General features: G+C 52.2%; 5 protein-coding genes and 2 pseudogenes across 6 annotated transcripts; 2 read left to right on the forward strand and 5 right to left on the reverse strand.

The window, feature by feature from the left end:
- The first annotated feature begins 925 nt into the window (after nucleotides 1-925).
- On the forward strand, nucleotides 926-2917 carry LOC144246445 (olfactory receptor 14J1-like). Its single transcript, XM_085581113.1, has one exon. The coding sequence runs from the start codon at nucleotides 1534-1536 to the stop codon at nucleotides 2662-2664; it is 1131 nt and encodes a 376-aa protein (XP_085437239.1). The 5' UTR covers nucleotides 926-1533; the 3' UTR covers nucleotides 2665-2917.
- A 28496-nt stretch (nucleotides 2918-31413) lies between these two features.
- Nucleotides 31414-33816, reverse strand: LOC144246444 (olfactory receptor 14J1-like). The gene has a single exon (XM_077783837.2). The coding sequence runs from the start codon at nucleotides 33814-33816 to the stop codon at nucleotides 32884-32886; it is 933 nt and encodes a 310-aa protein (XP_077639963.2). The 3' UTR covers nucleotides 31414-32883.
- An 11848-nt stretch (nucleotides 33817-45664) lies between these two features.
- Nucleotides 45665-47368, forward strand: LOC146767159 (uncharacterized). Its single transcript, XM_085581111.1, has one exon. The coding sequence runs from the start codon at nucleotides 46104-46106 to the stop codon at nucleotides 47262-47264; it is 1161 nt and encodes a 386-aa protein (XP_085437237.1). The 5' UTR covers nucleotides 45665-46103; the 3' UTR covers nucleotides 47265-47368.
- Nucleotides 47369-48735: 1367 nt separating this feature from the next.
- On the reverse strand, nucleotides 48736-54757 carry LOC144246406 (inositol 1,4,5-trisphosphate receptor-interacting protein-like 1; annotated as a pseudogene).
- Nucleotides 54758-54778: 21 nt separating this feature from the next.
- Nucleotides 54779-56124, reverse strand: LOC146767160 (uncharacterized). The gene has a single exon (XM_085581132.1). The coding sequence runs from the start codon at nucleotides 56022-56024 to the stop codon at nucleotides 55224-55226; it is 801 nt and encodes a 266-aa protein (XP_085437258.1). The 5' UTR covers nucleotides 56025-56124; the 3' UTR covers nucleotides 54779-55223.
- A 17202-nt stretch (nucleotides 56125-73326) lies between these two features.
- LOC146767161 (uncharacterized) lies at nucleotides 73327-93038 on the reverse strand (annotated as a pseudogene). The gene is made up of 2 exons (XR_014955905.1): nucleotides 92948-93038; nucleotides 73327-74371 (listed from the first exon to the last, which is right to left on the reverse strand). The product of XR_014955905.1 is annotated as an uncharacterized LOC146767161 (transcript).
- A 33928-nt stretch (nucleotides 93039-126966) lies between these two features.
- LOC144248853 (olfactory receptor 14J1-like) lies at nucleotides 126967-128053 on the reverse strand. Its single transcript, XM_077790832.2, has one exon. The coding sequence runs from the start codon at nucleotides 128036-128038 to the stop codon at nucleotides 127274-127276; it is 765 nt and encodes a 254-aa protein (XP_077646958.2). The 5' UTR covers nucleotides 128039-128053; the 3' UTR covers nucleotides 126967-127273.
- Nucleotides 128054-140855: the final 12802 nt, after the last annotated feature.

Genomic DNA, 140855 nt, shown 5'->3' on the forward strand with positions numbered 1-140855 from the left:
AGACTCCAAGGCAAAAGCAAAAGCCAAAGTCCTTTGAAAAACCTGCAGTCCCTGGGAGCATGAAGGAGCCCCGAGGGCCATTCCTGACCAAGGCTCCCCAGGGACTCCTTCCAGCAGATCCTTGAGGCCACTGGGATGTGGGCATGGGGGGGATGCTGAGGGCAGGAGCAGGGGCTGACAGTGCCCAGCCTGGCTGGGGCTGTGCCAGGAGGCCCCAGGGCCTCAGGACAAGGTGTCTCCTCACAGCCCGTGGTGGCACAGACCCTGCTCTGCCCCAGGGCACCAAGACTTGGCTCCTCTTTGTCCCCACCTGGCATCAGTGCCTCCAGTTCTCTGATCTGCCTGGAGCCTGGGGACACTTTCTCAGTCATGTCCCTCAGTGGGACCCACTAAAAGTCTAAGATACTTTGGAATTGGATTCTGACTTGGAGCTCTGGAGAGGTTTCTGCAGCTCCCTCTCAGGGCCTGATGTTCAGGGCTGAGCACAAAGCCCCAGAGGGTCATTAAAGTCCTTGTGCTGTGTCTGTGCTGCTGAGCTGTGCTGGGCTCCTGGCACAGAGGGTGATCCTGGCAACCAAGCAGAGCTTCAAAAGCACATTTCTCTTGCTGAGCAGCTCTTCTCCCAGCCCAGCAGGGCTGGGGCACTGCCTGCAGCCAGCCCGGGCACAGCACAGAGGCACAGAGAGCTTCAATCAGTCAGGGCTGGGAAGGGGCTGAGAAGTGCCTGGGGCAGAATCACTGCCAGCCCTTGGCACAGGAACCTCTGGCTGCAGGACAATGCAGCTGCAGCTCCTGGAGAGATCTCCTAAAGCTGGAACATCCCAATGCCCACAGACCCTGTGAGTGCATTCTCTGCTCATCTCTGTGCAGAGCAGCCAGGGGTGCCCAGGGCTGTCCTGCAGAGCAGGGTCCTGCAGCCCAGGGCGCTGTGCTGGGCCAGGGACTCTGCTGCCTGCCATGGACAACTCTCAGCCGGCCCTGGAGCTGCTCCCAGTGCTGGGGGACAAGATCTGGGGGAAAGGAGACAGCTGGTAAGTCTTGCAATGTTCTCCTTGTGTGGTGAGGATGCTGCATTGTTCAGGACTGTTCCCAGCATGGCATTTAACTCCAGAACTTTTCCAAATAGATTATACAGGGAGCATAGCAAGACAGGAACTGCATAAATGGGAAATTTCTGCTTTCTTATGTACTAATCTTTGTTGCCTGGATGGGGAATTCCCCATAGATATGCATCTCTCAGTTCATATTGATAAAAAGAAAATTTTTTTTTTCACATCTAAATAAACCAGGCAGTAACAGAATTCAGCACAGGGCCCCTTAGATGCAGCATCTTTGTGCTTTTTCCAGCCTGCTCAGGATTGCTCTGATGTTGCCATCAGAGCTTGCAGAGTTGAGCTGCCCCTAGGCAGTGCCTGAGCTGGGAGGGGTCTGCAGGGTAAAGCTGAGCCCCCAGGGCTTGGTTGGGCACAGGGAAGCAGCTGCTGGCAGGGACAGCTCCAGGCAGCAGAGCCCTGGGAAGGCAGTGGGGGGAAGATGCCCCTAAGCTGTGCTGGGATATTTAAAGTGCTGTCCACACCCAACTATTCCATAATTATTTTTCTTATAGATTCCCATGTGCAGCCACAGCAAATGTCCAACAGCAGCTCCATCAGCCACTTCCTCCTGCTGGCACTGGCAGACACGCGGCAGCTGCAGCTCCTGCACTTCTGCCTCTTCCTGGGCATCTCCCTGGCTGCCCTCCTGGGCAACGGCCTCATCATCAGCGCCGTAGCCTGTGGCCACCACCTGCACACGCCCATGTTCTTCTTCCTGCTCAACCTGGCCCTCAGCGACCTGGGCTCCATCTGCACCACTGTCCCCAAAGCCATGCACAATTCCCTCTGGGACACCAGGAACATCTCCTACTCAGGATGTGTTGCACAGGTCTTCTTTTCTGTTTCCTGTGTTGCAACTGAATATTTCCTCCTGACCATCATGTGCTACGACCGCTACGTGTCCATCTGCAAACCCCTGCACTACGGGACCCTCCTGGGCAGCAGAGCTTGTGCCCACATGGCAGCAGCTGCCTGGGCCAGTGCCTTCCTCACTGCTCTGCTGCTCACTGCCAATACATTTTCCCTGCCCCTGTGCCATGGCAATGCCCTGGGCCAGTTCTTCTGTGAAATCCCACAGATCCTCAAGCTCTCCTGCTCCAAATCTTATCTCAGGGAACTTGGGCTCATTGCTGTTACTGCTGGTTTCCTATCTGGATGTTTTGTATTCATTGTTTTCTCCTATGTGCAGATCTTCAGGGCTGTGCTGAGGATCCCCTCTGAGCAGGGACGGCACAAAGCCTTTTCCACCTGCCTCCCTCACCTGGCTGTGGTCTCCCTGTTTGTCAGCACTGCAGTGTTTGCCTACCTGAAGCCACCCACGATGTCTTCCCCATCCCTGGATGTGGCCCTGTCACTTCTATACTCAGTGTTTCCTCCAGCCCTGAACCCCGTCATCTACAGCTTGAGGAACCAGGAGCTCAAGGCTGTAGTGTGGACACTGATGACTGGATGCTTTCAGGAACATGAAACTGTAGACCAATTTCTGCAAATAACTTTGAATAAAAGTAATCCTGGATACTTCTTGTTGTTTTTGGTCTTGGAGGTTCTTTTTCTTTGTTTTACAGTTTAATTTTGTCCACAAAGAAATGTTACTCCTTGTGCCATTTCTCATTTTTTTTTCCCTCCACCTTCCCAGTGGCCACAGACTGTGTCAGTGAGTAGCTGTGCTCTTGGCTGCTTTAAAGGAACTAAAGGATCTCCCAGCACAGTTTTCTGCAGAGATGCCCTTTTGTTGCCTTCTCTGGAGCTGCAGCAGCAGTGTCTGTGTGCAGAGCTGGGGCAGATCAGTGCTGGCACAGCAGCTCTGCTCCTGCTGGCCACACCATTCCTGATCCAGGTCAGGAGCCATTGGCCTTCTTGGCCAACTGGGCACACTGCTGGCTCATGTCCAGCCTGCTGTCCATCAGTCCCTGCAGGTCCCTTTCTGCCTGGCTGCTGTCCATCCCCTCTGTCCCCAGCCTGTAGCACTGCAGGGGTTGTTGTGGCCAAAGTGCAGGACCCGGCACTTGGACTTGTTAAACCTCACCTTGTTGGATTTGGGCCCTGGATCCAGCCTGTCCAGGGCCCTGTGCAGAGCCCTCCTAGCCTCCACCACATCAACACTGCCATTCAGCTTGGTGTCATCTGCAAAATGTCCTTGGTTCCATGGGCCCCTCAGAGTCACAATGTCAATTTGGTTACACCAGGCCCTGCACTGTCACACTGGTCTCCTTGGTTCCATGGGGCCCCAAAATGTGACAATGGACTCCTTGGTTCCATGGGGCTTCACAGTGTCACAATGTTCTCATTGGTGCCGCAGTTTCACAGTGGCCCCTTGGTTCCATGGGGCCCCAGGGTGGCACAAAGGTCCCATGGTCACACGAGGTTCCACACTGTCACAATGCTCTCTGTGCTTCCACAAGTCCCCTCAGTGTCACAATGGACTCCTTGTTTCCACGAGCCCACACAGTGTCACAACGGCCTTCCAGATTCCCTGAGGCCCCAGAGTGTCACAGTGGCCCCTTGGTTCCACAAGGTCCTGCAGTGTCACAATGTCCCCTTGGTTCCAGGAGGCCCCGCAGTGTCAGAACAGCCCCTTGGTTCCCCTGGGCCCTGGACTCTCCCAATGCTCTCCTTGGTTTGGCAGTGTCACAGTGGTGAAACCCCTCGGTCACACGCGGCCCTGCAGTGTCACCATGGCCTCTGTGGTTCCACCAGGACCCAGTGTCACGGGGACTCCCTGGTTCCATTTGGCCCCAGAGCACCACAATGGAGCCCTGGTTCTATGGGGTCGCACAGGGTCACCATGGTCCTCTTAGTTCCATGAGGCCCTGCAGTGTCACAATGGCCTCAGAGTGTCCCAATCACCACAAAATGACAGAATCAAATAGGCTGGAAAAGACCTTTGGGATCATCAAGTCAAACCAATGCCCTAATACCGCCTTGTCACCCAGACCATGCCACTGAGTGCCACTGGAGAGGGACAGTGACTCTGCCACCTCCCCCCTGGCCTGCCCATTCCACTGCCCACTCACCCTTTCTGTGAAGAACTTCTTCCTCTTGTCCAGCCTAAACCTCCCCTGGTGCAGCTGGAGGCTGTGTCTTCTTGTCCTGCCCTCCAGCAGATCCACACTCACACCCAGCTTGGTGTCATCTGCAAATTTGGGGATGGTGGGCTCAATCCCCTCACCCAGACCATCGGTGAAGATGTTAAACAGGACTGGGCCCAACACAGATCCCTGGGGACAGCACCAGGGACTGGACACCAGCTGGGTGCAGCACCATCCCCACCCCTCTCTGGGCCCAGCCTTCAGCCAGCTCTTCCATCTCCCAGCCAGGAGGGAACCTGCCCAAGCCGTGGGCTGCAGCTTTTCCAGGGAATGCTGTCACAGACAGTGTCCAAGGCTCTGCTGAAGTCCAGATGGACACATCCACAGCCTTTCCCACACCCACAGGTGGGTCACCTGGTTATAAAAGGAGATCAGGTTGCTCAGGCAGGACCTGCCCCTCTTAAATCCACGCTGGCTGGCTGTGACCCCTCGGCCATCCTGTGGGTGCCCTGTGGTGGCTCTCAAGGTGATCTGTTCCATAACCTTGCTGGGCACCGAGGTCAGGCTGACAGGCCTGGAGCTCCCCAGATCCTCCTTCCAGCCCTTCCTGGGGATGGGCTCACACTGGCACCTCCAGTGCTCTGGGACCTCCCTGGTGAGCCAGGACTGATGGTAAATGATGGGGAGCAGCTTGGGGAGCTCATCCACCAGGTCCCTCATCCCCCTAGGATGGATCCCATCTGATCCCATACATCTGTGAGCATCTGAGTGGCTCAGCAGGTCAGCAGCTGCTTCCTCCTGGATTACAGGGGCCTGTTCTGCTCCCTGTGCCCATCTACCAGCTCAGGAGAACTCTTGTCCTGAGGACAATCTCTCCATATATTGAAAATTGAGTCAAACAAGGTGTTAAGTACCTCAGCCTTTCCCTTATCTTTAGTTACTCTATTTTCCACTGCATCCAATAAAGAGTAGAGGTTCTCCTTATACCATGTTTTGCTATTAATCATAGACACGTTTGTTATTATTTTTCACAGAAGTGGCCAGGTTAATCTTTAATTGAAATTTCACCTCTTTCCTTTTCTCTTTCTGCATGATGTAACAACATCCTTAAACACTTGCTAAGTTGTCTGACCTTCTGTCCAAAGTTAATGCTCTCTCTGCTTTCCCCTGAGTTCCCACAAAAGCTCCATGGGCAGTCAGGACAGTGAATTTCCTCACCATCTCATCTTTTGCCTCACTGGGACAGGCTGCTCCATCCTCCTTAGGATTGCTTTCTCAAAATGTGTCCATCGTTCCTGAACCCCTTTGTTTTTAAGGGCTTTTTCCCTTAAAAAAAATCAGTACCTGATTTTGTACTCCCCAAACCTGCATCCTAAATAGGCCAAAGTCTGCCCTTCCTAACTCCAGTGTGGAAGTTTTGTTGCTGCCCCTCCTTCTTTCACAGATCATTGAAAACTTGATTATTTCATGGTCCCTGTGCCCTAGGCAGCCTTCGAACCCCACATCTGCCACCAGCCCTTATCTGTGTGTGAACAGCAGGAGACAGAGCTTTCCTTGGGAGTGGAGTGTTACCAAAAATTGGGTAAAACAGAAAACTGCTTAACACCAGTGCAGCATTAAGAAGCAGCATTCTTTATTCAGCCGGATGCATGGGGGATAGCTCCTCCCAAAGCCGAGCATGCTGAGTACAGGAAAGGTTCTGTTCATTCTGTGTATTTTGCACACATATTCATTGATTGTGCTGGACTAAACATCTGATAATAATTTCCCCAGAATCATTAACATATTTCCCCTCCCCTTTACCCATGTGTTCTTCTGTCCTGGGGGTCTCTCTGGTGGTCCCTGGTGGTCGTGGACTCCAATGTTCCCATGGGCCTGGCTGAGCTGGCAGGACACAGAGGCTGGTGAACTCCAGTTCCTCTTCTCACACAATGGGCATTGTGTAGTTTCCATAGGAATGGGGTTTGGAGAACAAGCTCCAGGTGTTAGCTCACCTGGTGGAGACAATTTATCATCTGGTAACAAGAGGTCACAGAGTGGGCTATGACATCACAGAGTGGGTTATGTGAGGTCATTGAGAAGCTACAACATCATAGACTGTCCCTGTAACATCAGAGCTGGCTGTGATATCACAGGGCAGAGGTCTGACATCACAGAGCAGGCGATGAAATCACAGAGCTGTCTGTGACATCAGAGGCCATCTGTGTGAAATTAGAGAATGGGCTGTGACATCTCAGAGCAAGCTGTGACATCACAGAGGGGCTCTGTGACATCCCAGAGGGGCTGTGTGACATCCCAGGTGGGCTCTGTGAGGTCACCGGGTTGGTCACTCAGCCCCAGATCCCCCTCACAGTTTCTCCCAACAAGTCCAATGCTGTTCATGCCCAGCAGGATCCCTGTCCCCCAGTATCCCCCCGGTCCCCCTGGAGCCACAGCCTCCACCAAAGGATGTTCCACAGGATCCACCCCAGAGACTGACATGGGGAAAAGGGGCCAGGGCTGTGTGACCAGGACATCAAGGATGTGGATTATCCAGGTCCCTGTGGCCTGGGTTGGGTTCCCCTGGGCAGGAAAGATGTCTGGCAGCTGGAGCAGGCTTAGGGAAGGGCCTCCAAGGTGGGGCTGGAGCCCTTGGGCTGTGAGTAGAGGCTGAGGGAGCTGGGCTTGTCCAGCCTGGAGCAGGGAAGGCTGAGGGGCTCCTCATCCCAGCCTGGCAGTGCCAGCAAGGAGGGGATGGAGAACACAGAGCCAGGCTCTTCACCAGGGGCCTGGTGGGAGACAAAAGCCAATGGGTGGAAGGGGAAAGAGGGGAGATCAGCCAGGCCAGGAGGAGATGAAATGAGTCAGGCGGGTTTCAGCATTTCCTCAACACCAAAAGCAGCCTGACCTCCCTTCTCCATCCACCACTGACAGCTTTACAAATCAGGAATTGTTTGAGGTGTTTTGGCCCCACTCCAGGACCATCATCCTGTTACAAGGACTTAATTGTGGTTATAACTATCACAGAACCACATATCTCTAGAAGTAATTTTAGTATGGAACTCACCTGTGGATGGTGGACTCATCAGACACTGCCCTGGGTGTTGCACATAGCTCAGGGAAGAGTGTATTGTTATTATATTGTGTCCTGTTCATCTGTGGTCTGTTGGCCATGAAGAGAAACCTATTTGTGCCTCTCAATCTCACCAATTCCTGACCCACAATGGACACAAACCAGAAGAATTGTGGTTCCAACTCCAGTGGTGGCACTTGGAGTTCCCTCCATCCCCAGAGCAGGGCTCCATTGTCCAAGAAAGTCCCTAGCAATGCAGGGATGAAGGAAACAGGACAGGCTGTGGGATCACAGGCAGGGCATGGCCAGGGATTTGGGGTGGTTGTGAGCCCAGGGCAGGACCCGGCCCTTGGCCTTGGTGAACCTCATCCCATTGTCCTGGGCCCACGGCTCCAGCCTGTCCAGATCCCTCTGCAGAGCTTCCTGCCCTCCAGCACAGCCACACTCCCACCCAGCCTGGGCTCACCTGGAACTGCCTGAGGGTGCCCTCAATGGCCTTGTCCAGATCAGCAATAAAGAGATTTCACTGACCTGGCCCCAGTCCTGTGCCCTGGGGACACCCCTGGATGTGACTCCATTCCTCAGCTGCTCTGAGTGCCAGGGCTTGGATGGGGGAATTGGTAGGTATGGGGTAGGGACAAAGTGTGATTGATTGTCAGCTATGAAGGGTCTTGATTTTCATGTCTATTCCAACTGCATGCGAAGTTTGATTCAGTGTCATCTGGACATTGAACATATCAATAAATTAACAGAAAAAAACCCCAACTAAACAGGACCTACAAAATATTTTTTCACTGTCTTTTTAAATATAATGTATTCACTTTGAATAGGCTTCTGAAACTTGTCTAATCAACCACAAAAAATTTCAAAACTTAAATTATTCCTTGAGGCTTAGCTTGTTAAGGTGTTCTGAATGTTAATGAGCCCTGGAGCACTGAATTCCTGAACTGAAGAGCTGAAGGCTGAAGAAGCCTCTGGAGCAGTAAAATTCAGCAGCAGCCTCCAAGTTGCTGAGGATGTCAGCAGCCCCCACTGAGGCCATCCCTGCCCAGAGACCCTGGGGGAATGGGCAGACAAGGAGAGCATCCCTGGGTTTGGGGCAGCAGAACTCAGAGGCACCAGCGGCTCCAGCTGGGAAATGGAGTGTGGGATGGGGCTGTGAAAGCCCTGCCTGGGCTGTGCCAAGCAGGACACACAAGCCCTGACCCCCATCCACTAAAAAACTCTCTCAAGGTGACATTCAAAAGGAATGACAATTATTTCTGTCCTCTGAGTTGGATGGACTGGAGCAATACTATCAAGAGATACTCAGGAGCTCTAAACAACAAAACAGCCTTTACTGGGAAATTTAGAAAAATCAGTGAAACTTTGGCAAATGTTTTAATATGGCATTCAATCAACAAAAAAAACTTCTCAAGGCATTAACTTGGCCCATTCAACTTCACAAACTCTAAGCCTGTTCAATTTTAAGATAATCAAAATTTGCAAGAGTACAGAAATAGAAGAAGTAGACACAGAAAGAAAGAAAAATAATACTTAGAGAAGCACACACAGAGCTACCAACTACTGGATTCCAGCAATGTTCAGCTGGAAATTCCAAGAGGAGGTAGGGTCAAGATGTGTGCTTGCCTTGTGGTCAGCCTTAAATACCCCTTGGTCCTCCTGGGCCCTTCCCCCAGGTGGGACTTGGGGCCATTTGGTCACTCAGGAGCTGGGCTGGGGCTCCAGAGGTGGCTGTGGAGCATTGCCTGTGCTGTGCCAGGGACTGGCAGACACTGCTGGGCTGGGATAGAGGCTCTGGGGGGATTGGGGTTCCAGGGCAGGGCAGTGCTGGGGTTCCAGGGCAGGGCAAGGCTGGACCTGCCCCTTCCTCCCCCACACTGAAATGTTTCCAGCCAGCAATCTCCTCCAGTCTGTCACAACAGTCAACATTGGTGGTGAAATCCCAATATGGCCATTGACACCTGCAGGAGAAGGACAGTTGTTTTCTATAGGAAGGAAAGCCCCAAGCCCCAGTGAGAAGAGACCCTGCAGGTGCCAAGCTGTCAGGCAGCCCCTGGAGGTCAAACCAGCCAGACCTGTTCCATGTTCCCTTGGATCCTTGGGACCCCACAGTGTCCCAGTGACCTCCGTGGTTCCCAGGCCCCACAATGTCAAGTGACTCCTCTGTTCCATGAGGCCCAAAATGTCACGATGGACCTTTGGACCCTGGGGGTTTGCAATGTCACAATGGTCTCCTTTGGCTCCACAGTGTCACAATGGAACACTGATGACACGAGGCCCTGCAGTGTCACAATGGACCTTTGGTTCCCTGCAGCCCTGCAGTGCCACAAAGGCCTCTTGGTTTCACGAGGCCCCACAGTGTAACAATGGTCCTCTTGGTTCTGTGGGGACCCCCAGAGTCACAATGTTCTCACTGGTGCCATGAGGCCTCACAGTGTCACAATGCTTTGCTTATTCTGTAGGGCCTCATAGTGTCCCAAAGGTCTCCATGATCCCATGAGTCCCCTCAGTGTCACAATGATCTCCTTGGTTCCATGGTGCCCCACAGTGTCACAATGGCCCCTTGGTTCCATGAGGCTGTGAAGTCTCTTAATGGTGTCTCCATGATTCCATGAGGCCTTGCAATGTCACAACGGGTCTTTGGCTCCCTGGGTCTCGCCGTGTCACAATGGTCCCTTGGTCCCATGACACCCCAAAGAGTCATAATGGTCTCCACAGTTCCATGAGGCCCCACAGTGTCACAGTGGACCCTTGGTTTTATGGGGCCTCTCAGTGTCACAATGATCCCGACATTCCATGGAGCCCCACAGTGTCACAAAGGTCCCTTGGTCCCAGAGGCCCCACAGTGTCACAATGGTCCCTTGGTTCCATGGAGCCCCACAGTGTCACAATGGTCCCTTGGTCTCACAGGCCCCACAGCGTCACAATGGTCCCTTGGTTCCATGGTTCCTGTGCTGGTGCATTCCCCCCTCCCCTTCTCAGGCCGCCCTGCCAGATGAGAAATGCTCGCTGGCCTCGGCCTTGGCCAGCAGCCCCTGGGCTCAGCTCCTCTGGAGCTCAGCACAAACACGCTCTGCTCCAGCACTGCTGCTGCCCAGCCAGCTCCTGGCTGCTTTAGGAGCAGCCCTGGGAACTGTTTGTGTTCCCTCAGTGGCACAACATCCCTGTTCTCACCCTGCCAAAGAAAGCTGCTGATGCCAAGTGCGGCCAGGGTGAAACATGGCTGGGACTGCAGCCCCTCTCTTGGGGCCCTACAAACAGCGCTCCAAAAGGAGCCCTTGGAGCTCTCCTGGGCCAGCGACTCCCTCTGAGTGGGGCCTCTCCGAGCCGGGAACTCTCCCGTTTGCTGCACTGGGGATCCCCAACAACGAGGGAGCCTGGGCGATCCCCCCACTCCTCCAGGCTCAACCCTTCCCTGCTGGGGAGATGCCAAAGCATCCCCAGGAGCATTTCCCTGCCCTCAGGGGAATTTCTCACAGGTGCCTCGCACTGACTCTCTGTGTCTGTGTGCACACAGGAGTGCCTGTGCTGGGGAAATGTGGCAGAAATGCTGCTCCCTGAGGGGTCTGACTGCCTTGGATAGCAGAGCCAGTCAGGCCTGTAGGTAAGGCTAAATCACAAGGTCTAAGCTAAGTGGAACGCTGCTAAGAGTTTTTCTTTTGCTAAGTTCATATGTTTAATATAAGTTATATGTTAAATTAAATATTGTTAAATGTTATTCCTGTTTTAAATTGCATAGTTATAGATTATAAGTTAGGTTAAATACTGTTAAGCTCTGTTCTTTTGCTAAATTGTTAAGTTTAATGTAGAAATCAAGGTAAAGGTACAAGGTAATTCCTATTAGGTTTTAGGTCTGTTAAGGTTTTGGGCCATATTCCTTTTATCCTTGCCCTCATTTTTTTTGTGTCACACACACAGGGGCAGTTCTCAATTCATTTCTGGTTTGATTGCCTGGATTTTGTTTGGTTTTGTTGTTGCTTTGTTTCCTTGCTGTGCCTGAAGTGCCCAGTCAGGAGCAGAGTGAATCTTGCCAAGGAACTTTGTGCTGCTGTCACTTTAATATTAAATCTGGTTTTTGCTGGGGATTTTTTCAGCGCTCTCAAGCCCTCGTTGGTCACAGGGTGAAGGAGCCCTGGCCCAGGCTCTGGCCCTGGGGGACACGGGGACGCTGCCGGGGGGTCCCTGTCCCCCTGTCCCACCCCCCATGGCTCCAGCCCCCGTCCCCATGTCAGGCTCTGGGGTCGATCCTGTGGAACATTCTCTGGGGGAGGCAGCGGCACCGGGGGCGGGGGGACTTGGGGGGACAGGGGACCCCGCTGTGCATGAGCAGCGTTGGACTTCTCTGGGGGAACTGGGAGGGGGCTAGGGCAGAGTGACCTCCCCAGTGACCTCACACAGCCTCTCAGATGTCACATAGCCATCTCTGTGATGTCACACAGCCCAGTCTGTAATGTCATACAGGCCCTGTGATGCTGGGCAGTTCCAGCGCCATCCCAGCAGTGGCCTCTCCCTCCTGCCCCGTTCCTCAGCTGGTGCCGCCCTTGGGGCACTGGGCCTTGTCTTCCTCTTCTCCCTGGGCATCCCCTGCCGCCTGCCCACCCAGGTTGTCCTGGGGAGCTGCTGCCCCTGAGCCAGGGGCTCTGCTCTGCTGCCTTGGGCACCCCGGGGTTCCCAAAGCACCCCACGGCCAGGCTGGACCCAGAGTGTCACAATGTCCCCTTGGTTCCATCAGGCCCCGCAGTGTCACAGTGCTCCCTGTGCTCCCTGAGGCCCCACATCACCCAGCCCAGGCCATTGCTGTGGTTCCAGTCCCTCCCAGTATGATCCCAGTGATTCCCAGTCTCTCTCAGTATATCCCACTTGATCCCAGCATGCTCCCAGTCACACCCACTTCCTCCCAGTTGCTTCCAGCATAATTCCAGTTGCCCAGAACCACTTCTAGCCACCCTCAGTGCAGTACCAGTTGCTCCCAGGATATCCCAGTTGCACCGACCATGGTCCAAACTGCCCTCAGAATGTTCCTGGTCACTCCCAGTATGATCCCAGTCCCCCTCAGTGTTGTTCCAGTTCCACCCAGTATGTTCCCAGTTGCACCTAGTCACCCCTAGTACAGTCCCGCTCACTGCCAGTATGACCTCAGTGGCCCCCATTACAGACACAGTCACTCACAGTTGCCCTCACTTGCCCCCAAAATGGTCCCAGCTGTTCCCAGTGTTGTCCCCTCCAGTATGGTGCCAGACACTTCCAGTATATTCCAATTGCCCCCAGCATGCTCGATCCCAGTCACCCCAGAGTCCCCAGTATGGTTCCAGTTGCCCCCAGGATGACCTCACTCATTCCCAGTATATCCCAGTTACCTCCAGCAGGCCCCCAAGCCCCCTCCCAGCACCACAAATGGCCCCAAGAGCCACAACAGCCTTTCTCAGTCCAACCAGGAGTCCCTAAAACCCCTCCCAGCCCTCCATGGAGCTGAGTGGGAGAGGTTGGTGGACAGGAACATCCTCAGCAAGGGTCAGCTAGGACACTTCAGCAGCAATTTGGGCATATTGTGGGGAACACTTGGACTGGGCAGACCCAGGCCAGGGACTAGGACAGACAGCCGGAATTCATGGAGAACAGATGAGGTCAGATGGACCCATTCTGCTGGAACAACTACAAGAGCATGGCCATGTCCCTTGGCTTGGATGGTCCCAGAACAACCAAATCCTCCCCTTAACCTCAAATTCACATTCAAATCCCAGTAAAATGATTCAGCTTTAGATCTCTTTACTTGATTTCTTTATTTTTACCCCAATTCTAGCTGTTCTGATGGGATAAACAAGGAGATTATTCAGGTGGGAAAAGATCTCCATGATCATCCATTATTGCTTGATGCCACCAGAAGAAAAAGTGACACAGCAGGTAAGAATTTCTTGGGCTTTAAAGTCAAAGAAACAGCTCTTCCCAATTAATTTTCAATGTTGATCAGAGTCCCGATGGATTTTCCTGGTCTGTATTCATCCAGGTGTCTATGGGCATCCAGGAGGATTTGAAGACCACTTTCCAGGTGTCTTCTCATCAGGGATCACAAGGAATGTGGGTCACCAGGGCTCTGACCAACATGGGTCTTCTAAAGGGGGATGGAGGTGGAGCAGCACACGAAGCTCTTCCTGCAGTCGGGGCAGTCACAGGGCTTCCCTTACCTGTGCCTAAGTTGGTGTCGAGTCAAGTGAAAGCTCCTGGAGAAGCTCTTCCCACACTGGAGACACTCAAAAGGCTGGTGTGGATGTGCCGGTGCCTGACAAGGTGGGAGTTTTGCTTGAAGCCCTTCCTGCAGTCGGGGCAGCGGAAAGGCCTCTCCCCTTTGTGAATCCTCTGGTGCTTGCAGAGATCAGAGCTCCACCTAAACCTCTTCTGACACTCGGGACACTCACAGGGCCTCTCCCCAGTGTGGATGCGTTGGTGGATGATGAGTTCTGAGCTCCAGCCGAAGCCCTTCTCACAATCCCCACACTTGTAGGGCCATTCCCCGGTGTGGATCATCTGGTGGCGGATCAGGTGGGATTTCCGCCTGAAGCTCTTCCCACACTCCGAGCACTTGTACGGCTTCTCCCCATCATGAAGCTGCTCATGGACCACCAGCTCTGAGCTCTGGCTGAAGCTCTGCCCACCTTCCTGACACTGGGTGTGTCTTTCCTCCTCAGATGACCCTGGGCTGGTTTTGCAGCCCCTCCTCCTGTGGGATGTCTGGGGCTTTTCCTCCCCGTTGGGTTCCTGTGATGTGGAGCCAGTCAAAATGGCCTCTTCCATGAGGTTCTGCTGCGGGGAGTTTTCCTTCCTGGTCTCCATCTGCAGCTCCTGCTCTGGGGGAGGAAGGACAAGGAGAGGATGGGATTTGCCAGAGGGAAGGGCAGGGAGATCCCCCAAGTGCGTCCCTTGCAGGAGGGCACCAGTAGCGGGGCTGTCCTGCAGCCAGGGGCCAGGCTGGGCTGGGAGATGGAACAGGAGAGAGGGGGAAAGGGGCACTGACTTCCTCCTCACCTGCCTGGGCATCCCAGGGCATCTTCCTCTTCCTCGCAGCCTCCTCCTCCATCTGGAAGATATTTGGAGATGGGAAATCCTGTTTTGAAAGGAAAACAAGGGATGAGCACAGTGAGTTTTGTACTGGTTTGAAGGTAAACCAGTGGGAGAGTCTAAGCCAGAATGACAATTTAATAGGAAAATTAAGATCAAAGCTATGATACAGAAAGACTGGTTTAAACTCACAGAGTCAGAATATAGCTTGACACCCTGATAATCAGGATGGTGGTAGCAGGATGATGAAATGGTGGCTGCAGTCCGGCTGGAGTGATGAACGTGATTCTGTTAAAGCAGTGATCCTGTAGAAGGGTCTGGTCTTCCTCTGAAGGTCCAGTGGTGCTTATGGAGCTCTTCTCCTCTGGGAATGCAGCAGAAAAAGTGGTTGTGGTGTTGCAAGGGTGAGATTATATCCAGGCAGGAATGCTTGGTTCCTCCCCCTGGGCGGAGCATCCCACAATGGGATGATGTAATTTTATCAGTGCTGCAGTGACACTCAATGGCCCATTAACAGAAGATGGCCCCTGGAGGGCGTTATCAGGGCTGAGCCATGGAAGAGATAAAGAACACTGCCCCACCTGTTGATAACAGTTTTTGGAGATGGGGACTGAAAACACTTTTGGTTACATCTGACACTGTAACCTGAAACAGTGAGGAAATCCCTGCTCGGGGTGGGGGGTGAACACCACCCCCCTTACCCAAACTGGCTCCGGTGTAAAACCCCCACCCTGGGAAGGCCACACACACAGGGGACAATGCCACACTTGCCCTGCTCCAGGGGAGATCTCTGTCCCTGTCACTCCCTTGCTCTCTCCCCTTTTCTCTTTCTTTCCATCTCTCTCTCTACCTCACATTTACTGGTCAATAAAATCCACTTTGGATTTGGCCTCCTTAGCAGCTTAATTGTGGCAGAGGCATCTCTCCAACAATTTTGTTAACCAGATTGTGACATTATTTTGGCACAGTGAGTTCAGGGCACTGTTGTCTGACCCCAAGTGTGTTTGACAACAGCATGGTTCCCTCCTCTGAGGGGGTTTTGCCTCTTTCTGGAGGAACTCTTGGAAATTTTGATGCAGCCTCCTCTGAGAGACTTATGGAAGAACTTATGAGGAAAATGGCTCTTGTGGGTGGCCAGTGTAGAGAAAATATTTTGTTTTCCTTCTTTGAAAAGTCTGTTAAAATCACTGGAAGAAAGGGATAAAATCATACCAGCAAGACTGGCAGGGATCATTCACCACGCAGTGAGGAACAAAAGGTTACTAAAGTCCCACAAGAAGCCCTGCTAAGGTAGCTAAATGCCAAATAACTCCTGAATACACAGGCTTTGGGGCTTTACCAAATGTGAGAATCATTTTCTCTTGCTACCTGTCTCCTTTGTGACAGCTACACTGAGCTTTCCCTCCCTTTTAATAATCTGTATTGGGCTAAATGTCCACTTTTATCACAACCTGCCAGCAGCTGAGCTGGAGTTGTGCCGGAAGTGGTGAAATTTGAAATTGCCACAGAATTGCTTGTATTGTCAGTTTATTTATATTTGGGATTTGTTTGCATTTTCATCACAAGTGACTTGTGGGAAGAGCAAATATTCCTCAAGGTATTTTCTGTAGGGTTAAGTTTGATTTCTGGCAAGTTTGTTTAACCTGGTCCCCAGGGGATGCTCGAGGGGTCTCTGTGCCTCTCACCCTGAGGGATGCTTGGGAGGGGCTTGGATGGGTTGTCCCTTTCCCTGTCACTCCAGGCCATTCCCCAGGGGTGTCCCTGGCCCTGTTACCCCAGGGCATTCCCTGAGGGGTTGTCCCCATCTCTTTCACCCCAGGCTATTCCACAGGGGCTGTCCCTGTCCCTATCCCTGTTACCCCAGGCCATTCCTGAGGAGGTGTCTCTCTCCCGGTCACCCCAAGCCATTCCCCAGGGGGGTCTCCATTGTTCTCACCCTCTCACCCCTGTGCCAGGGGAGTGCTCGGGGGAGACTGTCCCTCTCAGCCAAGATGTGCTTGGACGTTGAAACAGGGTATTTTACAGGTTAAATTTAACAGGGTAGAAATCCATTTGGATTTAGGTGAAATGTGCTGTTTTGAAGTATTAGCAGCTTGCTAACATAGGTAAAATGTGCTGTTTAGTCTGCTAGCTCTGCTGCTGAAACGCAGATAGAAAATCAATCCCCACAAATCCTGTAAGGAGTTGTATGGACGGTATGTTTATTGCAGCGCTGGACGCATGTGGGGATCGTTCCCCTTCAAAGGACATCAGCACCCTGTGTAAGAGACGGTCCCAAGTTCCCCTCATTTTTGCCTCATGTTTGCCGCAATGGCAGAGACTGAGATGCTGGAGACCCTGATTGGAGTTCCAGCTTGGAGAGATGGATGATTATTTTTGCAGGTGTATTTGCTGTACCACCACAGACCACTGCTTCAAGCAGGGCCTGGCAAGGACCTGGCAAGGAGTGGCTTGTTCTACGCGCTCACACTGGCTTCATGATACCTGCTCAACCCACGGATTTTCCCACCTCTTGGCCAAATGAACTTTGGGGTAATTCTGATGATCTCCCACGGAAGACCCCTCATCTCTCTCGTGACCACTGTGACAGACAGAAATCGAAGCCCCTCCCAAGGACTGAGACTGAGACCCCCACCACAGGGAGGAAGGCTGGCCTGATCAATGTGAGATGTTTCCCAGGTGTGGTTGATGGACTAAGAAGACAATGTCTCTCTTTCACAGCTGAAAACATGACCTGTTTCTCCTCGGTAGCTTCAATGGACTTATTCTTCATTCTACCTGTTCCCCCTCAATGACTTCAATAGACTTTCATTTTCTTTTGCCTGTTTCCCCCCCTTAGACAGAGGACCATGAAAGACCCCTGAGATTACCAAGATTTTGAGATTCTCCCCGACACAAGAAAATGGATTGTCATTGTCTGGACCAGAGAGGATTTTGTCTGCCTTGGTACCTATAATCCCCTTTCCCCTCCTTTTCTTTCTATCCTTTCTTTCCTTTCTGTTCCCTCTATTGCATTTGCTGTTGGCACTCTATAATAAAGGTGCATTTGTTGTGATTAAAGTGATGGTCCCCTGCTGTTTGCCTTTTTGCACTTTGGGGATTGGTAAATGAAACATCATGACACCCTGCTCCTCCAAACAGATCTTGACACTCCCTCACGGGATTGGGACCTGCGGGCAGGGTCCCTTCCTACCCCAATAGTTCTGGGATTCTGTCAGGGACTCGCTTCCCTTTCCTTCTTCCCTCTGCTTCCAGCTGTGAATGTGCCAGAAAATGCCCAGCAAATCCACCTTTGCTGTGTGCTCTGGGAGCTCACACAGCTGCTGCACCTTGTCCCCTGCCCTGCACAGCTCCTTGGGAGGCACAGCAGGAGCAGCACCCTGAGAGCCTCAGGAATGCCCCTCTGGGATCCATGTCACACACTCCCAGGGGCTGGAATTCCTGTTCCCAGACAGGAAAAGATGTTCCTGCCCTTGAAGGCAAAGCTCTTAACAAGGACCCAAAAGCCAAGTGGAGCAAGATCCTACAGTGACATTTCACTGCCAGCCTTCATAACTTCACCCATGGTTGTTGTAGCTCATGGACTGGGAATTAAATCAGGGCAAGGCCTTTGGTAAGAGCTGCCCTGGGTCAAGTGAGACACTGAGAGAGAAACAGAGCAGGTGAAGGAAGGCAGGAGAGAAAGGAGGACACAAACACAATCAGCTGAGAAGGTAGCACTCTGAAAACAGAAATGCCATGGACTGAAAATGAATGGGATGAAAAGAAATAATTTTGTAGCTTGTATTTCCAATCAAAACACAATTTCCTCACTTTTTCACCAACCTCCTCCTGGTGTCATTCAGCAGGGCTGTCAGAAAGTTCTTCATTCTGAGCGGATGCTCCAGGCTGCAGCCACAGGAAGCAGGGAATGGGGATTTTCCTGCTCCCGGGGAGTTTGACATCCTCAGCTGAGGAGAGAAGGAGGCAGCAGGAGAAAAGGACAGCTGGGCTTCACCCTTCCACAAGAAAGAGGAGGGGAAAAATCTCTCATCATGTTTTCAGCTGCTCCCACAGGGATGTGAGGGCTGATCCCAGAGCCCCAAGGGTCACATTCAGGGCAGCCCTCAGGGAATGCTCACCTGGTATTGGGGGGCTGCATGGGAGCACCTGGATCTTGGAGCACCCAACTGCCCCCATGTTTGGATGTGCCTGAGGAGGGCTGGGACAATGCCAGGGACATCCTGCAGTGACATCCCCCTGTGTGTGCTCAGTCCCAACCCTGACCCTGATCCTGGTCTCAATCTCACTCCATGGTTAGACACACTCAGAGTTCCGTATTTAATCTCAGCCCAGTGCCAAACTTATCTAGGCCCAGACCCAATCCCAGCCTCAGCCCTAAAGCCAATCCCACATTTTGCCTTAACCCGAATCTCAGCTCTAATCCAAATCTCAGCCCCAACTCCAACCCCAGACCCAATTCCAGCCCTTTCCTAAATCCTCAGCCCCAAACCAAATCCCAGGTTCAGCCCTTCTGGGGGTTTGTGGGGGGCTCTGTCCTTCTGACCCTGATGATGTTTGGGTGGGGTCACACCAGGGCTGAGAGGGACAGAGACCCCCCAGCCTCCCCAAGGATGAGAAGGTCGGAGAGCCCCCCCAGCCCCGAGCACCCTCAGCGGTGAGAGGGACACAGAGCCCCTGGTCCCCAGCCCTGCACAAACTTTCCCTGAGGTCAGAGGGATGAAGACCCCCTGAGCATCCCCCAGGGTGAGGGGACAGAGACCCCTTGAATATCCCCTGGGAACCAGACAAAATAAACTTGCAGAAATCAAACATAACGCTGCATAAAGTACTTTGATGAATATTTGATTTTCTCACAAGTCACTTGTGATGGAAATGCAAACAAATCCCAAACATGAATAAACCAAGAATAGAAGCGATTCTGTGGCAATTCCAAGTTTCATCAGTTCCCATGCAGCTCCAGCTCAGCTGCTGGCAGGTTCCAATAAAAGAAAAGTGAAAATTTGGCCCAATACAGATTATTAAAAGGAAGGGACTGCGCTGTGTAGCTATGACAAAGGTGACAGGGACGAAGGAGATATTGATTCTCATATTTGGACAAAACCTCCAAACCTGTGAATTTGGGAGTTATTCAGGAATTTAGTTAGAGCTCGGCTTCTTGTAGGACTTATCAGTCTTGCTGGTATCATTTGTTACCTTTCTTTCAGTGATTTTAACAAACTTTGCAGGAAAAGACAAGAAAATATTATCTTTACACTGGCCACCCACAAGAGCCATTGTCTTCATAAGTTCTTCCATAAGTTGCTCAGAGAAAGCTGCATCCAAGTTTCCAAGAGATCCTCCAGAAAGAGGCAAAACCCCCTCAGAGGAGGGAACCATGCTGTTGTCAAACACACTTGGGGTCAGACAACAGTGCCCTGAACTCACTGTGCCAAAATAATGTCACAATCTGGTTAACAAAATTGTTGGAGAGATGCCTCTGCCACAATTAAGCTGCTAAGGAGGCCAAATCCAAAGTGGATTTTATTGACCAGTAAATGTGAGGTAGAGAGAGAGATGGAAAGAAAGAGAAAAGGGGAGAGAGCAAGGGAGTGACAGGGACAGAGATCTCCCCTGGAGCAGGGCAAGTGTGGCATTGTCCCCTGTGTGTGTGGCCTTCCCAGGGTGGGGGTTTTACACCTGAGCCAGTTTGGGTAAGGGGGGTGGTGTTCACCCCCCACCCCGAGCAGGGATTTCCTCACTGTTTCAGGTTACAGTGTCAGATGTAACCAAAAGTGTTTTCAGTCCCCATCTCCATAAACTGTTATCAACAGGTGGGGCAGTGTTCTTTATCTCTTCCATGGCTCAGCCCTGATAACGCCCTCCAGGGCCATCTTCTCTTAATGGGCCATTGAGTGTCACTGCAGGACTGATAAAATTACATCATCCCATTGTGGGATGCTCCGCCCAGGGGGAGGAACCAAGCATTCCTGCCTGGATATAATCTCACCCTTGCAACACCACAACCACTTTTTCTGCTGCATTCCCAGAGGAGAAGAGCTCCATAAGCACCACTGGACCTTCAGAGGAAGACCAGACCCTTCTACAGGATCACTGCTTTAACAGAATCACGTTCATCACTCCAGCCGGACTGCAGCCACCATTTCATCATCCTGCTACCACCATCCTGATTATCAGGGTGTCAAGCTATATTCTGACTCTGTGAGTTTAAACCAGTCTTTCTGTATCATAGCTTTGATCTTAATTTTCCTATTAAATTGTCATTCTGGCTTAGACTCTCCCACTGGTTTACCTTCAAACCAGTACAAAACTCACTGTGCTCATCCCTTGTTTTCCTTTCAAAACAGGATTTCCCATCTCCAAATATCTTCCAGATGGAGGAGGAGGCTGCGAGGAAGAGGAAGATGCCCTGGGATGCCCAGGCAGGTGAGGAGGAAGTCAGTGCCCCTTTCCCCCTCTCTCCTGTTCCATCTCCCAGCCCAGCCTGGCCCCTGGCTGCAGGACAGCCCCGCTACTGGTGCCCTCCTGCAAGGGACGCACTTGGGGGATCTCCCTGCCCTTCCCTCTGGCAAATCCCATCCTCTCCTTGTCCTTCCTCCCCCAGAGCAGGAGCTGCAGATGGAGACCAGGAAGGAAAACTCCCCGCAGCAGAACCTCATGGAAGAGGCCATTTTGACTGGCTCCACATCACAGGAACCCAACGGGGAGGAAAAGCCCCAGACATCCCACAGGAGGAGGGGCTGCAAAACCAGCCCAGGGTCATCTGAGGAGGAAAGACACACCCAGTGTCAGGAAGGTGGGCAGAGCTTCAGCCAGAGCTCAGAGCTGGTGGTCCATGAGCAGCTTCATGATGGGGAGAAGCCGTACAAGTGCTCGGAGTGTGGGAAGAGCTTCAGGCGGAAATCCCACCTGATCCGCCACCAGATGATCCACACCGGGGAATGGCCCTACAAGTGTGGGGATTGTGAGAAGGGCTTCGGCTGGAGCTCAGAACTCATCATCCACCAACGCATCCACACTGGGGAGAGGCCCTGTGAGTGTCCCGAGTGTCAGAAGAGGTTTAGGTGGAGCTCTGATCTCTGCAAGCACCAGAGGATTCACAAAGGGGAGAGGCCTTTCCGCTGCCCCGACTGCAGGAAGGGCTTCAAGCAAAACTCCCACCTTGTCAGGCACCGGCACATCCACACCAGCCTTTTGAGTGTCTCCAGTGTGGGAAGAGCTTCTCCAGGAGCTTTCACTTGACTCGACACCAACTTAGGCACAGGTAAGGGAAGCCCTGTGACTGCCCCGACTGCAGGAAGAGCTTCGTGTGCTGCTCCACCTCCATCCCCCTTTAGAAGACCCATGTTGGTCAGAGCCCTGGTGACCCACATTCCTTGTGATCCCTGATGAGAAGACACCTGGAAAGTGGTCTTCAAATCCTCCTGGATGCCCATAGACACCTGGATGAATACAGACCAGGAAAATCCATCGGGACTCTGATCAACATTGAAAATTAATTGGGAAGAGCTGTTTCTTTGACTTTAAAGCCCAAGAAATTCTTACCTGCTGTGTCACTTTTTCTTCTGGTGGCATCAAGCAATAATGGATGATCATGGAGATCTTTTCCCACCTGAATAATCTCCTTGTTTATCCCATCAGAACAGCTAGAATTGGGGTAAAAATAAAGAAATCAAGTAAAGAGATCTAAAGCTGAATCATTTTACTGGGATTTGAATGTGAATTTGAGGTTAAGGGGAGGATTTGGTTGTTCTGGGACCATCCAAGCCAAGGGACATGGCCATGCTCTTGTAGTTGTTCCAGCAGAATGGGTCCATCTGACCTCATCTGTTCTCCATGAATTCCGGCTGTCTGTCCTAGTCCCTGGCCTGGGTCTGCCCAGTCCAAGTGTTCCCCACAATATGCCCAAATTGCTGCTGAAGTGTCCTAGCTGACCCTTGCTGAGGATGTTCCTGTCCACCAACCTCTCCCACTCAGCTCCATGGAGGGCTGGGAGGGGTTTTAGGGACTCCTGGTTGGACTGAGAAAGGCTGTTGTGGCTCTTGGGGCCATTTGTGGTGCTGGGAGGGGGCTTGGGGGCCTGCTGGAGGTAACTGGGATATACTGGGAATGAGTGAGGTCATCCTGGGGGCAACTGGAACCATACTGGGGACTCTGGGGTGACTGGGATCGAGCATGCTGGGGGCAATTGGAATATACTGGAAGTGTCTGGCACCATACTGGAGGGGACAACACTGGGAACAGCTGGGACCATTTTGGGGGCAAGTGAGGGCAACTGTGAGTGACTGTGTCTGTAATGGGGGCCACTGAGGTCATACTGGCAGTGAGCGGGACTGTACTAGGGGTGACTAGGTGCAACTGGGAACATACTGGGTGGAACTGGAACAACACTGAGGGGGACTGGGATCATACTGGGAGTGACCAGGAACATTCTGAGGGCAGTTTGGACCATGGTCGGTGCAACTGGGATATCCTGGGAGCAACTGGTACTGCACTGAGGGTGGCTAGAAGTGGTTCTGGGCAACTGGAATTATGCTGGAAGCAACTGGGAGGAAGTGGGTGTGACTGGGAGCATGCTGGGATCAAGTGGGATATACTGAGAGAGACTGGGAATCACTGGGATCATACTGGGAGGGACTGGAACCACAGCAATGGCCTGGGCTGGGTGATGTGGGGCCTCAGGGAGCACAGGGAGCACTGTGACACTGCGGGGCCTGATGGAACCAAGGGGACATTGTGACACTCTGGGTCCAGCCTGGCCGTGGGGTGCTTTGGGAACCCCGGGGTGCCCAAGGCAGCAGAGCAGAGCCCCTGGCTCAGGGGCAGCAGCTCCCCAGGACAACCTGGGTGGGCAGGCGGCAGGGGATGCCCAGGGAGAAGAGGAAGACAAGGCCCAGTGCCCCAAGGGCGGCACCAGCTGAGGAACGGGGCAGGAGGGAGAGGCCACTGCTGGGATGGCGCCGGAACTGCCCAGCATCACAGGGCCTGTATGACATTACAGACTGGGCTGTGTGACATCACAGAGATGGCTATGTGACATCTGAGAGGCTGTGTGAGGTCACTGGGGAGGTCACTCTGCCCTAGCCCCCTCCCAGTTCCCCCAGAGAAGTCCAACGCTGCTCATGCACAGCGGGGTCCCCTGTCCCCCCAAGTCCCCCCGCCCCCGGTGCCGCTGCCTCCCCCAGAGAATGTTCCACAGGATCGACCCCAGAGCCTGACATGGGGACGGGGGCTGGAGCCATGGGGGGTGGGACAGGGGGACAGGGACCCCCCGGCAGCGTCCCCGTGTCCCCCAGGGCCAGAGCCTGGGCCAGGGCTCCTTCACCCTGTGACCAACGAGGGCTTGAGAGCGCTGAAAAAATCCCCAGCAAAAACCAGATTTAATATTAAAGTGACAGCAGCACAAAGTTCCTTGGCAAGAGTCACTCTGCTCCTGACTGGGCACTTCAGGCACAGCAAGGAAACAAAGCAACAACAAAACCAAACAAAATCCAGGCAATCAAACCAGAAATGAATTGAGAACTGCCCCTGTGTGTGTGACACAAAAAAAATGAGGGCAAGGATAAAAGGAATATGGCCCAAAACCTTAACAGACCTAAAACCTAATAGGAATTACCTTGTACCTTTACCTTGATTTCTACATTAAACTTAACAATTTAGCAAAAGAACAGAGCTTAACAGTATTTAACCTAACTTATAATCTATAACTATGCAATTTAAAACAGGAATAACATTTAACAATATTTAATTTAACATATAACTTATATTAAACATATGAACTTAGCAAAAGAAAAACTCTTAGCAGCGTTCCACTTAGCTTAGACCTTGTGATTTAGCCTTACCTACAGGCCTGACTGGCTCTGCTATCCAAGGCAGTCAGACCCCTCAGGGAGCAGCATTTCTGCCACATTTCCCCAGCACAGGCACTCCTGTGTGCACACAGACACAGAGAGTCAGTGCGAGGCACCTGTGAGAAATTCCCCTGAGGGCAGGGAAATGCTCCTGGGGATGCTTTGGCATCTCCCCAGCAGGGAAGGGTTGAGCCTGGAGGAGTGGGGGGATCGCCCAGGCTCCCTCGTTGTTGGGGATCCCCAGTGCAGCAAACGGGAGAGTTCCCGGCTCGGAGAGGCCCCACTCAGAGGGAGTCGCTGGCCCAGGAGAGCTCCAAGGGCTCCTTTTGGAGCGCTGTTTGTAGGGCCCCAAGAGAGGGGCTGCAGTCCCAGCCATGTTTCACCCTGGCCGCACTTGGCATCAGCAGCTTTCTTTGGCAGGGTGAGAACAGGGATGTTGTGCCACTGAGGGAACACAAACAGTTCCCAGGGCTGCTCCTAAAGCAGCCAGGAGCTGGCTGGGCAGCAGCAGTGCCTGGAGCAGAGCGTGTTTGTGCTGAGCTCCAGAGGAGCTGAGCCCAGGGGCTGCTGGCCAAGGCCGAGGCCAGCGAGCATTTCTCATCTGGCAGGGCGGCCTGAGAAGGGGAGGGGGGAATGCACCAGCACAGGAACCATGGAACCAAGGGACCATTGTGACGCTGTGGGGCCTGTGAGACCAAGGGACCATTGTGACACTGTGGGGCTCCATGGAACCAAGGGACCATTGTGACACTGTGGGGCCTCTGGGACCAAGGGACCTTTGTGACACTGTGGGGCTCCATGGAATGTCGGGATCATTGTGACACTGAGAGGCCCCATAAAACCAAGGGTCCACTGTGACACTGTGGGGCCTCATGGAACTGTGGAGACCATTATGACTCTTTGGGGTGTCATGGGACCAAGGGACCATTGTGACACGGCGAGACCCAGGGAGCCAAAGACCCGTTGTGACATTGCAAGGCCTCATGGAATCATGGAGACACCATTAAGAGACTTCACAGCCTCATGGAACCAAGGGGCCATTGTGACACTGTGGGGCACCATGGAACCAAGGAGATCATTGTGACACTGAGGGGACTCATGGGATCATGGAGACCTTTGGGACACTATGAGGCCCTACAGAATAAGCAAAGCATTGTGACACTGTGAGGCCTCATGGCACCAGTGAGAACATTGTGACTCTGGGGGTCCCCACAGAACCAAGAGGACCATTGTTACACTGTGGGGCCTCGTGAAACCAAGAGGCCTTTGTGGCACTGCAGGGCTGCAGGGAACCAAAGGTCCATTGTGACACTGCAGGGCCTCGTGTCATCAGTGTTCCATTGTGACACTGTGGAGCCAAAGGAGACCATTGTGACATTGCAAACCCCCAGGGTCCAAAGGTCCATCGTGACATTTTGGGCCTCATGGAATAGAGGAGTCACTTGACATTGTGGGGCCTGGGAACCACGGAGATCACTGGGACACTGTGGGGTCCCAAGGATCCAAGGGAACATGGAACAGGTCTGGCTGGTTTGACCTCCAGGGGCTGCCTGACAGCTTGGCACCTGCAGGGTCTCTTCTCACTGGGGCTTGGGGCTTTCCTTCCTATAGAAAACAACTGTCCTTCTCCTGCAGGTGTCAATGGCCATATTGGGATTTCACCACCAATGTTGACTGTTGTGACAGACTGGAGGAGATTGCTGGCTGGAAACATTTCAGTGTGGGGGAGGAAGGGGCAGGTCCAGCCTTGCCCTGCCCTGGAACCCCAGCACTGCCCTGCCCTGGAACCCCAATCCCCCCAGAGCCTCTATCCCAGCCCAGCAGTGTCTGCCAGTCCCTGGCACAGCACAGGCAATGCTCCACAGCCACCTCTGGAGCCCCAGCCCAGCTCCTGAGTGACCAAATGGCCCCAAGTCCCACCTGGGGGAAGGGCCCAGGAGGACCAAGGGGTATTTAAGGCTGACCACAAGGCAAGCACACATCTTGACCCTACCTCCTCTTGGAAGTTCCAGCTGAACATTGCTGGAATCCAGTAGTTGGTAGCTCTGTGTGTGCTTCTCTAAGTATTATTTTTCTCTCTTTCTGTGTCTACTTCTTCTATTTCTGTACTCTTGCAAATTTTGATTATCTTAAAATTGAACAGGCTTAGAGTTTGTGAAGTTGAATGGGCCAAGTTAATGCCTTGAGAAGTTTTTTTTGTTGATTGAATGCCATATTAAAACATTTGCCAAAGTTTCACTGATTTTTCTAAATTTCCCAGTAAAGGCTGTTTTGTTGTTTAGAGCTCCTGAGTATCTCTTGATAGTATTGCTCCAGTCCATCCAACTCAGAGGACAGAAATAATTGTCATTCCTTTTGAATGTCACCTTGAGAGAGTTTTTTAGTGGATGGGGGTCAGGGCTTGTGTGTCCTGCTTGGCACAGCCCAGGCAGGGCTTTCACAGCCCCATCCCACACTCCATTTCCCAGCTGGAGCCGCTGGTGCCTCTGAGTTCTGCTGCCCCAGCCCCAGGGACGCTCTCCTTGTCTGCCCATTCCTCCAGGGCCTCTGGGCAGGGATGGCCTCAGTGGGGGCTGCTGACATCCTCAGCAACTTGGAGGCTGCTGCTGAATTTTACTGCTCCAGAGGCTTCTTCAGCCTTCAGCTCTTCAGTTCAGGAATTCAGTGCTCCAGGGCTCATTAACATTCAGAACACCTTAACAAGCTAAGCCTCAAGGAATAATTTAAGTTTTGAAATTTTTTGTGGTTGATTAGACAAGTTTCAGAAGCCTATTCAAAGTGAATACATTATATTTAAAAAGACAGTGAAAAAATATTTTGTAGGTCCTGTTTAGTTGGGGTTTTTTTCTGTTAATTTATTGATATGTTCAATGTCCAGATGACACTGAATCAAACTTCGCATGCAGTTGGAATAGACATGAAAATCAAGGCCCTTCATAGCTCACAATCAATCATACTTTGTCCCTACCCCATACCCACCAATTCCCCCATCCAAGCCCTGGCACTCAGAGCAGCTGAGGAATGGAGTCACATCCAGGGGTGTCCCCAGGGCTCAGGACTGGGGCCAGGTCAGTGAAATCTCTTTATTGCTGATCTGGACAAGGCCATTGAGGGCACCCTCAGGCAGTTCCAGGTGAGCCCAGGCTGGGTGGGAGTGTGGCTGTGCTGGAGGGCAGGAAGCTCTGCAGAGGGATCTGGACAGGCTGGAGCCATGGGCCCAGGACAATGGGATGAGGTTCACCAAGGCCAAGGGCCGGGTCCTGCCCTGGGCTCACAACCACCCCAAATCCCTGGCCGTGCCCTGCCCCTGATCCCCACAGCCTGTCCTGTTTCCTTCATCCCTGCATTGCCAGGGACTTTCTGGGACAAGGGAGCTCTGCTCTGGGGATGGAGGGAACTCCCAGTGCCACCACTGGAGTGGGAACCACAACTCATCAGGCTTGTGTCCTTTGGGGGTCAGGAACTGGTCAGAGTCAGAGGCACAGAAAGTTTCTCTCCATGGCCAAAGGACCATAGTTGAACAGGACATAATTTAATAACAACTATGCTCTGCCATGAGCTATGTGCAATGTTCTAGCAGCATCTGATGAGTCCACCATCCACTAATGATTTCCATGCTAGAATGAATTTCAGACAAACGTGGTTCTGTGATAGATATAAACACAATTACATTCTTGTATCAGGATGCTCATCCTGAAGTGGGGGAAAAATAGCTCAAACAATTTCTGATTTGCAAAGCTGTCAGTGGTGGATGAAGAAGGGAGGTCAGGCTGCTTTTGGTGTTGAGGAAATGCTGAAACCCGCCTGACTCATTTCATCTCCTCCTGGCCTGGCTGATCTCCCCTCTTTCCCCTTCCACCCATTGGCTTCTGTCTCCCACCAGGCCCCCTGGTGAACAGCCTGGCTCTGTGTTCTCCATCCCCTCCTTGCTGGCACTGCCAGGCTGGGATGAGGAGCCCCTCAGCCTTCCCTGCTCAGGCTGGACAAGCCCAGCTCCCTCAGGCTCTGCTCACAGCCCAAGGGCTCCAGCCCCACCTTGGAGGCCCTTCCCTAAGCCTGCTCCAGCTGCCAGACATCTTTCCGGCCCTGGGGAACCCAACCCAGGCCACAGGGACCTGGATAATCCACGTCCTTGATGTCCTGGTCACACAGCCCTGGCCCCTTGTCCCCATGTCAGGCTCTGGGGTGGATCCTGTGGAACATCCTTTGGTGGAGGCTGTGGCTCCAGGTGGACCAGGGGGATACCGGGGGACAGGGATCCTGCTGGGCATGAACAGCATTGGACTTGTTGGGAGAAACTGTGAGGGGGATCTGGGGCTGAGTGACCAACCCGGTGACCTCACAGAGCCCACCTGGGATGTCACACAGCCCCTCTGGGATGTCACAGAGCCCCTCTAGGATGTCACACAGCCTCTCTGAGATATCACAGCCCATTCTGTAATGTCACACAGCTTGTCTCTGATGTCACAGCCAACTCTGTGATGTCACAGTCTGCTCTGCAATTTCAGAGCTCTGTCCTGTGATCTCTAAGCCTGCTCTGGGATGTCACAGAGCCGGCCTATGATGTCATAACTTCTTGATGACATCACATTAACCACTCATGTGATGTCATAGCCCACTCTTTGACCTCATGTAACCAGATGATAAATTGTCTCCACCAGGTGAGCTGACACCTGGAGCTTGTTCTCCAAAACCCCAGGTCTATGGAGACCCCACAATGCCCACTGTGGGACAAGGGGAACTGGAAGTTCACCAGCCTCTGTGTCCTGCCAGCTCAGCCAGGCCCACAGGAACATTGGGGCCCCCGACCACCAAAAACCACCAGAGAGACCCCCAGGACAGAAGAACACATGGGTAAAGGGGAGGGAAAATATGTTAATGATTTTGGGGAAATGATTATCACATGTGTGTTTAGTCCAGCACAATACATGAATATGTGTGCAAAATACAGAATATGAACAGAAACTTTCCTGTACTCAGCATGCTCGGCTTTGGGAGGAGCTATCCCCCGTGCATCCCCCTGAATAAAGAATGCTGCTTATAATGCTGCACTGGTGTTAAGCAGTTTTCTGTTTTACCGAATTTTTGGTAACACTCCACTCCCAAGGATAGCTTTGTCTCCTGCTGTTCAGAAACAGAGAAGGGCTGGTGGCAGATGTGGGGTTCGAAGGCTGCCTAGGGCACAGGGACCATGAAATAATCAAGTTTTCAATGATCTGTGAAAGAAGGAGGGGCAGCAACAAAACCTCCACACTGGAAAGAGGAAGGGCAGACTTTGGCCTATTTAGGATGCAAGTTTGGGGAGTACAAAATTAGGTTCTGATTTTTTTTAAAGGAAAGAGCCCTTAAAAACAAAGGGGTTCAGGAACGATGGACACATTTTGAGAAAGCAATCTTAAGGAGGACGGAGCAGCCTGTCCCAGTGTGGCAAAAGATGAGATGGTGAGGAAAGTCACTGTCCTGATTGCCCATGGAGCTTTTGTGGGAACTCAGGGGAAAGCAGAGAGAGCATTAACTTTGGACAGAAGGTCAGGCAACTTAGCAAGTGTTTAAGGAGGTTGTTACATCATGCAGAAATAGAAAAGGAAAGAGGTGAAATTTCAATTAAAGATTAACCTGGCCACTTCTGTGAAAAATAATAACAAACGTGTCTATGATTAATAGCAAAACGTGATATAAGGAGAACCTCTACTCTTTATTGGATGCAGTGGAAAATAGAGTAACTAAAGATAAGGGAAAGGCTGAGGTACTTAACACCTTGTTTGACTCAATTTTCAATATATGGAGAGATTGTCCTCAGGACAAGAGTTCTCCTGAGCTGGTAGATGGGCACAGGGAGCAGAACAGGCCCCTGTAATCCAGGAGGAAGCAGCTGCTGACCTGCTGAACCACTCAGATGCTCACAGATGTATGGGATCAGATGGGATCCATCCTAGGGGGATGAGGGACCTGGTGGATGAGCTCCCCAAGCTGCTCCCCATCATTTACCATCAGTCCTGGCTCACCAGGGAGGTCTCAGAGCACTGGAGGAGCCAGTGTGAGCCCATCCCAAGGAAGGGCTGGAAGGAGGATCTGGGGAGCTCCAGGCCTGTCAGCCTGACCTCGGTGCCCGGCAAGGTTATGGAACAGATCACCTTGAGAGTCACCACAGGGCACCCACAGGATGGCCAAGGGGTCAGAGCCAGCCAGCATGGATTTAAGAGGGGCAGGTCCTGCCTGAGCAACCTGATCTTCTTTTATAACCAGGTGACCCACCTGAGGATGTGGGAAAGGCTGTGGATGTGTCCATCTGGACTTCAGCAGAGCCTTGGACACTGTCTGTGACAGCATTCCCTGGAAAAGCTGCAGCCCATGGCTTGGGCAGGTTCCCTCCTGGCTGGGAGATGGAAGAGCTGGCTGGAGGCTGGGCCCAGAGAGGGGTGGGGATGGTGCTGCACCCAGCTGGTGTCCAGTCCCTGGTGCTGTCCCCAGGGATCTGTGTTGGGCCCAGCCCTGTTTAACATCTTCACCGATGATCTGGGGGAGGGGATCGAGCCCACCATCCCCAGATTTGCAGGTGACACCAAGCTGGGTGTGAGTGTGGATCTGCTGGAGGGCAGGACAAGAAGACACAGCCTCCAGCTGCACCAGGGGAGGTTTAGGCTGGACAAGAGGAAGAAGTTCTTCACAGAAAGGGTGAGTGGACATTGGAATGGGCAGGCCAGGGGGGAGGTGGCAGAGTCACTGTCCCTCTCCAGTGGCACTCAGTGGTATGGTCTGAGTGACAAGGCGGTATTAGGACATTGCCTGGACTTGATGATCCCAAAGGTATTTTCCAGCCTGTTTGATTCTGTCATTCTATGATAATTGGGACACTCTGGGGCCATTGTGACAGTGCAGGGCCTCGTGGATCTAAGAGGACCATGGTGACACTGTGCAGCCCCATAGAACCAGGGCTCCATTGTGGTGCTCAGGGGCCAAATGGAACCAGGGAGTCCCCGTGACACTGGGTCCTGGTGGAACCACAGAGGCCATGGTGACACTGCGGGGCCTCGTGTGACCGAGGGGTTTCACCACTGTGACACTGCCAAACCAAGGAGAGCATTGGGAGAGTCCAGGGCCCAGGGGAACCAAGGGGCTGTTCTGACACTGCGGGGCCTCCTGGAACCAAGGGGACATTGTGACACTGCAGGACCTTGTGTAACCAAGGGTCCACTGTGACACTCTGGGGCCTCAGGGAATCTGGAAGGCCGTTGTGACACTGTGTGGGCTCGTGGAAACAAGGAGTCCATTGTGACACTGAGGGGACTTGTGGAAGCACAGAGAGCACTGTGACAGTGTGGGACCTCATGTGACCATGGGGCCTTTGTGACACCCTCGGTGAGGTGGTGTATCTTTAATTTGATATTTGTTTAATATCTGTTTCCCCCCGCCCATCCCTAATCTCCTCCTCTCCCCAGTGTCAGTCTTCCCTAGCTCTCCCCTAACCCCCTCATCTCCAAGTTGCCAATCCTCCCTTTCCCTGCCCCTTTCCCTGGAACCTTCCCTGTCATTCATCCTAGCCCCCTCCTCAGCTTCCAGAGCATTCCCTGTCTATTTAGTGAGACTCAACACTCTATTGATCCATTTGTACTATTCCACTCCCTTGCTTCCTCTGCTAAGATTGTGATGGGTTAATTCTGCCCTAAACTCCTCCCCTACTATTCCCTTATTGGTTACTGTTCCTACACCCGTCCTCCTGAATTCTTGTATAAAACCTTTGCCCCCCTCTCAAGGGGGTCTTGGGGCTCGCTGAATAAAACCATCCTGTTCACCCCCAAGTCCCGTGTCGCCTTCGTCTGTCCCCGCGCGCCACGAACTGAGACTGCAGAGCTTGCAGGGGGAAGCGGCCGCCCGTTCTCTTCCCTCACCCCCCAGCCCGGCACGGCTCGGAGTGCCGCGGCGAGAGGAGCGCATGCCGCGCCACAACACCTCGGGCCCCATGGAACCAAGGAGCCACCGTGAAACTGCAGCACCAAGGAGAACATTGGGACAGTGTGAAGCCCCATGGAACCAAGGAGTCCATTGTCACATTTTGGGGCCCATGGAACCAAGGAGACCAGTGTGACAGTGCAGGGCCCGGTGTAACCAAGGGGACATTGTGACACTGAGGGGCCTCATGCAACCAAAGATGACACCAAGCTGGATTTGAGTGTTGATCTGCTGGAGGGTAGGAGGGCTCTGCACATGGCCCTGCACAGGCTGGATCCAGGGCCCAAATCCAACAAGGTGAGGTTTAACAAGTCCAAGTGATGGGTCCTGCACTTTGGCCACAACAACCCCTGCAGCGCTACAGGCTGGGGACAGAGGGGCTGGACAGCAGCCAGGCAGAAAGGGACCTGCAGGGACTGATGGACAGGAGGCTGGACATGAGCCAGCAGTGTGCCCAGGGGCCAAGAAGGCCAATGGCTCCTGGCCTGGATCAGGAATGGTGTGGCCAGCAGGAGCAGAGCTGCTGTGCCAGCACTGATCTGCCCCAGCTCTGCACACAGATATTTCTGCTGCAGCTCCAGAGAAGGCAACAAAAGGGCATCTCTGCAGAAAACTGTGCTGGGAGATCCTTTAGTATCTTGAAACCCACCAAGAGCGCAACCCCTCATTGAAACAGTCTGTGGCCACAGGGAAGAGTGAGAGAAACAAAATGAGAAATGGCTCAAAAAATTTCATTTATTGTGGACAAGATGAAAAAACTAAAACAAAGAATAAGAATCTGCAAAATGAAGCCAACAAGAAATATCAAAACAACTTTTATTACACGTGCTTTGAAAAAAATGTCCAGCAGTTTAATGTTTCTGAAATGGCAAAGTCATCAGTCTCCACACTGCAGCCTTGAGCTCCTGGTTCCTAAAGCTATAGATGAGGGGGTTCAGGGTTGGAGGCACCACCGAGTACAGAACTGAAAGGGCCAGATCCAGGGACGGGGAGGACATGGAGGGAGGCTTCAGGTAGGCAAACATTACAGTGCTGATAAACAGGGAGAGCACAGCCAGGTGAGGGAGGCAGGTGGAAAAGGCTTTGTGCCGTCCCTGCTCAGAGGGGATCCTCAGCACAGCCCTGAAGATCTGCACATAGGAGAAAACAATGAACACAAAACATCCGACTCCTAAAGACATACTAACAGCAAGAAGCCCAAGTTCCCTGAGTTTAGAATATGAGCAGGAGAGCTTGAGGATCTGTGGGATTTCACAGAAGAACTGGCCCAGGGAATTGCCATGGCACAGGGACAGGGAAAATGTATTGGCTGTGTGCAGCAGTGAATAGAGAAAGGCACTGGCCCAGGCAGCTGCTGCCATGTGGGCACAAGCTCTGCTGCCCAGGAGGGTCCCGTAGTGCAGGGGTTTGCAGATGGACACGTAGCGGTCGTAGCACATGATGGTCAGGAGAGAAAACTCTGTGGTAGTGCAAAACACAAAAAAAAAGAGCTGGGCAGCACATCCTGTGTAGGAGATGGTGCTGGTGTCCCAGAGGGAATTGTGCATGGCTTTGGGGACAGTGGTGCAGATGGAGCCCAGGTCACTGAGGGCCAGGTTGAGCAGGAAGAAGAACATGGGCGTGTGCAGGTGGTGGCCGCAGGCTACGGCGCTGATGATGAGGCCGTTGCCCAGGAGGGCAGCCAGGGAGATGCCCAGGAAGAGGCAGAAGTGCAGGAGCTGCAGCTGCCGCGTGTCTGCCTGTGCCAGCAGGAGGAAGTGGCTGATGGAGCTGCTGTTGGACATTTGCTGTGGCTGCACATGGGCACCTGTTCATGGAGAAAGGACAGTGAAGAGTTAGAGGAGATGCCTGTAATTAAAGTTAACGCCATTTCCCATACACCCTCCTCTGTAACACAGATGTATACACTTCTGTATTTGAGAGTTTTGTGGTTTTCTTTTTATGCTGCCTCCATGTTTCTCCTGGTATTCCTGGATATCAGAAACCCTCAGCATATCTCCATCTCATTGATGAATACAGTGAGTTTTCTGAGGAAAGATAATGAGTGGAGACTGAGAGGATAAGATTATTCATTCTGTTTGGAGCTTCTCTTGGCTTTCATTTTTCTCACATGAAGGATGGTCACACTCCCATGTTTCTCTTACAAAACCTCAGGTACAGGTAAGAGCAGATGGATCCACCCCAGCACCGCTCCACATTTGTAGCCAAGGACTGACCTTGCTCATTTCACCAACCCAGCAGCATTTTCAGTGTCACAACACCTCTACCTTTCCCCATAAATCTCATAAATCAGAGATTCTCTAGGACAGCTTTGCACTCTGCATTGAAGCTCCCAGCTTGGACTGAAATCTCAGGGACACTTCCAAGTGTCCCTCTGATGGCACTGGATGAAGGGAGGTGCAGCTCCTTCCCTGGCTGCACTGCCAGCATTGCCCAGAGCCGGGCACTGGGGACAGCTGTGTCACCCTGAGCCAGCTGTGCCCCCTGCCAGAGCCCCCAGTGCCGGGCAGCTGCTCCCAGCCCTGTGCTCTGCAGAGGGAACTGGGCCCGGGGCTGCAGAGCTGCCCCACGGCTCTGCTGCAGCTCTGCCTGCACAGGAGGGGCTGCACGCCTTGGAGCCCCGGCCCTGAGGGCAGAGGCTTGGCTGGGGCACAGGAGGGAGGGGGCTTGTGCAGAGGGAGGGGCTGCACTGGAGGGGATCCTCTGGACATCTCTAAACTCGCCCTGCCACAGCATTTCTGGGATTTGTTTTCTCTCCTTCCCTGATCTTCTCTCTGCTTCCGGGAGATTTTCCTCCTGCAGCTGTTTCCCTGTGCCTGATCTCTCCCTACCAGCATTCCCACACCCCAAATCTCTGTGCACTCTCCTTGGCCTGACAGAACCCTGCCTGTTTGCAGGGCACAGGCTGGGGCAGGTTCTGTTTGCAGCTTGGAGAAAGGACAGCGCAGACTGAGCCTGATGGCTCCAGCAAAGGTGATGCTGCTGCTGTCCATGGGCAGAGTGGCTGAAAGCACAATAGGGATCTCCTGTGAACCTACTGATCACTAAAAGTAACAGTTCAGACGTCTCATGCACTTGTCAATATTCATAATCAACCTTTAATATTTACCCTTCTTTCCCTGCCACTCTTCAATAGTAGACAGCTGACTACAAATTCTTAGGAAATTTCCACATTTTTATCAAAATCCTTGTCTTGGAAATATTATATGACTAATCAGAAGCCCTCAGTATGTCAGAGCTTCATGAGCATTTCACCTCCCCTGCACCAGAAATACTCTGTACTCACAGGATCTGTGGGCATTGGGATGTTCCAGCTTTAGGAGATCTCTCCAGGAGCTGCAGCTGCATTGTCCTGCAGCCAGAGGTTCCTGTGCCAAGGGCTGGCAGTGATTCTGCCCCAGGCACTTCTCAGCCCCTTCCCAGCCCTGACTGATTGAAGCTCTCTGTGCCTCTGTGCTGTGCCCGGGCTGGCTGCAGGCAGTGCCCCAGCCCTGCTGGGCTGGAAGAAGAGCTGCTCAGCAAGAGAAATGTGCTTTTGAAGCTCTGCTTGGTTACCAGGATCACCCTCTGTGCCAGGAGCCCGGCCCAGCTCAGCTGCACAGACACAGCACAAGGACTTTAATGACCCTCTCAGGGGCTGCTGTTGTTTTCATTAGTCTCATTCCCAGAGAGTGTGCTCAAAAAACTTCTCAAGAACTCAAAGTGTGATTGAAACACTGAAGTTTCTTGGACTTTTAATGGGTCCCACTGAGGGAAACGACTGAGAAAGTGTCCCCAAGTAGAGCATAATGCTGGAGCAGAGATGACAGCAAGGGACAAACAAGGGGAAGGTGGCTCTGGTGCTGAGCAAACCTGGATGTGTTTCAGGAATGCAAAGGGCCCAGGCCTGAGCCCCAGCCCCTGGCAAGGCAGATCCTGTCCCTCCCTCATTGCTCAGGGCTCTTCCCGGGATGGGCACTGGCACGTGGGGATGTGCAGTGCCAAGGGCAGGACCATGGGGCGGCCCCTGCCAGGCTGCTGAGCAGGGACAAGGAGGCACTGAGGCCCCAGGGCTGCAAGGGTCACTTGTCCCCTCGTGGCCTCAGGCCCAGGGCCAGCAGCCATGGCCAAAGGGCTGCACAGGTTGGCTCTGTCAGGGCCTTGCAGCTGCTGCACATCCCTGAGCCCTCTGCAGCCCAGGCTGTCCCACGGTGTCCCTGCCCTGCGCCTCTGTCCCTGCAGGCTGTCGTCACCCCCGGCTGCCCCACCTCGCTGGCCCTTCCTTTGCTGGCAGCTCTGCCTCCTGCTGCCCCTGCCTGGCCACACAAAGCCTTGGGCTGCTCCAGGCTCCTGCTGGGGACGTGTTGCACCACAGCCCTGCCCTGGGAGGGAAATTCCTCTCCTCTTGTGTCCAGTCTGGACTTCCCCAGCTGCCCTTGGCATTAATTCTTTCTTTTTCTGGCTGCTGTCTTCTATGTCAGAAGGCTCCGCCATCTCTGAAATCACCCTTCAGTCCCTCCCAGGGCTCTCCTCTGCTCTCCTCAGTCTCCACCCCACTGAGCACAGAGATCCTGTGTCCATATAGAGTTGTCAAGTGCCCAAGGCCATGAGCACCCAGACAAGAGGGAGAGTTCTTTTCCACAGGAAGGAAACCACAGAGCCCCAGGGCTTTGAAGGCAGATGAGAAGCTGCCACCAGAAGCCAAGACAAGTCTGACCTGTCTGTACCTGCAGCTTCTGTCTGCAAGCAGCCTTTGGATAGATGGGGAGTTTCGGGGGTGGAATTCCATTTCAGCTGTGGGTTCCTGGGCTTGAATGACAGCTCTCATGGGAAGGAAAGGGTGGAGTCCCAGTGTTTCAAAGGCTGATTAGAGGCAGCCCAAGGAGGGCAAGGCAGCCAGACCTGCCAGCCAGATCAGGGAAGAATCCTAGGGCAGACAGAATTTGGGAGGCCAAACCCCACTTTTGTTTATGGACATCTGGATGAGAAGGACAGTTCTTTTCCATAGGAAGGAGAGTACAGAGCTCCAGTGTTTCAAAGGCAGATGAGAGCTGGCCCAAGGGAACCTGGACAGTCCTGGCAGGTTTTGTCTGGGAGCAATCCTTGCATATAAGGAATTTTGGAGGCAGATTCTCAATCTTGGCCATGGGTGCCAGGATGTAAATGATGGTTTTTTTTACATGGCAAGGAAAGCACAGTCCCCAGTATTTTGAAGGCAGATGAGAGGTGGCTCCCAAGAGGTCATGGTCAGCCAGAGATGTGAGCCCTGGCAAGTTTCATATGGGAATAATCCTTGGATATAATCAAATTTGGAGGAGTCATCCCAATTTTGGCCATGAACCCCTGGAGAGAAGGACAATTCTTTCCCACAGGAAGGAAAGCATGGAACTCCAGGGTTTCAGGAGCTGATGAGAAACAACCCTCAACATGCAAAGGTCACCTGGACCAGTCAGGTGGCCCCCAGGAGGCTCAGCCAGCCAGACCTGTTCCATGCTCTTGTATTCTTGGTGCCCTGCAGCATCACAATTGCTCCTTGGTTCCTTGAGGCCCTGTAGGATCACAACAGAGCTTTGTAGATCTTTGTTCCCATGAGGCCCAGTGATATCACAATGGTGTCCTTGGCTCCACAGTGGCACAATGGCCCCTTGCTTCCATGAGGCCTTGCAGTGTCAAAATGGTTTCCTTGTTTCCATGGGGCAATGCCCATTGGTTCCATGAGGTCACGGAGTCTCAAAATGGTCCCTTGGTTCTGTTGGGTTCCCCAGGATCACAATGGCCCCTTGGTTCCACCAGGCCTGGATGTGTTACAGTGGCCCCTTGCTTCCATGGGGACCCGCAATGTCACAATGTCCGCTTGATCCATGAGACCTGGCAGTGTCACAGTGGTTGCCTTGGTTCTGTGAGGCCCTGTGGTGTCACAATGGCCCCTGGGTTCCATGGGGACTCGGAGTGTCAGAATGGTCTCATTGGTTCCATGGAGCCCCACAGTGTCACAATGGTCTCTTTTGGTTCCGCAGTGTCACACTGGCACCTTGGTTCCCTGAAGCCCTGCAGTACGGAATGGATCCTTGGTTCCATTGGGCTCCTCACTGTTACACGAGTCCTCAGTGCCACGGAGCCCTGCAGTGTCACAGAGCTCTCCTGGGTTCCATGGTGCCACACAGGGTCACCATGGCCCCTCAGTTCTACAAGGCCCCACAGTGTCACAAGGGCCCCTTGCTCCCATGAGGCTGGGCCATGTCACAATGGTCTCATTGGTTCCAGGGACCCTGCCAGTGGTCTCATTGGTTCTGCAGTGGCCCTTGAAGTGTCACCATAGTCTCAGCAGGTTCCCCCACTGGTTCACAATGGCCTCCTTGGTACCATGATGTCCTGTGGTGTAACAATGATGTCATTGGTTCCACAGTCAGAATGGCCCCGTGGTCTCATGGACACCCACAGCCACTTATGGAGTCCCACAGTGTAACTGTGATCCCCTTGATTCCATGAGGCCATGCCATGCTACAATGACCCCTTGGTTATACAAGGCCCTGCAGTGTCACAATGGCCCTTGGCTCCAGTGGGTCCGGAAGTGTCATAATGGTCTCCATGGTTCCATGAAGCCCCACAGTGTAGCAATGGACTTTTGGTTCCACAAGCTTTCGTACTGCCAACAGCAGTCTCCTTTGTTCCAGTGTCACAAGGGACCCTTGCTTCTGTGAGGTTCAGTAGCGTAACATGGGCACCCTGATTCCATGAGGTTGTGTAGTGTCACAATGATCTCCTTGGTTCTGCAGTGTCACAATGGACCCTTGGTTCCATGAGGTGCCTGGCCCCTCACAGCCCCTCACGGCCCCTCACAGCCCCTCACAGCCCCTCATGGCCCCTCACAGCCCCTCATGGCCCCTCACAGCCCCAGCCGTGGGGCTCCTCCCAAAGGAGAAGGGGTCGGGCCCTGCTGTTCTCCTTTAATTTCAGTCCCTTCCCAGTGCCGAGCAAAGAAAGGCTGGAATGGAGCCTTTCCCAGCCTTTCGCTCTGGGCTGGCTGCGGGCTGAAGCTCTGTGCCGGCGCTGGCCGAGCACCAGCAGCCCTGCAGCCCCGGCCTTTGCTGTGCCGTGTCCGTCCCTGTCCCGACCCCGCCCGGCTCTGGCAGCAGCAGCAGCCGCAGCGCAGCGGGCGCCGGCCCGGCCCGGCCGGGGCTCCCGGGCAGGAGCAGCAGCAGCGCCGGCCCCTTCCCGCCTGCTCCTGCCTCGGCTGCCGAGGGCTTTTCCAGATGGACTCTGGAGCAGAGCAACAGGCACCCGCACACAGCCCTGGCTCCTCAGGGCCCGCCTGTGCTGCCCCGAGCCAGCCCCCAGGGGAAGGAAGGATCGGGTTCCAGCGCTGTTTTCAGCGCTGTTTTACTCACCCTGAGCCGACAGCAGGAGGCTGCTGCTGCCTTCGCCTTGGGAATTGCAGATGCTCTTGGCCCTCTTGTGCTTGCCACTTGACTTTTATCCATAAAACTGTAAGTGCCTCTTTCTGTTGGTGCTACCCACAGTGCTTTCATGACAGCAAAGTCAGTATTTTTGTTGCAGGCATAAAGATCAGCAGATACTGGAATGCCCACCAGTTCCTGAGCACTAAGGTGAGGGGAATGAAAGGCTACAAAGGCCACATTTGCAATGCTCAAACACAGCCCTGTTGCTGGTGCTGATTAAATAGAACCAACTGACAGAGACCATCACAGAAATTGCATCTGAAGTGTGCAATTAAATTTAAAAATCCACCAGGAAAGACGGAAACCAGAACTTCTTGACTCACTTCATTGATTCTTCCCAGCAGCAGGAAATGTCAATGCCCAGAGGTGTTTTCCCTGCTGGGGAGCACAGTGAGAGCCCAGCCTGTGCCCAGTCCCAGCGGGAGCCTGAGCCCAGCCCAGGGAGCTCAGCGCACGCGGGGCCAGGCCCAGAGCCCCGGGCACGGCCGCCCATTGCGGGGCAGCGGCGCAGACGGAATGTCCTGCGGCCCAAACCTCCTGCTCCTGCCACACAGCGCCAGCCTTCTCCCCTCCTCCTCCTCTCCCAGCACGGCACAAATTCCAGCTCAGAGGAGGCTTCCCCAGAGAGGGCTCCGGCTCCTGCTCCAGTCTGAGCGTCCCTGCAGAGGAACTGGGCATCTTTCAGGCACTTCCACAAGCTCAGGCTTCTCATTTCATGGTGAATCTGGGATGGAAATGTGCTTGTTAATAAAGCCAAAAGCCATGGGAATGGACTAGTAATTATTAGAAGAAAAACACCTTTCTTCCAGGGAAGGTTCACCAAGTCATTGCCTGCATTTCTCCTTTTCAGATTCTTTCAGTCGGCTACTCTGAGAGGTCCAGCTTGTTCTAGTGCTTGTCAGGAACTGATTGTACTCTTGATTTATGCATCAATGCACCAGATGTGGAATCATCTACACTGAAACTCCCTCTATCAGAGCATTTTCACATTCCAGATCATTTTCAAGATGTCCACTGACAGGCTGGAATTATTATTATTACACAAGTCTCCACTTTGGGCTGTACGCTCTGGAGATTATTTCTCTGAATTCAGCCAGGTTTGTAATTCCTAACAATTCATGGTAACACCTCCTGTTTTCTTAGCCTTGAACAGTAACAATGAAAACCTTACCCCCAGCACAACTCCCCAGTCCACCAGTTAAAGAAAGGACAAGCTGTCAACTTCTCCAAACCTTTGTCCTGCTCTGCTGCAAGAATCCTGCAGCACACAGGGTGTGGAAAGCCAAGAGAAGCTGTAGTTGGTGGCACATCCTGTGACAGGAGCTCGACCTCATTTTCCAGGAAGGGTTCTTGAGAAGAGCAAAGAGGACTGTGGAGAAGATTCCTGAAAAACTAAAACAGCTTTCCAGAAGTGAAATGAAAATGAAAAGAAACAATCTGAAATGTTTTCCCCTATTTATTTCTATGCTCCCCTTTTCCATCTTGTTCTCCATCTCATAAATTCCAAATGCGTGTCACCTCTAAGACTGGTGACTTAGCAAGTTTTAGACACTCTAACATACCATGAGCTACACACAGTTTGCCTTCCCCTGTGCCTGCTGGAAAGCAGTGCTGGAGCCATAAGAGCAGTGCTTGGGTCGGGCACGAATCCTGCAGCCAGGGAATGTGCCCCGCCGGTGTGTGACCCTCAGCAGGACAATGCACAGCAGCTTTGCTGTGCCGGGTCTCCATGGAGCCATCCCAGGAGCAGCTGCTGAGCTCAGAAGCCATCACAGCCAACACCCAGCTCCAAAGGCCCTTGGCAGGGTGGGCTCCTGGCCTGGCTCTGTGTGCCAGGAGCCGGCAGCGCTGAGTGCAGGGAGCCCAGGGAGGGCACAGAAACGCTGGGTGAGAAATGCTGGGGCACAGCGAGATGGGCGAGTGCAGCCGGCCAGGGCACAGGAGCAGCGCGCACAGGGGGCACAGCCTGCAGGAGAGATGGGCAGGGATGGGCAGGGCTGGGCAGGGACAGAGGCACCCAGGCCTTTGTCCCTAGGCTCAGGCAGCACCTCTGGAAGCCCCACAGAAGGAACTTTCTTGGTGGGGCTACACTTTGGTTCTCCCTTGCCCCTCCCTAAGGAGGATGGCAGGGGTTGCAGGTTTATGGCATTTGTCCTTGCTGCCCCTCACATCCCCCTGCCACACAAACAGCCCCGAGCCACCCGTGAGGGACAGGCCCTGCTGTGCCAGGCTGGGCTCAGGGCTTGGCCTTTCTGCTTCCCCCAGCCAGCCCAGGCCTTGCTCAGCATTGCAGTTCCCTGCTCTGAGCCTTGGGCTCCCTGCAATCCTGGCCTCAAGGATCTGCTCTCTCCAGTCCCTGGTAGCCTTTGGCAGTCCCTGTCTTCAGTGGGGCCCAGTGATGCTCCAAGGGACTTGGAGTTTTGCTTATGACTCCTTGAGCAGCTTCTTCAGCCTTCTCTCATTGACTGAGGATCCTGGGCTCAGCCCCAAATCCACCATAGGGATCATTAAAATACAGAAAGCCCTCAGGGGAGATTTGTCTTCATTCAATGGTCTGCAAATCCCCAGGGCTTGTGCAGCTGATTGGAGCCAGTTTGGAGTTCTTGTAAGGAGGAAGATTTCCAAGTGCACCTCCTGAATTTTTTTCTTTTATAAAGGCAATATTTTTTTGTTTTCCAGTTCAGAGAAGAGCTTATAGAAGCATTCCCCAGGTGATCTTGATGCTGAAGTTCTCCTTAGGAGGTCTGGGCTTGCAGAAGAATGAGCCCCTTGAGGACTGACCCTGTTTGAACAAGCTGCTCCTCACCCCCAGCCTCACCATGTCTGGGATCGCCCACCTGGCACTGACATCCCTGTGCCCTGCAGCAGAACCTTGTCCCTGAGCTCTGCAGCTCCATGTCCCAGCCCATTGCACCGTGTCCCACCTGCTCTCCTCAGGGCTCTGCCTGCACACAGGCCCAGGAGAAGTTTTTCTCTGGGGAAGGAAAGAATGGAAAAGCCTGAGCAGGTTTCCTAAACAACAAACCCCACTCAGGAACCACCTGCTCAGTACAGGCTGCCTGGAATGGTGTCACCTTTCTACAAGAGACAGTGTGACCAGAAATGATCTCTGGAAGCATTCTCTGAGTCTCCTAGCTGAATTGTCTGTTCCTGACCTTTCCCTGAATCTCTGATGCAGATGGAAGCTGCTGGTGCCATCCTCACCTTTAACCTCTCTTTGGAATGCAAACAGATTTTCCCAGATATGTTAAGCACTATTTGCTCAATGTTTCTATAAATCTTTTCTGTCACCGATGGAATGAAAGGGCCATTTTGGCACTGAGTGGGTGTCATGGAAGCAAGGAGTCAATTGTGACCCTGGGGTCCCATGGAACCAAGGGGCCATGGTGACACAGCAGGGCCATGTGGATCCAGCGGTACATTGTGACACTGTGGATCCAAGGAGACCACAGGGACACCCCCAGAATCTCATGGAACCAAGGAGTCCATGGTGACCCAGCGGGGCTGCATGGAGCCAATGGCCCATGGTGACACTGCCCATCCAAGGAGGCCATTTGGACACTGTGGAAGCTCATGGAGCGAGGTGGCCATTGTGGCACTGAAGAACTTCATGACACCAAATATCAATAGGGACACAACAGGGCATCATGGAACCCAGGAACCACTATTGGCAGTGCAGAAACTCCTGGAACCAGGGGTTGTTGTGACACTGCAGAACCAACACAGCTGCTGCACCTTGTCCCCTGCCCTGCACAGCTCCTTGGGAGGCACGGCAGGAGCAGCACCCTGGGAGCCTCGGGAATGCCCCTCTGGGATCCATGGCACACCCTCCCAGGGGCTGGAATTCCAGTTCCCAGCCAGGAAAAGATGTTCCTGCCCTTGAAGGCAAAGCTCATATGGAAGAGCCAAAAGCCAAGTGGAGCAAGATCTTAAAGTGACATTTCACTGCCAGCCATCATAACTTCACCCATGGTTGTTGTAGCTTGTGGATTGGGAATTAAATCATGGCAGGGCCATTGGTGGGGGCTGCCCTGGGTCAAGGGAGGCAATGAGAGAGAAACAGAGCAGGCAATGGAAGGCAGGAGAGAAAGGAGGTGTTTTGGTTTGGAAACACAGGTGTCTGCTAAGAAAGGCATGGGCCTCCCCTGAAATGGAAAAATGAAGACTCTTTCTTTAAGAATTGTTATAAATTTGAAATTAAGGGCAGCTGTCAGGTAAAAATATGGAAGCAGGAATAACAGTTTTTTACTAGGGAAAAAAAATAAAAGAAACAATGAAGTGAACTAAAACAACACTGACAGGGTCAGAATACAACCTGACACTCTGTTGGACAGGGTGTTGGCTGCAGTCCAATTGGAATTGTAGCTGCAGCCCTCCAGGAGTGTCAGGTGTGGTTCTGTTGGAGAAGTGATCCTGTAGAAAAGGGAGTCTTCTTCTGAAGAGGCAGTGGAAGAGGCAGCTGTTCCTCTGAGAAATCCAGCCCAGAAAAAGCTGTGTTGGTGGGCCAGAATCTCAAGACTAGATGCAGGTAGGAATGCTTGGCTCCTCCCTCTGGGCGGGGCATCTCACAATGGGATGTTACAGTTCTTATCAGTCATGCAGTGACATTCAATAGCCCATTATCAGCAGATGTCTCCCCTGAGGGAGGATTGATTGTGGAAGAGATAAGGAAAAACTGCCCACTTAACACAGGACAACTGCCATACAGATGGCAAATAGAACACATCTTGCTTTTCAGTCTGGGGCAGGAGGACACAAACAAAATCAGCTGAGAAGGCGGCACTCTGAAAAGAAAACCAGAACTGACAGAAAATGAATGGGACAGAAATCAATAGTTCTGGAAGTTTCATTTGCTATCAAAATAAATCACACCCACTCAGCCCCGCACAATCTCGATCCCACAACCTCAAATTTGGATCTCACTTCTCCTGATCTCCTTGCAACCCCATATCAACCTGGAGGCTGTGGAATTGAGTAATTTTGGCATGGGACTGAGGTGGGAAACAGCCATTTTGAGGTGGGATTCACCTATTTTGGGGTAAGATTTTGGGGTTTCGAGTGGGATTGAGTCATTTTGAGGTGAGAGACAAATCCACCTTGGCTTTTGGAGTGCAAAGATATGGAAAATACTACCAGATATCCCCCAAGAACCAACAGATCCTCCAGAATATGTTCCCAAAGGATAAATTCCACCTCAAATACCTCTAAAATGGTGGGACTTTTAACATCTCTGGTCAATACTATTTTTAGTCATTTTTCAGGTGTTTTTAAGTGATAAAGACAAATCAGAAGAAAATTAGGGCCAAACCAAAACCAGAGACCCCTTGAGCATCCTCTGGGCACTGAACAAAACAAACTCAGCAGATATTAAACTTAACCCTACAGATAATGCCTTGAGGAAGATTTGCTCTTTCCGCAAGTCTCTTGTGATTGAAATGCAAACAAATCCCAAACATTAATAAACCAAAAACAGAAGCAATTCTATGGCAATTCCAAATTTTATCAGTTCAAGCACAGCTCCAGCTCAGATGCTGGCAGGTTCCAAAAAAAGAAACACAGAAATTTGTCCCAATACAGATTATTAAAAGGAAGTTAAAGGTCAGTGTAGCTGTCACAAAGGTGACAGGGACCAAGAAAATAATGCTTCTTCTCCAAGACTGTGAATTCAGGAGATATTTGTAAAATAACTTGAGCTGGGCTTCTTGTAGGACTTTAGTAGCCTTGTGTTCCTCACCAGGTCATGAATGATCCATGTCAGCCTCACTGGTGTCATCTGCTCCCTTTCTTTCAGTGATTTTAACAAACTTAAGAGAGAGATGGAAAGAAAGAGAAAAGGGGAGAGAGCAAAGGAGTGACAGGGACAGAGATCTCCCCTGGGACAGGGCAAGTGTGACATTGTCCCCTGTGTGCGTGGCCTCCCCAGGGTGGGGGTTTTACACCTGAGCCAGTTTGGGTAAGGGGGGTGGTGTTCACCCCCCACCCCGAGCAGGGATTGCCTCACTGTTTCAGGTTACAATGTCAGATGTAACCAAAAGTGTTTTCAGTCCCCATCTCCATAAACTGTTATCAACAGGTGGGGCAGTGTTCTTTATCTCTTCCATGGCTCAGCCCTGATAACGCCCTCCAGGGGCCATCTTCTCTTAATGGGCCACTGAGTGTCAGTGCAGGACTGATAAAATTACATCATCCCATTGTGGGATGCTCCGCCCAGGGGAGGAACCAAGCATTCCTACCTGGATATAATCTCACCATTTGCAACATTGCGAACACCTTGCCTACTGCATTCCCAGAGGAGAAGAGCTCCATAACCACCACTGGATCTTCAGAGGAAGACCAGACCCTTCTACAGGATCACCGCTTTGACAAAATCACGTTCATCACTCCAGCCGGACTGCAGCCACCATTTCATCAGACTACTGCCACCACCCTGAACAACGGGTTGTCAGTTTATATCCTGACTCTGTCAGATTAAGCCAGTGTTTCTGTATCATTGTCTTCATTTTAATTTTATTATTCAATTATTATGGCTTAGACTCTCCCCCTGGTTTGCTTTGAAGCCAGTACAAAACTCACTGTGCTCATCCCTTGTTTTCCTCCCAAAACAAGATTTCCCGTACCCAAACATTCGCCAGATGGAGGAGAAGGTTACAAGGAAGAGGAAGATGCCCTGGGACACCGAGGCAGGTGAGGAGAAAGTCAGTGCCCCTTTCTCCCTCTCTTCTGCTCCATCTCCCAGCCCAGCACAGCTCCCGGCTGCAGGACAGCCCCGCTGCCGGTGCCCTCCTGCCAGGGGTGCACTGGGGGGATCTCCTTGCCCTTCCCTCTGGCACGGAGGCAAATCCCATCCTCTCCTTGTCCTTCCTACCCCAGAGAAGGAGCTGCGGATGGAGACCAGGAAAGACAAATCCCTGCAGCAGAACCTCATGGAAGAAGCCATTTTGAGCAACTCCATAGTGCAGGAATCCAACAGGGAGGAAAATCCCTGGAGATCTTACAGGAGGACGGGCTGCAAGCCCAGTGCAGGATGCTCTGAGGAGGAAAGACCCACTCTGGGCCAGGAAGGTGGGCAGAGCTTCAGCCAGAGCTCGGAGCTGGTGGTCCCTGAGCAGCTTCCTGATGGGGAGAAGCCCTACAAGTGCTTGGAGTGTGGGAAGAGCTTCAGGCAGAGCAACAATCTGAAACGACACCTGATGATCCACACCGTGGAATGGGCCTACGAGTGTGGGGAGTGTGGGAAGGGATTCAGCTGCAACTCCCACCTTGTCAGGTACTTACACATCCACACTGGGGAGAGGCCCTACAAGTGTGGGGAATGTGGGAAGGGCTTCAGCTGGAGCTCCCACCTGATCATCCACCAACGCATCCACACTGGGGAGAGGCCCTACAAGTGTCCCAAGTGTCATAAGAGTTTTCAGACCAGCTCCAATCTCCTTGTACACCATCGGATTAACACAGAGGAGAGGCCCTTCGGCTGCCCTGACTGCAGGAAGGGCTTCAAGCACAACTCCCACCTCATCAGGCACCAGCGCATCCACACCGGGGAGAGGCCCTACATGTGCCCCACTTGTGGGAAGATATTTCAAAGCAGCTCAAATCTCCTCCTGCATGAGCAGATTCACATGGAGGAGAGGCATTTCCTCTGCCCCAACTCTGGCAAGGGCTTCAAGCACAAGTGCAACCTTGTCAGCCACCAGCGCATCCACACTGGGGAGAAGCCCTACGAGTGTCCCCAGTGTGGAAAGAGCTTCACCCAGAGATCTCACTTGACCAAACACCAACAGAGCCACCAGTAAGGGAGGCCCTGAAAATGCCCCAGCTGCAGGAAGAGCTTTGTGCACTGCTCCAGCTTCATCCCCCATTGGAGGACCCTGTTGGGAAGAGCCCTGGTGATCCATGTTCCCTGTGATCCATGCTGGGAAGACACCTGTGCCTTTTCCTGCCCCTGCCAATGACCTGATATGGGATTGAAGGACATGAGGGTCTGGCCATGGCCCTGTCACTACATTCACTCCCACCTCAGGTCATTGCCAGGGTCTGGAAAGGGACTCTCTCTCTCTCTTTCCCTGAGGAGAAGGGTGTCCTTTCCATGCAGGAGGAAATACGTGGCCAGGAAGATGCAATTGATGGTGATGTAGTTTTCCCTGTAACTAGTTTTTCTTATCCCTTCTGTTGTCAATATTTTTTCTGTTTCTGTTTGTTCCTTATCTTTTTGCTGTTCCCAGTAAATTGTTCTTATCCCAGCGAGGGATCTTTCCCTTTTTTCCTTCAATGGAAGGTGGGAGGGCAATGAGTGCTAGTAGGGTTTTAGCGGGAGCAGGAAATAGAGACATGCCATTCCTGAACCCCGGCCTGTGGAAACTGAGCATCCCAGCTGGTGCCAGCCCTGGTGGCCATGGCAGCAGCCTTGGGAGCGCGTCCCTGGCTGGGGCTGAGGGAACCTCTTCACTCTGGTGCCCAGGGACAGGAGTGGAGGGAGCGGCTGCAGCTGAGTCGGGGCAGGCTGAGGTTGGATCTCAGGAAAAGGTTTTTGCCCAGAGGCTGCTGGGGCACTGCCCAGGCTCCCCAGGGAAGGGTCACAGCTCCAGGGCTCTCTGAGCTCCAGCAGCGTTTGGACAGCGCTGCCAGGCCCAGGCTGGCAGTGTTGGGGTGTCCTGTGCAGGGCCAGCAGTTGGACTCGAGGATCCTGATGGGTCCCTCCCAGCTCAGCCAATTCTGTGGTTCTGGGATCCATGAGCCTGGGGATGGGAGTGCCAATGGTTGCCATGGAAACAGATTCTGGCTCCAGGCCTGAGCTGGTGTCCATGGCAACCACCCCTGGCATGGGGTCTCCATGGAGCTGCCCAGGGACTGACCATAGCAACAGGGGCTGGGGATGGTTGCCATGGGAACTGACCATAGCAACTGGGACTGGGGATGGTTGCCATGGAAACTGACCATAGCAATGGCCATATTGGGATTTCACCTCCAATGTTGACTGCTGTGAAAGACTGGAGGAGATTGTTGGCTGGAAACATTTCATGTGTGAGGGAGGAAGGGGCAGGTCCAGCCTTGCCCTGCCCTGGAACCCCAGCCCTGCCCTGCCCTGCCCCAATCCCCCCAGAGCCTCTATCCCAGCCCAGCAGTGTCTGCCAGTCCCTGGCACAGCACAGGCAATGCTCCACAGCCACCTCTGGAGCCCCAGCCCAGCTCCTGAGTGACCAAATGACCCCAAGTCCCACCTGGGGGAAGGCCCAGGAAGACCAAGGGGTATTTAAGGCTGACCACAAGGCAAGCACACATCTTGACCCTACCTCCTCTTGGAATTTCCATCTGGACATTGCTGAAATCCAGGAGTTGGTAGCTGAGTGTGTGCTTCTCTGTATCTTATTGTTCTCTCTTTTTGTATCTACCTCTTCTATTTCTGTACTCTTGCCAATATTGATTAACTTAAAATTGAACAGGCTCGGAGTTTGTGAAGTTGAATGGGCCAAGTCAATGCTTTGAGAAGTTTTTTTTGTTGATTGAATGCCATATTAAAACATTTGCCAAAGTTTCACTGATTTTCTAAATTTCCCAGTAAAGGCTGCTTTGTTGCTTAGAGCTCCTGAGAAACTCTTGATAGTATTGCTCTAGTGCATCCAACTCAGAGTGTTGCAGATGATAGATAGATATGATTGTTCATAAATAATACAGCTAGGATGAGAAAAGTTCTCCCAGCTAGCCGGATGTCACTTCTGTCCTTGGATGAATCCTGGAGTGAAATGGACTGTTCCATCTCACCCCCCAGAAGATGTGTGGCTCATCCCACACCTCTGTACCTGCCCCTAAAACATCAGCATCTGTAACCCCATTGGCCCATGCCTTATCCCAGCCCACCTAGGAGCCCCTGAAAAGGGGGCTCCGAGAAGCCATGCGGCCACTTGGAACCTTTTCCCGCTCTTGGAACCTCTCCCCTCTCTTAGAACTTCCTCCCCTCTTAGAACCTCTCCCTCCCCCCCTGGGGCTTCCCCTCTCCTAAACCCTCCTTTTGTCTCTCCACTCCCCCACCCTCTTAAACCCGGCCACATGCTACGCCTGAGAGCACGAGGCTCGGACCTTCCTACACCCCCAATAAACCTTTTTCCCCAAGAGCAACCTTCAGAGATCTCTGCCTCCCTCCACCCACACCGTGCTGGAGTGTGGTCATCCCGCATTTAGGTCCCTGGGCTATTTGTTTATTGAGTTGAAAAGACTAAAGTGGTTTCAGTGGTATAATATACACATCGCTTGTCAGGTTGAGATCAAAGCAGCTTTAGCTATAAGAGAATAGAAGATGTCTGCACTTGGCAAACTCTTATTTTTCCTCCACGTATGCTGTACATTCATCAAAGAGCGTCTTCACAAGAGATACTTTCAGCTGTCACCCACTCCTAAAACTATTGCAGCTGCCTTCCTTTCTTCCTCAAAAAGATAGAATGGGGCTTTTTTCAGCCCCAGCCATCCTTCTCACTGTGCAGAGATAGGGACTGTGCAGTGCCATACAAGTTCCTCAGCCTGGGGACAGGTGCTCATTCTCTCCTGCCTCCAATGGTGTGAGTAACAAACTTGCAAGCAGGAGACACTAACAGAAGCAGGTGTCTCTCACTTTTTTTTCTTTTTCTCTCTTTTTTTTTGTTGTCACTTTCCAGTATTCTGTGAGCAGTAAAAATCCTTAAATATTTGCAGGGGAAACTAAATTTTTTGTTCTTGTTTTTGCTTGACTAAAAATCTGGGGGTTTGCCAAGATACAGATCAAACCAACAGCAATCACTGTCAGTGGGATTTTTTTCCATGTTGAAAAAGTTTAACAATTAAATTCCATCATTTACTCTGACATGTTGAGATATCAGTCACTATTGCATGGGCCAAGCACTTATTCTGGATTATATCTCCCAGTTATATAACCAAGTATTCCTTCAGTACAATGGTCTTTTTGCCAAAAGATTTGATGTTCCATAGAAGATGCAATTACTGTACAGAGTTTGTGCATAAAAACAAAAATCCTCAATCTCTGACATATGTATAGAGCTGACAAAGGAAAGAAATTCAGTATCAGAGCTGGGTAAAATGGCTCATGGTTCAAGTGGTTGTTTGTAATGCTTTTAATAAAAAAATCCTCTGCTGTTGTTTTTAAATACATGTAGTCAAATCTGGAAAGTTGAGCATAAGAACATAATGTAGCCACAGTAGGATAATGGACTGAAAAAAATAACCACTGAAAAGACTGAATAAAAAATAAACATTCCCCACTTTGTCCCGCAATTTTTCTGGAATTGTTTAAAGCTAAAAACTACAAAACCGAAATTTACAGAGCTATTTTTTCTGAAGTGTGGACTATACAGTAGTGATAATGAAAATGAGAACAAAGCTCCTGGGATGGTTGTGCTACTTTGCCCTGCCAGATACAGAAACATTTCTATACTTTAAGTATTTTATGTTGCTTTAAATTTTATTTCATTTCTAGGGAACAACAGTACCTCAGGTCATTTTGATGTCAGATTGTATTTCACATCATTTCTGTATGAGGTGCATTTCTTTTCTTTGGATACTTCAGGAAAACATTATGAGGAGCCTGAAAATTGATTATATGAGCTGTGGTCAGGATGCAGCCTTACAGAAAAATCATGAGCACTAAACTTTCCTTGCCAGCAACAATTAAAATACGTAAACCAGCATTTTAAAGAGTTTGAGTTGAATGGTGATGACTTTAAATGCTTTTTAAAGATGGTGACAAAAGTACTTATGGGTATTTTCCCCTATACTCATACAATTCTGTGTCTTTAATGCACTGTAATCATAATAAATATTTCCAGAACTGAAGAAACAGAGCCTGAGAGCTTGTCCATCCTAGGAGTTTCTATCGTTCTCATAAATTTTTCTCTACAATTATCTCTTCTCTTGGAAACACTGTGACATAACCATGCTGCCATAATAAGCATAAACAGTAGAAATCAAATTCAGAGCTACACAACTTATTTTACAAGGAGAACAGATAATGAAATGGTAAGTAGTGTCAATATACATTAATGGAAAAAATTGCCTAAGCCCTGCATGGCTCTGAAAGAGCAAGCTTTCCAGTTATTTTCGAATATTCTGATCCACATGGAAAATGCAGAGAAGTCCTATTTTGCAGGGCTGATTTGCTTCCTATGTGAGCCATAGCAAGGTCAGAATCCTTGGAAGGACACTGCTTCTTACCTCAAGATTTCTGTGAGCTTCTGCCTTGCTTCTGGCTTGGAAGACCTTGAAAGGCAAAAAAAAGAAGAGGAAACAAGTGCACTTTTAACCAGGGGTGACTCAAGAGATTAAATCGCTGCCCACTGGCCATGCTTCACAGAGCACAAAGCGAAGATTGACTGCTCATGACAACATTTGAACATTTTGTCATTGCTGTGAATCCTCCTGGGTGTACCTTGCTCCTTAGACTGAAGGCACTGTCATTGAGCAAGCTGGAGGTTAAAGCAGCCTTTTTATTTTGGATAGTAATTAACTAATACTTGGGGACTGAGAGGATTTGGATTGAAGTACTTATTACAGCCTATTTCTGCCTTGGTGGAAGGAGGTGAGAAGTACAGAGTACCTGAAGAAAGGAAGAATTGAGATATGCCAAAGAACCAAAAATCTTGATTGGCCACCTAGAGCAAATCTCTGTGGGCTTTAGGAAACTGTGGGGTGGCTGCTCTCACCTGCTTCATGACTGGCCTTTCTTTTCCTGCATATTATTTTCATTTCTACTGTTTGTAGTGTTTTTTCTTGCACTTTGCTCCTTACTATGAATTAGTATGCTGTTCAAAGCTAAATATCAGCCAAATTGATAAAGATAGGTTACTTATATCTTCTCAGGATTTAAATGCCACAGAAAAAAGTTGGGGGACTTGAGCAGATCAAGCAATGTTTTACCCTGCAGCCCCATGTAAGTGACTAACTGCTTTAATGGCAGGTACATTGACAGCTTTAGTTTGGATATGGAGGGAAAATAGATTGTTTTTTGGAAGACACTGCTACTTTACTCAAATTTGCTGCACTACAGCTCAAGGGTTAGAGCACACCTAGACAGTGTGACCATGCTGTAACTATCACTGTGTTCATTTGTAGTTTTTTACTCAGAAGTTGAAGCTTCTTCTTCTTCCTTTAATTAGCTGCATCTATCAGGACCTGTTTTGTTTTCTGCTATAAATGGTGGGTCAAATAAAAAGAAGGACAGATTTCAGGCAATTTGAGAAATTTTTCTCCTTTTATTATTTCTTCACACATATATATGTAGATATTGCTGAAGGGCAGCTATTACTGAAGGGTAGCTCAATCTTTTAGGACTAAATTGTTCCCTAGGAGTTGTAAAAGTGACTGTGTAAAGAAAACTTTAGCAATCTCTCTAAAGATTGCTAAAAAAGTTCAGGAGTACTCTGCTGCAAAATTTCAGGCATTTCAGGGCATTTTCACTTCAAACTTCAAGCATTTCTATGGAAATGCTCAAGAGACAGCATACTTAATATATCCAACATCTCTGTTTGCAAAGAGTCTATTTCAGATAGAGGTATAGGAAGGACATTCTCAAAGATACAGAGGGTTACGTACAAAGAATGACACATTTCAGGCAATTTGAGAAACTTAACTTCTTTTATTAGTTTCTCAAACATAGATATTCAAGTATTATTTAAAAGCAGACAAGCAACTGGGGGAATTCTCTAAACTAAGGGTAATTCTCTAAACTAAGGGTTTAAACTAATCTAGTCTAAACTCTATTTCTCTACACTAAGGGTAGTTTTGCAAAATAGTTATATACTGCCAACACTAAAGGGCCTCTGGAATGAATGCTAAGAAACAAGTCTAATTAAAACTACAACTCACTAAATAACTACATTAAGTCCCTAATAGGCTAGGTTGTTGTCTTTGAGGTATTCCAAGCAACCTCCATCAGCTTCACTGTTCTTCTGCGAGGATGTGCAGGTGGAGCCAGTTTCTGCCTCCTTGACTTAGGCAACAGCACTATTGCAAATGGAAGGTGAAGGGCAAGGCCACTCACGGAAGTGTCTGCACAACGAAACCATGTGCTGCACCATCTTCCTTTCACAGGAGCAGGAAAGCAGCTTCAGGATTGCCACGGACAAATACAACAATCACAAAGAGTCGACGTCGCAGCAATCGGCTGTGAACTTCTCCATCAGAGCTTTGTGCAGGGAATTCTTCTCAGTGTTGGAGAGCATCATCCAGAGGCGAAAGTGCAGCTGAGCATAAGCCTCCATTGCCTTTCTGTGGGCATCCGGATCTCGGGCCAGGTACTCAAAGAGGTTGAGTGGCTCAACCTTTTGCATTGCTGGCGGCAAGCTGATCTCTGCAGGAAGCTTCTCGTTGCCGAGAACAAAATGGTCCAGGTGTTTCCATTTCAGGCAGAGCTGCATGTATGCCATGATGTCCCACAGCCGCAGTGGAAATTCCTTCCTGCGCCAGTAGACCGGTGGTAAGATGTTTAACACATGCATGACCAGAGTCTTCCAGTTAGAGGTGGAAAAACCTGTGCCGCTCAACATGCATGTGAAGAGCTGCAGGTATTTCAGGTGCAACCTCTTACATGGTATCTGCCTGGCAATGTGCTGGAAGAATTTTGCCTCCGCCACAGCGAATGTCTCAGGCCATGCTGCTCTTGTGAGGATGTTGGCCTTGGCGGGCTGACTGCTCACAAGGTTACCGGAGTTGCCTTTCTGGGCCTCTAAGGGCTGGTTGGCCACAAAGATGTCAGAGTCCCCTTGGCGCACCCCAAAAAGCATCTCCACCGACAGGGTCCTCTTGCCTCTGCTCAGCTGGAATTGGCAGGACCGGCTGCAGGGCTGAAACAACAAGTGCCATGAGTATGACTGAGGCACATGCAGCCACGAGCATCTCACCATCTGGAAGAACCAGCGGGAGGTTTTCTCCACATCCAGGTAGGAGCCGGTGCAGAGTGTCTCCAGGAGGCTGCGCTGCTGCTTCCGCCGCAGCTCCTCCTGCGAGTGGTGCAGGAGGCACAACAGCTTCTCGCCCAGCTGCTCGCTCTCACACGTGCACACCAGCTCCACACGGACGCTGAAGGTCCTTGCTGCCGTCTGCCCTGCACTGCTTGGCTCTAGGTGGAAGGTGTGCCCTGGCGGGATTCAGTGGGACCAGCACACGGTACACCCCATCCCACTCATGGGGGCTCCAGCCCTCAAAGGCACTGCCCACCCCGATGGCTACTCGAGGCACCGGATCAAAGCTATTGCTCATGCTGTACACAAAGACACGTGTGAAGCTCTCCATCAGCTCAGCTGTCACTGAGGAGCCTCTCTCCAGGTCCTCCACAGGCCACTCTATACCATCCACTAAAAGGATGTCCTTCTCATTCCCAGCATCTTGGGTGTCTTCTCTGTTTTCAATTCCACCACTGGCATTTTCTTCCCTGCCACCATCACTGCCACCTTTTTCACTGGCAGCCACATTACCTTGTTCCTCTTCTTGTCTATCATTATTCTTGTTTCCCTCCACATTCACATCAGCCTGTTATTCATCCTTGTTTCTGTCATTGCCATCTTCTGCTATCACATCCTTATTTACTTCCTCAGGTGCAGGAAAACCACTATGGGCAATTTCATTCCCACATTGATTGCTATCTTCCTGCCCAGTCCAGTCTTTACTTCTTTGGTCATTGGCACATCTGCTTTCCTGCACCTTCACATCCATGTATTCTTCTGTTCCATCTACATTGTCTTCACCTTCATTTACATCAGTGTTTTTGCCTGCCTTTATAGTAACACTATTGTTTTTTTCTTCATTTCCTTCTCCTTCTTCCTTTCCAGTGTCCTTGTCTTGGTCCACCTGTACATCCTTGGTTTTTTCTTCATTTGCCTCTCTAGATCTTCTTTATTTCCAGCAACATTGCCAGGTTCTTCTTCATTTCCTTCAGTGGTAGTGTCTCCTGGCATATCCCCATCACTCTGTCCTTCTTTCTTTAAGTGATAGCCATTGTCGACATCGCTGTCTTCCTTCACATCATAATTGCCACTGTTGACATCGCTGTCCTCCTTCATCTTCACATCATAATTGTCTTCAGTGGCATCATCCTTGTTGCCATCATCTGCAGCCACAGGACTGCCTTCTCTGTCATCTTCAGTGCCGCTGTTTTCTGCCTCCAGAGTCATATCTCTGTCTTCTTCACCTTCCTCTGGATCAGCGGTGTCTTCTTCCTGTTCAGTTATTCTCTCATCTCCCAAGGTCTTGCGGGAGCTCTGGTCCTTGCTGCTGCTGCTGGCCTCACAGCTCCTTCTCCTGCAGCCCAGCCACAGGCCCAAGAGGAGCAGGATGCCAGCAAGAACCCAGAATGGCCACTGCTGCAGGGCACCAAAGAGCATGGCTCCCCAGCCCTCATCCTGCTGCTGCAGGGGCCCCTGCTCCAGCTCCTGCATCAGCCGGGCCATCTCACGGTCCAGCAGCTCCTGACGCTCCCGCATTCTCTGGTGCGTGGCCTCATCCAGCCCATCCCCAGCTGGCTGGGGGTACTGGATCAGGCTTTGCACAAGCACAAACAGCAGTGACAGTAAAGCCATGGTCTGCAGGAGGACACACAGGAGGGGCTCAGTGGGGCCGGAATGGAGACAGTGAGGGGCAGGAGCGGCAGGGATGTGGTGGCAGGAAGGAAAGGTCCCCCGGCAGCTGGCAAGGCTGCACCGCTGCCCCACGCGCCCCACGCCCCCAGCAAGGCGCTGCGCCCGGCGCTGGGCCCTGGAGACCGGGCAGCCCCGGGGACCGGCGCTCCTGTCCCAGCCCTCCTCCAGCCCCCTCTCCCCTCTGCTGTGTACTCACCGCTTGCCGAGGCTCTACTGGGGCAGCGGCACTGGCCTGGGGCCTTTTATAGTTGCCCCCATTGTGACACGGCCCCTGTGCTGTCACAGAGTCCAGAGCGCATCACAGGCCAGCCCCGCCCGCCGTCCCAGCCCGGTCATGGAACTCATCATGGCCCCGATGCAGAGAAGAAAGGAACTGAAGTCTTTTTTTGTGTTTCAGGCTCTCTTATGTAGTTTGTCTCACAGCCACACAGCACTCCCCCTACCCCAGACTGGATGTGAGACTTCAAAAGGTGATGCATGTCATCTGCATCCTGTTCTGTTCAGCGCTTGAGACAAAACACCTCAACACCTCTTTCTGCTGCTGCTGGAAGGGGCAGATGAGATGGCTTGAGCTATGCTTGTAGGAAGCTACCAAAACAGTAATAGCCTCTTCAGCTGCACACTCACTAGGCAGAGGAATTTACCTCAAGGCACATGTTGGACCTGAAGGCACATCTGGAAGTGAAAAAGCATCTTGAGAAAAAATATCTGCATTTAGTCTCAGAGGAAGAATTTGAGCCACCTCAGAGCATTTCTGTTTTGTTCTATAATTTTGGGGTTGGCGGCTTTTTTTTTTTTTCTTTTTTTTGAGGGCATAATAATTGTAATAAACACTACCAAATGTGAATTTCCCCTCTCCCTTCTTTGATGGAAGACAAGTAATGAAAAAGTGGCAATTGCTCTTTCTCTGCATCTTACTCCAACATTTGCTGTTATTAAAATTTGTATCTTCTTTTCACTAGTCCATCAGTTTGAGGTGATGTCTGCAAATGAATAATAATTTTTCTTACCACTGTATCCTCAGCTTTAAGAGGATTCTCTCCCTTTCATATTCAGATCTTTCATTTTCTGCTTTATGCATCCTTTAAAGACCAGAAGCCTTTTCCCTCTGCTTTTTAATTTACTTAGGAAAAGCACATTAATTAAACAGTTACATTTGGTTGGTTGAAGGTTGCCCATGATATTTATTTAGCTGGAGGTTTATCTGGCTGTCAGAATAACTCACTGGAGAGATCACAATTTTATAACAATGCTGGTCAACCAATGTGACCTTCAACAGGACCACCTGTGGTGAACCTTGTGAGCCCGCCTGTGGCACTCATCCCTGCCTTTTCTGGCATGATTTTATATGCTACTGCACCTCAGGCACACAGTATGTAACTTCTGTCAAGCCTTCAAGACACTAGAAGTGTCATTCTGGAAATGCTGATAAATATAAAAGATACGACTCAGAGATAGCCATGTTACCTCTTCTTCTAAGGTTTCCAGGCCTGTAAACGAGGGGGGACAGGAACAACCAGACAATCAATTTATGGAACACTGAAAAGGTCAAGATATTGTAATATGCTGTATTGCACTGAATCTATGGGATATTAAAATTCAGATGGTTCATTCCTAGAAAATATTTGCAGTTGCACAAATAGAGAAGCACAGATTTCCACCATGGTGGCAATTACACAAACAAATGGATCTACTCCAATTACAGTTCGAGACAAACATCCTTGTGTGAGCTTCTTTGGAGCTTTTATATTTGGAGTACTGAGTTGTTCCACTCAAGCAGAGGAACTTAACCTGATACCAGGGATGGAAGGCTTCTTCCCTTCTTCTTTCTCATAAACAAAATGATGAGAAAACATTAACAGTCAGATCAACCTCTGCTAACCTTTTAACTTCAGCTGTTGATATGATTAAGTCAGGAGCCTCTGTTAGACTATTTTTACCTCTTATTTTCTTTCTCTCCTTTCTGATCCTTAATTTGCACTTGACATTTCAATTGATTTGTTGGGCTAAGGAATTTTGCCACTATTAGCTTTACTTTGACAAACCTCTCTTATTTTAACATAGAGGGTCCCAGAAATTTAGCTAGGAGCCATTTTGACATAAGGGAAAGATCAGGTTTCTGGTCTATGTGACCCTGTACATTTTACAGGCTTTTGAGGAAAAACTCCTTTTCTACAGGATGCAATTTCTAAACCTCTGGACATTGCTAGTCTAATCGATCCTAAGTGGTGCCAAACATTTTTTAAATCCTTATCAAAATCTGGACCTGCAGCTCAACTGAGGCTGCAGCAGGAACACATGGAGCAGAAAGGGTATTATATGTATCTCGCAGAAAATCGTCTTCTCAGTACATCCCTCCTCTCAGTGCTTGCTTATATTAAGCACTGAAAGTCACAGTTCTCTATACACAGCAGAACCTGACTATTTAGAAAGGAAATAATTTAGCCAGCTAACCCAGACAGAGAATTGAGGCATTACTTCAGGAGAAATGAGGAAGGTGATGTCTGTCATTAGTCTTCAGTTACAAGAAGAAATAAATCCTGTCCCAAATTAAAGCAAGAGTTGCAGACCTCTTGCATTGCGACTACAAACAAAGTTGAAAGAGTATTCTGGCAAGAGCTTCTGAATTTAAATACAGAAATGACACAGGTCACGTGAGAACCAAAGAATGGAAACATTAATAAAGGAAGCAAAACCCTGTCCCTGTCACTCCAAGATGTCTTCTGATATCCATGGCAGAATGGTGAATTTGACAGAAACATTTATGTCTGCCAGGCAGATATCCAGTTATAGGAAAAATTTCTGTTTGTCTATGAAAACGCAGTTTTCAGTAAAAAAGATGAAAACTAATTTTGAATGTATATAAACAATACAAAATCATTCTTCAGGATATCTTTATGTATCAGGAGGCACATCTTTTATAACACTTTTATTCCTATATTTGTGAATAACTGTTTTGCAGAGCTATTTTAACTCAAATAATTAAGCTTTCCTTCTGTTTTATGTTTAAAAGTTTGGGCGTTGGGGTTTTTTGGCATTTGGAAGCAAGTCAACTGGAGAGCATTTTCTGTGCCATCTGAGGTCAAAAGTAACAGCATGGAGTCAGAGAAGGCCATTCAGCAGGCAATTTGTATGCTCAGTTGGGTATCCCTTCTGTAGAATGCAGCTGGTATAAAGTATACAGGGTCTGGGGCTACAGAAACAGCAGAAATTAAGAAAGTGAATTTTCTAGGAAAGCTTGAAGTATAGAAAACTTTGAGCATGCTGTTAAAGAAGTTGTGAGTTTGGTTCAGGGGACTGCAGAGTTGATCCCTTCTTCAGTCATATTTCAATTGTTAATACAAGAGGAAATAGATCTTTTGATCACTTTTTCCTGTTAACAATCTGTTTTTAAACACTTCTTATAGATTGTTTTGCACTCATAGTATGATAAAAAACACAATTCTTGAAAAATTCAGCTACATGTGAAAATTAGATTTGGAAAAAATGGTGCTTCTTTACAAGTGTTGAAGTAGTTCTCTCTTCTTTGAGTAACTCCAGCTTTAGAGCAGGTATTTGAAAGTTACTAGTGAATCATACCTATGTCCTTCACCATTCTAAACAGACATCTGCACTTTGAGCCACTTTGGAAGCCTCAGCTGTTATGTGCAGTGCCTTCTCCATAAATAGCCAAAAGTTAGGGTGCTGGAGACTCCATCTTCACTGAGAAAATCCATTCTAAAACTTGCTGAAACTATTACTATCTAATCCCCAGCTTCTAAAGGTGTTTCTTTTTATCCCCATTCATTCTTTGTACCCAGCCTGAGCTCTGGGGGTGCCAGGGGTTCTGGAGGTCCCATTTGTATTCCTAAAGCTGCCATAACCCCCTGGAGGAACTCTCCTGCAAAATTAGTTCTGCTCTCTGAGTCTATGGCTTCCACAGTCCCTTTTATTGGAATGATGTCTTTTAGAAATGCCTTAGTAAGTGATCCAGTGGTTGCTGAGCAGTCAGAATTGCTTTTGCCCCCCTGTTAGGTGAGATGGTGTCACCAGAAGATATTGAAGCCTTCCTGCTCAGGGCATTTCAGTGCCAGGCTCTTACAAGCACACACAGCTGTGCCGGTTGAGCTGACCATGGGGGTAACCTGCGCTTTGTCTGATTCCCTTTCCTCAATAACAGCGTGTCTTGGAACTCTTTTCCCTTCTGCTGCCCTTGAAGAGCCATCCAGAAACACATTTTCTGCCTCAGGCCAGGCAATGTCTCCTGAATCTCCCCCAGGCTGGGTCTGGAGCTGTGTCACTTGAATGCAGTGCTGGGTTTCTTCCCAGCCCCTCTGTGGGATGTTCAAACAGGAGGCTGGGTTAAACCCTTCCCCTGTCCTCAGTTCTGAATCCTCCTGTGCCACTGAACAAGTTTCACACTGTAATAACCGAGCACTGCTCATCCATTGCGAGGCTCTTTTGCTTATCAAAGCTTGAACTTGATGGCAGACTGGAACAGTTGGAGATCCTGTTGTCATCAGGTTTTGGTCCTGGGTCCCCGCTGAAGCTGTGGCTGCACAATTCTGCAGGCAATGAGGCCACTCTGGCCACTGGGTGAAACATTTTGGCCCAAGAATTCCTTTGGCATGGCCCTGTTTAACATTCACCTACAATTCCAATTTCTTTTCTGAGTCTGGAAGAGCCAGAGCTGAGGCATCAATATTTTTGGTTGTTCATTTTCTCAAGTTTTGCTCTCTTTCTCCTGTCTATACCACAGCATGGAGGCTGTCTGAGGTTAAAAAGTCCTACAGTGTTCTGGCTGGAACAGAGAATCCTCAATCCAGGCTGTGTAATTCCCTATTTATCCTCAAAATTGTCTCAGCTCCTTTTTGGTACTGGGAAATGTTACTTCTGAGATTGCCCAGTGCCTCTCTGGGTCAATTCACCAGGAATCTTCAGTCCCAGTATTTCCCAAATATTTAACCTTTTTCTCCACCATTTACCATTTGTTTTTTTTTTTTCCCCAACACTCAAAAGATATTTTTAGCTAGGAAATTCAGCCATTTCACTGGGGCTTTGTCTAGCACTTGTTCTTGTCCTCCTCATTGGAGCCATCTGATTCCCTGACTGGCAGGATAGGAGTGCTGTAGGGAGACATCCCTGGCTCTCAAAGCACTGCCTTTAGCAGGCTCCATACCAGGCTGTGAGCCCTTCCTTCCCTCCCCTGGAATAGGGTGTTGCTTTTAGACACCACTTGTCCTGGTTGCTTCCAAGTAATTTGGAGAGGCTCCACATCAAATTTTCCCCCTGGGGCTGCCCACACCTCTGGGTTCCCTTCAGCACAGGCCTTGCCAGACATTTGACACAAAGGTACAGCAGCAATAGCCTCTGTATCACCTTTTACAATATTACAATGCCACCATCAAATTCATTCCTAGTCAATTACAATCAGAGTAGGAAGAAAAAGAAATTAGTTTATTTCAAACCTACCCCCCACAGCTCCTAACAGTGATTGAACAAGTGATACCAGATCAACTTTCCCATTTATTCCCTTAACAATGAAAACATTCCTTTACAATTTTCCCCCCTTAGGTGTAAGATTCCGAGTGGATGGAGAGGCCCCTGTGTCCATCAGGAGAGGTCTCCTCTGGATGCAGACCCAGCCTGAATGTTCTCCAGGGCTCCAGTGTGGTGGGTCCCCGGTGGGATGGGAGCTCAGAGAGCCCTGCCAATCCATGTCCATGCAGGGGTGGACTTGCTCCTGCTGAGGGTGCTGCTGTCTGTGCTTGCAGTGTCCTTGTGGGCTGCAGCTGGAGCCCTGACTCCTTCCCAGGGGCTGTTTGGGTGGGCTCTGCCCTGGCCAGGAGGGCAATGCCTCTGCCAGGTGCTTGTGGCCGACCCCGTCATGCCCTGGGTGCTGGGGCCCCCTTGGGCCCTGGGGTTGATCCCTCAGGGCTGTGGGAACTCTGCCATGGCCTTTGCCTTCAGCTTGGCCTTTTGCTCATCCCTTCTTGCCTTCAGCTGCTGTGCCTTTGTGCCCAAGTGCTGCAGGGCTTCTTGTGCCACTGCTGCAGCCCCGGTCACTGCCCGTGGGTGCTCATCCTCTGAGAGCTGCTGAGCTTTCTGCAAAACCTTTCCTTTCTGCAGGGACCCAAAGCAAATCCTGAACAGCAAATCCTGATCCTTCATGTGCACTCTGCATTTCCCAGCTGTTCCTTTGTGTTCCCCGTTGTGCTCAGGGTCCCTGCCCAGCCCGTGTGGCAGAGCCGGTGCCTGTCCTGCCGCAGTGTCCAAAGGCGGCCCCCCCGGCGGGCAGGGCCGGCAGCTCCCCGGGGCCGGGCAGCGGCCGGGGCGTCCCGCAGCCTCCTGGGGGCCGGGGGCCACTGCCGGCCCTGCCCGGGGCTGGTGGGGTCAGGCAGCGCCCGGCGCTGAGCCCCGGCTGCCCCACAGCCCCGGCCCGGCCCCGCAGCTCCCCACAGGCCCCAGCCCGTGCTCCCGGTGCCGCACCTCTGCGCCCGGTGCTGCCGCTGCCAGCGCAGAGAAACCCCTGGCATCCTGACCTCCTGCTTTTCCTCTCCTGGAAACTGGGAATTCAAAATATTAGCTGGCAAATTGTGAGGTTAAGACTCTGTGGAAAAACATCCCTATCCAGAGTATTTTTCTCTTCCTCCTCTTTGCTATCATCCTTTTTCTTACCACATCGATTCCTCCTGCTGCTTCTTGCCTGAACCATATTGCTGCACACTCCCCTTCACCTGATTCCTTCCCAGCACACCAACTCCATCCATCCCCTGTTGTCCAAATCCCTTCTCCACTTCTTCTGCATTCTCCCAAGGGACCCTTCAGAGACATTTTGGGATCATCATCCCTTTGGCCAGGACCCCTCCCTGGCTTTCCCTTTTCTCCCCTCCATGGTTGCCCTGCCATGTTCACTCCCCGAGGATCCCAGGGCACTCACTGATGAGATTTTCAGTGCTCTCTCCCTGCTGACTCTTCCCAGACCCCCTGATGTGTCACTCGTCTGTCTCCTGGTCACTCCCGGGTCCCCAATCAATCCCCGGTGCTGCCGCCAGCCAAGGGAGCCGATCACCCAAAGTGGGTGAGGCACCTTCAGCTGCACTCCCTGCCCGCCGCCCCGGACAGTGGAAGGAATTCCGGATGGGCCCCAAGGTGTGTGGAAAAATTGACATCACCAGAGGATTCAGTCCACAAAGCAGACAGAGAATCCTGTAAAATAATTTAATTCCTAAAAATGGGAAAGAGTAGGGGACAGTCCTCATGGGATCTCTCCAATTGTTGGAGCACACAGCCTCCTTTTCATCCTATTTCTCCTGGCCACATCTCCCTCTGCTTTCCCCATTGGCTGAAGTACTTGAGAGGTACAGACTTCCCAATCCACTTATTACATACCCACCTTGATATACTCCATGCTTTCATATAGCAAACGATATTCATGGCTCTGTTAAGTCTTGTTCTTCTGGAAGCTCATGAATAGAGCAGGACCTTGGCTGAGCAGCAGTCTCTATCATCAATTAGTAACATTTTCTGAAACCGATGTCTTCTCCTGTCACTTCCTAACATAAAATTCCCTGGCCCTATCTCCGAGCAGACTCACAGCATCTGTTTGTAAAGACACTTTCCTGTGGTTCCTTCCATGGGGTCCCCCGTTTGTGGGACATCCCCCCTGGAGCAGGGTGTCCCCTCTGTGCTGCAGCCCCAGGGCTCGGGCCGAGCTCAGCCAATCAGAGCCCGCGGCGCTGATGACTCACCAGTTGCCAGGCAGACTCGCAGCTCCCCGCGTTCCCCACCTGGACCCACCTGCGCCCCCCCTCGGCCCCATGGCCCCGCGAGGGGAATTTGGGGAGGTGGGAGTGGGGCAGCGCCAAGGCCGGGCCCCCCCGCGCTGTCCTGGCGGGAGCGGCTGCAGTGGGGACCGAGTGCGGGCGGGAGCGGCCGAGAGCCCAGAGCTGCCCCAGCCCGACCTGCCCCAGCTCCATCCCTGCCCCTGCGCTGGGATGCTGTGGGGCTGGGGGGAAGAGGGAGCCGGCAGTGGGTGCTGGGCCTGGGGGCAGGAGGAGAAGGGAAGGAGAAGCAAGCTTGAGGAATGAGATGGTGAAACGATGGACGTGGCAGGAGAAGGAGGAATAGCAGGAGGAAGAGGAGTGTGAGGAAGAGTAGGGACACAAGAGGAGGAGCAGAAAGAGGAAGCAGCAGAAGGTTCCGCCCCTCCCTGTGTCTGCAGCCTCCCCCCAGCCCCAGGAGTGCTGCTCCCCCCACATGCAGCAGGTGATTGTGGAGGGGGATCCATGATTTTCACAGGGTGAATCTTGGTGTTTCTGAGCTTTCTTGGGCTAAATGTTGGTGCTTTGGTTTTATGTGGCAGCTGAATCTTTATGTTTTGGAGGAGGTTTTTGCTGAGCTGTGATGTTTGGGGAGGTTTTGTTTTGTGTCTTAAAGTTTGTGGGATTCTTGGGCTGAATCTTGGTGTTTTGGAGGTTCTTACAGACACAAGATTCCCAATGACTTCCTGAGATGAACTTGGGCAAGGAGGAACCTCCAGTCCAAGGTGCTCTCCTCTTGTTTTTCCCTCAAACCAGGATTTTTCATTGCCAGGGCGTGGCTGGATGGAGGAGGAGGAAAAGCCCCGGAGATGCTGCAGGACGAGGAGCTGCAAACCCAGCCCAGGGAGCTGCGGGGAGGAAAGAGCCCCCCTGAGCCAGGAAGGCGGGCGGAGATCCAGGCGGAGCTCGGAGCTGGTGGAGAAGCCTCATGGCAGGGAGAAGCCCCACAAGTGCTTGGAATGTGGGAAAGGTTTCAGCCGGAGCTGCACCCTGATCCGGCACGAGAGGATCCACACTGGGGAGAGGCCCTACGAGTGTGGGGAGTGTGGGAAGAGTGTCAGAGACAGCTCGGACCTGCTCCGGCACATGGTGATCCACACTGGGGAACGGCCCTTTGAGTGCTTGGAATGTGGGAAGAGCTTTGGGTGGAGCTCAGACCTGAGAAAACACCAGCGCATCCACACTGGGGAAAGGCCCTACGAGTGTTCCCAGTGTGGGAAGAGGTTTCGGACCAGCTCCGATGTCCTCAGACATGAGCGGAGTCACACAGAGGAGAGGCCCTACCGCTGCCCCGACTGCGGGAAGGGCTTCAAGCAAAACTCCAGCCTCACCGTGCACCGGCGCATCCACACTGGGGAGAGGCCCTACAAGTGTGGGAAGTGTGGGAAGGGCTTTTCACAGATCTCAAACTTGACCCAACACCAAAGGAGGCGCCACTAAGGGAAGCCCTGTGAGTGCCATGAGTGAGGGAAGAGAGTGAGGGAAGAGCTTGGTGTGCTGCTGCAGCTCCATCCCCCATGGGAGGATCCGGGCTGGATGATCCCCAGTGACCCCCGTGGGGCAGAGCCCTGGTGCCCCCGTATGGGGATAAAACAGAGAGTAAAGCAATGGAGCTGATAAGGGGGCCTGATACCTGAGGCCTGACTGAGCAGAAACTGTGGGAGACACAGACACAGTTTAAGTCTCCCTGGGCAAGAAGTGGCCAAGCAACATGGTGTGAGACTTTGTGATAAAATAAATGTTCCCAGGTTACTGGATGTCACCAAGAATGTGTAACCAATGGGAAATTGTTACCAAAAACAGAGCCCTCTATAAGCCCCATACAAGTCAATCCCTGTATAAACACCTGGTACACTCAATAAAATTGGCTTTGCTCTAAACTCGTATGTCCCCGTCTCTCCATGGTGGATAACCCTGTTGTGGGTGATCCCCGTTGGGTGGGGGAAGGTGCTGGAGGGATTTCTTTCCCTTCTCCTGGTGCTGCCGTGGTTTGGTTGGTAATAAATTCCCTCCCTGTGCCCAGGCCGGGTCTGTTGTCCCCGTGCCGGTGCTCGGGGCGGGATCTCTCCCGTTCCTTCTCTGCACTGCCGGGCCTCTCCTCAGCCAATGAGAGAACGCGGTGGAGAAGAGTCAGCCAATCAGCGAGAGCGGGGCTGATGACTCACCAGTTGCCGGGCAGACCCGCAGCAGGCAGTGTTCCCCACCTGGACCCGCCCTCCCTGCCCAGGGCCGGCCCCGCCGTGGGGTCCCCCCAAGTCCCTCCCCAGTGCCCCCATGAACTGGGCTGGGTTTAACTGGGAAGCTTTACTGGGAACACTGGGAGCAGGCGGGCAGGGGCAGAGTGACAGCAGGGCTGGGGGGACACAGGACGCCCCCAAAATCAGCGTAGGGATGGAGCGGTGGTCCCGGCCAGGCCCGAGGTCACAGGGAGAGGCTGCGGCCGCCGGCGGCTCAGGAGCTCTGTGGGCAGAGAAAAGGGGGTGACACGGGGCTGGGGACCCCGGCGAGCACCCACACTCTGGGGGAGGGGGGACACGACCCCTGGGACCCCCCTTTCTTGCGCAGGTATAGTCGATCCCCAGTGCCAGGAAGACGAAGCCCAACTCGGAGTCCCCAGTTCTTGTCATCATCTTGCTGCTCCTTAATCACAGCTGAGATATGAGCCTGCATTGGGCCATTAATCATACTCTCATAATTCCTAAGTATGTTGGCAACAGAACCCACTGTCTCTCAGTGAGCGTCAGCATTGATTGTTGCAATGAAGGTGGTGTATTGAGATGGCCCAAGATTTGCCAGACTCCACAGCATTTGTCCCGTACACCTGACCTTGTCGGGGTCATTATTGTGTCGTCCATCCCTCCCAAAGAGTACCTCCAATACTGCCACTTCCCTCAGCTGTTGGATCCCTTCCTCGAGGGTCTTCCAGCGCATTCTATGATGGTGCTCTTGCATTCTCTCTCTGTGGACAAACCTCTCCCTGACACTCATTAAGAGCCGCTCCCAGAGAGAAAGGGACCCTGGTTCCCTTACAAAAACCTGATTTATACCCGAGTCCTGGGTCAAGGGTCCCAAGTTCCTTGCCTCACCACCGTCCAGCTGCACGCCTGTACCCATAAGATCCCAAACCCGGAGTAGCCAGGTAGCATAAGCCTCATGCCCTCGTCGCACAATGTCTTTATGCAGATTGCGAAGACTTTCGTACGTCAGGGACTCGGTGATGATAGCAATCTCTGGCTCCCCTGTGGGTTGTGAGGTTCCTCCATTCCTGTCCCTATCTGCAGGGTGCTCTGCTTTCACCTTAGACTTCCTTGTTTCTACCGGGGCAACTGCTGCTGACCGTGACTGCCTTTGTGGTTCAGCTGGAACCTGGACAGTTGTAACATCTGTGGGTTCCACAGCTGTGCTATTAGACTGTCCCTCCTCAAGGCAAAGGGCCGGTTTCTCACCAGCTGGGGAAATGCACTCCTTCAGCATCTCTCGTATCTCCTTAACCAGAACCCTCACCCAATCTGGGCGGTTCATTTCTGAGGTCGGCTGTGGGGCAGGGTCAGGCTCTGGAGCAGCAGCATCTCGAGTCTGTGGTGTAGCTGTGAGGGTAGTTATCCAGGTTAATCTTCCCTTATCTCTGAATGCTAAATATAACAGGACTATCAGCAACACCACCCATTGTATGGTATCATTAGCACTTAGAAAGGATCTTAACCCTTTGAGAACTGGTGGAGCAGACCCAAAAAGATGGTTAAAAGGTTGGGAGAAAGTTTGCCCAGGTGCTATTTCCTCGCAGTAGGTACCGTTATTAAAGTAACCCCAAAAACATACAGTTAATGTGTGATAGCTATGAATCCATGTACCTGCCTTCCAGAGGAAATTAAAGATCCATTAATTCCTTACCTAATTAACCCAGAAGCCAAACTTGATAACAGACACAGTAGCCTTAGTTATAGGACCCATTTTTAGATAAGGGTCTGCAAATGGGAAAAGTATAGCTACGATCACATACCACCCAAACCAAGATAAACTAGACCACATGGTGATGCTTAAGATGTTTCTACACACAACAAAAAACCAAATTACTTAAGAACTGTTAATCCTTTTTCCCTCTCAATGCCCTCGAGCCCCACATTGATGCGCCAAAATCTGTCTTGGTTTGACAAGACAGGAGTCTGTGAAGGAGGGCAAAAGCCTCCTGTGCAATGGAGAAGGTAAACCCCCCTCCCTCCGAATTACCAGGATTTTTAAATTAAAAGGCTCTCAGGCAAAGATATGGGAATGGGAGTAACAATTCTTTACTAGGAGAAAACTAGATAACAATTTAAAAAGGCAAATGCAATTGGTACAAACAAAAACTAGTGATAAAGTCCACGACCTGACACCCTGAGGAGTCGGGGTGCTGGTAGCAGTCCAGTTGGAATGACAGCTGCTCCTCTTGCAGTGGCTGATGAATTGCAGCTGCAGTGGTGATCTTTAGAAGGGTATAGTTTTCCTCTGAAGATCTGGTGGCAGTCAGGTCGGTCTTCCTCTGCGCCGGGGCCGCCTCTGAGCTCCGCCGCCGCCGCCTCACTGCGCTCCAGCCGCTTCTCCAGGAATCCCGCCGAAGTAGCTGCTTCTCTGGCAATCCCCCAAAGAGAGAGCTGCTCTGTCCCCAAAAAGGTACCACTTTATACCATAAAAGAGTGCTTGGCTTCCCCCTCTGGGTGGAACATCTCACAATGGGATGGTGTTACATTTACCAGCCCTGCAGTGAGTCAGTCAATGGTGTATAAACAAACCATTACCTCTACGAGGAAAACCATTGTCTTTGGGAGAGATAACAAACCTGCCCCAACCTTCAACAGCTGGCAAATAGAATACAAGCTTATCTTACAAACCAGGACACACAGCTCAAGTCTGCAGAGTGTACACCTTCAAGAGAAAACATGCCACCACCCAAAAATAAGCTTGTTCAATAACTTCTGAAATGAAATCAATCTGGGATGACCCCAAATGAGTTTTTGCAGCTTGCTCAAGAAGTAGCTCAGCCCTTCTCTGAACAGTTCTCTCTCCCACCTGCCTTTTACTACCCAACTGCTCCCTCTTTTCCCCCAGTGAGTTCCCAGCCTATTCCAGTCTCCATCACACTCTTGCCTTCCCTGGTGCCCCTCACCATGAGGAAGGCTGAGCCCCAGGCATAGGGACTCATCCTGTCACTGGCTGAGGAGCAGCAATGTCTCAGAGGTCTGGTGGGATTTTAGTGTCATTCAGAGCTGCTCTCCAGCCCCCAGCTCTCCTCACTGCTGAGTTCCCGCTCCCTTTTCCTCGTCCTTGCAGCAGGATGAGCTCTGTGAATCCCCTGGAGCCTCCCCACTCTTCCCAGCCCACGCACCCACCTCAGTTAGGCTGAAGCTGCAGCTTCTCTGTCCCCTCTGGCACACCAGTGCAGTCCCCTGTGCAGGGAGCCCCAGCCCCAGAGCACAGCATTCAGCAGTGCAGTCGGGGCTGGAGCAGCTGCCCTGCAGCCCTGCCTTGGCTCTTTGTGGCAGGGAATGCTCCCTGTTTGCAGCTGTCCCTGCAGGATGGCCCCAGGGCAGAGCCCAGCCGGGCTCCCACTGCAGCCCCTGAAGCTTGGGGCAGACAGTGGTCCCAGAGCTGAGGTTCACGGGGAGCTCCCGGAGCTGTGCCTCGCACTCTGTTGCCGTGTCACCGTGCAGGCTGGCTTGTACGGGGTGAATGTACCAGCCCTGCTTTGACTGACAGGGGCCGGGCCCATCACATCTCTCCCAAGGCTGCAGGCATTGCCCAGGCCAAAATCTGAAGGGGCACAGAGATCAGAGCAGTGAAATCATCCAGACTGGGTTTTCAAAGGCCCTTTAGAAGGAAGGGCTTGAGAATAAATGTGCTCTGTTTGCCTCACGAACATCGAGGTGAGTGGTCTCTTTGGCTCCAACCCACTTTCCTCCCCGAGCCAACGTTACCCACTCCCTCACACGTCCCCCCCGTGCCTTCCCACTGCCTTGTCCTGTCAGGGCTCCCGCAGCCCCTCATCCCTTCGTGGCCCCGTCCCCTCAGGGTCTCCCCAGCCCGGCCAACCTGCCCGGCAGCAGCGCCGCAGCCCCACAGGAGCTCCAGAGGAGCCCCACCAAGAGGCACCTGGGAGCCCTCAGCAATCCAGCCAGGAACACACGGGCAGGAGGACACGGATGGCGCTTCCTGCCTGGGACAGGGCTTGTGGCCATCTCCAGGCACCGCTCTCACAGAGATCCCCACAGCTCCAGCCCCTGCCCATCTGCTCTGTGGGCAGCACAGAGGCTTCAGCAGAACCACCAAAGGCCAAGGGGCTTCTGGCCATTTTCCCTGCAACCCTGCATGCCTGGGCAGCTTGCTGAGCCCAGGAACACTTTTCTCCCTCTTCCCCTTGGCCCTGCAGAGCCTGGGTAGCCAAAGAAAGATCCTGGGAGTCTGTCTATAGCAACACATCCTATATTTAAAGATAAAGAAAAACAAAAAGAAAGAAAAGAACAATCTTAAAGAAACTAAACATTCCTGCTGGCTCAGGTGGCCCCAGCAGACAGAGCCTTTGGGATCAGCTCTCTGCAGAGCTCCAGCAGCGCAGCCAGCCGAGCCCCGACAGACGAGGCCGTCTCCTCCATGCCCTGCAGAGCCGATCATGCAGGTTGTCAAAGATGGAATATGGAGCTCTCTCTGCTTCCTGGAGGATGCACAATGTTTGTACTGCCAGGCTTGTGACGGCGACGCTGGTGTCATTTTCCATGCCTTCAAGGGCTGAAAGAGAGAGGAACAGAGCCATGGTCAGTTCCCACATCTGAGGGGACCCGAGGGGACTCTGTGCCAGGGCCATCCCAGCCGGCTCTGGCCATGGCCAGAGGGACCAGGGACCAGCTGGATCAGCCCGAAGCTGCTGGCCACGAATCCCCCAGGTGCCCTGAAAGCTCTGTGTGCTCTGCCCACGCCGGCCCTGGTCCGCACAGGGAGCAGAGCCCTCCGCAGCCGGGGCAGGGCTCGCAGCTCCCCCGGCAGCCCCCGCTGGCAGCCCGCTGCCCTCACTCACCCTCAGAGAGGAGCTGGAGCTCTTCCTTCCTCCCCCTCAGGTGCCGCCCGGCCGTCCCTGGGAACACAGAGCCTGTCAGGCCCAGGGCACAGCTCCCTGCCAGCGGCGCCGCCAGCCCTGTGCCCACACGCCCTCCTGGCCCGGCTCGTGGCTCACCCATGAACCTGACGGCCGCCTCTCGCAGGGGCTCCTGTGGGCTCTGCAGGTAGGGCAGGGCCCGGCGCAGGTGCTCGGCCACGCTGCTGCTGTCCTCTGCCAGCTGGAGAGAGCGACAGGAGGGAAGGGTTGGCCCCGCAGCCCCCCGGGCTGGGGCTCCATGGGCACCCGGCTGGGGCCGCAGGAGCCTGGAGCAGAGCCCGCGCGGCCTCGGGCTGCAGCAGCGGGCAGGGGCACAGCTGCCAGCCCGCACACCGAGCACCACGCTCAGGGGCTGCTCCAGGCTGGGGCTGCGGCTTCCCGGCCCTCCTTACCAGGCACTCGGGGAACTGCCACAGCTTCTGGTTCTGCACCAGCTCTCCAAGATCCCTCCTCTTGAGGAACTCGGCCGCACAGAGCAGCGTTTCCTGAGAAGCCTGGAGAGCACCAGAGACGCGGAGATGGCCCCACAGCCCAGGGCGCAAAAGAACAACGCTGGGCTGCCAGGGAGCCTCTGCTCTGCCACGGCACACCTTCCCACTTTGACCTTTTTGTTTTTATAGTCCCTTTTTATTTCCAGGTGACGTATTTTCTCTCGATGCACTCTGTGCCGGTGCAATTGGTTGCTGGGGGTCTTTTTTTCTGCCCTTGGTGGTCATAGGAATGAAGGCTCCTCATCTTCCTTGCAGATTGTCCTTGGCCTAAAAGTCAACTTGTATATAATTAGTTACACAGTCTTCTATGCTAGTTGCATTCCCTACTCAGTTCAAATTATCTCCTTTAACATTCATTTTGATGAACACCGACCATTTTATTTATTAAAACCCACTCTCTCCCAGTGCCCCCCAGCGTGTCCATCTCTCTGCTGCCCTCGAGCTCCCAGCCCGGCCCCGGCCGCCTGCTCCCATCCAGCTGAGGTGGTTCCAGGGCCAGCAGGAGCTCTCTGTGGTGGCCACCAACGTGGTCCCCAACGGGGACTGGACCCACCAGCTCCTGGTGCTGCTGGAAACCCCAACCCAGGCTGGGCTCACCTCAGCCTGGAACTCCCTGTGACCCAGAACTGGGGTACAGGGGAGGAACTGGGGGTGCTGGGAGAGCCACTGGGATGTGCTGGGAGCACCTGGGAGGGAGTTGGAGAGAGCCTGATTTTAACTGGGAGAGGAGGTTGTAGGTTTGGAAGGGCTAAGAAGAGGTTTGAAGGATACTGGGGAGGGTAGGATGGGGTTCTGGAAGTCCTGGTAGGCACTGGGAAGAGACTGGGAGAGGATTTGGGGGTCCTGGGGCAGTGGGGGTGACTGGAAGGAGGCTGTGGGATCCTGAGAGGGACAGGAGGGGCTTTGGTGGGTCCTGGGGAGGTCAGGAAGGGATCAAGAGGGAGGTTTCAGGGGATCCTAAGTGGGCTGGGAGTGACCTGGAGGGTGCTTGGAGGGGTCTGGGTGTCTGTGAGAGTTTTTGGGAGATCCTGACCCCTGTGGAAACTCCAGAGATGCTGCTGGATGCTGCCACAGCAAGATGCTGACAGGAACTGGAGACTCCTGAGTTGGGTTTTGTCTTCCTGGCACTGGGGATCGGGTTCTACCTGCACAAGAGAGTCTGGGGAGTCCCGTGAGTCGTGTCCCCTCTCCTCTGGAGTTTGTGTGTTCCCCAGGGCCCCCAGCCCAGTGTCACCCCCTTTTCTCTGCCCACTGAGCTCCTGAGCCGACCAGCCCCTCCCAGTGGCCTCGGGCCCGGCCAGCACCCCCCCACTCCATCCCCAGGCTGATTTTGGGGGGGTCGAGTGTCCCCCAGCCCTGCTGTCCCTCTGCCCCTGCCCCCTGCTCCCAGTGTTCCCAGTAAAGCTTCCCAGTTAAACCCAGCCCAGTTCATGGGGGCACTGGGGAGGGACTTGGGGGGACCCCACGGCGGGGCCGGCCCTGGGCAGGGAGGGCGGGTCCAGGTGGGGAACACTGCCTGCTGCGGGTCTGCCCGGCAACTGGTGAGTCATCAGCCCCGCTCTCGCTGATTGGCTGACTCTTCTCCACCGCGTTCTCTCATTGGCTGAGGAGAGGCCCGGCAGTGCAGAGAAGGAACGGGAGAGATCCCGCCCCGAGCACCGGCACGGGGACAACAGACCCGGCCTGGGCACAGGGAGGGAATTTATTACCAACCAAACCACGGCAGCACCAGGAGAAGGGAAAGAAATCCCTCCAGCACCTTCCCCCACCCAACGGGGATCACCCACAACAGGGTTATCCACCATGGAGAGACGGGGACATACGAGTTTAGAGCAAAGCCAATTTTATTGAGTGTACCAGGTGTTTATACAGGGATTGACTTGTATGGGGCTTATAGAGGGCTCTGTTTTTGGTAAGAATTTCCCATTGGGTACACATTCTTCATGACATCACATCACCTGGTAACACTGAGCTCTTTCCTCACTCTCTTCCCTCACTCCAAGCTCTTTCCTCACTCAGGGCACTCACAGGGCTTCCCTTAGTGGTGCCTCCGTTGGTGTGTGGTCAAGTTTGAGCTCATGGAGAAGCTCTTCCCACACTTCCCACACTCGTAGGGCCTCTCCCCGGTGTGGATGCGCTGGTGCATGGTGAGGTGGCAGTTTCGTTTGAAGCCCTTCCCACATTCAGGGCAGCGGAACGGCCTCTCCTCTGTGTGAATCCGCTCATGTCTGAGGACACTGGAGCTGGTCTGAAACCTCTTCCCACACTGGGGACACTCGTAGGGCCGTTCCCCAGTGTGGATGCGCTGGTGTGTTCTCAGGGCAGAGCTCCACCCAAAGCTCTTCCCACATTCCAAACAGTCATAGGGCCGTTCCCCAGTGTGGATCACCTGGTGCTCGATCAGGCCAGACATGTGTATGAAACTCTTCTGACACTTCCCACACTCGTAGGGCCTCTCTCCAGTGTGGATGCGCCGGTGCATAGTGAGGTTGGAGTTTTGCTTGAAGCCCTTCCCACAGTCGGGGCAGCGGTAGGGCCTCTCCTCTGTGTGAATCCTCTCATGTATGAGGAGATTGGCAGCGGTCCGAAACCTCTTCCCACACTCCCCACACTCGTAGGGCCTCTCCCCAGTGTGGATCCTCTGATGACAGACCAGTCTGGAGCTCCGGCTGAAATCCTTCCCACATTCCAAGCACTTGTGGGGCTTCTCCCTGCCATGAGGTTACTCCACCAGCTCCGAGCTCCGCCTGGATCTCCGCCCACCTTCCTGGCTCAGAGGGACTCTTTCCTCCCCGCAGCTCCCTGGGCTGGGTTTGCAGCTCCTCCTCCTGCAGCATCTCCGGGGCTTTTCCTCCTCCATCCAGCCACGCCCTGGTAATGTCAAATCCTGGTTTGGGGAAAAAACAGGAGGAGAGCATCTTGGACTGGAGGTTCCTCCTTGCCCAAGGAGGAAGTTATTGGGAATCTTGTGTCTATAAGAAACCCCAGGGAAAGCAAGGTTTCTTAAGACACAAAACACCAAGATTCAGCCCAAAAATCCTGCAAACTTCAAGACACAGAACAAAAACTCCCTAAACATAACAGCTCAGGAAAAACCTCCTCCAAAACATAAAGATTCAGCTGCCACATAAAACCAAAGCACCAACATTTAGCCCAAGAAAGCTCAGAAACACCAAGATTCACCCCCTGAAAATCGTGGACCCCCCTCCATAGTCACCTGCTGCATGTGGGGGGAGCAGCGCTCCTGGGGCTGGGGGGGAGGCTGCAGACACAGGGAGGGGTGGAACCTTCTGCTGCTTCCTCTTTCTGCTCCTCCTCCTCCTCCTGTGTCTCTACTCTTCCTCACACTCCTTTTCCTCCTGCTATTTTTCCTTCTCCTGCACAATCCCACCTTCTCCTGCCACCTGCATCGTCTGACCATTTCGTTCCTCAAGCCTGCTTCTCCTTCCCTTCTCCTCCTGCCCCCAGGCCCAGCACCCACTGCCGGCTCCCTCTTCCCCCCAGCCCCACAGCATCCCAGCGCAGGGGCAGGGATGGAGCTGGGGCAGGTCGGGCTGGGGCAGCGCTGGGCTCTCGGCCGCTCCCGCCCGCACTCGGTCCCCACTGCAGCGGGGGGGCCCGGCCTTGGCGCTGCCCCACTCCCACCTCCCCAAATTCCCCTCGCGGGGCCATGGGGCCGAGGGGGGGCGCAGGTGGGTCCAGGTGGGGAACGCGGGGAGCTGCGAGTCTGCCTGGCAACTGGTGAGTCATCAGCGCCGCGGGCTCTGATTGGCTGAGCTCGGCCCGAGCCCTGGGGCTGCAGCACAGAGGGGACACCCTGCTCCAGGGGGGATGTCCCACAAACGGGGGACCCCATGGAAGGAACCACAGGAAAGTGTCTTTACAAACAGATGCTCTGAAGCTGCTCGGATATGGCACCAGGGACATCTACGTAAGGAAGTGACAGGAGAAGCAATCAGTTTCAGAAAAAGTTATTAATTGATGACACAAATTGCTGCTCAGCCAAGGTCCTGCTCAATTCATGAATTTACAGAAGAACAACAAAGCCTTAACAGATCCATGAATATCGTTTGCTATATAAAAGTGGGGCGCACATGAAGCTGGGTATGTAGTAGGTGGATTGGGAAGTCTGTAGCGCTCAAGTACTTCAGCCAATGGGGAAAGCAGAGGGAGATGTGGCCAGGAAAATTAGGTTGAAAAGGAAGCTGTGTCCTCCAACAATTGGAGAGATCCCATGGGGAATGTCCCATGGCCTCTCCCATTTTTAGGAATAAAATTCCATTTACAGGACTCCTCTGTCTGCTCTGTGGACAGAATCCTCTGGTGATGTCAATTTTTCCACACACCCTGGGGCTCATCCCAAATTCCTTCCACCCTCCGGGGCAGATGGCAGGGAGTGCAGCTGAAGGTGCCTCACCCACTTTGGGTGATCGGCTCCCTTGGCTGGTGGCGGCACCGGGGATTGATTGGGGACCCGGGAGTGACCAGGAGACAGATGAGTGACACATCAGGGGGTCTGTGAAGAGTCAGCAGGGAGAGAGCACTGAAAATCTCATCAGTGAGTGCCCTGGGATCCTCGGGGAGTGAACATGGCAGGGCACCCATGGAGGGGAGAAAAGGGAAAGACAGGGAGGGTCCTGGCCAAAGGGATGATGATCCCAAAATGTCTCTGAAGGGTCCCTTGGGAGAATGCTGAGGTAGTTTGCACATTCCCCCAGAGGTAATTAAGGACATGGACACCCAGGGAGGAAATAAGGGAAATTGAGAAGGCATTTGGAAAACAAGGGAATGGAGGGTGTTGGTGTGCTGGGAAGGGATCAGGTGAAGGGGAGTGTGCAGCAATATCATTACAGCAAGAGGCAGCAGGAGGAATCTATGTGGTAATAAAAAGGATGACGGAAAAGAGGAGAAGGAGAAAAATACTCAGGATTGGGATGATTTTCAGCAGGGTCTTATTCTCGAAATTTGCCAGTTGATCCAGATCCTTTCCATCCCCGGTTTCCAGGAGAGGAAAAGCAGGAGGTCAGGATGCCAGGGGTTTCTCTGCGGTGGCAGCGGCAGCACCGGGCGCAGAGGTGCGGCACCGGGAGCACGGGCTGGGGCCTGTGGGGAGCTGCGGGGCCGGGCCGGGGCTGTGGGGCAGCCGGGGCTCAGCGCCGGGCGCTGCCTGACCCCACCAGCCCCGGGCAGGGCCGGCAGTGGCCCCCGGCCCCCAGGAGGCTGCGGGACGCCCCGGCCGCTGCCCGGCCCCGGGGAGCTGCCGGCCCTGCCCGCCGGGGGGGCCGCCTTTGGACACTGCGGCAGGACAGGCACCGGCTCTGCCACACGGGCTGGGCAGGGACCCTGAGCACAACGGGGAACACAAAGGAACAGCTGGGAAATGCAGAGTGCACATGAAGGATCAGGATTTGCTGTTCAGGATTTGCTTTGGGTCCCTGCAGAAAGGAAAGGTTTTGCAGAAAGCTCAGCAGCTCTCAGAGGATGAGCACCCACAGGCAGTGACCGGGGCTGCAGGAGTGGCACAAGAAGCCCTGCAGCACTTGGGCACAAGGGCACAGCAGCTGAAGGCAAGAAGGGATGAGCAAAAGGCCAAGCTGAAGGCAAAGGCCACGGCAGAGTTCCCTCAGCCCCTGAGGGATCAACCCCAGGGCCCAAGGGGGCCCCAGCACCCAGGGCATGACGGGGTCGGCCACAAGCACCTGGCAGAGGCATTGCCCTCCTGGCCAGGGCAGAGCCCACCCAAACAGCCCCTGGGAAGGAGTCAGGGCTCCAGCTGCAGCCCACAAGGACACTGCAAGCACAGACAGCAGCACCCTCAGCAGGAGCAAGTCCACCCCTGCATGGACATGGATTGGCAGGGCTCTCTGAGCTCCCATCCCACCGGGGACCCACCACACTGGAGCCCTGGAGAACATTCAGGCTGGGTCTGCATCCAGAGGAGGCCTCTCCTGATGGACACAGGGGCCTCTCCATCCACTCGGAATCTTACACCTAAGGGGGGAAAATTGTAAAGGAATGTTTAATTATTAAGGGAATAAATGGGAAAGCTGAGCTGGTGTCATTTGTTCAATCACTGTTAGGAGCTGAAGAGGATAGGTTTGAAATAAACTAATTTCTTTTTCTTCCTACTTTGATTGTTATTAACTAGGAAGGAATTTGATGGTGGTATTGTAATATTGTAAAAGGTGATACAGAGGCTATTGCTGCTGTACCTTTGTGTCAAATGTCTGGGAAGGCCAATGCTGAAAGGAACCAGAGGTGTGGGCAGCCCCATGGAAAGACGGAAAATTTGATGTGGAGCCTCTCCAAATTACTTGGAAGCAACCAGGACAAGTGGTGTCTAAAAGCAACACCCTGTTCCAGGGGAGGGAAGGAAGGGCTCACAGCCTGGTATGGAGCCTGCTAAAGGCAGTGCTTTGAGAGCCAGGGATGTCTCCCTACAGCACTCCTATCCTGCACTCAAGGAATCAGATGGCTCCAATGAGGAGGACAAGAACAAGTGCTAGACAAAGCCCCTCTGAAATGGCTGAATTTTCTGGCTAAAAGTCATATCTTGAGTATTTGAAAAAAAATTGCAAATGGTGGAGAAAAAGGTTAAATATATGGGACATAATTTGACTGAAGGATTGACCCAGAGAGAGTCTAGGCAATTTCAGATGTAAAGAAGTAAACTAAAATAAGGAAAAGACCAAAACGAGCTGCAACAATTCTGAGAATTAAAACACAAATACACAATGTGGATTGAGGATTCTAAGTTCCAGCCAGAACATTGTAGGACTTTTTAACCCCAGACAGCCTCCATGCTGTGGTATGGACAGGAGAAAGTGAGCAAAACTTGAGAAAATGAACAACCAAAACTATTGATGCCTGAGCTGGGGCTCTTGCAGACTCAGAAAAGAAATTCGAATTGTAGGTGAATGTTCAACGGGGCCATGCCAAAGGAATCCTTGGGCCAAAATGTTTCACCCAGTGGCCACAGTGGCCTCATTGGCTGCAAAATTGTGCAGCCACAGCTTCCATGGGAACCGAGGCCCAAAACCTGATGACAACAGGATCTCCAACTGTTCCAGTCTGCCATCAAGTTCAAGCTTTGATAACCAAAAGAGCCTCGCAATGGATGAGCAGTGCTCGGTTATTACAGTGTGAAACTTGTTCAGTGGCACAGGAGGATTCAGAACTGAGAACAGGGGAAGGGTTTAACCCAGCCTCCTGTTTGAACAGCCCACAGAGGGGCTGGGAAGAAACCCAGCACTGCATTCAAGTGACACAGCTCCAGACCCAGCCTGGGGGAGATTCAGGAGACATTGCCTGGCCTGAGGCAGAAAATGTCTTTGTGGATGGCTCTTCAAGGGCAGCAGAAGGGAAAAGAGTTCCAAGACACGCTGTTATTGAGGAAAGGGAATCAGACAAAGCGCAGGTTACCCCCATGGTCAGCTCAACCAGCACAGCTGTGTGTGCTTGTAAGAGCCTGGCACTGAAATGCCCTGAGCAGGAAGGCTTCAATATCTTCTGGTGACACCATCTCACCTAACAGGGGGGTAAAAGCAATTCTGACTGCTCAGCAACCACTGGATCACTTATTAAGATATTTCTAAAAGACATAATTCCAATAAAAGGGATTGTGGAAGCCATAGACTCAGAGAGCAGAACTAATTTTGGAGGAGAGATCCTCCAGGGGGTTATGGCAGCTTTAGGAATACAATGGGACCTCCAGAACCCCTGGCACCCCCACAGCTCAGGCTGGGTACAAAGAATAAATGGGGAAAGAAAGAAACACCTTTGGAAACTGGGATAGAGATCAAGATGCCATGGGGACGGCTTTTGCCATTGGCTTGGGTAAGAAGAGCCAGACCCAGGACAGATATTCGATTCTCTCCCTTCCAATTGATCTCGGAATTCCTTACCTGGTAATTCTGCACCTAGTGCAGGGTGGAGATAAGGGATGCACATTTAAAGCAGTCTGTGGCCAGAATCCTGTCTCTGGTGCAATCTCTCCCCCAGGAAGCTGGGCTGGCACAGAGCCTGCCTTGGCACTTTGCTGTTGCCAACATCCAAGCAGGACATGGGCTCTGCCTGAGGAGTGCAAAGCAGCACCACTGGTGGCCAAGTGGCGTGGCCCATGCCAAGGGGCCCCGAGGCCAGAAACAGCCGCCAGCACAGCTGAACACGGGGGGACCCCTCAGCCTGGGCTCCAGGTCTCTGCAGCCCCGGAGATTTGCACTTCCCGCCTGCAGCAGGAGGATGGGAGGCCCCCCTGAGCCTGCACTGAAGGCAGCGCAGCAGCAGCCAGGGCTCCACAGCGGGGCAAGGCCCTGGGCCTGCCCACACCTCCTCTGCTGAAATCCTCAGCCTGGCCACCCTCCCTGGGCAGCTCCAGCCCCCGGGGCCAGCCCTTGCTGCCACTGCTGCAGCTTCAGTGCTCGCTGGGCCAGCACTGCCACAGCTGCTGGGGAGACACCGGGACAATTCCACTCGGGCTCTCACTCACACTCACACACTGCCCTGCCTGCCAGTGCATCCATGGAAAATAGACCAGCTCATAGACTTGAACATTGTTAACCTTTGATTTCTCTACTCAGGCTTGCTTTGCCTTGGCCTTAGGGAAAGAAATGTTAAAGGTTTTGTTAAGGGATGTTACACCACTCAGTGGAGATGAGTTTAACATCTCAACACACTGGGAATGGCCCAAAAGAGACCCACAAAGATAACGACCAGCAGCAAAACATCAACCCCAGCAGCAAACAGCAACCAACACCTACCCCAGACACTGCCCCCGGCAGGGCTGCAGACACCTGGTCTGCAAAAGGCTGAGAAGGAAATCCAGCACTTCCCACCTCATTAACAGCACAAGCAAAGAAATCCCGGTCCAACAGGAAACCAAATAGTAAAAACTGCACAACTTGAAACTACAGAACATTAAACCAGTGGATTTAGAGTGGTTCAGACTATATCAAGTTTGGGAAAAATCAACTAAAACCCATGTGTCATTGAACAATTTTCTCTGCACACCCGAACTATGTGGGGATGGAATGATTTCTGTTGCACATCCTGGCCAGAATCAAGGAATGCCTTGACTCTAACACTAAACATATTGGTGGAGTTTTTCTTTTTCCTGCAGTTTCAGTGCAAAGTTTAGAGCCTTGGAGTATTTTTTGTATTACTCCTATTTCTATGTTGCCAGTTAGGTTTGGGTCAGGGATGTGAGAATGAGTTTTTACTTTGAAGAGAAGTAGAAACAACTGAATTGCCTTGGAATGTTTTTGTGTATGCTTGTGCATAGCTCTTAGAGATACCAAAATTTTGGTCCTGGCTTTTTAATATTCACCTTTAGGCTGTATTTTTGTGAAAAATGCATATTTATGATTGGCTTTTCGCAAATGTTACAATGAATATTATATGTGTAATGTTAGAAAGTTATGCTGTATTAATTCCCTTACGTATTGTGTTAAGTGTAGTTTTAGGTTACAACATAATGTTAAAATAGAGACAATGTATGTGGGGGGAGTTTTCTTTTTAGGAATGAGATACTCACTTCGAAGAACACCTAAATCTTCCAAAGGAAAGGAATTTATGGCTTCTTATCAGAAGAAGCTAATTTCTTCAGGCCTTGCTCAGACTTGAAGACACCAGGGGATTAAAGGGAACAGTTGACATACAACAGTTTCTTGTTTAGAATAGGATGTATGCATAACCATGAAGGATGTATGACTATGCAACAAGTGTCTTGGTTTAAGGGTGATTCCTTTGTTCACAAGTCATGCTTTTCTTGACTTAAGTGTCCGAGAGCATCCGGACATCTGTAATTCTTTGCTTTTTATTGTCTTGTAATTGTCCTAAATCTAAACTTTATTACTCTAATTGTATTATTATTTTTATAACCATTTTATTACTATTAAACTTTTAAAATTTTAATAACCAAGTGATTGGCGTTTTTCACAATTTTGGTAGCAGAGGATTGTTGCTAACACCTCTCTGCCGGTGACTTAGGAGACTCAGTGAAGAGACGCATCCTGCCCTGGTTGGGCAGCTTCGCTCTGTTCCCCTGGTGTGTGACTGACAGACAGACACAGATTTTGATCCAGGGACAAAAGGAGACAATAAAACAAAGGAAAGTGAAAGGATTCCCTAAAACTGCGGTAATTAGCCCTAAGATTAATGTGTACATGAAGAACAAAGACCTAAGGAAAGAGGATAGGTGAGTATTTGTTGGGATGGGGTGGATAAGGGGGGAATGAATGCGTGTGAATGAGAGGTGAGCTGGTTATCCCAGACTTGCCAAATGAGAGCGGAGTTTCCCATGCTGCCTTTCCGTCTTTTTCGCGAGAAAAGCGGCCAGTAAAGAGACGAGGCATGTGAAAACAAGAGTGAGAGAAACCCCCCTGGGGAAACTGGGACTGGGTCTCCGGGAAGAAGTGGGACACCTTGGTGGGGGGGATAGAAAATTAAAAAAAAATAAAAGGGTAAAAAAGAGAGGGTCTTCCTTGGAGGGTCATTAATTTGCTCAGTTTAGGGATTAATATCCTGAGAGCACTCAGGGTTGCCGGATCGAAGGATATCCAAGAGAATCTGGGGTTGTGGCTGGATTGAGGGATATCCAAGAACACAGGAACTGGCCGGTAACACCTTAAAGTGTAATAGGTGTGTTAAAATACTGCAGAATCACCGGACATCCAGGATTAATAGACATCCAGGATGAAACCTGCTGGGTTGATGGATAAGGGTTACAGTCCAAGAGCACTCAGAATAAATGTAGATATGCAATATAAATTGTTTGAAAGTAAAAGGTACCTTGTTGTTGAACGTGAGAGTGAGTGAAAAATAAGAGTGAGCGTGAGCAAATGAAAAGTACATATAACACTATTGTGAAGTCAAGAAGTATGAATGAACAGGCTTGAGGGTGTCAATGTGTGTGAGAGTGAGAGATAAAGGTGAGTAAATGTAGATGATTGGAAGTATATGTAATGTAGATTGTTTATTTTGAGCTTTATATTATTTCCTTGAAGGAAGGTGGATGATTTTGGATTATATTGTGTTAAATGATATTGTGAGAAAAAGGACTTTTTGTGTAGTTGAATGAAGGTGGTAATTCAGGTTGTTAGAGAAAGTGGGAAACAAAGGCATGGAATGACTAGGTAAGATTTTGGAAAATGGGACTAAAAACGTGTAAAAAAGAAGACAAAGGGAAAGAAAAGAGAGGGGAACAAGAGGGGAAAAGAGGAAAAGGAGTGGGATCCTTCACAGGTTTTGCCCCCTCCGCCCCTGTTCACGCCCGCTTCGGCCCCGCCTGCCCCGGTGCCGGCGCCTGTCCCGGCTCCCGGCTCGCCGCCCGCTCCTGCCCCGCTCCCGTCCCAGGCGCGGGTTCGCTGCTCTCAGCGGCTGCTCCTGCCCCGGTTCCCGTCCCGGCTGTGAGCCCACCGCCCACAGCGGCCGCTCTGCCGGTCCCGCCCCGCCGCAGCGCTCCCGGTCCCGCCCCGCCGCCCGCAGCCTGTGCCCGGCCCCGTCCCGCTGCTCGCGGCTGCCCGGCCGGCCCCGGCCCCGGCCCGCCCGGCTGCTCCGCCCGCCGGGCTCCCGGCGCTCCCGCCCGGCCCATCCCGGGGCTCCTCCCGCGGCTGATTTCTCTGCCCCAGCCCCGGCGACTCTGCCCGTCCCGGCTGCGCTGGGCACCGCCGCTGCTGCTTTGCCTCTGCCGGGAGCACCGGCCCAGCCGCCCCTAACCGCGGGCGGGCCGATCCCGCTCCCGGCTGGTGCCCCCGGCACTGCCCCTCCTGCGGCGGCTCCGGCAGCACACCCTGCCCGGGCTCCGCCTTCGGAGGACCAGGGCTGGGCGCTGGGCCCTGCCCTCAGCCCCTTCCTGCCCGGAGCTCCGTTCCCCGGGAACCGCAGCCCCAGCTCCGAGAAACTCTTTCTGTCTGGAGGACGCCCCTTACAGGAACACAGGGAGTTCAGTTAGGAGGCAACATTCTCCGGACTCTTCCTCACAGCACGGGAGAAAGGCTATAGGAAGAGACTGGGTTAAAGGAATGGATCTATTTCCACTAAGAGAGGTCCCGATGGGAGGGCGTGGAGCCGGCTTTGTGAATGCTCCTTTGACTTCTTCTGGGGTCAGGAATTTTAAAAAGGAAATCAAAGGGATTTTGGAGGATCTCATAAGCACTGCTGAACAATTAGACCAATTTTTAGGTTCAAACATTTATATTTGGGAAGAAATGTGGTCCATAATAAAGATACTATTTTCTTAAGAAGAAAGGCAAATGATCAGAATTGCAGGCATAAAAGTCTGGACTAAAGAAAATTCACAGGGCCCCCCGAGGAGGGCAAATGCCAACCACACCTCCTGAGTGGGGTCAAAATGATGAGGAGGGGAGAAAACATATGAATGAGTATCAAATTTGATTGTCGGGGGAATAGGGGGGCAGCATCTCGAGGGCAAAGTGCTGAGGGGACTTTTGGGGCACAGCAGGGGAGGGGGGAGGCTCTGGCTGAGTGGTTGGACAGACTTGGGAGAAATAGGAGGCAGTGTTCCAGAGTGGATCCTGAGACTGATGTGAAAAAAGCTTTGTTAAGGATTAACTTTGTGCTTGGCCAGATAATGGAAAAAATTGAAGATTGGCATGACAGATTATTAGATGATTCATTAAAGGAAGCTCAGAAAGTCTGTGGCCAAAGCCAAACTAAAAGCAAAGATTGTGGCAGTCACCATGCGAGGAAACAATTGCAAGAAAGCAATAAAAAACCCACAGGCCCTATTCCTAGATATGATAGTGGTAGAGACAGGGGAACAGGAAAGAATAAAATCCCAATGCAAAGTTTCAGAAATATTGTAAGAATGTCTACTTTTACTGTAAGGGCAAAGGTCATTATAAGAGAGATTGTCCTAAGAGGGTAACAGATCTGAGAATTTGTAAAGAGATGGGCACCGAAGAAGAATAAGGATGTCAGAGGCTCTATTTTTTCAGGGGACAGATACCATGTAAAGCCTATGATAGCTTTAAAAGTCGTTCCCCAAGAAGAAAAATTGGAGTTTGTGGTAGACACAAGGGCAGAAATAACTTTTCTGTAAAATATTCCATAAGATTATAGTGTAAGCATAGATACTGTAAAAGTAACAGGAGCAAAAGGAGAGAGTTCCACAGTACCCGTTATTAAAAATGTGGTAATAGAGGGAGAAACTAGATTTTGGATGAGGGATGTTTTCTTGGTCCCAGGGGCAGGTAGGAATTTATTGGGACAAGATTTACAAGTGAAATTAGGAATAGGGGTTGTTCCAAAAGAATGGAAGATGACAGCTAGACTTTTAAAACTAGGCCAGGAGGATGGAAGAAAAATTAACAAGGAAGTTTGGGCTGGGGAGGGAAATAGGGGAAGATTAAATATTGACCCCATAAAGATAACAACTGAGGAAAAAAAATTGTCCCATATGTGTACGGCAGTATCCTGTATCTTTAGAAGGACGGGAATGTTTAAAGCCAGTAACAGAAGGACTAATAAAGGATGGGACATTAGAACCTTGTATGTCTCCCCATAATACCCCAATACTCCCAGTAAAGAAGCCTGACGGGAGCTATAGACTGGTACAAGACTCAAGGGAGGTTAACAAAGGAACTCAGACCCGCTATCCAGTGGTACCAAATCCTTATACTCTTTTCAGTAAAGTTCCTCCCCAGCATCAGTGGTTTAGTGTAGTGGACCTTAAAGATGCCTTTTGGGCTTGCCCATTAGCCCAGGAGAGCAAGTTATCTTTGCTTTTGAATGGAAGGACTCACTAACTGGAGAAAACAGAAATTAAGATGGACAAAACTACAACAGGGGCTTACAGAATCCCCAAACTTATTTGGACAAGCTTTAGAAACAATACTACAAACTTTCCCCACCCCCCTGGAATACAAGTTATTTAATGTATAGATGATCTTTTACTTTCTGGGGAAGCTGAAGCTGAAGTTAGAGAGGCTACTATAAAGCTTTTGAATTTTCTTGGGGAAAAAGGTTTAAAGGTATCAAAAGGGAAGCTGCAATTTGTAGAATCAGAGGTAAAATATCTTGGACACTTGCTTAGAAAGGGTAGTTGGAAGCTCAACCCTGACTGAAACACAGGGATTCTATCCCTTCCCCCTCCCTCTTTAAAGGGGGAAATCAGAAAGATACTCAGATTATTGGGATATTATAGATTATGGATTGAAGGATATACACAGGCAGTAAAATTTTTGAATAAAAAAAACTGACAGAGGGAGATGATATAAAATGGATCAAAAAGGATAATGAAAAACTAAGAAAAAAGAAGTTAAAACTAGCCCCAATATCAACTTTAAGCTCACCTTCACTAGCAAAACCCTTTCATTTGTATGTAAATGAAAAAAAGGGGGTAGCTCATAGGGTTTTGTTTCAAGAGTGGGGAGGAGTAAAGAGACCCGTGGCTTATTTATCAAAGATGTGGGATCCAGTAAATCAAGGCTGGCCAGTGTGTATTCAAGCTATAGCAGCTACTGCAATCCTAGTAGAGGAAAGTCATAAACTGACTTCTAGAGGTAAATTAATTGTGTGCACACCTCATGCAGTACTAAATTTCTTCCAATTTGCATTGTGATTTTTATCTTGAAATACATAACTTACTGTACTCTAGGATTGAAAAACTAGTTTACAGCTGTGACATAGCAAAACCTGCTATTAATTTGAGTCAATGCAGGCTGTTCAATCAAGTGTTCTCAGTGTGTAAAGTTAAAATAAAGGTAACACCAGCTGCTTGGTAGGTCAATGAGAAACATTTTTCCTTCCAACCAATCCTTTTTCATGTACCCAAATGTGTTTTGCTTTCTTAGTTTTTTTGTTTTGTTTGTTTGCTGTTTTTTCTGGAAGTGCTAACTACTTGCAGTGTATCTAGAAGAGCAAATAAAATTGTGCATACAAAACACTTGTAAAAAAATAGGGCTCATTTTTTCCCACAATGGGAGGTTGCTACATATAGAAAAGGGAACCTACAAAGCTAGATGAAGAAAAAGTTTCAGTATCTTCTAATGTAAACAATTTGTTACTTCCAGCATCACAGTGGGTGTGTGACACACACATATGAAAAAGATGGTGAGGGAGATCTCTGTTTACTACAGTTTCCTATTTCTTGAATGAGTTAGAGAGCTATGAAGCAATTGTGATTCCCTGTGTGGATTACCCAGGCCTGCAGGGAGGGCTTGGCCATGATTCCCTCTGTGCTGCAGGCAGCCCTGCAGCGTGGCAGCAGTGGCTTGCCTCTGGTGAGTTTGCAGGCAGGGTGCTCCAGCACTGCAGTGCTCAGGGGCAGTTTCCTATTTTGACACCAAAGCTTAAATTCAAGAGTGCCTCTTTCCATCCAGTTATTGTTTGTACTGTAAGAACCTCTTCAGAGAGTGTCTCCTGGCAGTCAAAACGAGAGTATTGCAGAGATAAATTCCTTACTTGCTGTCTCCCCCACTGTATCCACATTTTGTCTATTCCCTCTTCAAATTGTAGATTTGTAAAACTCATGCTCTGTGTCCTCAGATGCCCTTCCCAAATCAAACCTTGGCTTCTTTGCAAATTATATTGCACTAATAAGCATTGCCTTAAATTTTTTATTGCAGGCAAGATCACTTCAGAAGTAAGTTTTTGTTTACCTTGTTCCTAAACCCTTTCAAGCTTGTGAATGGAAAATTGTGACAGCAAAATAAGTCTTTAGTTTTAGCACTGTCAGCTGTGGGTAGCTGGTAGCCCTTGGTGGAGAGTGCCATGAATTAAAGGCCTGCAGAACACACATAACAAAAGTAATTAAATTTGTAAGGAAGTTGAAAAAGGAGGGAGAGGTGATTGGCAGACTCACCTCTCCAGGATGTAGGACTAATGTTAGAAAGTGGACTGATATTGGAATGTGGATGTTGAAATGTGAAGAGAGAAAAAGAGGGCAAAAGAGAGAGAAAGGGAGAAGAGACAAGAAGAGAGAAGAAGAGAGAAGAAGAGAGAAGAAGAGAGAAGAAGAGAGAAGAAGAGAGAAGAAGAGAGAAAAAGAGAGAAAAAGAGAGAAAAAGAGAGAAAAAGAGAGAAAAAGAGAGAAAAAGAGAGAGAAAGGGAAAGAGAGAGAAAGAGAAAGAGCGAAATACACCCCAAAGTCCCCATACCGTAGCTATCTGTAAGTTCTCCCCCATTCCTGCTAGACAGAGTGACAACAAGGGGAGGGGAGTGAGGAAGTACAGACAAAGGCAAAGCTGTGAAAAAGAGGGAGAGCTGGACCACCAATAGAGATAAGATCAAAGCAGAGATAGCTGACTCTCACAATGTGCTTTATTTTTTTAAACAAGACTTCTCTTTTTTTCTTCTGATTTTTGTTATTAAGGAGGCTTTTGTTCTGAAGAATGGGTCTGTAAGACTAAAACTGTTGGATGTTGCCTAAAAAGCAAAAAACCAAGAGATGTGATACATCTTGTGTTAAATTTGGGCTAGTCTTTTTTTATTTAACTAGTTATAGCTCACAAGAAGAAGAATTGGCCTCTGCAGCAATTAGCACAGCTGGATACAAGAAGAAGAAGCAGCTATAGAAAAAGTTTTTAGTTAAACCCAGAAAGTTTTGAAGAAAACTAATGGTGAAAGTTAATGCAGTATTGTTTTTCTTTTAACATTGTGTTATTAAGAAGTCCTTTCCAGGTACTACTAAAGCAGCAATCCCAACCATGGAAAAGAGGGTGAATTCATGCCAGCAAAATAAAAGAATTTGTGAAGAAACGTGAGGAATGGACTATCACATCTAAACCGGGTGATACCAAATTGACTTTCAACCAGGACTGGGTGGTAATGGTTTGGGAAGACCCAAATGACCCAAGGCAGGTACAAAGAATAACACCTAACTGAGAAATAAGGCAAAGCTTGCATCACTGGTTTCAAGCCCTGCCTGAATAAGCCCTGAGACGCCTCCGACACCTCCTTGGCAGAGGAACACTGCCACTTCAAACAGGAGGATCGGGAGTGTTTGAGTCAAAGAGTTCTGATAGTCTGGCCTTAGCCTGTGGCTTGTACAGGCAAGAAGGGAAATTGCCATTAATACTATGCTGTATACTTTATTTGATTCATCCCCATATTGGACATGGCAGCTGGGTTATAAGTGAATGTTTAAATTATGAGAATAATTGGCATTGTAGCTCACAAAATCTATGTTCTCGTGGCAAGAAGTATTGAGTACTGAATCAATCCCCTATACAGAAAGACCTCAAAAACTGAACTAATAAATTGCTTTTGTAGATGGGGATTATCAATAACTGTGGACTGAGAGATACCTGAGGAATGGTGGAAAACCACAGTTAAAAGGTGTCAAAAACAATTTGCCTGGAAATGAGTAAAAAAGGAGTGACAAGGGAAACAGAGGGCAAGCCTGGGTTGAGCACTGTACTCACCAGCGAGAAGATCACACGTACCTGCTGTGGGCAGCAGCCCCACAGGCAGGGGAGGTGGGGGTATAAGCCAAGCCAGACCTCTGTCATTCCTGTTTCTGTCTCTCATTTGTTGTCTTTTCCTTCTGAGATAGCAGCAAGATTGTGTCACAAATGCTACAGAAAGTATCACATGGAAAGAAACCAAAGTTCCTTTTTGTCACACACACCCATGTCAACAGCCACTGTTATAACCCGTCCAAATTAAGTACCTGCAGGAAAAAGGGGGAAAATTATCACATTACAAAGAACTTAGGAAAAAGTAGTAATACTTGGGGCATGGAATGTCCAAAAGGAGAGAGATGGATTTGTTTTACATTTGATCTTAGAAATATAGTCCAAGATTCGGTAAAGAGACAGTTAGTAAAAAAAAAGGTAAAACAAGCACAGCAGTCTAGCTCTGTGTTAACCCCAAATTATATCCTGAGTCATATTAAATTACTCCAAGCAGTTATAGAGAAGATAATAAACAAAGCTGCTCAGGCATTGGAATTAATATGGAGTCTGCAAAGCCAAACATCACCTGCAGTGTATTAAAATAGGTTGGCTTTACGCTAGTTATTGGCTAAAGAATGTGGTGTACAGATTGTTGAAAATAGATGGCAATGAGGATGTCATCCTGGAAAAAACAAAGGATATCAGAAAAAAATTATGACCCAGGTATCAGTCCAAAAATGGGAAAATAACGTTAAAAACTAGCAGGTGGGGTAATGTATTGAGAATGGGATGCTGGAAGAAATTAGGATTCTTCCTTTTATGTGTTACAAGTGTTTTGATATTTCTTCTTTGTTTAATCCCATGTTTTATTTGATTACCAACAGAGTCCAAAGAATGCAAGAGGACAGGAAATATTCTTTATAAATCATTTGGCTTGAGCAGTAAGAGGTGGGATTGTGAAAAATGCATATTTATGATTGGCTTTTCGCAAATGTTACAATGAATATTATATGTGTAATGTTAGAAAGTTATGCTGTATTAATTCCCTTACATATTGTGTTAAGTGTAGTTTTAGGTTACAACATTATGTTAAAATAGAGATTATGTATGTGGGGGGAGTTTTCTTTTTAGGAATGAGATGCTCCCTTCGAAGAACACCTAAATCTTCCAAAGGAGAGGAATTTATGGCTTCTGATCAGGAGAAGCTAATTTCTTCAGGCCTTGCTCAGACTTGAAGATGCCAGGGGATTAAAGGGAACAGTTGACATACAACAGAGTTTCTTGTTTAGAACAGAATGTATGCATAACCATGAAGAATGTATGAATATGCAACAAGTGTCTTGGTTTAAGGGTGATTCCTTTGTTCACAAGTCAAGCTTTTCTTGACTTAGGGTCCGAGAGCATCTGGACATCCGTAATTCTTTGCTCTTTTTGTCTTGTAATTGTCCTAACTCTAATTGTATTATTATTTTTATAACCATTTTATTATTATTAAACTTTTAAAATTTTAAAAACAAAATGATTGAAATTTTTCAAAATTTTCAAAACTAGATGAGATTTAAAAGTGACCCTTTAACTCATAAACAATAAATAGATGATTTGAAGGGGAAAAAAAAAGCAGCAGGTTGTGGGGGGGGCACAAGTGAGGCTGCTGAAGGCTGCTGTGGAAGAGAAGCTGCATTCCAGGCACCCAGGAGGAGCTTCAGAAATGCAAATTAAAACTGCTGGGGCAAACTGGGGACAATGTACCTGGCTCTTCTTGCCTGGGGCAGGAATTGGCTGATTCCCTCTGCCCCTCACCCCAAGCTCTGCCTGCTGGCACAGATGGAATCTGCACAGCTGAAGGCAGAGCCCATGCTGAGGATCTCTGACTCTGCAACAGAAATGGCTGAAGCTGCAAAGGGAAACAGCAAATGGAGAATGTTGGGAAAACTTCACTAAAATAAGGGGGGGAACATCCCTCTGCCCACTCCAACATCTGCTGTCACTGTCTGTGCTGTACAGGGTGTATCAGAGCACTGGGAGTTTTGCTAGAACAAGTTCAGGGAAATCAGCTGGAATTCAAGTATATGATGAAGGAGTAAGAAAAAAAATGGTCAATTGATGCAGCCCCAGCTTGAGGGAGCGCCCAAACATGGGGAAAAGATGAACGGCCACCAGAACAAATCCTACAACACCATGGACCAGCCCCTGGGAACCAAAATGATTTTGTGAAAAATGCATGTTATATGGCTCTGTGCAGATAGTTACTATATGTATTATGTTATAATGATAACTTGTGCTGTATGAACATTTTAATAGTATGGTAAACGTAGCTTTGTAGATAAAATGAAGCTTTAGTAGTTAAAAGAGAAAATATGCATGTGTGTGTGTGTGGGGGGGGGGTTAAGGAATGAGAACACCTAAATTCGCTCAAGGAACACCTAAATTCTCCAGAGAAGAGCAATTTATGGATTTCTTACTAGAAGAAGTTAATTTCTTCAGGCCATGCTCAGACTGGAGCATGCCGTGGGGATTAAAAAAAACAGCTGACATACAACAGACAGAGTTTCTTGTTTTAAATAAAATGTATGCATACCCGTGAAGGATATAAGAATATGCAACAAGTGTCTTGGTTTAAGGGTGATTCCTTTATTCACAAGGTATTCTTGTTGTGGCTTAAGCGCCCAAGAGAGCATCTGTCCATCTGTAAGTCTTTGCTTTTTAATGTCTTGCAATTGTCCTAACCCTAAATTTTTATTAGTCTAATTGTATTTCTACTTCTATAACCATTTTACTAGTATTAAACTTCTAACATTTTAAAAACCAAGTGATTGGCGTTTCTCACAAATTCATATCAGGAGACAGAGAACCCATTTTTCATTTGAATGGCATAATTTGATTACAAGCTGTCCTCAGAATAAGAACCAACCAGACAGCTCCAGCTCCTGACCTTTCTGCCGACCAAGCCACTGAAATGAGGAACACAACATTTCACCAGGGGATGGGATCAGATTATCTGTCAGCAGAAAAAACAGGAGTTTGTGGAAAACTAAATGGCTCAAACTGCTGTTGGCAAAGAGATGACGAGAAAACTGCTAAAAATGATAAGAAAGGAAATAGGAGAGCAGTTTATGTATTGGTCCAAACATGGAAAGGATGGGAATGGGACACGCTTTCCTGGCTCCCCAGCACACCAGGGGATAAAGGAATGCTGCTTCTCCTCTTCTGTGCTGCAGCAACTCTCATCTTTTTACCATGCTCCACACCTTGGCAGTGCAGCTCATCCAGCAGCTGAGCCAGGGCATGCAGGTGGCAGCCAGGCCTCCTGATCCACAAACGGCGACAAAAGGACAGGGAATGAGGGCACCGAGAATAATCCCAAAACCAAAGAGGACCCGGGAAGGACAAAACAGAGTCAAGGAGTGAATCTGCCTGGACATAGGGCCGGGCACTTGTAGAGAAGGAAGTAACAGGAGAAACCATCAGTTCCAATAAATGGTACAAATTGACCCAGACAGCTGCTCAAAGTCCCGCTACATTCCCGAACTTCGAGGAGAAGAACAAAGACTTAACAGAGCCATGAATATCGGCTGTTCTACAAAAGGAGGGTGCACATTAACGAGGACAGGCTCCAGGCGCATCGGGAAGTCGGAACCTTCCAAGGAACTCAGCCGGTGGGCAAAGGCAGAGGGAGATCGGCCGGGAAAATGAGGATAAAAAGGAGGCTGCGGGCTACAGCCACGGCAGAGAGCGCACGGCAAATGCCCCACGGCCTCTGCCCCTGCTCGGCAATAAAGTCACTTTGACAGGACTCCTCGCTCTCCTGCGGGCACACGAACCTCCGGCGACGGGAATTTCCCCGCCCGCTGCCGGCCGCGGGGCAGCCCCTCTGTCCTACCCACAGCAGCCGGGCCGAGCCAGCGCTGCTCCGGCAGCGGCTCCTGCCCGGCCCCGGCGGGAAGGAGACCGCGGGCAGCCGCTCCCGCAGCGCCCTCGGCCCGGGGCCGGCACGGGCCGGACACGGCACCGGCGAGCCGCCGGAGCCCCCTGCCGCCCCCTCCGCCCGCAGCCGGCCCCGAGCCCCCGCAGAGCCCAGCGCGGCTCCCACCTGCGCCGGGGCCGCCTCCGAGCTCCGCCGCCGCCGCCTCACCGCGCTCCGGCCGCTGCCGCCGCTGCCGGGCCCGCACAGCCGCTCGGCCAATGGCGGCGCTGCGCGGCCACGGCCGCCCTCAGCCCGCCGCCGGGGCCGCGCCGCGCCCCGCTCCCACCAATCAGCGCGCCGCAACCGCGACTGACGGCACCGGCGGCCAATGGCAGCGAGCTCGGGGCGGGCTCTGCGCACGGCCCCGCCTCGCCCCGCGCTCTCGGCGCCCCCGGGCTGCGTGAGGGGAAAGCCGGAGATGAGGAACAGCCCCGGCACGGGCCCGGGCCGAGCCGGGATTGAGCTGCCCACACAAACAAACTTCTCCGCGCCTCCCGCCACGGCTTTCCCGGCCCTGCGCCTCCCGTGCCTCCGCCTCTGCGGGAAGCCCAGGAGCCTCACTTCTCCTGCCCCTCGTTAGCGCATCAGAGCTTCGCTTTGATTTCCCCCGAAAAGGGAAACCTGCCGCAAGCCCTGTGGGTGGGTGGGGCAGGGGAGAGATTTCTGGCAGAAAACTCCAAAGACTCGGAGCAGGAGAAGGAGAAGTCAGTGCAGAGCCTTAAATGCAGCTTTCCCCACGCCTCCCTGCTCCCAGCTGCACCTCCTCCCCCGGCAGGGCAGGAGACAGGGAATGGGGCCATGCTCAGCTCATCCCCCGGGGCTTCTCCCTCTGCTCAGGGACAGGAGTCGTTCCCTGCTGCACCCTGCGCTCTCTCCCGGCCGAGACTTCTCCAGGAACTTCTCGGAGCGGAGTCCATCCCCTGGGCACAGCCCCCTCCGAGTGCTGCAGCGTGGGTCACTGTGCCACGGGCTCAGTCCTGCCAGGACAGGCTGCTCCAGCGGGGCCCCTCTGCCCGCGGGCTCACAGCCTCCTCTCAGGCATCGCCGAGCTCCAGCCCGGCTCCTCCAGGGGCTGCAGGGGATCTCTGCATCCCCATGGACCCGCAGGGGATCTCTGCATCCCCATGGACCTGCAGGGGATCTCTGCATCCCCATGGATCTGCAGGGGATCTCTGCATCCCCATGGATCTGCAGGGGGATCTCCGCATCCCCATTGTAATATATGTTATGGAATAATTTGTGCTTATGTAAAATATACATCAAGTCAGTTGTGCTTGTAGAAAAAGATTCTTAAAGTTCTATATGGCCAGTGGCTGCAGCCGGGGCTGGAGAAACCACAGCTGGAAGAGAAAGAAAGACCTAATTTACAAATGAAAAAAGGTAGCTGGGTGCAGAGATGGGCTCTTTCCGGGGACAATCCAGGAGACACCCAACGTTTAACCCCTGGTCTGCCGGGGAGCCAGGAAACCAGGCACACGGGCACCCCGCCCTTCCAGCTGCTGAGGAGGCTGCTGGGCTGTGCTTCAGCAGAGGAGATGGAATGTGGCTTACCACTCTGTCCTTCTCTAAAAACGGAGAATGGGTCAGGAGGTTTGGGCTCTGAGCACACAGCAGCCTGGCCCAGGCACAGGCCGTGGTGGGACAGGGGCACAGGAGCCTTCTGTGACTGACCGTGGCTCTCTGGTTTCTCTCTGCAGGCTGCCAGCTCCTCATGCCATGGAAACGGCCCCACTCGGCCTGCCAGTCTGGGAGGGCTGGAGGGCTGTGTAACTCATTTGCTGTCAAAAATAAATTGTGTTTTTTTGTCATTGTCATCATCAGAATATTTCTTTCATCCTTTTCCAAGTTTTTGGCCCCTCCAGGGTAATATTTTTGTGTCCTTCCTCAGACAGTTGATGGCATTTGGATGGGGGGGTAAGCAATGTGAAAAGTTCAACAACAGCTCCAGTTGCCAACTGCAGCAGCCCCTTCAGGAGCCCTGAGCTGCCAGCGAGGTCCACGTGTGCCTTGCAAAAGGGAGTGGTTTGCAGGGATGGGGTTGGTGCCCTGCTGCAAAAGCTGGGAGCAGATCAGAAGTGGCAAAATGCCATTTTGGCTCAACCCCCACCCAGGTTCTTTATCTTTTCCCTCTGCTCGGTGATAGGCAGACAGGGCTGGATCCAGTGAGGTTCAAGTTCTGGGTTCTCCCTGGCATCAAAGGGATCAACTAAACTCTTGTATGCAGTGACTGCAATAGGGCTACTGAAGGAAAAAAGGGAATGTCATGAGATGGGGAATCCTTGTCTCCTCTGTCTCCCCAGGAGCCCCTTGGAAAGGGAAATACCCACTGGGTTTATCTGACTCCTTCCCAGCCAGCCTTTCCCTCGCTCCCGGGTCTCATTTGCTCCGCAGGATTCACCAGCTTGCTCAGCTCAGAGGAGCTCTCAGAGGAGAAAACGCTGCCTGGCGTGGGGCTGCCTGATCCTGTCTCACCTTGATTCCATTTGCCCCCTCCCTGCCCCATCCAAGAGACCGAAGGATCCCCCACAGCCCCACGGTCCTGCAGCAGATCCCGGCACGTTCCCTGCTCCGCTCCTTGGTGCCCTGGGAGGCTCCAGAGCCCTCCCTGTGTGCGGGACAGCGGCTGCAGCACCGCTGCGCCCGCGGGCGAGCAGCGCCCAGGAGCAGCTGCGCCAGCTCCGAGCCTGAAGGGAATCCTCAGCGCACACAAATGACAGCTGGCACTTCAGGGGCTGGCAGGAGAAGCTCAACCCATCTGCTCGCTGCCCTTCCCAGCCATGGCCACGCTGGTGCAATTGGAAGAGTCGCCCCTGCCCAGGAAGCTCTCAGGTCGAAGAGAGGAGCAAAAGCCACGGGTTTCAGAGGTGTTAGCTGCCACTGCCTCTGGTTTTCCTTCCAATTCCTAAGGGGTTTTGACTGGTTTTACCATTTCAACACTTTCTGTGTAGAATGCTTATTTTATGATTGGCTTTTCACAAATGTTACAATGGATATTATATGTGTAATGTTAGAAAGTTATGCTGTATTAATTCTCTTAAGTAGTGTGTTAAATAGAGTTTTAGGTAACAACATAATATTAAAATAGAAACTCTGCAATGTAGGATTTTTTTACTTGCTCAAGCAAGAGATGAGATAATCAATAAACTCTTCACACAGGGATGGCGGTGACTTGGGGCACATAAATGGTTACAACCTCCTTATCAGAAAAGACAAACATTCTTCCATCTTGTCTCCATCTTTATGGAAGCACCAGGATTAAGGGAAAGAAGTTGACAAAATCCAGAAAAGTTCCTAATTTGCAAGTAATTTATGCATCATGTATGAGATACATGAATATGCAATAGGCTATTGCTTTTAAGGTTATTCCTTTGTTCACAAGGCATGCTTGTCCTGGCTTAAGTGTCTGAGAGCATCTGGACATCTATAATTTTTTGCTTTTTATTGTCTTGTAATTGTCCTAACTCTAAATTTGATTAGTCTAATCGTGTTACTATTTTTATAACCATTTTATTATTATTAAATGTTTAAAATTTTAAAAACCGAATGATTAGCATTTTTCACAACGTTCCAGGCTCCCGGGGACCCCCTTATCGGTATGTCCGACCCCGCAGGCTGCAGAGGGTCCCCCCGCTCCGGTGCCGCCCTTCTCCGCTCCCCAGCCCCCCCCCGCCGGTACCGGGCGATCCCCGGTGGCTCCGGGCTGACGATGCAGCGCCTGCCCCGGGCAGCCCAACCCCACCGCGGGAGGGTCCCACGCATCCCCGGCCCAGCGCCGGGGCTCTGCCGGCAGCCAGCACCGGGACCCCAAAATTCTGCTGTCCCGGGGCCACCGAGCGGGCACCCGGCCCTTGGCCCTGTCATAGATACATATTATAATATTGGCTTTTTGCAAATATTCCATTGGAAATTATATGTGTGGTGTTACAATAACTTTGTTATATAGTTTTTATTTCTGTTGTTCATTGATTACGCTCAGACATACTAGTGCCATAGCTGATAGAAGCATGCTTGTGTTAAAATTCCTGCTTGGATGGGATAACATCCAGTGAGCACAGGATGAGGACACCTGTACAGATCTGCCAACCATCAGCACTCACCGTCTGAAGGCAGTGTGGGCCGGGGCCAAAACTGAAGATGATGATAAAAAAGGACCAAAACCACAACCAAGGAATACACATGCCCTAAAAAGGTGGAACCGAGGAGGAGCCATGCTAAACAGTTCTTGGAATATGTAAACTAGCTTGGGAAAAAGTTTACTATGCATAAGGGACTATGAATATGCAACCGGCTGGTGTAAGGGAAAAGGTATTCAAGGGGTATCTCCGGAGATAACCGTGTGCTCTTGGCTCAGTGCCGGGATGCACCCGGCCGTAAGAACCTTTGCTCTATGGCCTTGTCTCCTCTTGTCCTGTATTAAACTTTTTAAATGTTCCCAGGGCAGTGAAGGTGTTTTTCCCAGCCCCGAGCAGAGAGCTCTGCCCGGCGGCTCCCGGGAAAGGCGGCGGCGCTCGGCAGCGGCCCCGGCCCGCCCGGCCCGCGGGAATTCCCCGCAGCGGGACAAAATCCTGCCCCGAAGGAGCGCTCGGAACGCCGCCTGCGGCTCCTCCGTGCCCCGCAGGTGCCGCAGCTGCCCCGCTGCGGCAGGCGCGGCTCTGGAGCAGGGAGGCTCTGCGGGACCCCCGGGCTGTGCCCCCTCCCGGGCCGTGCCCCGGGGCTGATGCTCGGCCCGGGCTCTCTCGCTGTCCCGGCTCCCGCAGGCTCCCGGCGGGAGCGGCACCGCCCGCCCGGCGCCGCAGGGCCGAGCCCTGCCCAGCAAAGGCTCCGTGTCCACGGCCGGGCCCTGCCGGGGCTGCGGCCGCTGCCCGGCCCGGCACAACCCGCAGCGCCCGGCGCGGCTCCCTCCAGCCGGGCACTGCGGCTCCAACGAGCCGGAATATTCAGCGCACGGAATCTCTGTCAGCGCTGCTCACATTGCAAAACCAGCTGCTGCCGAGGCAATCCCAGCTCCCACTGAAGCCTCCCACCCAAAATGCTGCCTTCAGCTCGGACACACCGGTAAGAAACCCAAGAGCAAACTGGAAGCTGATTAGAGAATCTTGCACAATCACATCCAAGAACATTTTGTTACAAAATCACAAATATTAACAGAAGCTGAGAAAGTCGACAATGTTAGAAAACAAGCTTCCAACAATGGGACTCAAAGAGCTAAGGGCATGCGTTTGAATGGAATGAGCTTTCTCTTTCTGACATGTGAGCAATGCCATGGAATTTCCCAAACTAGAGAAATAGGGAGGCCTGGCAGCAGCAGCTTCACACACAGACACAGCAATGACACAGAACAGGGCAGGGCAAGAGGCTGACAAAACTCTAACCGCTACTTGCAATGAAGTACCTTTGTTTCCAGTTCTAATCTAGCCACTATTAATATAGAGTCCAAAAGACTAAAAATACTAGTAATAATAATAACAACTGTACCATTAATAGCAAAAATAGAGGTAATAGAAATGATAAGAGTTAATAGTGGTAATAAAAACTCTACTATACTTATACCAGGTTTGCATGGCCAGGTTTTGGTAAGGCAGGGCATCTAGGAGCAGCTTCTGTGAGAGCAGCTGCTCCTCCATGTCCCACAGAGTCAATTCCAGCTTGCTCCAGGACAGACTGGCTGCTGGACAAGGCTGGCCCTGTTAGAAATGGTGGTAACGCCTTTGGGATAAGAGATTTAAGAAAAAGAAAATGGGTGATGCTGGAGTTGTGACTGTGAGCAGGGAGGAGCAGGGTGAGGACCTGTGAGAGGAACAGCTCTGCACATCCCCAGGGCAGGGCAGGGCAGGAGGGGCAGGAGCTGCTCCAGCTGCTGGAGCTGATTGCCCTGAGATTCCCTGGTCAGTCCCTGGGGAGGCAGCTGGGCCCTGCAGCCCATGGAGGGCACGGAGGGCAGAGATGCACCTGCAGCGCCTGGAGGAGCCCGTGCAGGAGCAGGGGGATGCCTGAGCGGAGGCTGTGACCCCATGAGAAACCTGTGCTGGAGCAGGGACCTGGCAGGGACCTGCAAACCCCTGGAGAGGAGCCCACGCTGGAGCAGGGCCCTGCCAGGACTTGTGAGCCCATGGAGGAGCGAGCCACGCTGCAGCAGCTTGTGGAGAACTGCTGTCCGTGGGATGAACTCACCGTGGAGAAGTTCATGGAGAAGTGTCTCCAGAAGGGACCCCTGGCACAGCAGGGCAATGACTCCTCCCCCCGAGCAGCAGGAGAAACAACAGGGGATGAACTGACCAGAGCCCCCATTCCCTGTCTCCCTGCACCCACTGCGGGGGGAGGTAGAGATGGGAAGGAGGGAGGAAAGGGCAGAAGGTGTTTTTAAAGCTTTGTTTTACTTCTCACTATCCTGCCCTGTCCAGATAGCAAAAATTCCATTAATATCTCCAATTTTGAAAATTTTTTGCCCATGATCGCATTTGCTGAGTGATCTGTCGCAGTCCTTAGCTCTACCCATGAAGCCTTCATTCTGTTTTCTCCCTCCTGTCCATCTCTGGAGGGGAGTGAGAGAGCAGCTTTGGTGGGTGCCTGACATCCAGCCAGGGTGAACAGACAACACTTCCTTTCCTTCATTCATTCTTTCTTTCCAGAGGTCACTGTGAAGGGGTTGAGTGGGGCTTTGACGGAGGGAGTGAAGGTGGTGGGGAATGGTGGAGACAGGAGCCACAGGGACATGGGACAGGCATCAGAGGGGCCTGGGCAGCTGGCAGGGGGCACGGACTGTCCCCTGGCCCAGCAGCAGGGGACAGGGGGCACGGCCTGTCCCCCTGGCCCAGCAGCAGGGGACAGGGGGCACGGTCTGTCCCTTGGCCCAGCAGCAGGGGACAGGGGGCACGGCCTGTCCCCCTGGCCCAGCAGCAGGGGACGGGGGGCACGGCCTGTCCCCTGGCCCAGCAGCAGCCCCGTGCCCTGCCCAAGGCGCTCCCAGCAGGGGCTGGGCCCCAGAGGCAGGGGGAGACCCCAGTCCCAGGGCAGCGTTTCTGCCCCGTCCCCTGTCCAGCCCAGCCTGCCCTGTGTGCGCAGTGACCGCTGGCACGGGCTGCCCTGGACACTGTGACCTGCTGGGGACACTGAGAGCTGCCCCGCTGTGACACTGCCCTTGGGATTGCACAGGCACCAAACAAACCCCAGCCAGCACTGCCCCTTGTCATGTCCCAGGCACCGGAGAGCATCAGAGCCAGCCCCGCTCCTGGTGATGTCCCAGGCACCAGAGCACATCCCAGCCCCGCTCCTGGTGATGTCCCAGGCACCAGGGCACATCCCAGCCCCGCTCCTGGTGATGTCCCAGGCCCCACAAGTGTCCCAGGTGTGGGAAGAACTCATCACACAGCTCAGCCTTGACCCCAAACCAGCAGAGGCACCACGAAGGGCAGCCCTGCGAGTGCCCCAGTGTGGGAAGAGCTCCGTGCGCTGCTCCAGCTCCATGCCCCACGGGAGGATCTGTGCTGGACGATCCCCAGTGAGCCCCGGTGGGCAGAGCCCTGGTGACCCGTGGTGCTGCTGATCCATGTTGGGAAGACACCCGGCTGGGGGGATCCACATCCTCCTGGCTCCCCGTGGCCTGGATTTTCTTTTCATTTATCTTTGCCCTTTCAAAACTCTTAAAAGCAGGTAAAAATAAAGATGTTGAGCTAAGACAAGGATGGGGACATGGGGGGGTCTTGCAAGGGATGTGGGGGATGCTGGGTTTGAGGGACTTGGGGGTTCCTGGGAGGGACCTGGGAGTTTCTCAGGGCTTTGGGCACCCCAGGCTGAGCGGCTCCAGTTGCCCTGGGAGACCCTGGTGGAGGTTCTGGGCAGCAGGTCAAGGACCCCCTGCCCTGGAACTGTCCCCATGTGCCCCATCCCAACGCCTCGTCCCCTGCAGAAGCTGCCACATTCCTTACTCCCCTTCCATACTCCCCTGGCCCCTGCCTGTTCCCGTGTCCCCCCTGTCCCGTTCCCATCCTGCTCCCATCCCAATCCGGACCCCATTCTTGATCCTTGTACCATATTCCCTGTCCCTGTCCCTGTCCCAGTCCTATTCCCTGTCCCCATTCCTGGTCCCTGTCCCCATTCCCTGTCTCTGTCACCACTCCCAGTCCCTGTCTCCATTCCCATTCCCCATTCCCTGTCCCCATTCCCATTCCCTGTCCCCATTCCCATTCCCTGTCCCCAATCCCAGTGAGACATTAATTTTGAAGAATTAAGAATTTTAGGAAAGTTAAGATGATAGTTAAATTAGATGTTGCTGACTTATTGGAAGTAGATAAATGGGCTTTGTTCATAGTTAACAGTAGCTGGATCTTAGATAAGATATCCAGGATCTATTAACTCATTGCTTGCCAGCTTTATGCTTGGGTAGCTGTGCTTATCATGTGAAACAGAATGTGATCAACAGATTTCAGGGACACAAAAACAGTTGCAGACTTCCCATACTTTAGGAATCCATTAAGCACAGGAAAACGGCAAGGATTCATTTGTCACGTGTGCATGGGAAAGGCAGAAAGGTCAGAACGAGGAAGACTTATTTTACTTCCTCATTTTGGAGACCCCTCCCCAAAATGGACCCCTGACTCATTTCAGGGAACAGAACTACACATGCTTAATTGCCTTTTTGCCAATTAGCATGTGAAGCGGATCAGAGGAAGTGACAGGGATATGAATATGCATTCATATTTTGTGTATTCAAGACTTCTGTAAATATAAAAGCTTTGTAATACCTGTGATTTTTGCAGTGTGCATTAGGGAATTATCCCAGGTACTGCCCAGCTGTCTCAATAAACATACACTTTCTAACTTTAAACCCGTAGAGAGTTTTTGTCCATCTCAGTTGGATATCGATATTAGATTGATATTCATATTTTAGTAAATCATTGTCCTAAAGAAGTCCTAGTATGTGCATTAACATGTCTTTTCTTAATATTCGAGTAATTATTCTTGCATTGCTTCAAGATAAACTGGTATGATTCAAAGAATATCCACTGAGGTACACATAGAACATTGATTTATCATAAGCAAATTGCAGTTGCAGAGATTTTCACTGACATTCTGCCACTTGTCATCATTTTAAAAGTGAAAAGTCAGCTATTAAAGTCAACAACAAAATTTCTAGCTTCTAACAAAGGGAAAAAAGTATATGGTTTGCACTAGATAAAATATAAATACAGAAAATGTCTCCCAACCAAGTTCCTTGCCCTGATCAAAACATCTCCCAATCAAGTTCTTCGCCCTGAACCTGGCTGATAAAGACAACTATTATCAGTAAATGTGGATGAAACGTTGCATAAGTTAATAGTATTCAAAGTCCATGTTCTGTTCCTATTATTATTTTTATACAAAGAAAAAAGGGGAAAGGGGTTGGATTGAGGGTACACCCTCCTCCCCTCTGAGTCTGTTCTCATGTTTTACAATAAATCCTACAACAGTACAATACAGCTGCCTAAAATATGGACACTGGAAACCACAGACAGCATTACAAATGATCACCTGCCTCATGGACAGTTCATAGATGGATTTGATTTGTTTACAAATTATTTCTCAAGTTTGCAAACAGTTTTTCTGTTTACAGATTGTTTTCTGGGAGTTTGGTTTTTTTCCAAGGGATCAAGTGCTGAAAGGTTGTTTTTTAAAATTGGGTTTTTCTCTAAGGGTTAAATGGGCTCAGGGTTAAATAGCTTTCTGCTTTTAGAGATAAGTTCAATTTGTAACCAAGAAGCATTATGCCTGTGGCCTGAGTTCTCCCCTAACAGTTCTTGGAGGGGAATGCTGCAGCTCCAGTGTAAATTAGATGCACGCTCTCCTCTGTCCCCATGTTTGCAAAGGGCCCTTGCAGATGGGTGACAGAGAACAATACACAGAATTTTATAAAGAAAAGGAGGGTGAGGTGTTCCCATGATTGACAGGGGTCTTGACCAATCAAATATCTCCCAAAACTGCAGGCACCTCACGGGCCAGAACCTGAAGGGGCATGGAGCTCAAACCAATGAGAGCTTCCAGGCCTGGTCTTTCAAATGCCCTGTGTAAGGGGGGCTTGGGAAATAAAATCTCTCTGTTGCCCCATGAACTCGGGAGGAGCAGTCTTTGTCTCCTGTGCCCTCGCTGCCCCACGAGACCAAAGAGATGTTCACCAGGGCCCTCCCTGTTTGTGGCCGTCCATTGCCCAGCTGAGCAGGCAGCCAGTTGTGTTTGCAGTGAGCTGCCACAGGAAGACACACAGCAGCTGGAGATTTGAATAGCAGGGCTTGGCCAATTCTTTTACTTTCAGAGTGCAAGAAAGACACAAAAGCACAAGGAAACATGGCAGTGTTTCGGTGGAGTCTCTTTGTCCTGTGAAGTTCAGTAGCTGTTGGTGTTTCTGTGCTGCTGCTAATCCCTTCCATGAAAAAATTATTCCAGGAAGGAGCAACAACATCTGACACGCGCCAAGTGTTGCCCCCAGTTGCTCCAGGTGCTGCTCCCCACAGACCCTGTAGGACGGAGCACAGCCCCCAGTGCACATCAGCTTTGGCTGCCCTCTGGCAGAGAAGCCCTTTTGGGGCACAGGTTTCTGGGGCAGGAGACGGGCACCGGTGCTGCCAGGGCTCAGGGGAACTCTGCTTGGGCATGGACTGTGCCTCACCTGCTGCTGTCAGCGCTGCCCGGGCCCCAGGGCTCAGAGCAGCATTCCTGCCCTGGCCCACACGTTCCTGGTCTGTGTCCCACGGCCGTGCTCAGGACGGCCACCATGTGGGACGTGTCCCGAGGAGGCCGTGCCAGCTTCTGTGGAGGCCCCGTGCCCTTCCCGCCGCGGCTGCGTCGGCAGCTGCGGGGGCTCCTGCTGCTCTGAGCCCGCAGAGCAGGGCAGCGTTTGCTGATGGGCTGAGCCCTTCCTAAAGATCCTGTTGGGCTGTCTGACACACCTGGGGCAAGGCATTCCTTCCACCCTGGGCCACTCTGGGGGGCTGGGGGTGGCCCCAGGGCAGGTGGCAGTGCGTGCAAGGGCCCTTGGTGACACGGTGCAGCATGGTCACCGTGGAATGGAACGGGACAGGGGATCCAAGGGCCCTTGGTGACACGGTGCAGCATGGTCACCGTGGAATGGAACGGGACAGGGATTCCAAGGGCCCTTGGTGACACGCTCTGGCAGAGGTGTTGGCAGTTACAAGTTACAGTTACACTCCACAGTGCTCAGTGCACACGATGAGAGAGGACGTGAGAGAGCGGTGCTGTGAGGAGCCCTCGCACAGCCACTTGTTCCTTGCTGACCCGGAGCTTTCCCGAGGTATTACTCCTGCAGGTGAGCTTGTGGCCAGACCAGAGCACTTGGTGACCCCTAGCCTTCCCGAGGCATCTCTTCTGCAGCTGCCCTCGAGGGCAGACCGTGGCATTTGCACCATCCTTGACAGGAGTCTCCTTTCCTTGTGGCTGGAGCCCCCAGGACCAGAGTGCAGGACTTGCTGTCCTGTACCCTTGCCAAGACTTCACTCTTGCAGGTGCCCTCAAGGTACGACTGCAGCACTTGCTGACTCGGACCTTTTCCTTTTCACCTTCTGCAAGCAGCCATGAATCCAGGCAGCGACGTAGAGCACAGACCTGGGAGCGTGCCCAAGCTGGCCTGGGGGAAGGAGGAGAAAGAAGGCCCTGGAGCTGCCCCAGCACTGCAGCCTGAAGAGGTGGAGCAGTTCCAGCCACGGCAGAAGGGTGAGTGGCAGAGCTGGGCCACAGGGCTGGTGCCTGCAGCCAGCTTGGCCCCATGCCATGCCATGCCATGCCATGCCATGCCATGCCATCCCATCCCAGCTTCTGGGGCCATGCCCATGGACAGGATGGAATAGGGGCCGGGCAGACACCCACAGCCGTGCTCCGTGCCCTGGGCCGTCACGGGGCTGTCCCTGCCTGGGCAGCACAGGGCTGGGCTGTGTTCTCCGGCCTCTCCCGCAGCCCCTCAGCTCGGGCTGCGCTCGCTCTTTGCCAGGTGCAGCCGTGCAGCGCACACGAGAGCAGCAACGCAGCCGTGGCCGCTTCCGCAGAACAGCGCAGGTACCTGCAGCCATCCCCACCTGGGCTGGGCCTGCTGGCACTGCTCAGCCCAGCAGCACGCCTGCAGCACTCCTTGGCTTCTTGCCCTTCTCCTACAGCTCGTTTGCAAATTCATCAAGAGAATTCGGCAGGAAGAGACCAGCGCCATGGGCCCTGGGCTCAGAGCCTACTCAGAGCTCCTCGGACATGAGACCAGTGCCGCCCTGCTGGATTTGCTTGTGCAGAGGGGTGTTTCCAGAGCAGAGCAAGTAGGCAGCTGTGGCCAGGCTTCAATTCCCCCATGAGTCACACGGCTTCCCAAGCCACAGTGCTGGGCCCTGTGAGCCTTTGAGGCCATCACATTGTGGTGGGAAGGGAAGCACTTCTCTGGGGACACTGGGAACACTGGTCCCTCTGGCTGCTTTCCAAGTCTCCCTGTGCCTTCTCCAGGTGCCTGCCATGGTGAGGTACATCCACCAGTGGCTCATGGCCAATGATTCTGCAGAGCACAGGCTGGACAACGCCCTGCTGTATCTCACAGAAGCGCAGCCAAATGACGCAGTAATGACACTTCTGCGTGTGTCCCCATCCTGTGACAGGTACGGGGCCCACCTGCCCAGAGGGCTCAGGGCTCACCCCAACCCATCGCCCTGTACAGCCTGTGCCAGGTGTCTGACCCACAGAGAGTCCCAGGGCCCTCTGGCTGCTCCCTCTGCCAGCCCTGGCACGTCAGCCCCCGAGCCTGCTGCCATGCTCCCTCGCTGCCCCACAGGGGCCTGTCCCCACAGGGCTGGGCTGCCTGGCTGCTTCTGGAGAGGGGCAGTGGGTAAAGGCAGAGCCGTTGGTCAACCCAGGCCCCTAGAGATGCCCAGGCCACGGTGCTGTGTCTGAGATCCCCTGAGACAGATCTCTAACCCCACAGAGCTGCCATGGCCATGTGGAAGACCATCATGTGCACGCCCTGGACTGCAGAGCTGGCACAGCAGATACTCCTGGATGTGCTGGGGAGCTGGCCAGAGCACAGCACGTGCACCTCCGATGGGGACAAAACGGGTGTCTTTGTCCTGGCTGTGAGTTTCTGCCAGTGGCCTTTGCTGGCCCCAAGGTCACCTGTCCAGCAGCTCTCCATCCTCCTTCCCCCACTGCATCTCCCTGCCTCAGGGCCTGAAAGCTGGCCTAGGGACAGCTGCAGGGCCACCAGGCCCGCTGCTCCCCCTGTGTCTCTCTGGGCCTCTCCCTGCCACGCTCGGGCCCTGTCACACGAACACCTCGGCACTGAGCGCTGTATTGGGGGGCTTCGTCCTTTGCAGGCAACTGTGGTAATATGGAAGATCCTCCAGGAGCGCTGTGTCCCAGATATAGTGGATGAGCATTTCCCGCAGTTATTTGTGCATCTGCTCTTCCAAGTGTTCTTCAGCACCAAAGAGATGCCAGAGGAGGTGGATACCTTCTGGAAGGGATGCCAGGAAGAACATGGCCTTGCCACCAGCCCCAGCAGGTGCTCTATCCCAGTCCTTCTGTCCCTGCCACATGGCCAGGGCAGGAGCCAGTGCTCCCAGTGTGACCCGGGCTTTGCTCTGCACTCAGGTTTGCAGTGAGGACCCTGAAGTCCCTGCTGTGCCAAATGGACTATGAGGATGTGGTGTTGTCAATGGAACGCAAGCGTGGCTGGGACACGCTGCTCTGTGCTGACACCCACATTTATGCCGTGGGTCTGCTGGCCAGGTGAGAGCCCCTTCTCCCCATTGCTCCCAGCATTTGTGCTCTGTGTCTGGGGTATCCCACTCAGTCCCTGTGGCTGTGGGCCAGAGGCACGAGGGACGGCCAAGCAGACTGGGAAAGGCTGGGAGAGGAGGGTGCCCAGTAGCAGCCACATCTCCAAGGGCCCAGGTCCCCCTGCAGGGTGGGGGGTAAAGACAAGAACTGCATCAGTCTGTCCTGGGAGGGGCTTCCCCCCCCAGCTCAGGGTCTTAGTGTCATAGGAGCAGGCCCCCAGCTGGGTAATCATTATCACTGACTCCATATATTTCAGAGGTCCAATCAATAATAATTATTATTAAGAAACCCAGTGTTCTTATAGATAGTTATGATATAGATTGATTTAATGGGTTTTCAAGTCTAAACATTATCACCATTAGTTAATTAAAAAATCACGCTTAGGTAGACAAATCTCCGTAACATATTCAGATGTTCACAATACCAGGTGCAGCATGTTAAGATAAGAATGTTTTTTCATTCTTTCCTCTGATCTTCTCAGACTTTCTCAGGCGATGCCTGGGAAGGTTGTCTGTTTCTCTCTGAGGCCAGAGAGCTGCTGCCACATCTTAGTGCCATTTTCCACCTTCCAGGGAGATGCACAATGAATCCATCGATTTGTGTAAAAGCATCTCAGGCTGTCTCCTTGAATTGCTCAGCACAGAGATGCCATACTGGAACTTCCCTGCCATGGCATTCTTTGTGGAGGTGAGTCTGAAGGCCGGCGCTGCCTCCCAGCTCTCTGCCCTCTCGTAGCCGCAGCTGCCTGGGACGGTGCCCACGCCCTGTGCTGCTGCCTGGTCCCCGCCCTGTGCGGTTCTGGGCTCCTGCCGGCCGGGTCCCCTGTCACTGCCCTGTGCCTTTCAGGTCCTGCATTGCCTCGACTTGGGTGCATGCAGTGACAGCATCATGGATCTCTTGTCGACACACTTGCTGAGTGAGTGCACAGAGATGCGCCGCCAGGTTCTGAGGGCCCTCCTCTTGCTCAGGGATAATCCCTCGCTGGTAAGGAGGGGCAGCAGCTGAAGCCGTGCAGGCAGCGTGGGGCTGGGGAACACAGTCGCTGGAACTTGGCTGGGCTTCAGGCACTGGGGCAGCCGCTCCCAGCTCTCCTGCCTCCCACTTCAGCTGCCCGAGGGCTGCGGGACAGGCCTTTGGCCTCTGGGCCCTGTGGCAGCAGGGTGGCCTTTCACACACCTTTGCTCCGCACAGGCCAAAAGAATGTGGAGCCTGACCGAAAGCCTCGGGGAGCTCCTGCAGGAAAATGATAGTGATGTGGTCAGGATGGCCATTGTTCTAGTTAGTGATTTGTTCCTGGATAATGACGCCCCAATACCCATCCCCATCGCCCTGCAGTTGGCTAAGGTGCTCCTGCCACTCTTTGAACACGTAAGGCTCTGTGCCCTCAGCCACGGCCACTGGCTGCTGCCCAGACACTTGGTGCCCTGTGGAGATGCAGGCCTGCACCAACGTGGGCCAGAATCAGCTGATGCCAAGGTCTTGTTTCCTTCCTGTTACACAGGATGACTGGCATGTGCAGTGGATCTCCATGTTTGTATTTCGAACCTTGCTGTCTACTGCAGAAGAGGAAGGAAAAAAGCTCCTGATGACACAAGTGTGTCACAGCCTGCTCCCACTCTTCTTCCACTGCCATGATGAGAATCAGAGTGTGGCAGAGGTGAGGACTCGCGGGCTGCTGCTGTTCCCCTGGGAGAGGGCTTGGCTGCCTCCTGCCCTGGCACCTAGTAGGCTGGATCCTCCTCCTGGCCCTGGCACAGGGATGCTGATCCTGGGCTGTAGGGCGATTTCCGTGTCTCTACTGCTCTCCAGGCTTCTCAGGAAACCCTCCTTTGTGTGGCCAAATTCCTGAACAGGAGACATCTTGAAAAATCTGTAAAGAAGGAGAAGCTGTGGAAGTTCATTGAGATCCTGGTAAGGAGGGCCGGGAAGCCGCAGCCCCAGCCTGGAGCAGCCCCTGAGCGCGGTGCTCGGTGTGCGGGCTGGCAGCTGTGCCCCTGCCCGCTGCTGCAGCCCGAGGCCGCGCGGGCTCTGCTCCAGGCTCCTGCGGCCCCAGCCGGGTGCCCATGGAGCCCCGGCCCAGGGGGCTGCGGGGCCAACCCTTCCCTCCTGCCGCTCTCTCCAGCTGGCAGAGGACAGCAGCAGCGTGGCCGAGCACCTGCGCCGGGCCCTGCCCTACCTGCAGAGCCCACAGGAGCCCCTGCGAGAGGCGGCCGTCAGGTTCATGGGTGAGCCACGAGCCGGGCCAGGAGGGCGTGTGGGCACAGGGCTGGCGGCGCCGCTGGCAGGGAGCTGTGCCCTGGGCCTGACAGGCTCTGTGTTCCCAGGGACGGCCGGGCGGCACCTGAGGGGGAGGAAGGAAGAGCTCCAGCTCCTCTCTGAGGGTGAGTGAGGGCAGCGGGCTGCCAGCGGGGGCTGCCGGGGGAGCTGCGAGCCCTGCCCCGGCTGCAGAGGGCTCTGCTCCCTGTGCGGACCAGGGCCGGTGTGGCCAGAGCACACAGAGCTCTCAGGGCACCTGGGGGATTCATGGCCAGCAGCTTCGGGCTGATCCAGCTGGTCCCTGCTCCCTGCTGGCCATGGCCAGAGCCGGCTGGGATGGCCCTGGCACAGAGTCCCCTCGGGTCCCCTCACATGTGGGAACTGACCATGGCTCTGTTCCTCTCTCTTTCAGCCCTTGAAGGCCTGACCAATGACATCAATGACGCCGTCGGAAGCCTGGCAGTTCAGACACTGTACATGCTCCAGGAAGCAGAGAGAGCTCCATATTCCATCTTCAATAACCTGCGTGATCGGCTCTGCAGGGCATGGGGGAGACGGCCTCGTCTGTCGGGGCTCAGCTGGCTGCGCTGCTGGAGCTCTGCAGAGAGCTGATTCCAGAGGCTCTGTCTGCTGGGGCCACCTGAGCCAGCAGGAATGTTTTATTTCTTTAACATTGTTATTTTCTTCTTTTGTTTCTCTTTAGCATGTTAATATAGGATGTGTTGTAATAGACAGACTCCCAGGATCTTTCTTTTGCTGCCCAGGCTCTGCAGGGCCTAGGGGAAGAGGGAGAAAAGGGTTCCTGGGCTCAGCAAGCTGCCCAGGCTTGCAGGGTTGCAGGGAAAATGGCCAGAAGCCCCTTGGCCTTTGGTGGTTCTGCTGAAGCCTCTGTGCTGCCCACAGAGCAGATGGGCAGGGGCTGGAGCTGTGGGGATCTCTGTGAGAGCGGTGCCTGGAGATGGCCACAAGCCCTGTCCCAGGCAGGAAGCGCCATCCGTGTCCTCCTGCCCGTGTGTTCCTGGCTGGATTGCTGAGGGCTCCCAGGTGCCTCTTGCTGGGGCTCCTCTGGAGCTCCTGTGGGGCTGCGGCGCTGCTGCCGGGAAGGTTGGCCGGGCTGGGGAGACCCTGAGGGGACGGGCCCACGAAGGGATGAGGGGCTGTGGGAGCGCTGACAGGACAAGGCAGTGGGAAGGCACAGGGGGGACGTGTGAGGGAGTGAGTAACGTTGGCTCAGGGAGGAAAGTGGGTTGGAGCCAAAGAGACCACTCACCTCGATGTTCGTGTGGCAAACAGAGCACATTTATTCTCAAGCCCTTCCTTCTAAAGGGCCTCTGAAAACCCAGTCTGGATGATTTCACTGGTCTGATCTCTGTGCCCCTTCAGATTCTGGCCTAGGGAATGCCTGCAGCCTTGGGACAGCTGCAAACAGGGAGCATTCCCTGCCACAAAGAGCCAAGGCAGGGCTGCAGGGCAGCTGCTCCAGCCCCGACTGCACTGCTGAGTGCTGTGCTCTGGGGCTGGGGCTCCCTGCACAGGGGACTGCACTGGTGTGCCAGGGGAGACAGAGAAGCTGCAGCTTCAGCCTTACCGAGGTGGGTTTGTGGGCTGGGAAGAGTGGGGAGGCTCCAGGAGATTGACAGAGCTCATCCTGCTGCAAGGACGAGGAAAAGGGAGCGGGAACTCAGCAGTGAGGAGAGCTGGGGGCTGGAGAGCAGCTCTGAATGACACTAAAATCCCACCAGACCTCTGAGACATTGCTGCTCCTCAGCAGTGAGAGGATGAGTCCCTAAGCCTGGGGGCTCGGCCTTCCTCATGGTGAGGGGCACCAGGGAAGGCAACAGTGTTATGGAGACTGGAATGGGCTGGGAACTCACTGGGGGAAAAGAGGGAGCAGTTGGGAAGTAAAAGGCAGGTGGGGGAGAGAACTGGTCAGAGAAGTGCTGAGCTACTGCTTGAGCAAGCTGCAAAAAGTCATTTGGGGTCATCCCAGATTGATTCAATTTCAGAAGTTATTGAACAAGCTTATTTTTTGGGTGGTGCCATGTTTTCTCTTGGAGGTGTACACTCTGCAAACTTGAGCTGTGTTGCTGAAATGCTCAAGCCAGTCTGTGCTGCAGGGCACCCCATTTCTTCTTTGGCTGATTGCAGCCCGGTGCTGAGCTCCAGCAGGGCCCTGGCAGAGCCCAGAGCAGCCTCAGCACCCGCAGAGCCCGGCTGCAAGGAGAGAAACCAGAAAGCCCCGTCAGCTGAAGGCTCCTGTCCCCTTGTCCCAGCCGCCCGCGGTGCCCAGGCCATGCTGGCCGTGCCAGAGCTGTGCCCAGAGCTGCCCATCACTGCTGCCTTTGGGAGCAGAGCAGGAGGGCAGGACATGTGCCCAGCCTGCAGCCAGCCACGGCACCTCCAGCCCTCAGCAGCTGCCCAGAGCAGGACGCTCCTGTGCTCGCTGCCATCTCCCCAAAGCTCTGATCCCACCATCCCCAGCAGACAGGACCCACCTCACGCCATCCCCCGCTGGAAGAAAAGATGCTCCCAAACGATGCCCTCAGCCTTCTCCAAGGGCACGGCCCATCCACGCCGCAGCTGCTCCCAAGCACGTCCTGATCCAGACTGGACTCCACCTGAAACACTTCCTCTAGAAAGACAAACATCAAATTATGGAAAATAGGTTACAGAGAAAAAGGGGAACAAGAAAAAAGGTCAAAAATCTTATCTCTGTCAGGGCCCTAAGGAAGGCCCAACCCCTGCATGCCAGGGAAAAACCCACCATGGGGGAGGGAATCCCAGGCTTTCTCCCTTCCCCTGCACTGCCCCCATGGTGATCCCAAAGCAAACAAGGGCAGTGGAGCAGCCCAAGCCCTTCCTTGCCTGCAAAGCAAAGCAGCCCCTGCACAGGGTCTGGAGTCCCACCTCTGCTCCCACCATGGGGGTTTGTTTGTGTCAGGCTGGCTGCCCCAGCCCAGCCCCAGCCCGGGGCACGGTGGGTGCTGGGGGCTGTTGGCAGGGCCAGGAGCCCACTCCCATTTCATACCCACCCCAGCCCATGCCCCCAGCCCTGCCAAAAGCAGCCTGGCAGCCGACTGAAGGATCAGCTGCATCCGCCCCAGCAAAGGGGGAACCTTTGGTTCCCAGTCAGGCTGAGCAATGCCGAAATCTGGGAGCATCCCCCTGCGTGTGGACTGATCTGCAAATTCCCTGTGGAACCTGGCTTTCAAGGAGATGTCAGAATCAAAGTCCACCATCTTCAGCCTGCCAGAGACCAGGTGGAGCAAGAGGTTGTCATCCTTGACGTCATCCTCGCTGTCCCCAGCAGCAGCAGCCCCACCTGGGACAGCTTCTCCAGGGGCTCCTTCTTCCCTGGGCCAGACCAGGCTGTCAGGGCTCTGCCCAGGGCCCCAGCATCCATGAACCATGGCCAGCAAAATCAGGGGGATGGTGGCCCCCTGTGCTTGCCACACCAGGTCTCCAGCTCAGCTCCAGCCCATGACCTGCGTCTTCACTTCTGCTGACCCCTGCTCAGAGCTACAGGCAGGACAAATCCTGTCTGGTTGTCTTTGCCACTGAGTGCCAAGCGATGTGTGCAGCTGTTATCTGCCAGGCCCCTGGATCCAACTGTGCACGTGGATCTCTCCCATCTTCTAGGGCAGAGGAACTCCCTTCACCCAAGGATCACGGAAAAGCTCTTCTAAGGATGGCCTGTCCAAGGGCTGCATGGACAAACACCTCTTAATGACATCCAGGCACTCTGGGGAGATAAACCAGCAATCACCAGTCAGTTGCAGAAGTTGCCCCCTGTTCCCATGCCCAGGCCATGCTGGGTGTGCCCAGAGCTGGGCCTAAACTTCCCCATGGATTTTCTGTTTGGAGGAGAGCAGGAGAACAGGACATGTGCCACCTCCTCAGCAGCTGCCAGAGCAGAATGCCCATGAGCTGCTGCTGTCTCCCATCACTGGTATTCCCCCTGTGCCCACAGATGAGGATCCACCTTGAGAGAGCCATGGTGGGAACAAGATCTTTCCCCAGATATCTCCTGGCCCCTCCTGAATGGGAGCTTCCCCATGACCACATGGTGCAGCAGGAGGCCCAGGGACCAGATCGTCGCTGCCTCGCCATGGTAGCGTTGCTGGTGGATCCCCTCTGGTGGGCTGTAGGACAGGGTTCCTGTGGAACACAGACACAGTTCATCAGGGGGATGCTGCAGCCTCCAGCACCTGGAGGAGCAGCCCCCGCGCCTCCTCCTCCGGCAGGAACCCCCGCTCTGCCAGGAAACCCGACAGGTCCTGGCACCGCTCCGGATGCTCCAGCACCAGCACAAAGCTGTCGGGGAGCTGAAGCCACTGCAGGAGCTGAATGACACCAGCACAGCCAGAGGAGACCTTGTCCAGCAGCGCGATCTCCAGGGCTGCGCTGGTGCCGTGGGGCTGCGGGAGGAGCACGATGCCGTCAGTGGGGCTGATGCCGTGCCGGGGGTCGGGAACCCCTCGGCCAGCCCGGGATGCTCTGCGCCCTGCGCTGGCCCCACGCCCGCTCTCCCTCCAGGCGTCCTGGCAGCTCCCACCCTGCCGGGCCCCGGCTCAGCCCCGCCCGGCACGGCCCGGCTTCTGCCGCTGGCCCGGCTCACTCACCAGCTCACCCTAGTGCTGGTTGCTTTCGCTGCTTTCGCTGCTTTTGCTGCCACTGCAGCCGCTGCAGCTGAAATTCCATGTCCGTGTGTCCCCGTTTCCATGTGTCCCCGTGTCTGTGTGTCCCTGTATCCATCTGTCCCGTGTCCGTGTGTCCCCGTGTCCATGTGTCCCCGTGTCCGTGTGTCGAGTGTCCGTGTGTCCCCGTGTCCGTGTGTCCATATCCATGTGTCCCTGTGTCCGTGTGTCCCGTGTCCGTGTGTCCGCTGCCCGCTCGTCCCCGTGCCCAGCCCCGCGCTCCCCGGGGCAGCCCCTGAGCCTGTCCAAACATGGGAACTTTGCCGTGTCCAGCCCAGACCCAGAGCCTGGACTCCTGCCCAGGGGCACAGGAATCCCCTCGGTCACTGCTGTGCATTGTCCCTGCTGAGGGTCAAACACTCTTGGAGCACATTCCCTCAATGCTGAATTTGTACCTGACCCAAGAACTGCACTTAGTCCCCAGCACTGATCTCCAAAAAGAAAACACCAAAAAACAAAACAAAACAGGGGAAGGCAAACTGTGTGTAGCTCATGATATTTTACACTGTCTAAAACTTGCCACGTCTTGGATCATAAAAGTGAGATCCACTTGCAATTAGTGGGAAGGAGAAGTAGTGAAAGATAGAAAAGGGTAGCATAAAAATAAACAGAGAAATACATCTTAGATTGTTTCTTTCCATTTTCATTTCATTTCTTAAAAGCTGTTTCAGTTTTCCAAGAACCTTTGCTGGAAGACGAGGAAACTTTGAGCAGCTTTTGTCACAAGATGTGCCACCAGCTGCAGCTTTTCTTTGCCTTTCCACACCATGTGTGCAGCTTGACTCTTGCAGAAAAGTGGGACAAATAGTTGAAGAACTTTACAATTTGTTCTTTCTTTATCTTGTGGGCTGGGCAGTTGGGCCATTGGTGAGATTTTCACTGTTATTGTTCTACCCTAAGAAAACATGATGGGCTACCAGGAATTGTCAGGGAATGCAAGCCTGACTGAATGCAGAGAAAGAATCTCCAGAGCCTGCAGCCAGAAATGGAGAGCTGTGTGATAATAATTCCAACATCCCCATGGACAGCTGAAAGTGATGTAGAAGATGGAAATGGGCTGACAGAGGGAGTTTGTTTCTGTGTTCAGTTTAGAAGCTTCCACATCTCATGCACTGATATATATCAAGAGTTCAATCAGTTCATGAAAAGCACCAGAACAATCTGGACCTTTCAGGAGATGACTGTAAGAACCTGAAAAGGAGAAATGCAGGCAATGACTTGGTGAACTTTGTCTGGAAGAAGGGTCACTTTTTCCACATAATTTCTAATCCATCTCGTCTGCATTTGTCTTTCTGAAAAAGGCCATTTTCATCCCAGATTCCCCATGAAATGGGAACCCTGATCTTGTGGAAGTGCCTGAAAAATGCCCTGTTCCTCTGCAGGGACACTCGGGCTGAGACAGGTGCCGGAGCCCTCTCTGGGGAAGCCTCCTCCGAGCTGGAATTTGTGCTCTGCTTGGAGAGGAGGAGGGCCGCAGGACATTCCATCTGCGCCGCTGCCCCGCAATGGGCGGGAACGCTGTGGGGAAGGCTGGGGGACACTGGAGCGGGATATGGATGGCACTGGGGGGACTGAGAGGGCCTGGGAATGAACTCAGGTGTATTGGGAGGGACTGGGCTGTACTGGGAGGGACTGGAGGGGTTGAATGGGCTGTTCCCGCCCCCCACTGCCTCCCATTGGCCGAGGCTCCTGCCTATCACGGCTCCAACCAATCAGCGTCAGGAATCATGGCTTTGGGAGCAGTGCCTGGAGTCTGCGCCATCTTTTCTTTTGCCTACAACCCCCATCATGCTCTGCGGCCCCATAGAGCCCCATTGGGGCCGGGACTACAACGCCCGTCATGCCCCGCGCTCCACAGAACCCCGGTACCGCCCCCATCTGTCCCATCAGTGTCCCCCAGACCCTCCGGGACCCCCAAGTGCCCCTCAGCGCCCATTCGGGACCACCAAAATATTACTGGCAAAGTACAAAAGAACAAGAAACTTTGGAAAAGCGTTTAATACAAATCCAATCCAACTTAAATCACTTGTCACAGCTGTAACTTCATTCCGTCAGCCCATTTAGCCTGGAAAGCCCTAAACACTGAAGTTGTTCAGGTACCCACAAATGTTCCATATAAAGAGCATTAGAAGGGGAGGAAAGAGAGAGAGAGACAGGAAGACAGAAGCTCCACAGAAAGACACACATGTGGCTCCCAGCTCCTGGGGCTCCAGTGTGGGTGAGACACAAACCCCAGGAGAAGGCAGAGTCCATAAGAGAGGCTGACATTGTGCTCCTTGGTTTTAAGCCCCTGGGCCTTCGTGGGCCTCCCCCCAGTTGGGACTTCTGATATTTCAGGCGTTCAGAGCTGGGTCAGTGCTGTCCCATCTGTGTGACTGATTGACAGCTCAGGCCAAGGTGTCTGGGGACATTGATCTCATCCAGCCTCTGACAGCGACCACGGTGACACTGGGGAACCTCATGGAGCCTCATGGAGCCATGGGTCAGTTGTGACAAGGCAGGTCCAAGGACACCCTGGTGACACTGGGGAACCTCATGGAGCCATGGGTCAGTTGTGACACTTTGGGGACCTCGTGGAATCAGAGGGGACCATTGGGAAGCTCCCATGGATCCAAGGGCCCAGGGTGACACTGTGCAGCCCAGAGTGTCACAGAGGAGCCATTGTGACACTGTGGGTCCCCATGGAACCAAGGGAACATGGGACAGGCTGATGCCTTAAGTTTTAGCTTCCATATTTTCCCAATTCTGTCCTGTATCTGTAACTCTAAACTTCATGCAGAGTGTCAGCAAGTTTTCTTACAGTGTAGTCAGACAAAACAATCCTTTTCCTGCCCGAGAACCAAAGACACCGCTGCAGCTTTGGGCCCAAAAAGTGAAAACAACAGCAAATTGAGGAGAGCAGACTGGGAGGGTGGGGCTGCATAATCTGAAGGTGTAATTGGACAATTAACCTCAATATGGAAATGAACCAAATCTTACAAAAGTGTGAAAATGCGTGACCTGGCGTCCATCCTGGATGTACCCTCAGCCAGGCCCTTGTGCTGCCCAGGTGAATCCTTTGAAGGCCTTTTTAATAAATCCCCACTTTACTCCTGTAACACTGTCCAGCCTCTGCTCTAGGTGGCCTCTCAAGGCATCAAGGCCTGGCTGGCTGGGCCACCTGGGGGCCACCTGACAGGTCCAGCTGACCTTGGCATGTCCAGGGCTGCTGCTCATCTGCCCCTGGAGCACTGGGGCTCGGTGCTCTCCTTCCTGTGGAAAGAACTGTCCTTCTCCTCCAGGTGGCGATGGCCAAAATCTGGATTCCTCTTCTTAGTTTGCTTCTATGCAAAGATTGTTCCCAGATGAAATCTGCCAGGACAGACAGGTCCGACTGGCTTGGCCACCCAGAGGCCACCTCTCATCTTCCTGTGAAACACTGGGACCCTGTGCTTTTCTTTCTTATGGGAAAAAAGCACCTTTCACATCCAGGCACCCATGGCCAAAGTTGGGAATCCGCCTCCAGGATTCCCTATATCCAGGGATTTCTCCCAGGTGAAAGCTTCCAGGAGAGACAAATCTGGCTGGCCTTGGTCTCCAAAGAGATGATTTTTATCTGCCTTTGAAACACTGGGGCTTTGTGCTTTCCTTTCTGATGAAAAGAACTCTTCTTCCTGCCCAGGTGCCCATGGCCAGAACTGAGATTCCACCTTCAAAATTCTGAATATCCAAGGATTTCCACCAGATGAAAGGTGCCAGGAGAGACAGGTCTGGCTCTCTTGGCCTATGGTGACCACCTCTCATCTCCTTCCAAAACACCTGGGTTCCACGCTTTTCTTTCCTATGGGAAAAACCATCCATCTTGACCAGATGCCCATGGCCAAAGTTTGGAATCCTCCTCCAGAATTCCCTAGGTCCAAGGATTTCTCAGTGACAAAAGCTGCCAGGACAAACAGGTCTGAATGGCCCGGCCTCCCAGGAGCCTTCTCTCTCTGCTTCTGCCCCTGCAACACTGGGGCTCTGGGCTTTCCTTCCTATGGAAAAGAACCGTCCTTCTTAACAATGCAGAAATGGCCGAAATTGGGGTTCCACCTTCAAATTCCCTATATGCAATGGTTGCTTTCAGACAAAAAAATACCACATCAGAGAGGTCTGGCTGCCCTTGGCCTCTGATGGTCACCTTTCATCTGCCCCTGAAACACCGGTGTTCCGTCCTTGCCTTCCTATGGAAAAGAACCGTCCTTCTCCTCCAGGCAGCCAGGTCTGAAACTGGCATTCCACCTCTAAAATTCCCTATATCCAAGGACAAAATCTGCCAGCACCACCTGATCTGGCTGCCCTTGGCCTCTGGTGGCTGTGGCTCATCTGCCCCTGCAGCACTGGGGCTGGGTTGTTCCCTTCCTGTGGAGACCATGGTGGCACGGTGAGGACCTGGTGCAACCATGGAGTCCATTGGGACTTTGGGGCCATGGTGACACCGCGGGGCTCCATGGAACCCAGGGACCACCATGACTCTGTGGGGCCTTGTGGAACCATGGAGACCATTCCAACCCTTCAGGGTTTCATGTCACCAAGGGGGCATTGTGACATCTTAGGGCCTCATGGAAACAAGGGACCATTGGGACACTGTGGGGCTCCATGGAATGAGGGGAACAGGGAACAGGTCTGGCAGGCTTGGCCTCCCAGGGACCACCTGACAGGTCTGGCTGATCTTGGAATGTCAAGGGCTGCTTCTCATCTGCCCATGAACCACTGGGGCTCCGTGCTTTCCTTGCTATGGAAAAGAACTGTCCCTCTTTTCAGACACCCATGGCCAAAATTGGTACTTCCCCTAAAAAATTTCCTGTATGCAAGGGTATCTGCCAGAAAAAGACCTGCCAGCTCTGGCTGGCCTTGGCCTCTGATGGTCGCATCTCAGTTGCCTCAGAAGCACTGGGGCTCTGTGCCTTCCTTCCTGCAGAAAAGAACTGACCCTCTTGTCCAGGGGCCACGGCAGGAACTGGAATTTGGCCACCAAAACTCCATCTATCCTAGGATTGCTCCCAGACAAAAGCTGCCAGGACAGACAGTTCTGCCTGGCCTTGGCCTCTGGTGATATGAGCAGAATGTTTTCCTTTGCAAACACCTTGGATAGGGCCCAGAGATCTCCCGAGCTGGGTTTTGCAAACCTCAAGAACATAACCCACGTATGGAGACTGATGTGCCTGGGCTCAGCTGTGAAGAGACTGAGGACAGATCAGGAGTGGCCTGGAAGGGCTTGAAAGGTGGATTCCGAAATGGTGGAGCTTTTCTCCATAGTGGGAAACAGCCAGAGAGAAAAATTATGCCCCAAATGCAGCTGGGGAAGGACAGACTGGACACAGGAGGAGAAAGGAATTTCCCTCCCAGGGCAGGGCTGTGGTGCAGCACGTCCCCAGCAGGAGCCTGGAGCAGCCCAAGGCTTTGTGTGGCCAGGCAGGGGCAGCAGGAGGCAGAGCTGCCAGCAAAGGAAGGGCCAGCGAGGTGGGGCAGCCGGGGGTGACGACAGCCTGCAGGGACAGAGGCGCAGGGCAGGGACACCGTGGGACAGCCTGGGCTGCAGAGGGCTCAGGGATGTGCAGCAGCTGCAAGGCCCTGACAGAGCCAACCTGTGCAGCCCTTTGGCCATGGCTGCTGGCCCTGGGCCTGAGGCCACCAGGGGACAAGTGACCCTTGCAGCCCTGGGGCCTCAGTGCCTCCTTGTCCCTGCTCAGCAGCCTGGCAGGGGCCGCCCCATGGTCCTGCCCTTGGCACTGCACATCCCCACATGCCAGTGCCCATCCCGGGAAGAGCCCTGAGCAATGAGGGAGGGACAGGATCTGCCTTGCCAGGGGCTGGGGCTCAGGCCTGGGCCCTTTGCATTCCTGAAACACATCCAGGTTTGCTCAGCACCAGAGACACCTTTCCCTTGCTTGTCCCCAGCTGTCATCAGTGCCTCCAGTGTTCTGCTCTGACTGGAACCTTGGGACACTTTCTCAGTCGTGTCCTCAGTGGGACCCATTAAAACTTCAAGAAACGTTGGTGTTTTAATTTAACTTTGAGTTCTTGAGAAGTTTTTTTGAAGACTCTCAGTGGCTGAGTCTGATGTAAATAACACGAAAGCCCTGAGGGGGTCATTAAAGTTTTCTTATTCCAGTTGTGGAGAAAGATTTCAAAGTGCTTGTAAGAAATACACATTCCTGTTTTAAAGGGTGTATTTTATTACATTTATCTTTAGATCAGAGGCGATTGCAGCATTCTGTGATTGATATTGACCCAGGGTCTCCCCTCAGGAGCTCTGGCCTGCTCAGAGAAGCTGTGCCCTGAGCTCTGGCCCAGCGTGGACAACCTTGCTCCACATTGCCCCAGCCCATCCTCTCTGTCCTCACTCACCTGGGACCTGCTGTGCCTGCAGAGCTGGCTGCACCCAGCCTAAGAGAGGCTTTCTCTTTTTCTATGTTTGGAGCAATCTAAAACTCCTGAGTTTCCCCATGAAAACAGACACCCTCCTCAGGTGTGTGCCAGCCCAAGGTGCCACCAAAATCACTCCAGCCCGGCCCTGGGCCAGCTGTGAGGGTGGATCATCAGCCCCAGCTGCACTGGGCACTGCAAGGGGCTGTGGCCATGGGCACTGCACTGACCCCGCTGCTGGGTTTGGCTGCCACGGCAGCCCTGAGAAATTAAACTGTCCTTGGAAACACTGGGGAGGACTGGGACATACTGGGGAACACTGGGAATGCTGTGGGAGACACTGGGACACACTGGGAGTGAAACTCGGAGTGAAACTGGGGGATACGGGGACAAACTAGGGACATTGTGGGGAAGACTGGACAATACTGCGGCATACTGTGGATGATATTGGGAGGAACTGGGAGGGCCTGGGAATGAACTGAGCTGGGTTGGGAGGGACTGGAGGGACACTGGGGTTGTACTGGGCTGTACAGGGGATGAACTGGGCTGTGCTGGGAGGGACTGGAGGGGCACTGGGGCTGTACTGGGGATGAACTGGGCTGTGCTGGGAGGGACTGGAGGGGCACTGGGGTTGTACTGGGCTCTACTGGGGATGAACTGGGCTGTGCTGGGAGGGACTGGAGGGGTTGAATGGCAGTTCCCGCCTCCGCTGCCTCCCATTGGCCGAGGCTCCCGCCCATCACAGCTTCCAACCAATCAGCGGCAGGGATCATGGCTTTGGGAGCGGTGCCTGGAGTCTGCGCCATCTTTTCTTTTTGCCTACAACTCCCATCATGCCCCGCAGCCCAATAGAGCCCCATTGGGGCCGGGACTACAACGCCCGTCATGCCCCGCGCTCCACAGACACCCCCCCCCCCCCCCCCCCCCAGTATGCGCCCCCATCTGTGCCATCAGAGTCCCCCAGACCCTCCGGGATCCCTAAGTGCTCCTCAGCGCCCAATCGAGACCCCCCAAAAGCGTTCTCGGATCCCCTGAGTGCTCCCAGCCCCACAGATGCCCGGTACAGCCACTTCTGGGAATTCCTCTCCTCTCATCCCCCGCGGCCCCAGAGCCCTTCAGAACACAGTTCCGCGCCTAAAATTCCTGCCGCGCCCTGCGCCCTAAGGAACCCGGTTAAATCTGCCTAAGCTCCCCCCGAGTGCTCCAGAGCCCCCAAGGAGCTCAAGTCGCGGCTCGGATGCAAAAGTGTCCCCCGAGGCCTTCTCGGGCTCCAAACGCCGCGTCCGAGCCACTCCCGGGACTACAGCTCCCACCATGCGCTGCGGCGCACGGCCAGCGCTGTTCCAGCCGGGACTTCATCTCCCGTCATGCCCCGCGCCCCACCGAGTGCCGCTGCCGCTGTGCCTGGAACTTCCGTGATGCTCCGCGGCCCCGTTACAGCGCATTGTACCCGCGCCTACAACTCCCATCAGCCCCCGCGCCCCAGCGAGCCCCGCCCGAGCCACCTGAGTGCCCAATCAATAGCCAATAGTGTTCAATGAATTAATGAAGGGAATTGTGTTACTTAGATCCAATTTTTTCGTTACAAAACACATATAGAGATTTTTTTATACAAGCATTAAAATGAAATAATAAAATATCGAATAATATTTTTATGCATAAGCAAAATAATATTTTAATTGTTATTAAGCTAAAATTAATTAATTGAAATAATTTATTAAAATTTAATTAAATTTTAATTATGAAGAAAAATGCATAATTTAAAAAAAATGTTTTGACATGTCAGTCTCAGTTGGGCAATATTTGTGGGTAAGGAGCATGTGTTAAATGGATGTGATTCATGCTGAATAAGTTGTGTCCTAGATTGCAAGGCAAGATGTATTCAATTGCCATCTGTTAGTTTGGTTCACTGCATTGTTTATTTTATCTTTTAATTTTCTTCCCTAATAAAGAAGTGTTATTCCTGCTCCCATATTTTTGCCTGAGAGCCCCCTTAATTTTATAGCAGTTTACAGGGAGGGGGTCTACATTTATTTTTTTCCCCATTTCAGGGAGGGTCCTGCCTTCCTTAGCAGACTCCTGTCTTTGCAAACCAAGACAGATTTTGGCACCCAACGTGCAGCTCGAAGGCAAAGAAACAAAAAAGGGAATAACAGTTCTTGAGTAATCCAATTTTTGATTTTTGTGTAATGCTACAGAAACCTCGTTCAGCGGCACCCTGTGCTCCAGCCTGCCCTGGTTTGGGTGGCACGGAACCGTGGCTGCATTTCTCCATTTGCAGGCCCTGATCTAAACACGGCTCCTACAGCCAAGGCTGCTGTGGCTGTTCTCCGGTTTGTTTTATGGGTGAATAAGGGGAAGAATTCATGGATCTTTAACTTCCTCTGGGAAGCAGGCACATGGATTCACAGCTGTCACACACTGACTGTGTGCTTTTGGGGTTACTTTAATAATGGCACCTACTGTGAGGAAATGACACTGGGGGAAATTTTCTCCCAACCCTTTAACCATCTCTTTGGGTTTGCCCCACCAGTTTGTGAAGGGCTCAGATCCACTCCAAATACCAATGATATCATACAGGGGCTGTGTTGCTGTTAGCCCTGTTCTATTTGGCACTGAGAGACAAGGGAAGATTAACCTGGAAAACCACCCTGACACCCAGCCCAGAACCTGACACGGCCCCAGAGACCAGGGATGCTGCTGCCCCAGAGCCTGACCCTGCCCCACAGCCAGCCCAGATATGAACCACCCAGACTGGGTGGGGGTCTGCTGAGGGAGATGCAGGAGATGCTGAAGGAGTGCATTTCCCCAGCTGGTGAGAAGCCCTCCCCCTGCCCCAAAAAAGGAGAGTCTGATGGGGCAGCAGTGGAACCCACAGATGTTACAACTGTCCAGGTTCCAGCTGAACCACAAAGGCAGCCACAGCCAGCAGCAGTCGCCCCTGTAGAAACAAGGAGGTCTGAGATGGAATCAGAGCAACCAGATAAGGGAAGGCCCTTACAACCCACAGGGGAACCAGAGGTTGTGATCATCACCGAGTCCCTGACGTACAAAAGTCTCCGTAAGCTGCACAAGGACATTGAACGACGGAGACGTGAGGCTTATACAACCTGACTGCTTCAAGTCTGAGACCTCATGGGTACAGGTGCCCAGCTGGATGGTGGTGAGGCAAGGAATTTGGGACCCTTGACCCAGGACTCAGGTATGAATCAGATTTTTGTAAGGGAGCCAGGGTCCCTTTCCCTCTGGGAGCGGATTTTAATGAGTGTCAGAGAGAGGTTTGTCCACAGGGTGAGAATGCAGGAGCACCAGCATAGACGTGCTGGAAAACCCTTGAGGAAGGGACCAACAGCTGAGGGAAGTGGCAGCATTGGAGGTACTCTTTGGGAGGGATGGACAGCATGATAATGACCCCGACAAGGTCAGGTGCACAGGGCAAATGCTGTGGAGTCTGGCAAGGCTGGGGCCGTCTCAGTACACCACGTTCATTGCCACGATTAATGCCGATAACAGCCGAGAGACAGTGGGCTCTGCTGCCAGCAGCTGAGAAATTGTGAGAGTATGATCCATGGCCCAGTGCAGGCTCATGGCTCTGCTGTGGGCAAGGAACTCAAAGAGGAGATGAGGGAGATGAGGGTGGAGGTGAGGAGGAACAGTTCCCACATTGCCCCAGTGCGAGTCACAGGCCCCAAAGTCAGAGCCCAACATTCCCCAGCCAGAGAGAGAAGGTAAGCCCCACGGGCTGGCCTGGGGTTCTTTCTGCGTGACCATGGGGAAGACATGGGAAGGTGGGATGGGAAACCCATTTCTGTCCTGGCAGCGTGGGTGTGTCAGCTCAAGGAGGGAAGCACTGACCGAGGGAATTCCAGTAAAGTGAAGGTAGCCTCAGCCTCCCATGACCGAGCTGCCGAGTATGATCTGTCAGATCCCCTTGAAAGTACCTCTACCATGTACGGCCAGGAAAGAAATAATAACCAGTGTTAAAGGGGCCCTGCTTCCAGCCAGGGAGAGGCACGGGAAAACCAGATCTTTTGGTCAGTATGGATCCGATGGCCTGGCACATCAGTGCCACAGAAATATGAAGCCTTAGCTGATACTGGTGCACAGTGTACCCCAATGCCATCGGGACATGTGGGGCAGAACCTGTTTCCATTGCTGGGGTGACGGGGGGATCACAGCAATTGACCCTGTTGGGAGCCAAGGTGAGCCTGGCTGGGAAGGAGCAGCAGAAACATCCATTGTGACCGGCCCATAGGCCCCGTGTGTTCTGGGCATAGACTTCCTCCAGAACGGCTGTTACAGAGACCCAAAGGGACTCAGGAGGGCTTTTGGCATAGCTGCTGCAGAGGCAGAGGACATTAGGCAATTGAACGCCTTGCCTGGACTGTCAGAGAACCCATCTGCAGTAGGACTCCTGAGGGTGAAAGAGCAATGAGTGCCAATTGCCACCTCGACAGTGCACGGCCGGCAGTATTGAACGAATCGGGATGCCGTGATCCCCATCCACAGAATGATCCGTGAGCTGGAGAGCCAAGGGGTGGTCAGTAAGGCCCACTCACCCTTCCACAGCCCCATCTGGCCTGTGCACATGTCTGATGGAGAATGGAGATTGACTGTGGACTATCGTGGCTTGAATGAAGTGACTCCACAGCGCTGCTGTGCCAGACATGCTGGAACTCCAGTACGAGCTGGAGTCCAAGGCAGCAAAGTGGTATGCCACCATTGATATTGCTAATGCGTTTTTCTCCATTCCTCTGGCAGCAGAATGCAGGCCTCAGTTTGCTTTCACCTGAAGGGGCGTGCAGTACTCCTGGAACTGACTGCCCCAGGGGTGGAAGCACAGCCCCACCATCTGCCATGGACTGATCCAGGCTCCGCTGGAAAAGGGTCAAGCTCCAGAACACTTGCAGTACATCAGTGATATCATTGTGTGGGGGAACATGGCAATGGAAGTATTTGAGAGAGGATCGTCCAGGTTCTGCTGGAAGCTTTGCCATCAAGAAGAGCAAAGTCAAGGGTCCTGCCTGAGAGATCCAGTTCCTGGGGTAAAGTGGCAAGATGGACAGCGCCAGATTCCAACTGAGGTGATCAATAAGATCACCGTGATGTCTCTACCCACCACCAAGAAGGAAACACAAGCTTTCCTAGGTGCCATAGGTTTTTGGAGAATGCACATTCTCGAGTATCGCCAGATTTTGAGCCCTTCCTACCTGGTCGCCCACACCAATTTCCACTGGGGCCCTGAGCAGCAACAAGCTTTCACCCAGATCAAGCAGGAGATCGCTCATGCTGTAGCCCTTGGCCCAGTCAGGACAGGACCAGGTTTCAGAAGTGTCTTCAAAGTGGATAGACTATATTGAAAACAATGCAGAAAGAATTGTTTTGCCCTTTTAACTTTTCCTATTTATATCTTGATATCAGCAATATCCAATTGATATTGACCCCCAGCACCTTGTTATGCAATCTGAATACATATGAAAATCATGATCCTTCATGGCTGACAATCAATAACACTTTGTCCCTACCCTTCCCCCACCATTTCCCTCATCCAACCCCTGGCACTCCTATGGATCAGGAATGTTGTGGCCAGAAGGACCAGGGCAGTGATTCTTCCCCTGTGAGACAGAGTGAAAATTTAACAGGGTAGAAATCCATTTGGATTTCGGTGAAATGTGCTGCTTTGAGCTTGCTAACATGAGTGAAATATGCTGTTTAGTCTGGTAACTGCAGCACTAGCAAAGTTGGCCCAGCTAAAGAGAAATAATGCAAATTTCCACACTAAAAGAGATAAGAAAGACTCCTTGGGCCTTTAAAAGACCACGCAGAGTGACCCAGGAGTTCTTTCTGTACTTTCTGACAAAAACAAGTGTAACTAGCTCTAAGTGTAACATGAAATCGTCAGAATGAATATGCATGAACCTATTGTGAAATTCTATGCCTATGGAAATTAATTAAGGGTAATTAAAAAGTTTTGGGACTTCTTAGGGGGGTGCATGTCCATTGAAGGGCAATGAGTCCCCAGTGTGTCCAGCGCTGTAAATAAACATACCATTCCTTACAAATCTTTATTGGAATTGTGGGGTTTTTATTTTTCATCCGTATTTCACCTGTGCTGGGCACTGGTTGGGCAGCACCTCGAGTGCTGGGTCCAGTTCTGGGGTCCCCAATTTAGGAAAAGTCGGAGTCCAGGACACTGCAGCACCAAGGAATTCAACGGGGCACTCTGAGGCCTCATGGAACCAAGAGGCCACTGTGACCCTGCAGGCCCTTGTGGAACCATGCAGAGCTTTGTGACAGAGCAGGACCTCATGTCATGATGGGGCCATGGTGACACTGCAGCGCCCCATGGAACCAAGGGGACAGTGCTGCCCCTCAGGAACTCACGGAATGAAGGAAAAATGTTTGACACTGTGGTGGCCCTTGGGACCAAGAGGCCATTGTGACACTGTGGGACCAAGAAGAGCATTGCTGCCCTGCCAGACCTCATGGAACCAAAGACCATTTGTGACACTGCAGGGCCTTGGGGGGCCAGAGTGACATTGAGACACTGCAGGGCCCAAGGATCCAAGGGACTTTGTGACACCAAGGGGTCCCATGGAACCAAAGGGACATTTTGACACTGGGAGGCATCATGGAATCATGGACACCATTGGGACACTCTGGGGCCTTATGGAACCCAGGTGACACCAAGTTGTCTGGGAATGTTGATCTGCTGGAGGGTAGGAGAGCTCTGCACAGAGCCCTGGACAGGCTGGATCCAGGGCCCAAATCCAACAAGGTGAGGTTTAACAAGTCCAAGTGTCAGATCCTGCACTTTGGCCACAACAACCCCTGCAGTGCTACAGGCTGGGGACAGAGGGGCTGGACAGCAGCCAGGCAGAAAGGGACCTGCAGGGACTGATGGACAGCAGGCTGGACATGAGCCAGCAGTGTGCCCAGGTGGCCAAGAAGGCCAATGGCTCCTGGCCTGGATCAGGAATGATGTGGCCAGCAGGACCAGAGCTGCTGTGCCAGCACTGATCTGCCCCAGCTCTGCACACAGACATTGCTGCTGCAGCTCCAGAGAAGTCAACAAAAGGGCATCTCTGCAGAAAACTCTGCTGGGAGATCCTTTAGTTACTTTAAAGCCACCAAGAGTGAAGCCCCTCATTGACACGTCTGTGGGCACAGGGAAGGTGAAGAGAAACAGTATGAGAAATGGCAAAAACGATGACATTTCTTAGTGGACAATCTGAAAAAAACTAAAGGAAAGAACTGCTGAATTGAAACCAACAATAAGTATCCAAGATGATGTTTATTACAGAAATTGGCCAGCATTTTAATGTTCCTGAAAGCATCCATTCATCAGTCTCCTCACTGCAGCCTTAAGCTCCTGGTTCCTCAGGCTGTAGATGAGAGGGTTCAGGCCTGGAGGCACCACCGAGTACAGAACTGACAGGGCCAGATCCAGAGATGGGGAGGAGGTGGAGGGAGGCTTCATGTGGGAAACTGAGCCAGTGCTAATAAACAGGGAGACCACAGCCAGGTGAGGGAGGCAGGTGGAAAAGGCTTTGTGCCGTCCCTGCTCAGAAGGGATCCTCAGCACAGCCCTGAAGATCTGCACATAGGAGAAAACAATCAACACAAAACAACCAAATACCAAACAGGCACTAACAGCAAGAAGCCCAAGTTCCCTGAGGTGGGAATTGGAGCAGGAGAGCTTGAGGATCTGTGGGATTTCGCAGAAGAACTGGCCCAGGGCATTGCCATGGCACAGGGGCAGGGAAAATGTATTGGCAGTGAGCAGCAGAGCAGTGAGGAAGGCACTGGCCCAGGCAGCTGCTGCCATGTGGGCACAAGCTCTGCTGCCCAGGAGGGTCCCGTAGTGCAGGGGTTTACAGATGGACACGTAGCGGTCGTAGCACATGATGGTCAGGAGGAAATACTCTGCTGAGATGAAGAGCATGAAGAAAAAGAGCTGAGCAGCACATCCTGTGTAGGAGATGTTTCTGGTGTCCCAGAGGGAATTGTGCATGGCTTTGGGGACAGTGGTGCAGATGGAGCCCAGGTCGCTGAGGGCCAGGTTGAGCAGGAAGAAGAACATGGGCGTGTGCAGGTGGTGGCCTCAGGCTACGGCGCTGATGATGAGGCCGTTGCCCAGGAGGGCAGCCAGGGAGATGCCCAGGAAGAGGCAGAAGTGCAGGAGCTGCAGCTGCCGCGTGTCTGCCAGTGCCAGCAGGAGGAAGTGGCTGATGGAGCTGCTGTTGGACATTTGCTGTGGCTGCACATGGGCACCTGTTCATGGAGAAAGGACAGGGACAAGTCAGGAGAGGATGCTTGGAGCCAAACCTGGGCCATTCCCTGCAGCCTGTTGTGCTGGGACTCACCCACCCTTGTTCCTGCTCTGGGAAAACCTTCACCCAGGTCCCTGCCTGAGCTCCAGTTGTGCTGGCTGAGTGTCCAGAAGCAGCCAGGCCTGTGCATGGGGGCTCTTGAGGAGCCATCCCTGCCCTGCTGCCCTGGGTTTGTGGCCATGTGGCAGGGGGACAAGGCTGGATATTCAGGATTTGTCAGGGGAATCACTCCTGATGGAGAAAGGCTTGGTACCATCTGCATTCAGACATCTAAAGAAATTTCACTTTATTTCTAAAGGAAATAGATGGCAGGAGTTGGTTTAAGGAATTGTTATCCTACCCATAGTTCATTCCTTTCTCTCTGAGGTCAGAAATCCCCAGCATTCCTGCTGCACTCAGAGTTTGCCACTGACAGATGAGAGAGGCAAAGGATTCCCTGTGGCTGAGGGAAGGTGAGGGGCTGGATGGGCTTGTTCCCCCAGCACTGCTCTGTTCAGCCCCCTCTGCTTCCCTGAGCATCTCCCTGGACTGGACATCCCCTCCTGAGAGGTGCCTTGTCCCTGCCAGCGCTCACAGAGCCCATCCCACCCTGTGTGCCCTCGGCCCGGCCCTACAGAAACCTGCCTGTGTGCAGGGCCCTGGCTGGGGCAGGCTCTGTGTGCAGCTGGGCAAGGGCAGCTCAGGAGAGCCCTGCTGGGCCCTGCAGAGGTGATGCTGCTGCTGCCCAGGGCTGAGGAGTGGCTGAAGGCCCTTTGGGAGGCTCCCAGCAGAGACACTGACCACCCAAAGTCACAGTTCTGGAGTCTCTGTAAATGTTCAAACATTCCTTTGATGATCCTGTGTGTCCCTTTAAACTCAGAATGTTCTGTGATTCTGGGATTACAATTCCTGTTCTGCTTCTCTCATCCCCCTGTTTATAATCAAAAAGAGAAAAAAAAAACCCTTGCCACAGTGTTAAAACAGTGAAGTAAAAACCAGACCTTTATTGGAAGTTCCCAGGTGTCCCAGTGGGGATGGGGGACACCTGGCCCTTGATTTCAACAATTTACTAAGGTTGATTAATTAGGATATTTAACAGGAATATCCAATAGGAGATTCAGTTGCCCCAGTTACACACCCTGGCTCAACCCATTGGAGTAGATCCAAGGGCTTCTTCGCCCCACTTTACTTATGACTACTCACATTGTTGTCAAAAACCAAAATGTTCTTCTTGTAGGTTCTCTTCCTAATAATAAGACTATTCAGTATTTCAGGAATATATTTAGATAGTCAGCTTATTCTTGTACAATCTAAGAGATAGGTAGGAAACATATTAGAGTCAGTTAAGAATTACACTTATATAAGCACATAATAGTAATTTAATATACTTAATTAAGAGGTTAATAGATAATGTAAGGATTATATTTCTATAACAATATAATAGTAATTTACAGAACTATGAATATATGAAAAATGTATAAAAAGCAAAAATCTTTTTGTCATTATCCCAACTTTCCCATCCGGCTCCATACATGGAAATTGAAAACATTTTCAGGAAATTTCCTGACCTTTACAGCAATCCCAGGTTTACCTTCTTTGGGAAGTGTCCGCCGGAGCTGTGCCCAGGCTGGTCTGGAGCTGGAGAAGCCCTGCCCCAGCCAGCCCCTCTCAGCAGCAGCACCTGCCCTGCTCAGGGTGGCTCCTTCCCCCCACAGCTCCTGGCCAGCGCTGGGAGCAGCTCCAGGGCCGGCTGAGAGCTGTCCCTGGCAGGCAGCAGAGTCCCTGGCCCAGCACAGCGCCCTGGGCTGCAGGACCTTGCTCTGCAGGACAGCCCTGGGCACCCCTGGCTGCTCTGCACAGGAGATGAGCAGAGAATGCACTCACAGGGTCTGTGGGCATTGGGATGTTCCAGCTTTAGGAGATCTCTCCAGGAGCTGCAGCTGCATTGTCCTGCAGCCAGAGGTTCCTGTGCCAAGGGCTGGCAGTGATTCTGCCCCAGGCACTTCTCAGCCCCTTCCCAGCCCTGACTGATTGAAGCTCTCTGTGCCTCTGTGCTGTGCCTGGGCTGGCTGCAGGCAGTGCCCCAGCCCTGCTGGGCTGGGAGAAGAGCTGCTCAGCAAGAGAAATGTGCTTTTGAAGCTCTGCTTGGTTACCAGCATCACCCTCTGTACCAGGAGCCTGGCCCAGCTCAGCAGCACAGACACAGCACAAGGACTTTAATGACCCTCTGGGGCTTTGTGCTCAGGCCCTGAACATCAGGCCCTGAGAGGGAGCCGCAGAAACCTCTCCAGAACTCCAAGTCGCAATGCAACTCCAAAGTTTTTCTGACTTTAAATGGGTCCCACTGAGAGACACGACTGAGAAAATGTCCCCAGGCACCAGGCAGAGCAGAGAACTGGAAGCACTGATGCCAGGTGGGGACAAAGAGAAGCCAAGTCTTGGTGTCCTGGGGCACAGCAGGGTCTGTGCCACCAAGGGCTGTGAGGAGACACCTTGTCCTGAGGCCCTGGGGCCTCCTGGCACAGCCCCAGCCAGGCTGGGCACTGTCAGCCCCTGCTCCTGCCCTCAGCATCCCCACCTAGCCCACATCCCAGTGGCCTCATGGATCTGCTGGAAGGAGTCCCTGGGGAGCCTTGGACAGCAATGGCTCCTTCATGCTCCCAGGGACTGCAGGTTTTTCAAAGGACTCAGTGTTTTGCTTTTGTCTTGCAGTCTCTGAGAGCTTTCTGCAATCCTGGCCTCCAATATTCTGCTGTAATTAGTCCCTGGAGAGGCTTTGTCAGGAACAACACTCAGTGGGGCTCATTAATGCTTCAAGGTACTTCAGTTCTTTTAAGGTACTTGGTGTTTCCCTTTTGATACAGACTCTGTGAGAGGTTTGTGCTATTGTGGCTCCAATTATCTGCTTTAACAAGTCCCCTGAGAGCTTTGTGCAGACACACGCTGTGGCTCATGAATACTCTGAGATACTAAACTTTTTTCTGGTACTTTGGGTTTTCTTTTTCACATTGAGAGTTCTTTGTGCCGTTTTCAGTCTCTGAGAGGTTTTTGTGCCATCCTGGTCTCCAGTTCTCTTCTCCAAGGAGTCCATGAGGAGCCTGTGTTGGGCATGCACCTCAGTGGGACTCATTATTGCCTTGAGAAACTTTGGTGTCTTCTTCTGACTTTGACTGCAAGAAAAGTTTGTGGAATCTCCTCTCAGGCCCTGAGGTTTCAGGGCTCAGCTCCAAATGCACCACGGGGCTCATTAGTATCAAGCAAGTCCTGACAAACCATGGCTCTGCCTTGATTTCCCTCTGCTCTAATGCAGTTCAAGAGGAAGTTTCTGTAGTGTTTTGGTTTGCCATTTTGAGATTTCTCAGCCAATGCATCAACTATTTTGGTGTGTTCAGTGTTGGCTAATCACCAGTGCACTCACTGCAATATACTTACTCCTTTCCTGCTGTGAGATAGGATTAGGAGAAAGGCAAAGTAGGCTCAGAACTTTAAAAGAAAAGTTTAAACTTTTAAAGAGAAGTATATTAACAGTAACCAAAAGAAAGAGTAATAAGGATCAGAACAAACTTTCAGAACTCTTCCTCTCTCCATAAAACCTTACAATATAAAGAGAACAAACCTAAAACTTCAGGTCAGTTCAAATAGGGAGAGAAGTTCCTCGTGTTAATGTTATGGAGACTTATCCACAAGAAAACAGTTATCTCATGGCTTTTCATTTCCATGGATTGCAGCTGCCTCGAAAAATGTGCAATTGTGAAGTCCCTCCCATTTTTTCACAGCTTTTCCCATGGCTGTGTTTATGGTCCATGTCAATTTATGGGATATTAATTTACAGATGAGCTGTTTAAAAGCAAAGGTTCTCTTCATCTATTTCTGAAATCATCTTCATCTCTGGGAACAGAGGTCTTCTTTTCCTCTCCCTGAGGGTACAGTGTGTAACCACTCTGCTCTCCTCTGTTCAAACTTCTCATGGGATCACAGTAACTGCAACATTTGCTCACTTGAGGATGGAGGCCTTTGCTGAAACAAGTCATCTCCCCATATTTTTCAATGCATTATGGGGAAAAAGAGAGTCTGATGTATCAATGACATCCTTCTCCACAGCTTTAGCAGAGGATTCCAGCCCCAAGCTCAAGGCATCTCCTCATCCCTCCCATCTGGGACTCAACTTCCTCTTCCCTGCCCTCGGTGTGTCCATGTTGCTCCTCTGTGTGCCTGCCCTGTGTCCTTTTCTCTCACTGGAGGGAGGATGGCAGCACTGGCAGAGTCAATATCTGCCCGGGGCTGAAGATGGTTCCGTGAGCCCGGCCGGGCTCGGTGCTTGCGGCCGGAGCTGTTTTGCCATGGAGGTTTCTGCAGCGGCTGCGCTGGGGCTGTGTCAGGCTGGGCCGCGCTGGGGCAGGGCCAGGATCTCAGCAGCCAGGCCAGAGCCCAGCAGCAGCACGGCCGGGGCCGATGGCTTCTCCTGCCCTGCCCGCCGGCTGCGGGCGAAGCCCAAGGGCGGCAGAGCCTTGGCCGAGCCGGCCCGGCCCGGGGCTGCTCCTGGGGCCCGGCGGATCCTGGCCGGGCCCGGGCTGGCGGCGGGGCAGGGCTCGGCAGGGCCAGATGTCAGCACCCGCAGCCACGGCCCGGCCTCGGCCCCGCGGCCTCCCCTGCCCTGCCCGGCAGCCGATGGCGCCTGGCGGCTCCCTGGGAAGGGGCCCGGCCCCACGGCAGGAGCCGCCCGGCCCCACGGCCGAGACGGGGCTGGGCCGGCCTCGGCACCTCTGTGGGGCCAGAAGGGAGAGAGACCCAGCCAGGCTTTTTCATCTGTAACTTGTCCATATGTAGTGGCCATGTGCCCAAGCCCCCAAAACCTCTCATTGGGAGATCTCTGGGCCCTCTCCAAGGTGTTTTCTAATAAAAATATTAAGGTCATGGTCTATGAAAATTACCAGAGGATGGGGCTAACCCATCCTGTCTGTCCTGGCTACTTTTGTCTGGGAGCAATCCTTGGATATACGGACTTTTGGAGGCCACATTCTAATTTTGGCCATGGACCATGGACAAGAAGACCATTTCTTTTCCACAGGAATGAAGGAACAGAGCCCCATTGTTTCAGGGGCAGATGAAAGGTGACCACCACAGTGCAAGGCCAGCCAGAGCTGGCTGTCTTTTTCTAAGACATACTCTTGCATACAGGAAATTGTTAGGGAGAATACCAGCTTTGGCAATGGGCATCAGAACACAGACAGTTCTTTTCTATAGCAAGGAAAGCACAGAACCCCTTTGCTCCAGGAGCTGATGAGAAGCAGCCCTTGGCATTCCAACATCAGCCAGACCTGTCAGGTGGCCCCTGGCAAGCCAAGCCAGCCAGACCTGTTCCATGTTCCCTCGCTTCCATGGGGTCCCTTGCTTCCAGGTAGCCCTGAGGCGTCACAATGCCCCCTTGGTGACACCAGGCCCTGAAGGGTCGGAATGGTCTCCATGGTTCCATCGGGCCCCACAGAGTCATAATGGTCTCTGGGTCCATGAAGCCCCACGGTGTCACCATGGCCCCTTGGTTCCATGGGCTCCAGTGGTGCCACAATGATCCCCTTGGTTCCATGAGGTGCTCACAGTGTCACAGTGATCTCCATGGGAAGGAAAGAACCGAGCCCCAGTGTGGCAGGGGCAGCCACCAGAGGACAAAGCCAGCCAGACTTGATGGTACTGGCAGATTTTGCCTGGAAGCAACCCTTGGATGTAGGGAATTTTAGAGGTGGAATCCCAATTTCAGACATGGATACCCAAAGTAGAAGGATGGTTCTTTTCCACAGGAAGAAAAGCACGGAACACCGCTGTTTCAGGGACAGATGAAAGGCTTCCACTAGAGGCCTAAGCCAGCCAGACTTCTCTGTCCTGGTAGCTTTTGTCTGAAAGCAACCCTTGGATATAGGGAATTTGGGAAGTGGAACCCCAATTTCAGTCATTTCTGTGTAGATAAGAAGGACAGTTCTTTTCCATAGGAAGGAAAGCACAGAGCCCCAGTGTTTCAAAGGCAGAAGTGAAGAGAGGTGGCTCTTGAGAGGCCAAGCCAGCCAGACCTGTTTGTCCTGGCAGCTTTTGTCATGGAGAGATCCTTGGATATATGGAATTTGGGAGAAGGAATCTCAGTTTTGACCATGAACACCTTGAGAAGAAGGACAGTTCTTTTTCATCAGAAGGAAACCACTGACCTGCGGTGGTGTGTTTTTCTTTAATGTGATATTTGTTCAATATCTGTTCACCCCCCCGATCCCTAATCTCCTCCTCTCCCCAGTTGTCAATCTTCCCTAGCTCTCCCCTAACCCCCTCATCTCCAAGTTGTCAATCCTCCCTTTCCCTGCCCCTTTCCCTGGAACCTTCCCTGTCATTCATCCTAGCCCCCTCCTCTGCTTCCAGAGCATTCCCTGTCTATTTAGTGAGGCTCAACACCCTATTGATTACTTTGTGCTATTCCACTCCCTTGCTTCCCCCAATAGGTTTGTCATATGTTAGTCCTGCCCTAAACTCCTCCCCTGCTGTTCCCTCATTGGTTGCTGTTCCTACACCCGTCTCCCTGAATTCTTGTATAAAAGCTCTGCTCCCGCTCCCGAGGGGGTCTTGGGGCTCACTGAATAAAACCATCCTGTTCACCCCCAAGTCCTGTGTCGCCTCCGTCTGTTCCCGCACCACCGACTGGGACTGCAGAGCTTCGCAGGGGGAGCGGCCGCCCGTTCTCTTCCCTCTCACAGCCCAGCACGGCACCGCTCGGGGTGCTGCGGCGAGGGGAGTGCCTGCTGCGCCACGACAAATGGTAGTAGAGGATGGTTCCCTCCTTCGTCTTTTAGAAAAAACGGGCAAATTCGTGGGGGTGCCCGCCTCACAGAAGAAGAAGGAGGGAAGAGGGACATCTGCGGCTGTGGAAGCTCTGCCGGATGCTAAGAGGAGCTGAGCGCCGAGCAATAAGATTGAAGCTCCGGGACCTCTTCGTCCTCGCCACTGCGCTCTCTACCCGCCCTGGAGCAGCCGCACTGTGGGGGCCGCCGGGCTGCAGAAGCTTTAAGTGGGTGGACTTACCCGAGGACAAAGAGTGCGGTTTGGCAGTGGCTCACGAGTTGAGCCTGAAGAAAGGCATCTGCAGCGAGACCACCGGAGGCAGATAGTGGCCGAAACCAAGGCTTCGGGGACGAGCTTTGGTTTAACGGGAACACCTAAGCCTCCGGAAGGGCCAAACCGGGAAGGAACATCCCCAGTTTTAGCGTGACTTTTCCATCGAGTCGAGGAGAAGATTCAAGCCATCTCCGCCCGGGCCCGGAGGGTAAGGTGAGCTAGACGGGGTGGGGGCCGCCCCGATGGACGGCTGGGTTTGCCGCTTTTCTTTTTGCGTTTTAACCCCCGCCTGCACCCAGACTGGGGCTGTATCCCTGCATGTCCCTGGCAGGCGGGTGGGTTTTCCTTTTCTGGGGGGGGGTTAGCACTGAGTGCTATTCTTCACCCAGTCTTTTGTGGCAACCCATATTAGATTTCTTTTTCTTCTCCTCAAAAATATTGTCTTCTCTATCCTCCCCTCCCCATTCTGGGCTGGACGGAGGGGTTAGAGAAGACAAAAGTGGGACAAACATTTAAAGGCGACACGTTAACTATGGGAGGGTTGTTAAAAGAGACCCTTTACACCCACGCATTGCGCCATCATCCAGCTGCGTCGGGCCCCCCTCCTGTACATTTCCCCTGTTGGCTTCTGTGAAGCTCCCTATGCCCCATCCCCTCGGACTTTCCTAAACCTTTCCCTATCCTCCCTTGGGGATTGCTGTGGCCGAGCCGCCCCAAGTGCCCTGCTGGACGCTGCTCAGGCCAAGTGCAGTGTGCCCGGCACCCCCTCCCAAGATGGCGCTGGCCACGCCGCTCGGGACCCATTTCCCGCCTTGACCCTTCTTTTCCGCCCCTGGTTTCCCGCCAGTCCCATCTCTCCCTCAATGGCCCTGCACCGTCCCTGCACGAGGCTAGTCCCTACTGGGGGAAGCGGGGTTGGATATTCACCCATCCTTCTTCTGGCTCTTCCTCCGGGGGGAAGGATCGGGAGGGACCATCTCCCAAGGAAATAGAGTCGAAACCTGGGACTGGGGATCCGTCATCTTGTTTTCCCCCTAAGATGGCGGCATCCTAGTCGCCCCCCTATCCTATTCCTTAATGTACCCTACCCAATGTTCCTTTTTATTTAACTACGAATTCCTCTTTTTGCTTTTGATTATTTTTTGAATAATCTGTTTGTTGAGTTATATTTTATAGAAAGAAAGATCATCCCATTTAATTAATACTCAAGATATTATGCCCACCTCTCAAACAAACATTCAAATTGGACAAACCACGTCACTGTCCGCTGACGTGACTCCGCTTTAGGAATTTTAAGAAGCTAAACATCACAAGCGCCGTGACAAAGCAAGTTCTAAATCAGATGAAGTCAGAAATCCTGCTGTGCTTTGTACACTTAATTTGGAGTTTCGTTTAGGACAATTTTATGTATTCCAGATCAAGTTTTTATATGCTTCATGTGTTGTAAACATAATTCACTTATCCTTTTTTGATGTCTTTCAACTTATGTCTTTTAATAATATGTAATGTTACAATTTGATTAAATATTAAGTTGTTTTGTTGTAATTATGATTAAGTTATTATTTTCTGATGTTTTTCAACTTAAATATTTTTCCCTTATTCTCCTGTTTTTGGGAGATCAGAATTTAGTTATTTGCTGGTCTGTGTTGTGTTTCCGACCATCATTTGCTATATGATTTTACTGTATTTAGTGTATTTTTACTGTATTTAGTGTATGAATTTTATATTATTTGTGTGTTATATTAATTTGCTTAAACCGCAGAATTCTCCTTCCTTTTATAAAAAGAAAGGGGGAGATACGGTGGTGTGTTTTTCTTTAATGTGATATTTGTTCAATATCTGTTCACCCCCCCCGATCCCTAATCTCCTCCTCTCCCCAGTTGTCAATCTTCCCTAGCTCTCCCCTAACCCCCTCATCTCCAAGTTGTCAATCCTCCCTTTCCCTGCCCCTTTCCCTGGAACCTTCCCTGTCATTCATCCTAGCCCCCTCCTCTGCTTCCAGAGCATTCCCTGTCTATTTAGTGAGGCTCAACACCCTATTGATTACTTTGTGCTATTCCACTCCCTTGCTTCCCCCAATAGGTTTGTCATATGTTAGTCCTGCCCTAAACTCCTCCCCTGCTGTTCCCTCATTGGTTGCTGTTCCTACACCCGTCTCCCTGAATTCTTGTATAAAAGCTCTGCTCCCGCTCCCGAGGGGGTCTTGGGGCTCACTGAATAAAACCATCCTGTTCACCCCCAAGTCCCGTGTCGCCTTCGTCTGTCCCCGCGCCACCAATTGGGACAGCAGAGCTTCGCAGGGGGAGTGGCCGCCCGTTCTCTTCCCTCTTGCAGCCCAGCACGGCACCGCTCGGGGAATCGCGGTGAGGGGAGTGCCTGCCGCGCCACGACACTGACTTCCAGTGTTTTGAAAGCAGATGAGAGGCATCCCCAAGAGGCCAAGGGCAGCCAGATCTGTCTGTCCTGGCAGATTTCACTGGGAGCAATCGTTGGATGTACAGAGTATTGGAGGTGGAATCCCAGTTCTGGCCATGGACGCCTGCTCAGGATGGATGTTTTTTTCCTATAGGAAAGAAAAGCACAAAATCCAAGTGTTCTGGAAGAAGATGAGATGTGGCCACCCTTAGGCCAAGCCAGCCAGACCTCTCTCTCCTGACAACTTTCATCTAGGGACTATCCTTGGACATAGGGCATTTTGGAGGTGGAATCTCAGTTTTGGCCGTGGACATCTAGACAGGAAGAAGAGTTCTTTTCATTAGGAAGGAAAGCACAGAGTCCCAGTGTTTCAGAGGCACATGAGTGCCAGCCCTCAGGAAGCCAAGGCCAGCCAGATTTGTGATTCCTGGCATCATTTTTCTGGGATCTATTCTTGGATATAGGGAATTCTGGAGGCAGATGCCCAATTTTGGCCGTGGGTACCTGGTTGAGATGGATGTTTTTTTCCCCATAATAAAGAAAAGCACATGGTCCCAGTGTTTGAAAGGCAGATGAGAGGTGGCCCCCCGGTGGCCAAGGCAGCCAGATCTGTCTCTCCTGGCAGATTTCATCTATAAACAATCCTTGCAATATAAGGAACTTTGGAAGAGGAATTCCAGTTTTGGCTATAGGCCCCTGGAGGAGAAGAGTAGTTCTCTCCCATAGGAAGGAAAGCCCAGAGCCCCAATGTCACTATGGGACATGAGAAAACATGATGGGCACCTTTGCGTTTGTGACGGTAAAAGAAATATAATTTATTTCTGACTCCAACATTTATTGTTTTCCAAAGGTGACAGTGGATTGGAGGGTGAAAGGACCACCTATCCAACAACACTGGACAAACTACCGTCCATCAAATTTCTCCTCCTCTATGAAGAAATGCAAAACAATAAATTATTTACAGAAAGTTGCGGGAGAAAATTTGCTACAAGAATGTAAACTCAGAAGGTTTTAGAAAATCTTAAACAATCAGGCCAACACCCCAGTGCTTCAGGGGCAGATGAGAAGCAGCCCTCGACATGCCAAGGTCAGCCAGACCTCTCAGGTGCTCCCCAGGAGGCCCAGCCAGCCAGACGTGTCCCATGTTTCCTTGGTTCTGTGGGACCCCTGGTGTCACAATGGTCTCCTTGGTTCCATCAGGCCCTGGAGTGTCACAATGTTCCCCTTGCTTCTGCAGTGTCACAATGGCCACAGTGATTCCATGAGGCCTTGCAATGTCACAATGGCTTCATGGTTCCACAGAGCCCTGATGTGTCACAATGACCCCTCTGCTCCGTGTGCCCTCGCTGTGTCACAAGGGCTCCTCTGTGACACTGCGGCTGCACGAGGGCACCATGGACCCTTGGTTCCTTGGGGTCTCTGAGTTCACAATGGTCTCCTTGATTCCATGAGGCAGCACAGTGCCACAATGGCCCCTTGGTTCCATGAGGATCTGCAGGGTCACACAGATTTCTGACATTTGTCCTTGCTGCCCCTCACATCCCCCCTGCCCCACAAACAGCCCTGAGCCACCCGTGAGGGACAGGCCCTGCTGTGCCAGGCTGGGCTCAGGGCTTGGCCTTTCTGCTTCCCCCAGCCAGCCCAGGCCTTGCTCAGCATTGCAGTTCCCTGCTCTGAGCCTTGGGCTCCCTGCAATCCTGGCCTCAAGGATCTGCTCTCACCAGTCCCTGGTAGCCTTTGGCAGTCCCAGCCCTCAGTGATGCTCCAAGCAACTTGGAGTTTTGCTTCTGACTCCTTGAGCAGCTCCTTCAGCCTTCTCTCAATGCCTGAGGGTTCTGGACTAAGCCCCAAATCCACCGTAGGGATCATTAAAATACAGAAAGCCCTCAGGTGCTCTTTGTCTTCCTTCAATGGTCTGCAAATCTCCAGGGCTTGTGCAGCTGATTGGAGTCAGTTTGCAGTTCTTGTAAGGAGGAAGATTTCCAAGTGCACCTCCTGATTTTTTTTCTTTTATAAAAGCAATATTGTTTTGTTTTCAAGTTCAGAGAAGAGCTGATAGAAGCATTCCCCAGGTGATCTTGATGCTCAGTGTCTCCTGAGGAGGTCTGGGCATGTAGAAAAATGAGCCCCCTGAGGGCTGACCCTGTTTGGACAAGCTGCTCCTCACCCCCGGCCTCACCATGTCTGACATCGCCCACCTGGCACTGACATCCCTGTGCCCTGCATCAGAACCTTGTCCCGGAGCTCTGCAGCTCCATGTCCCAGCCCATTGCACCGTGTCCCACCTGCTCTCCTCAGGGCTCTGCCTGCACACAGGCCCAGGAGAAGTTTTCCTCTTGGGAAAGAAAGACTGGAAAAGCCTGAGCAGGTTTCCTAAACAACAAACCCCACTCAGGAACCACCTGCTCAGTACAGGCTGCCTGGATTGGTGTCACCTTTCTACAAGGGACAGTGTGACCAGAAATGATCTCTGGAAGCAGAATTCTCTGAGTCTCCCAGTTGAACTCTCTGTCCCTGTCCTTTCCCTGGATCTCTGTTGCAGATGGAAGCTGCTGTTGCCAGCCTCACCTTTTACCTCTCTTTGGAATGCAAACAGATGTTCCCAGCTGTGTTAAGCAGGATTTGCTCAATGTTTCTATCAATCTTTTGTGTTCCCCATGGAATGAAGGGGCCATTTTGGCACTGAGTGGGTGACGTGGAAGCAAGGAGTCAGTTGTGACCCTGGGGTCCCATAGAACCAAGGGGCCATGGTGGCACAGCAGGGCCACGTGGATCCAGTGGTCCATTGTGACACTGTGGATCCTAGGAGACCATGGAGACACCCCCAGAACCTCATGGAACCAAGGAGTCCATGGTGACCCAGCGGGGCTGCATGGAGCCAATGGTCCATGGTGACACTGCCCATCCAAGGAGGCCATTTGGACACTGCAGAAGCTCATGGAGTGAAGTGGCCATTGTGACACTGAAGAACTTCATGACACCAAATATCCATGGGGACACAGCAAGGCACCATGGAACCCAGGAACCACTGTTGGCAGTGTGGAAACTTCTGGAACCAGGGGTTGTTGTGGCACTGCAGCACCA

The sequence above is a fragment of the Lonchura striata genome, chromosome 5 (genome assembly GCF_050655825.1).
Source record: "Lonchura striata isolate lonStrDom1 chromosome 5, ASM5065582v1, whole genome shotgun sequence".
Classification (NCBI taxonomy): domain Eukaryota; kingdom Metazoa; phylum Chordata; class Aves; order Passeriformes; family Estrildidae; genus Lonchura; species Lonchura striata.

Coding starts and splice junctions, on each gene's coding strand:
- LOC144246445 (XM_085581113.1), top strand. CDS start 1,534: ATGCCCCTAAGCTGTGCTGGGATATTTAAAGTGCTGTCCACACCCAAC.
- LOC144246444 (XM_077783837.2), bottom strand. CDS start 33,816: ATGTCCAACAGCAGCTCCATCAGCCACTTCCTCCTGCTGGCACAGGCA.
- LOC146767159 (XM_085581111.1), top strand. CDS start 46,104: ATGGAGGAGAAGGTTACAAGGAAGAGGAAGATGCCCTGGGACACCGAG.
- LOC146767160 (XM_085581132.1), bottom strand. CDS start 56,024: ATGGCTTTACTGTCACTGCTGTTTGTGCTTGTGCAAAGCCTGATCCAG.
- LOC144248853 (XM_077790832.2), bottom strand. CDS start 128,038: ATGTTCTTCTTCCTGCTCAACCTGGCCCTCAGCGACCTGGGCTCCATC.